General features: G+C 34.8%; 21 protein-coding genes, 1 long non-coding RNA gene and 9 other non-coding genes across 36 annotated transcripts in view; 13 read left to right on the top strand and 18 right to left on the bottom strand.

Annotated features, from left to right (window-relative positions):
• Positions 1-2,334: 2,334 nt before the first annotated feature.
• Positions 2,335-5,470, bottom strand: LOC123214982 (serine/threonine-protein phosphatase 6 regulatory ankyrin repeat subunit C-like). The gene is made up of 4 exons (XM_044635009.1): positions 5,009-5,470; positions 4,376-4,651; positions 4,142-4,279; positions 2,335-4,011 (listed from the first exon to the last, which is right to left on the bottom strand). Exons 1-4 carry the CDS (start codon positions 5,315-5,317, stop codon positions 2,452-2,454), a joined length of 2,283 nt encoding a protein of 760 aa, XP_044490944.1. The 5' UTR covers positions 5,318-5,470; the 3' UTR covers positions 2,335-2,451.
• A 2,049-nt stretch (positions 5,471-7,519) lies between these two features.
• LOC123212939 (NADH dehydrogenase [ubiquinone] flavoprotein 1, mitochondrial) lies at positions 7,520-10,936 on the top strand. The gene is made up of 3 exons (XM_044632190.1): positions 7,520-7,691; positions 8,503-10,002; positions 10,619-10,936. Exons 1-2 carry the CDS (start codon positions 7,689-7,691, stop codon positions 9,982-9,984), a joined length of 1,485 nt encoding a protein of 494 aa, XP_044488125.1. The 5' UTR covers positions 7,520-7,688; the 3' UTR covers positions 9,985-10,002; positions 10,619-10,936.
• Positions 10,937-12,736: 1,800 nt separating this feature from the next.
• LOC123212940 lies at positions 12,737-19,252 on the top strand. Of its 2 annotated transcripts, none has more exons than XM_044632191.1 (9): positions 12,737-12,954; positions 13,654-14,418; positions 14,912-15,888; positions 16,124-16,370; positions 16,495-16,701; positions 17,755-17,928; positions 18,226-18,423; positions 18,563-18,676; positions 18,761-19,252. In XM_044632191.1, exons 2-9 carry the CDS (start codon positions 13,729-13,731, stop codon positions 19,088-19,090), a joined length of 2,937 nt encoding a protein of 978 aa, XP_044488126.1. In that variant the 5' UTR covers positions 12,737-12,954; positions 13,654-13,728; the 3' UTR covers positions 19,091-19,252. The 2 variants fall into 2 exon arrangements, with proteins under 2 accessions (XP_044488126.1, XP_044488127.1); XM_044632192.1 differs by lacking the exon at positions 12,737-12,954 and adding an exon at positions 12,955-13,011.
• A 146-nt stretch (positions 19,253-19,398) lies between these two features.
• LOC123212942 lies at positions 19,399-20,899 on the top strand. Of its 2 annotated transcripts, none has more exons than XM_044632194.1 (2): positions 19,399-20,029; positions 20,149-20,899. In XM_044632194.1, the coding sequence occupies exons 1-2, from the start codon at positions 20,011-20,013 to the stop codon at positions 20,679-20,681; spliced, it is 552 nt and encodes a 183-aa protein (XP_044488129.1). In that variant the 5' UTR covers positions 19,399-20,010; the 3' UTR covers positions 20,682-20,899. The 2 variants fall into 2 exon arrangements, with proteins under 2 accessions (XP_044488129.1, XP_044488128.1); XM_044632193.1 differs by having other exon boundaries at positions 19,399-19,758; positions 19,833-20,899.
• Positions 20,900-22,411: 1,512 nt separating this feature from the next.
• LOC123214585 (U-box domain-containing protein 45-like) lies at positions 22,412-27,330 on the bottom strand. Its single transcript, XM_044634447.1, is given in 6 exon segments — positions 22,412-23,456; positions 24,131-24,381; positions 24,384-25,286; positions 25,600-25,707; positions 25,828-26,013; positions 26,170-27,330. Coding segments are annotated over 6 exon segments (2,310 nt in total). The 5' UTR covers positions 26,221-27,330; the 3' UTR covers positions 22,412-22,645.
• Positions 27,331-35,373: 8,043 nt separating this feature from the next.
• Positions 35,374-38,525, top strand: LOC123213939 (proteasome subunit beta type-5-B-like). The gene is made up of 8 exons (XM_044633574.1): positions 35,374-35,528; positions 36,028-36,151; positions 36,247-36,376; positions 36,644-36,750; positions 36,999-37,133; positions 37,213-37,316; positions 38,065-38,165; positions 38,265-38,525. The coding sequence occupies exons 2-8, from the start codon at positions 36,038-36,040 to the stop codon at positions 38,390-38,392; spliced, it is 819 nt and encodes a 272-aa protein (XP_044489509.1). The 5' UTR covers positions 35,374-35,528; positions 36,028-36,037; the 3' UTR covers positions 38,393-38,525.
• Positions 38,526-42,803: 4,278 nt separating this feature from the next.
• Positions 42,804-46,922, top strand: LOC123213938 (receptor protein kinase-like protein ZAR1). The gene is made up of 2 exons (XM_044633573.1): positions 42,804-44,685; positions 45,891-46,922. The coding sequence occupies exons 1-2, from the start codon at positions 43,191-43,193 to the stop codon at positions 46,529-46,531; spliced, it is 2,136 nt and encodes a 711-aa protein (XP_044489508.1). The 5' UTR covers positions 42,804-43,190; the 3' UTR covers positions 46,532-46,922.
• A 967-nt stretch (positions 46,923-47,889) lies between these two features.
• LOC123213824 (pre-mRNA-splicing factor ATP-dependent RNA helicase DEAH7) lies at positions 47,890-56,127 on the top strand. The gene is made up of 18 exons (XM_044633428.1): positions 47,890-48,100; positions 48,337-48,388; positions 48,485-48,629; positions 49,083-49,304; positions 49,509-49,585; positions 49,672-49,921; positions 50,513-50,677; positions 50,805-50,950; positions 51,187-51,281; positions 51,544-51,649; positions 52,030-52,207; positions 52,321-52,550; positions 52,643-52,819; positions 53,210-53,281; positions 53,369-53,545; positions 53,995-54,056; positions 54,163-54,315; positions 54,410-56,127. Exons 2-18 carry the CDS (start codon positions 48,383-48,385, stop codon positions 56,007-56,009), a joined length of 3,861 nt encoding a protein of 1,286 aa, XP_044489363.1. The 5' UTR covers positions 47,890-48,100; positions 48,337-48,382; the 3' UTR covers positions 56,010-56,127.
• Positions 56,128-59,711: 3,584 nt separating this feature from the next.
• Positions 59,712-61,422, top strand: LOC123213346 (uncharacterized protein At3g27210-like). The gene is made up of 3 exons (XM_044632764.1): positions 59,712-60,303; positions 60,612-60,689; positions 60,797-61,422. Exons 1-3 carry the CDS (start codon positions 60,123-60,125, stop codon positions 61,231-61,233), a joined length of 696 nt encoding a protein of 231 aa, XP_044488699.1. The 5' UTR covers positions 59,712-60,122; the 3' UTR covers positions 61,234-61,422.
• Positions 61,423-63,402: 1,980 nt separating this feature from the next.
• Positions 63,403-71,301, top strand: LOC123214948 (mannosyl-oligosaccharide glucosidase GCS1). Its single transcript, XM_044634979.1, has 22 exons — positions 63,403-63,774; positions 63,864-63,937; positions 64,005-64,256; positions 64,385-64,559; positions 64,828-64,914; positions 65,046-65,114; positions 65,254-65,350; positions 66,217-66,299; positions 66,548-66,655; positions 67,377-67,498; positions 67,654-67,761; positions 67,856-67,929; positions 68,329-68,454; positions 68,827-68,894; positions 69,117-69,266; positions 69,342-69,392; positions 69,630-69,686; positions 69,988-70,137; positions 70,256-70,347; positions 70,469-70,578; positions 70,659-70,722; positions 70,808-71,301. The coding sequence occupies exons 1-22, from the start codon at positions 63,490-63,492 to the stop codon at positions 70,950-70,952; spliced, it is 2,547 nt and encodes an 848-aa protein (XP_044490914.1). The 5' UTR covers positions 63,403-63,489; the 3' UTR covers positions 70,953-71,301.
• Positions 71,302-71,828: 527 nt separating this feature from the next.
• Positions 71,829-75,691, bottom strand: LOC123214532 (nuclear pore complex protein NUP54-like). The gene is made up of 9 exons (XM_044634348.1): positions 74,578-75,691; positions 74,427-74,480; positions 74,278-74,337; positions 74,045-74,155; positions 73,569-73,634; positions 73,399-73,485; positions 72,970-73,071; positions 72,743-72,892; positions 71,829-72,481 (listed from the first exon to the last, which is right to left on the bottom strand). The coding sequence occupies exons 1-9, from the start codon at positions 75,007-75,009 to the stop codon at positions 72,365-72,367; spliced, it is 1,179 nt and encodes a 392-aa protein (XP_044490283.1). The 5' UTR covers positions 75,010-75,691; the 3' UTR covers positions 71,829-72,364.
• A 126-nt stretch (positions 75,692-75,817) lies between these two features.
• LOC123214533 (F-box/kelch-repeat protein At1g67480) lies at positions 75,818-79,557 on the bottom strand. Its single transcript, XM_044634350.1, has 4 exons — positions 79,193-79,557; positions 78,033-78,102; positions 77,066-77,932; positions 75,818-76,646 (listed from the first exon to the last, which is right to left on the bottom strand). The coding sequence occupies exons 3-4, from the start codon at positions 77,593-77,595 to the stop codon at positions 76,019-76,021; spliced, it is 1,158 nt and encodes a 385-aa protein (XP_044490285.1). The 5' UTR covers positions 77,596-77,932; positions 78,033-78,102; positions 79,193-79,557; the 3' UTR covers positions 75,818-76,018.
• A 4,244-nt stretch (positions 79,558-83,801) lies between these two features.
• On the bottom strand, positions 83,802-84,222 carry LOC123213229 (probable signal peptidase complex subunit 1). The gene has a single exon (XM_044632623.1). The coding sequence runs from the start codon at positions 84,220-84,222 to the stop codon at positions 83,947-83,949; it is 276 nt and encodes a 91-aa protein (XP_044488558.1). The 3' UTR covers positions 83,802-83,946.
• A 1,535-nt stretch (positions 84,223-85,757) lies between these two features.
• LOC123215060 (60S ribosomal protein L17-2) lies at positions 85,758-89,818 on the bottom strand. The gene is made up of 7 exons (XM_044635114.1): positions 89,692-89,818; positions 89,558-89,594; positions 89,395-89,435; positions 86,611-86,841; positions 86,428-86,530; positions 86,107-86,174; positions 85,758-86,021 (listed from the first exon to the last, which is right to left on the bottom strand). The coding sequence occupies exons 1-7, from the start codon at positions 89,692-89,694 to the stop codon at positions 85,983-85,985; spliced, it is 522 nt and encodes a 173-aa protein (XP_044491049.1). The 5' UTR covers positions 89,695-89,818; the 3' UTR covers positions 85,758-85,982.
• On the bottom strand, positions 87,077-87,205 carry LOC123215175. The gene has a single exon (XR_006501976.1). It is a non-coding gene; the product is annotated as a small nucleolar RNA snoR74 (small nucleolar RNA).
• On the bottom strand, positions 87,277-87,405 carry LOC123215174. The gene has a single exon (XR_006501975.1). It is a non-coding gene; the product is annotated as a small nucleolar RNA snoR74 (small nucleolar RNA).
• Positions 87,479-87,607, bottom strand: LOC123215170. Its single transcript, XR_006501972.1, has one exon. It is a non-coding gene; the product is annotated as a small nucleolar RNA snoR74 (small nucleolar RNA).
• On the bottom strand, positions 87,679-87,807 carry LOC123215173. The gene has a single exon (XR_006501974.1). It is a non-coding gene; the product is annotated as a small nucleolar RNA snoR74 (small nucleolar RNA).
• LOC123215171 lies at positions 87,881-88,009 on the bottom strand. The gene has a single exon (XR_006501973.1). It is a non-coding gene; the product is annotated as a small nucleolar RNA snoR74 (small nucleolar RNA).
• LOC123215176 lies at positions 88,355-88,483 on the bottom strand. The gene has a single exon (XR_006501977.1). It is a non-coding gene; the product is annotated as a small nucleolar RNA snoR74 (small nucleolar RNA).
• Positions 88,562-88,688, bottom strand: LOC123215177. The gene has a single exon (XR_006501978.1). It is a non-coding gene; the product is annotated as a small nucleolar RNA snoR74 (small nucleolar RNA).
• On the bottom strand, positions 89,148-89,275 carry LOC123215169. Its single transcript, XR_006501971.1, has one exon. It is a non-coding gene; the product is annotated as a small nucleolar RNA snoR74 (small nucleolar RNA).
• Positions 89,819-91,472: 1,654 nt separating the features above from the next.
• Positions 91,473-99,003, bottom strand: LOC123214682 (endoplasmic reticulum metallopeptidase 1). Its single transcript, XM_044634623.1, has 21 exons — positions 98,650-99,003; positions 98,443-98,528; positions 98,256-98,357; positions 97,902-98,008; positions 97,709-97,809; positions 97,164-97,251; positions 96,907-96,995; positions 96,563-96,702; positions 96,291-96,456; positions 96,049-96,184; positions 95,803-95,899; positions 95,471-95,600; positions 94,758-94,817; positions 94,480-94,598; positions 94,066-94,190; positions 93,735-93,959; positions 93,474-93,634; positions 92,911-93,074; positions 92,500-92,582; positions 92,327-92,412; positions 91,473-91,996 (listed from the first exon to the last, which is right to left on the bottom strand). The coding sequence occupies exons 1-21, from the start codon at positions 98,860-98,862 to the stop codon at positions 91,853-91,855; spliced, it is 2,622 nt and encodes an 873-aa protein (XP_044490558.1). The 5' UTR covers positions 98,863-99,003; the 3' UTR covers positions 91,473-91,852.
• A 411-nt stretch (positions 99,004-99,414) lies between these two features.
• On the top strand, positions 99,415-102,192 carry LOC123214634 (zinc finger CCCH domain-containing protein 25). Of its 4 annotated transcripts, none has more exons than XM_044634539.1 (6): positions 99,415-99,573; positions 99,731-99,818; positions 99,907-100,109; positions 100,657-100,766; positions 100,893-101,080; positions 101,413-102,192. In XM_044634539.1, exons 3-6 carry the CDS (start codon positions 99,937-99,939, stop codon positions 101,983-101,985), a joined length of 1,044 nt encoding a protein of 347 aa, XP_044490474.1. In that variant the 5' UTR covers positions 99,415-99,573; positions 99,731-99,818; positions 99,907-99,936; the 3' UTR covers positions 101,986-102,192. The 4 variants fall into 4 exon arrangements, with proteins under 4 accessions (XP_044490474.1, XP_044490475.1, XP_044490476.1 ...); XM_044634540.1 differs by having other exon boundaries at positions 99,421-99,577; XM_044634541.1 differs by having other exon boundaries at positions 99,421-99,573; positions 99,691-99,818.
• Positions 102,193-103,360: 1,168 nt separating this feature from the next.
• On the top strand, positions 103,361-110,668 carry LOC123213408 (probable arabinosyltransferase ARAD1). The gene is made up of 4 exons (XM_044632840.1): positions 103,361-104,264; positions 108,963-109,259; positions 109,346-109,441; positions 109,957-110,668. Exons 1-4 carry the CDS (start codon positions 103,785-103,787, stop codon positions 110,377-110,379), a joined length of 1,296 nt encoding a protein of 431 aa, XP_044488775.1. The 5' UTR covers positions 103,361-103,784; the 3' UTR covers positions 110,380-110,668.
• A 3,308-nt stretch (positions 110,669-113,976) lies between these two features.
• LOC123212948 (ELMO domain-containing protein C) lies at positions 113,977-119,021 on the top strand. The gene is made up of 9 exons (XM_044632204.1): positions 113,977-114,207; positions 116,797-116,906; positions 117,097-117,165; positions 117,269-117,384; positions 117,486-117,540; positions 117,642-117,762; positions 118,201-118,248; positions 118,369-118,463; positions 118,691-119,021. The coding sequence occupies exons 1-9, from the start codon at positions 114,105-114,107 to the stop codon at positions 118,787-118,789; spliced, it is 816 nt and encodes a 271-aa protein (XP_044488139.1). The 5' UTR covers positions 113,977-114,104; the 3' UTR covers positions 118,790-119,021.
• Positions 119,022-119,616: 595 nt separating this feature from the next.
• Positions 119,617-121,779, bottom strand: LOC123212950. The gene is made up of 2 exons (XR_006501636.1): positions 121,120-121,779; positions 119,617-119,962 (listed from the first exon to the last, which is right to left on the bottom strand). It is a non-coding gene; the product is annotated as an uncharacterized LOC123212950 (long non-coding RNA).
• LOC123215183 lies at positions 121,591-121,693 on the bottom strand. The gene has a single exon (XR_006501983.1). It is a non-coding gene; the product is annotated as a U6 spliceosomal RNA (small nuclear RNA).
• A 1,736-nt stretch (positions 121,780-123,515) lies between the features above and the next one.
• LOC123213445 (65-kDa microtubule-associated protein 8) lies at positions 123,516-127,600 on the top strand. Its single transcript, XM_044632883.1, has 11 exons — positions 123,516-123,881; positions 123,973-124,176; positions 124,552-124,806; positions 124,900-125,112; positions 125,225-125,380; positions 125,475-125,634; positions 125,722-125,873; positions 125,966-126,053; positions 126,527-126,600; positions 126,718-126,792; positions 126,932-127,600. The coding sequence occupies exons 1-11, from the start codon at positions 123,798-123,800 to the stop codon at positions 127,253-127,255; spliced, it is 1,785 nt and encodes a 594-aa protein (XP_044488818.1). The 5' UTR covers positions 123,516-123,797; the 3' UTR covers positions 127,256-127,600.
• A 410-nt stretch (positions 127,601-128,010) lies between these two features.
• LOC123214882 (nuclear transcription factor Y subunit C-6) lies at positions 128,011-128,614 on the bottom strand. The gene has a single exon (XM_044634893.1). It carries the CDS (start codon positions 128,587-128,589, stop codon positions 128,152-128,154), a length of 438 nt encoding a protein of 145 aa, XP_044490828.1. The 5' UTR covers positions 128,590-128,614; the 3' UTR covers positions 128,011-128,151.
• Positions 128,615-131,777: 3,163 nt separating this feature from the next.
• LOC123213290 (transcription and mRNA export factor ENY2-like) overlaps positions 131,778-133,266 on the top strand; it is a 2,294-nt gene continuing 805 nt past the window's right edge. Inside the window, exons 1-4 of the mRNA XM_044632686.1 lie at positions 131,778-131,935; positions 132,007-132,097; positions 132,209-132,303; positions 133,167-133,243. Of these exons, the coding sequence (XP_044488621.1) occupies positions 131,925-131,935; positions 132,007-132,097; positions 132,209-132,303; positions 133,167-133,243 (274 nt within the window). The 5' untranslated portion in view covers positions 131,778-131,924. The remainder of the gene's footprint in view (positions 131,936-132,006; positions 132,098-132,208; positions 132,304-133,166; positions 133,244-133,266) is intronic.

The raw sequence follows: 133,266 nt of genomic DNA on the forward strand, positions 1-133,266 counted from the left end.
AGGCAAATTGCCTATAAATACCCCCTCCTCTCTTCATGTAAACTACAATTTTCTCTTCTCTTCATCCGGAAATAATAATTGTTTTGCTCTCTTCCTCTCTTTTTATTCAATTCTTCTTTAATAATTTATCTTTACTAAATTAATTTTATAACAATATATTATAAAAATTAACCTATTTTTTTAACAAAAAATAATTTCAAGAGATAAAAAAAAAAGAACAAGAATTTGAGTTAATCTGAACCCTCAATCCATATAATATCTATTTAACTTACTTAATCAAGTATCCGAGGGAAAAGAATTATTTTTCACCCAAATTTTAGTTAATTTTAAAATTTTATTTATGATAGATGAAAAATTCAAATACTCACTTATAAACTAATTATCGTTCAAATTTTTAATTAAAGATAAAGGTAAAATTGTCATTTTACTTATAAACTTTAAAACTTTAAAATTTTTATTATTTTGTCTTCTAAGTTTTAAAAACTAACACTTTAACTGATCCTCAAAGTTTGAAAAAATTTAGATTTCGCCTCTAGGGTTTACTTTCTTCTTTGGTCGTCATCATTTTGACCGACAACCGACGTTTTTCACCGATCCTCTATCTCCGACTACAAAGGACTATGGTCGTCCTTCGTCATATCTCCTAGACTACAAAGGATGATGTTTTGTCGTCTTTTGTAGTCGTTTATGGACAATACAACAAAGGACGACAAAATGTTGTCCTTCGTCTCTTATTCTAGATTTGGATGATGTTTTATCATCTAGATTCATCACCCTTTGTAGTCAGAGATGAAAGATCAGTGGAAAGTGTCTGTTGTCGGTAGTAATCGAAGAAGGAAGCAAACCGTAGGGGTGAAATCTAAATTTTTTAAAATTTTGAGGATATATTGAAGCATTAGTTTTTAAAACCTAAAGGGGAAAAATGATAAAAATTTCAAAGTTTTAAAGTTTATAAATAAAATAATGATTTTATCTCTGTTTCTAATTGAAAATTTGGATGACAGTTAATCTATGGGTGAATATTTAAGTATTTCATCTATTGTGAGTATAATTTTAAGATTAAGCTAAATTTTGAATGAGAAATTATTTTTTTTCCAATATCCAATAACCCCACTTTAGAAAATATTGTTTCATCTTATATATATATCATCAACTATTTAATAACGCCCTCTATATTATCAAATATCATAACACCCCCGTATTTGACAAATCTCAATTGTAATATTTCATTATGATATAGAGTAATTTTAGTATTAAATTAGAGATTCGTTAAATAAAAGAGTAAGAAGTCATTTTGTATAAATTTTTTTATTCTAATTTTCTTTTTTAAAATTGCATATGTTAATGAAATATAAGGGGTTTTCTTAAAATTTGAAAAAAATTTAAGAGTATTTTAAAATTTTAATATGTCCCTATATAGTATTAAGAATAATAATTACATCTTAAGAAAACTAAATTAATCGCAACATTTTATAGTTTGTTAAAGTTTTGATAATTGAAGGGGTTTACTTGATATATTTTTAAATTGGTAATAATATATTAATAATTATATATATATATATTAATAACTGTTTTGTAATTTTAACAAATGAGCAAAACAGTGTTTTCTAAAAAAACTAAACAAAATTTAATAATGAAAATTGATGACGAACGAAAATTCGGCATTCTATACCTTAGATGACGCGATCAAATCTTGGTTGGAAAAAAGGTCATTTGGCCATATTTTTTTTAATGCAAGGGTGGTAATCTAAATCTTTACATTGCATTAGGGGTGGATTCGGGCTAGGCTAAGCCCAAAGACCCCTTGGTTTAAGTTCGATTAGGAAGAAAATTGTTTAATTTAAATTTGATTTGAGTCTATCGAGTTAAAATTAGATTCAACTTCAGTTTAGTTATAATGAAAAACAGTTTAACTCGAATCAGTTTAAATTTAGTCCGATTTTATAACTCAAATCAATAGTTTAAATTAATAGTTTTATTCGGTTCGAATGTATAAGTCAAATTCGTGACTCGAGTTTGTGGTTCATTAACAAAATGACGTCATTTTACTAAAATAACATTCAAAATTTTTTATTCAAACCAAACCAAGTCATAAATTCGAACTATTGAATTCGAGCTGATTTGAACCACGAATTTAAACTGAATCAAGCTATAAATTTGAACTATTAATTCGAGCCAACGAATTTAAGTTGGATTTGAGCCAAACAAAGTCGAACATCCTTTGGTTCAAGTTCGGTTTGTATTAAAAAATGAGTCAAATCCTTCAATTTGAGTTCGGTTTAAATTTTAATCTAACGAATTTGAGTCGAACTAAATCAAATCAAATCAACTTTTAAGACCGAGTCAGCTTGGATGATATCCAGCCCTACATTGCATTAAGAAATAGTTGCTGCAAAAATGGGAGGAGCTGAAATTATTTCTCCATTTTTTCTCAGAGACAGAAGAAACAACTCATGATCCATTCACACTCCTCTGTTTCTCACCAAAAATGGCTTGCCTGGTTACAAGTTTGATTCCTCTGACCCACAACTGAGCCATTTCAACCCCACCCTGGCAGACAAAATGCACCTCCTTGTTCTTTGTAGTCACTACATAAAACATTCCCGCTTCTTCAACATCAAACTTCTTGCGCCGGTTCCATCGAAACTTGGTACTTGGGCCAACCTCAGCTGCCCTGCATATCACATTTCTCTTATTAGACTTTCCCCACCTCAGAATCCCCACAGACACCACCATCTTCAGAACCTTGTAATGGGGCGAGCCTTTGCCACACTTGGTGTGCTTCTTCACACGGGCGCCTGCCAACACAAGAGTGAGAGCCATTTCATCTAATATGACTCGTTCTGCATCGTTTTCATAACCATTTTTCCTTGCGAGAGAGAGTGCTGTCTCGTTTCTAGCATTCACAATGTCACAATTTGCGCCACTTGAGATCAAGAATTCACACACTCTTCCATGGCCTCCCTTGGCTCCTAACATCAGAGAGGTGTATCCATCTCCGTCCATGCCATTAACATCGTAGCCTCTACTGATTAACATGCGAACCAAGGCCAAGTCCCCGCGCCTTGCAGCGCGATGCAGAGCAAAAAAGCCAGCTGATCCGATGTTTCCCTCTTCAAGTGCATATTCAAGAATTATTTTTTCCATTATTTCATTGTTGTGGTTTGATTGGGATAAACTGATTGCTGTTTTTCCATGCCTATTTTGCAGTTTTATGTTAGCTCCAGCATGAAGGAGGAGCCTGAAGGCCTCAGTGTGGCCAGAAGCGGCAGCTATCATTGTAACTGAGTTCCCATTATCATCCTGTTCATCAAGATCAATTTCTGCCCGCTCAATCAGCTTTTTCAAGGCCTCAACATTATTTGCTTGAGTCACAAACATCAAAGGGGAAAATACTGAAGCATTGCTTGATCGAACAACCTTCCCTGCTCGAATCACATCTATTACTGCTTGCTGGAAGCCAAGGCTCCACCTGGTTGATTTAGCTATGGAGCTTACACATTGACCAGCCGAATTTACCAGTCCAAAATCAGCCCCTTCTGAGGCCAGAACTTTAAGGCCCTCCTCATGCTTATATCTTACACAAATTGTGAGTGCAGTTTCTCCTGCTGCTGTTTTGGAATTGATATTGCATCCAGCAATGGTCAGGCATTGAAGGATTTTAGCATATCCAAGCTTTGCAGCCAAATGAATAGGGCGTAATTCTGTTTTTGAAGATGTTTTTACTGGAACTTCTTTATCAACAGCACAATTTAGCAGCACTTCTACTGCTCTTGGGTTATTGCATAGTATGGCATGGTGGAGGAGAGTCCTCCCAAAATGTGGGTTGTTCGGAGAAAGGTGTCGAAAAAGCATTCGCAAGATGGCACCACTGGCTTCAAAATATTCCACAGCACACCAAGTAATGCAGTAAGCCTCAGCTAGCCCGGCACCCACCCGAAATTCTTCTCCAGTATCCGTGTCCCAAGACCAGGCTCCCAGCCTCACCTTGATGTCAGTCTTTGCACCAGCCTGATTTACAGGGTCAAGAGACCAGAACGAATTATATTCCAGCCAAATAATTCTACTACATCACACTAGTTTCTTTAGAATTATGTATTTTTGATGGGGAGCTCTGGTGATCAAGAACAAAGATGCTTACCTGTAACAGCAATCTAACAACGTGAATCTGTCTACTAACAACAGCAGCCGCTAGTGCATTGCAGTCAACATTGGCATACAGAGATGGCTTGGAAGACCGAAGCAGCACTCTATCAATGGCATTGACATCTACTCGAAACTGTCATCACCAATTAATCAAAAGCATCAATGTCATTTCCCATTTCCAGTTTCAAAACATTAGAGAAAGCACCAATATCTTTGTCATGCTCTTTACCTTAATGAGTGTGTCAACAACATTGACAAATCCTCTGCAGCAGGCAGAGACTAGAGCGTGAACGGCAACTTGTGGACGAATCAAATCAGAACTCATCAGCAACTCAGCAGACTTACTCTCTCCCAAGTAGCTGGCTTCCAACAAAGCCTCCTCGCAAGCCTCCTGACATGTGCCTGCTTTAATCAGGACTTCTAGTATCTCCAGGTGACCTTCCCTCGCAGCCGCAGTCGTTGCATAGCCTCGGAATAGCTTCTGATTCACATTAGCTCCAAAATTCTGTCACATGAACAAGTAAGACCATTAATTTCTTGAAATGTTAATGTGTTTTGTCTTCTTAGGGGCCCTTTGGAGCAATCCTATCTACCCAATTACAAAAAAAAAAGGATAAAACAACACTGGAAAAATAAAATCTTCTAGCTTTCTAATGTCTCCAGATTATCTGTCAGCTTTATGCGTGCGTACGAACTTGTACAACACCACGAACATGATTGATAATTATGCAGATCCTACGCAGTAACGCAGGCACTAACTCTGTTCATAATTAATTATGATCAAGTCCGATTTCTCTTTGGATGCATGAACAGTAAATAGGAAGATCAAACAGTGGATTTTGAGCGTTCAAAATGAAAGTACCAGTAACTTTCTGACAAGTTTCAAGTTTCCGGCATGAGCGGCGAGGAACAAAGCGGTGACATCAGTCCTAAACTCCTCATACTCAACGCAAACTTCATGAGGCGCCTCATCGTGCAAGACGACTTCCGTTCTTTTAGCCTTCAAGCTCACTGTTCCAATGAAGTTGACGTCGATAAAAGGATCAGCCATACACTCTTTAGCACGCTTCAAGTCACAAACATGAGCTGCGTCTACCAGGCGCTGTGACACCTCTGCTTCATAGTTCACAGGGAACACCTGCTGCTTCCCGGAATTTCCAAACACCATCATCAGTCTGAGTTATAATTGAACCAGAGAGACGAGAAGCGTCAGGGGGAACTGCGAAGAGACTGGATTTGGATTCTTGATAATTATGGTTTTGACTGGGCAATTATTATTAGGAGCCACATCCAGGATTTCCCTTTTAAAAATGCATTATTTATTGGTCCACTCTGGAGCCTCAAAGCTTCATCTTCTTGTTCCAGATTCCAAGATGCTGGAGCCGCCTGAGCTTTATGATTGATAAAAATATTGAAAAATCAAAACGTAACGACTGTTTATCACCGAATCTTTCAAATTTTAGTTGAATATCTGGTAAATATTTACGTGGGCGTCTGGCAAATACCAACATTTACTAATTACAACACTATGAATTTAAAATTTAATTAAATGGATGTGATTGGCCAAGGCAAGATCAGTTATCTGGCTGGCATTTCGCTGCGGACAGTAACAACATAAATTTGTAGTCAATGTAGCCGGATTTGGCCTGCAAATTTCAAGCTATAATGGACTCACTGTTACCCAAATTTTTTAAAGCTAGGTTGCCCTCTTGGACTCTCCGCAATTTAATTCATCATAGAATAGTACCTTTGACAGAAAAATAGGCAGATACGTCTGTTTGTTGGCCTGCAAACTCTAATTTTCTACCCGTAGACTGAGGTTTTATATGGGATCTTATGCATTAAAAGAAAGCCAGAGTTGTGATTTATCTTGATTAATAGAAAATCAGATCATGTCTAGTAAAATCAATATTTTTTTTATATCTTGTGTGTAGCAATTAGCAATGGATAGTGATTAATAAACAGTAACTTATCTCTTACACGATAAAGAACAAATAACACATAGTTAAATTATGTTTATAAGTTCAAGAGTGTTACCTTTAGAACACTCCCCGCTCACCAAAGAGTAGAGTCTTGCCTATTAATCAAATAATAAAGAGTCTCGTATATAGATAATAACAGAGAGGAGAGACTATTTTTATCCCCGTAGGGTGGGACAATCCTTCTCTCTTACTTGTAGGGAATAATTTCTTTTACTCTCTTTCCCTCTTTGCCTATGGGGTGGGGGTGGGGCAATCTTTATTTCTTATTTATAAATACTTGCTCTTGTTTATAATGAATAACTCTTTTTTCGTATCGAATGAGATGAGATGAAAATCTTATTTTTAGAATCAAATTACCATTCTTAACTTTGTATGTGTCAACATACTACTTTTTAGATAAAGTGGTAGCTAATTCCAACACTCATATTTTAATTTTTTGTTAGGGTAAAGATGGTTGAGAAATCCCCCAACAAATCAGCCAATAAAATCCCATTCAACAAAGGAAGAGCTCGGAGGGGCCTCCAATCTTCTCAAAAGTGAAAACATACAAATTTGAATATGAATGGACACTAAGGCCTTGGTTGGTCTCAAATAATTTTAATTCCAGGATGTCTTATACAGATGGGACATTTTTAACTCCGCAATGTCCAAATTCCTTTGGCAATGTCATACGACATTAGACCCCAGTCTAAAAGATTCCATGTACTTGTGATTCATATCTAGACATGTCCAGGAGGCTGGACTTGCAAGGGCACAATCCACAATTTAACGGGTCTTATCAGGCATGTGGGGTGTGCAGACTGTGTCAAAGGTTTTTGGATCCATTCTACAGGCAAACCTGAAAAAAAATAAAAAAAATAAAAATATATGTAACATGATAGGTTAACCTACCAAATCCCACAAGATATTACTAATATATTATTATGTCTAAGCAGAGTATGTAATTTAGGGTTGGATTCAATCTAAGTTGGGATTGATGTTTGACTCAATTTGATTCTTTTCACCGAAGTATCATTATATTGGAAAGCTCATCTCATCAATGATTTTTTTCTTCTTCTTCTTTGACAGATTGTCTTTTACTTCAATAACTCAAATGAGTCGAGCTCAATCTTGAGTTTGTTAATCTAAATTCAACTGAGTTTGCATAGACTATTTTTCAGATTCGGTTCAATTTGAATACACCTTTAGTATGTATGATACAAACCCACGAAAAAAAAACTACAAATTTTCGGACCCAGGCTGAAAACCAGATTATCCAAGGTCTTTTTAGTGATCAGGCATTAACACCTCTAATTTGGGCCCAATATGAGGAGTCAAAGCCCTCCAATCCAGAGAGCAACGCGTACTCATATTCCCCGCTCATAAAACCTTGAGACACATCGGGCCACGTAATATCAACCGTTGAATGATTGCTCAAATACAAACTAGTACCGATGAACAAATCTGAACCGCCCATTTTACAAAACATCGACAACTTCAAATCTCAGTTACAGAACAGTTCTTCTGTGTATCTCGATTTCTCGGTAGTGCTAAGTCGTCGATTCTTCTACAGTTCATGTTATGGTACGTCGCTAATTCTCTGCTTTCATGCGCTATCTTCATTTGATTTGAAGTTTTGTTTTTCCTCGGATTTTATGTGATTAGGGTTTCGTTTGGGTATTTTGTTACCATGTTGTTGATCATCTAGGATTAGAAATGGTCATTAGATATTATGCGGTGTTTGATCCAAGGCAGGTTTCTTTTTCGTCATTATTTTAGTTTCCTTGAAACTTGAAGAAATAAGAGAAATTGAAAATGGAATGAAATTTCATGGTACTCGTCATTTTGGTTTCCCCGGATTGACAAGCTCATATTTTCAATTTCATTGTTGTGCTAGAGCTTAATCTAAGCCAGTTTTTTGGTGGTAGCTAAACTTTTTTCATATGGGTTGCTAAATTAATGTTAACATGGGCAAAAGTGAAAATCCACTTCTTCTTATAAAGTTTACTGGAATTTTACACTTAAGAGTTGCGGGAGGGGCTACTTAATACTCTTATCTCCCACAAAGAACTTAAGTTTAGACACATGTATCAATCTCTCTAAGATTGATGAAAAATTGAAGTTTTGATTTTAAGATGTAGTTTTGCTTCTTTTTAGCCTTCAAATTTGATTTTGTTCCTCTACACAGTGTTTCTCCTGGTGTGGAGGGTGGTTGCGATGGATTTGGTTTTGGCGCCTTGTGTTCTTGAAATTCAATTGCATCTGTTGGTGGATACAATTTATTGACTATGCTAAAATAGTTTACATACTTTTCATTGGATCTAGGATGTTAATTTAACTGTTCTTGTTGATTGTCTTTGTACCATAATATCAATCTCTACCAATAATGTTATAGGCACCTATGAGGGGTATTTTTTCCCTGCGAAGAGCATTGTTGGCTCAACATCACAGTGAGAGGTTGGGTCTGCGCTTCAGATCACTCAGCACTCAAGGTGCATCTGGTAGTCCTCCACAAGGTGCATCAACTGCTAGTACTCCCCAACCTCCTCCACCTCCCCCGCCTCCAGAGAAGACCCATTTTGGTGGCCTGAAAGATGAGGACAGGATTTTCACCAATTTGTATCGATTGCATGATCCTTTTCTCAAAGGTGCCATGAAACGAGGTGATTGGTATAGGACCAAAGACTTGGTACTCAAGGGTCCTGATTGGATTGTGAATGAGATGAAGAAATCTGGCCTTCGAGGACGTGGTGGTGCTGGATTTCCATCTGGCCTAAAGTGGTCCTTCATGCCAAAGGTATCTGATGGTCGCCCGTCATATCTTGTTGTCAATGCTGATGAAAGTGAACCTGGAACCTGTAAAGACAGGGAAATTATGCGGCATGATCCACACAAATTGTTGGAGGGTTGCTTGATTGCTGGCGTAGGGATGAGGGCCTCAGCTGCTTACATTTACATTAGGGGTGAATATGTAAATGAACGTAAATCCCTTGAGAAAGCCAGAAAAGAAGCTTATGCAGCTGGTCTATTGGGCAAGAATGCATGTGGATCGGGTTATGATTTTGATGTTCATATCCACTATGGTGCTGGCGCTTACATTTGTGGTGAAGAGACAGCTCTTTTGGAAAGTCTTGAAGGTAAACAAGGGAAACCAAGATTGAAGCCTCCTTTCCCTGCTAATGCAGGTTTATATGGTTGCCCAACCACTGTCACAAATGTGGAAACTGTGGCTGTTTCTCCTACCATTTTAAGGCGTGGCCCAGAGTGGTTTGCCAGTTTTGGCAGGAAGAACAATTCTGGTACAAAATTATTTTGTGTGTCTGGTCATGTGAACAAACCTTGCACAGTTGAAGAGGAGATGAGTATTCCCCTGAAGGAGTTGATTGAGAGGCACTGTGGTGGTGTTCGAGGTGGATGGGATAATTTACTTGCAGTAATACCTGGGGGTTCATCGGTTCCATTGCTTCCCAAACACATATGTGATGATGTGCTGATGGATTTTGATGCTCTCAAGGCTGTTCAGTCTGGATTGGGCACTGCTGCTGTTATTGTTATGGATAAATCAACTGATGTTGTGGATGCAATTGCAAGGCTTTCTTACTTTTACAAGCATGAAAGCTGTGGGCAGTGCACACCATGCAGGGAGGGGACTGGATGGCTTTGGATGATCATGGAAAGGTTGAAGGTTGGAAATGCTAAGTTGGAAGAGATTGATATGCTTCAGGAGGTGACCAAGCAGATTGAAGGACACACAATCTGTGCATTGGGTGATGCTGCTGCTTGGCCTGTTCAGGGTCTTATACGGCATTTTAGGCCTGAGCTTGAAAGAAGGATTAGGGAGCATGCAGAGAGGGAGTTGCGGGCTGCCACTGCTTAAGTTTATCTATCTACTCAGGTTTATTCTTGGATCTTTTTCAGTACTTTTGTTAAGTGGGCATTTCCTCTGGATATAACTTGTGTGGTTGGATTAGCAATTATTTAATAACTCTTATTTATTTGGTTATCTCTTTTCTTTTCTGTGATTCTAAATTCTTGTTTATGGCCACTTATCTGCTATCATAATGTGTTAAATAAATTCTATTATTCTTAAAACAATTTTCTGTTTCTTATTTAGAAAAAAAAATAAAAATAAAAATAAAATGCTGTGCTGCTTCTTTTTGGCTGTGAGTTGTGCATACACAGAAAGGTAGAAGTTTGTAAAGGTTTAGTGATATTATGTTATTCTTCGGCAAATTGGTTGTAATTTCAGTAATGCGATACTTGTCTTGTTAGCCATCTGAAAGGCTGCTGTTTGGTTTGAAAGACCTATGGGGTGATTGAAACTAGTTGATATTCTGAAAAGAAGTGCAGGGAAATTATGTTCTCCCTGTCTTTAAAAATTATGTCCATTTTTTTCTTTTTCCTTTTGGGGTGCTTTGATAATTTATTTTATATTTTTACTCGTATCCACCTTGATAATGTGGATAAAGTTTACAGTGTTTGTGTGGTGATGAAATTTGTTATTTTTGTAGGGAATTTCTGTAATGGTGAATATCCTGGAATAAAAGTGGAGAAAGTAGGCCAGATATTGGGAGGAGAGGTGATTCAGGTATCTGGTGATCCTGCTAGTGATCTTTATTTCTTTTTATTAGTGACTGCATTTACCGTCCAGGAGTACTGCTGATTTCTCCTCTACCTGGGCACGGATATTTCAAAGTTGTACGATGTGTTTCTTGAACATGTCAAATTGGTAAAATTTGAGGAGCTTTGTTATAAACTTTTGTATTTTTCCTATGTGATAAAGCTAATCACATTTTCGTAATCAATAAGAATGGAAACCTTTTGCTGAATATATTTTGAAATGCTTAACACTGAGCAACGTTCAGCTTGGGGGTACAAAATCAAGCTTTAGTAATGTTTGGTTTGGGTGTTGTGTCAGTTTTTGACGTGCTTGTTTTGATTTTTAAATGAGCCAAACTCGAGTTAGAATACTTAAATTTGAGTTAAAGTTGAGTCAGTGTAAATTTAACAAATCATCAATAGATTTTAGCTTTTTGGGCAATTTTCTTTTCTCCGTATTTTTGACAAGTTTCTATAGTGTCTTCATTGTCAGTTTGAGTTTAATTTTTTGGATTTAAATTGAGTTCAAACTCATCTTTGTACAAGTTGGATTTAATTGGAATCCATCCCTGCTATCTAAGAATGGCTTGAAACCCGTGACTTTGTGGGAGCAACTTAATGTGGCAAGCCCTGCATGATTGAGAGAATTATTTTGTAGTTGATTACAAATTTGCCCTGGCAAGACATGTCAAACAACTGTTCAACTAGATGTTTTAATAATGTCATCTCCGAAATTCGTGTCCCTTTTTGCTTTTCCATGAGCACAGGGTGCCATATTGTCTTAAAGTAAAAGTAGATTCCTCACTGAATTCACCTTGCAAAAGCAGGAAAAATTGTCCAAAGTCACTATTTATGTGTAAGCCTTTAGATTAGAATATATATATTTTTCTGTTGGACAAGACAACCAAAAGGATCTATTATTTATCACAAAGCATAATCTCTGATACTTTTAGATAGACTTCTCTGGTCATACAAATTAAGCTTTACACACAGTGAACATAAATTTCATATCAGCCTTCTGAATAATAACCATTTTCTTTTCTTTTCTTTTCTTTTCATTTATCATCATCATTAATAACCTTTTAATATATTTATTTAACTGCACCATAACTTGGAAAACAGTCAAATCATGTATGCCCACTTTTCAGTATAAAGAGGGGACATCGTAGTAAATTTTTATATGACACAGTAATTCTAAATTAATAATAATTGAGTAATATTTAATTAATAAAATTATATATATTTATTTTTAGTATATAATTTAATACATAGATGATATATTATTATATAATTAGGTATTGTTATATTATATGATGACACATGATTTAAAATTATTCAATTATATAATGATAAATCATTTATGTACATAAATTGTATATCAAAAGTAGGTATATATAATATTATTTAATATTTAATTATATGATATCATATCGTATATATATCTATTTGTATATTTAACTCGGTACATGAACAATGCAGTTAATAAGATTCATACTGACTTTGAGTGAAAAAAGAGATGTATTTCTGCTACGCCAAACAAAAATGGTCTGCATATTTTCCTAACTAAATTCTAACATTTAACCTTCCCATTTGACTTATTTCTTCATGTTCTACCATACATTTCCCATTAAATTTAAGTTGAGTTAGCCGAATTTAAGTTTAAATCGAATTGATTTGAATTTAATAAGTTACTAAAAAATTATTGATAAATTCTTTTTTTATTATTTTTTTAATAATATATGTGTATTTTAAATAATATTATATATATTTATTTTTAATATATAAATAAATATATATTTATATATATTATCATATAATTAAATATTATTTTAATTTTAATTTATTTAATCATATAATAAGGTGGATTAAATTTATATATATATATTTTTTTTTATTTAAAAGAAATAAATATAATTGTAATAATCCCGAATGGGACTAAAATGGCTAATCCACTGTTAACAGTTACAGAAACAATAAAATGACCATGGGAACAACAGAAAGCAGTCGTTTCATATCGTCTTTCCAAACGCAACTGTTTCCTATATTTGTGACGCTTCTCTTTATCTTATCCCTTCCATTTTCTCAATTTTCAAACCCATTTTGTTTATTTTTATTTTTACTCACATTTTTATCTATGCTCTAAAAGTAGACGCATAATTATTGACTTTGACAATCAAACGCATGCATTCCCTATACAGTGACTTTGGTTCTTTCTCCCTGAGTTGAGACTCTTTCATTCTGTAACAGTGTTAGTAAAGTTCCTTTTTTTTTTCTTTAAAGATTTGAGCTTCCTTTGGTTTTCAAAGTGGGTGTCTCTTCACCTTATTTGGGATCTGATGCTGTGACTTGTAATTTTATATGAATGTTTTAATCACACTCTAGTTGCTTGTTTACAACTTAGCTATTTTAATCCTGTGAAAAAAGAAGAAAAGTTTTAATTTTTTTCTCTTTATTCGGTTCAATTTTCCTCGTTTATAATAAAATATTGTGTTAAAGAGGCTTGAACCAGTTTAGATTTATATTTTTAATCTCCCTCGTGACCTGGGGGGCATTTTTTTACTGCAATTTTTGTATTATTTTGGCATTTTCTACTCAGTTGTGATGTCTTCTTTAGGCTGATATAATAATTTTCAATGCTGGATTCTGCTTAATTTATTTGTTTGTATAAACAAATGGTATGCATGAACTGATTGGGTGATACCAAAAATATTGTTTATTTATTTATTATTATTTTTTGTGTATACTGACCCACGTTATGTTTTAATTTCAAGTTTGTTTATTTTTTTTTCCATAGTCCATAATTTGAACTCGCTATGATAACTTTGTTTTAAAGTCAAGTGAACTTGATCGAAGCTCTGAGTATGAATTCAAGTTCAGTTTTGTATTTGCGGTAACGAATGTTTAATTTTCTTACTGATTTTGATTTTTTTTTTTGCATCTTGTTTAGTGTTTAAGGCTTCAGAATTGAAGGCATTGTGATTGTTCATACTTGCTCTGAGGAAAATCATTATTTTTTGCAACAATGGTTCTTGGATTGAGAACAAAGAACCGAAAGCGTATATCGTTGCAAGTTGATTATCTGTTTCGTGTTCAAGAGATTAGACCTTGGCCACCATCGCAGTCGTTAAGATCTGTTCATTCTGTTTTGCTTCAATGGAAAAATGATGATCAGAGTTCAGGGTCCTTAATTTCTGGTGTTGGAGATGGGAAAGTTGAGTTTAGTGAGTCTTTCAGGCTTCAAGTTACTTTATGCCAGGAGGCATCAAAGAAAGGAACGGCCCGTGATATTTTTCAGAAGAACTGCTTAGAATTTTACTTGTATGAAAATGGAAAGGATAAAAGTCAACTCTTGGGATCAGCTGTTATAAACCTCGCTGATTATGGAATTATGAAGGAAGCCATTGCCATTAGCACTCCATTTAACTTCAAGAAAACTTTTAGCAACACAGCACAGCCTGTCCTTTCTCTTATGATTGAGCCATTCTACAAAGATAGCTCCTCTTCATCACCGAAGAGCAGCTTGGTCAAAGAAGTGTCAATGTTGGGTAAGAATGGAACTGGATCTTTTTCTGACTTGATGAATGAAGGAAATCATGAGGAATGTGAGATTGCTTCTTTCACTGATGATGATGACATTTCATCGCATTCATCATTGACTATTCCATCTTCTACTTTTGGGACTACTAGTGGCTCAACTGCTAGAAATTATAAGGTAATGCTTTTCTTATCCTCCTACGAATGCATTACTTTGCAATTTGACATTGTTTTTTTTTGGACAATGGGGCCTGAATGTTTATCATCATGCATCTAGTGCCACAGCACGGTATTGGCTTTCAAATTCTAGCTTGTGGGTTTGACTTGCTGAATATTGGGCCTTTTAGCCAAAATAAAGTATTGAATTGTGGCATTGCTTATTGTTAAGTTTAGCTTTTTCCTTTATTTTGGTTCTAGCCGAATCTTTTGTCAAGATTTTATTTCAGATGTGTAAACATGATGTTTCCTGTATTTGATGTTTCAACCTTATCCATAGATGTAAATATTTTGGTTTTTACCTGGGACAGTACATCATCGTATCATTTGCATGTATGAATTCATGCTATGCACGAGCTTAACTGCAATTGTGGTAGGTCTTATGGGTATTTTCTTTTACATTAGTAACTCTAGTTGTGTAGCTCTAAATAATAAATATCATTATAAACTTGTAGAATGGATCAGACTCAGCAGAGGACAGTCCGGTTAATGGAGAGCCTGCTTTATCCTCAAGTATTGCATCTGCAAAGCAAGAGGTGAATCCAGTGGTTGAAGTCCTTCAAAAAATAAATGGGAGCACAGAATCTTCGTCATCAGCAAGCTTATTCTCTGATTCAGGAAATGTTGTAAATGATCCTGCAGCAAAAGTTGCATCCTCCAATATGTCTATTGAGGCACATGTTAACATGGGACAAATAAGGGTAGAGAACTCTCCAACTGATCTAGAGGGTGGTACAAAATCTCAGAGACATGAAAATAATGGCCTAGAGGCTGCTACAAGTGAGTTATATGTTCATCTTTTGAAGAAAAAAGATAAGAGGTGCCAAGAAAATGGACAGGGCAATCAGATCTTAAAAGTAAAGAAAAATTCCTTAGAGGACAGACTAGTAAGTAAATTACCAGAAGATGCTGCAAAAAATGATGTCAAATTAAGGAGTAACAGTATTGCCAACAGCAGGTTCTCACTTGGAGCACAGAGTGGAACTGTTAGTAATGATAAACTAAAGAATATTAAGTCTGTTCAGTTACGTTATGATTCAGCTGTGGGCTATGGGCAGATCAACGATAGTCAGTACAAATGGAAGGAAATTAATAATGCAAAAGATAAGTATGATGATTGTAAGAGTAATGCACAAAGTACAATGGGAGAAACAGCAAATGGATTTTCCAACATCAAAGTCGAACTGGAATCTAAAATCAAAATGCTTGAGGAAGAATTAAGGGAAGCTGCTGCTCTTGAGATCGGTCTGTATTCAGTCATTGCTGAGCATGGTTGTTCAATAAATAAAGTTCATGTACCAGCACGACGGCTTTCTAGATTCTATCTTTATGCTTGCAAAGCAAGGTCCCAAAGTAAGAGGGCAAGTGCAGCAAGAGCTGCCTTTTCAGGATTAGTTTTGGTTTCAAAAGCATGTGGGAATGATGTTCCAAGGTATGCACTAAACTTTTAGAAACTTAATCTTGAATTCTGGAAATCCAAGTAATTTGCAACCGAAAGGGCTGTCAGATTGTGATATGAAAATTCCCTTTGGTTAAATAAAAATATTAAGATCATCTGCAACATATGTATTCACATCTGTGTTCCTGCATGTAAATTTCATTAAATCTATTCCTTTTCTATAATTCTCCATGATTCATTCCAATGTTCCCTTGACTTTGGCTTACAGGTTGACTTTTTGGTTGTCAAATTCAGTTGTGCTTAGAGCAATTGTCAGTGAGGCAATCAAAAAGTTGCAACTTTCTGATGGACTTTGCACTAAGAATAACAGTGATCGAACTGCTCCTAACAAAGAAGAGAAAGATTGTTCAATTGAAGATTCTGATGATTGGGAGGACCCTCAAACATTTGTAATTGCATTGGAAAAGTTTGAAGCTTGGATCTTTTCCCGAATCATTGAGTCGGTTTGGTGGCAGGTAAAGTCTTTTTTTTTCCCCTCAAACTGTTTCTGTTGTGGCTGTTGGAGCTATCATGGTTTTGGCTTAAATCATAGTCATCAGCAATCAAGCTTAATATACCCTCCTGTTTCACACTCTCCAGACATTCACTCCACATATGCAGTCTGCAGCTGCAAAGGGCTCAGGCTCAAGGAAAACCTCTCGGAAGAGGTATGGATTGGGAGACCAAGAGCAGGGAAATTTGTCTATTGAGCTCTGGAAGAAGGCTTTCAAAGATGCATGTGAACTGCTTTGTCCTATTCGAGCAGGAGGACATGACTGTGGCTGCTTGCCAGTGCTGGCTAAATTGGTTTGTCTGCCTCTTTTAATTTCCTCCCTTGACTCACATTACAAATATTATTTCTTTGCATGATATGTTATATCTTAATGAGCACTACCAATAATGTTTCTTTAAAACATGTTGTTTTCCTTAGAAAGTGATATGGAAGCCCATCCTTACAAGTTCTTTGTGCTTAAGCTTCTATCTTCAAGGTTATGCGTATATATCTGACAGTCCCTTCAAGTTAATCTAATTGTCTGTTATATCATTGAATTTGATACCAGTAGTGCTCATCATCAATGATAGAAATGTTTCTGTGTCCACCTATACCCATGGAATGTCAAAATTCTCCTGAGAATGATACTGATATTTTATTAATAAGACTACATGTTAGCAGTGGAGTCATCAAGAAAGAAAAGTAGAAAAAGTAACCTGTCTTACAGTTCTTATAGAGTCACTATTATCTGATCAAAGCATGGATCTTGGTGAAGTTTTTAGATTGGCATATCTAATTCCACTGTCATGTGCAACATTGTTTCTTTGTAGAGTCTGCTATGACTGTTGATATATGATATTTCCCTTTTTTTCCTTCTTAAAACATGCTTTTTCTGGTATATCATCTGGCTGGCCTCATTCTCGTTTTTCATTTTAACTTGCATCCTCCCCTCGCCATGCTTTCCCATACACAAACACAAGTTAAATTGATTCCCCTCTAAGGTTGGTATGTGTGGATATTGATTCTTGGACCTCTTTCATCAATTCCCCTTGGGCACAACTGGTTTGTACAAATTGTAACTAATGTTTTTATATCTCGAATATATTGTGCAAGCACAGTTACATCTTGTTCCATAGGCTGCTTCACCTGCTTGCATCCTGTCTTTTACTTACAATCCTTCGGAAAACATGCTCTTTGGTATATCTGCTGGTTGATGGTTGTATAATTGCAATATAATATAGTAGCACAGTTGGATCTTTTCAGAATGTTTTGACTTTGTCTTAATTGCTCCCTCTCTTTATCTTCTGTTGCAATTTTCTAATAGATCCTATTATTGCAAAGAATTTAATAAAAATGTGGCTCTTTAGGTAATGGAGCAGCTGGTGGATAGATTGGATGTGGCAATGTTCAACGCTATTCTTCGTGAATCAGCTGAAGAGATGCCAACAGATCCAGTGTCTGATCCCATCAGTGATCCTAAAGTTCTCCCTATTCCAGCTGGGAAATCAAGCTTTGGGGCGGGTGCACAACTGAAAAATGCTGTGAGTCTTGATAATATTTATTAATTTGGTGCTTGTTGAATTGATGAAGATTCGTTATTCCTACCCAATGTGCAAAACTGGTGTCTGTATCTTTATATTTTGAGGGATTGTCTTTTTTTTTCGCTCATTTCATTCACTTTTATGCATTTATTCTTGAACTGTACTGCTGAATTTTTTCTGGCCCTTGCGTAATGACAATGAGATAAAACAAAAGCCTCAAATCTTATCAAATATGTTGTGAACTGTTTGATTTCTCTTGATTAAAAGATCTTGCTCCTCTTGTTTATTTGTTTCTAGATAGGGAGCTGGTCCAGATGGCTTACAGATTTGTTTGGTATTGATGATAATGACCCTCCTGAAAATATGAATGAAATTTCTAATGACATGAGCATGGACAGTGACACATCTTCAAAGGCTTTCCATCTTCTCAATGCATTAAGTGATCTCATGATGCTTCCATCTGAAATGCTGGTGGATAGTTCCACACGGAAAGAGGTGCAATGCTAAAGACTTCAGATTTTCATTCAAATATGATGCAATATATTGAAGAAAACTCCAGTTTTGCCGCGATGGTGTATTTGCTTCCTTGTTTCATGATAAATCTAAATTTCCATTTAATTTTTTTTTTTTGAAGGTATGCCCTACATTTGGTGTGGAAATGATCAAGAGGGTTCTTGACAATTTTGTCCCAGATGATTTTAACCCAACTCCAATTCCACGGGCAGTTTTTGATGCCCTGGATTCTGAGGTTGGCCCTTTCCAAAAAGCACATAATTTTTTTCCCCACTTGCAAGGAACTTCCTTTGCTAATCATTTCTTAATTCTTATTTAGGACCTGGGTGAGGCTGAGGAGGATTCAGTGACAATCTTCCCATGCTCAGCTGCTCCCACAATCTATTCGCCACCTCCTGCAGTTTCACTGATCGGCATTATAGGAGAGTTTAGAAGTCCAGATCTACAGAGTGGGTCAACTGTGCTAAAAAAATCTTACACTAGTGATGACGAGCTTGATGAATTGGACTCACCTGTAACTTCCATTATCATCGACAACTCCCACACTTCTACGACTTCAGCCCCTCCCAACTGGATGCCCAAGGGAAACGGGGGTCGAAAAGTTGTCAGATATCAACTCCTTCAAGAAGTGTGGAAGGAGGGCAAATAATAATGTCAATTTAATCGCACTTTTCAAGCTTTAGTGTTTATATGTTAATATTTTACTTTGTATAGGCGGCCTTTTTGACAATTTTTTGCATTTTCCCATTAGATCCTTACTTATTTCACTGTACATATTAGTTGCTTCTATTGCCGTGCACCTTTTTTCGCATTTTTGCTTGCCATATTCTTGATCTTAGACCATTTGGAATGTTTCTGCGTCCCCAGATGAAACGTGAATCATGCTAGTGAAGGTATTTGGGGATTGCAGGTAGTTCGGAGATGAAAATTTCAAATATAGGATTATTGTTTTGTTGATTTGTATGACACATATTACAAATAAAATATACTTTTTTAGAAAAATGATAACATGAAAATTTAGAATTGTTTTATGTTATCTTTAAGAAAATGACGTGGTAGTCAAATTTTTTTATCTAATAAAAAATATTTTCCCCCTAAAATTTATAACAGCCGTTCATGTTTCCACTATTATTACCACGGGACAATAAACAGTAGCAAACATATTTTGTAATATCGGTTTTACATTCGTGGTACCAATTTGCACATAAAGTTGAATTCTGAATTTCTCTTTATTTATTATGCTGAATATTCATTGAGCGAAAATATAAATTTGTCAGGTTTTGCAGGGCAAGTACAATTTTCTTTTCTTTCTAAATGGTAAGAGTTTCAGGTTCATGAATTGTTTCGTATTTGGGACTCCTTCATTGACAAACTTGGCTTGAATTTCTCAGGAATCAGCAGCAGTAACCAGCAGGATGAATTCCAGGTGCCCGCCCTTGCATACCTGTGGAGTTGTAATCTCATTAATTCTTCACAGAATCTATGCAAGATTACAGGATTTAAACGGGCCATTCGGTTCAATAATCAGAAAATTATCAAGATCAGTCCAAATGGCTAATCCATTTATGCATGCCCTGGAATGTAAATGGTTAGCAATCCTGTACTTTTCTGATTATTTGGTTTTAGCTTTTATGAGCATGGTGGAGACTCTTTTCCCTCCTTCAAAACATGTCTTCAACAAGATTGACAGCCTCATTCAAACTGCAGAAATGCTGCCTGGAAAGTTTGATGATGCTATGAACAAACTTCCTGACCAAATTCCAATTGTAGATTGGGTTCTGATTCAGATCATCTCATGGCTGAATTTTGGGATTTCTATTTTGAAACATTGGGGGTTTGATGATGCAAAGGAAAAGGAGATTGTAATGGATGTTTCTGACAGCAATGAATTGCCATCAGCTGATCAGAAACATCAATCACAAGAAGCTGAAAACGCCACAGGTTTTATGAATATTAAGAAACATGACATGAAGGGCACCTACAAGGAAGTTCTAGAGAAGGGAACCAAAGAAAATGGTGAGAAAGAGAAGGAAAATAACGATGGTGGCACAATGAAAGAGACTCAGAAACATGTGATTGGGGATGAAGAAAATGGATATGTAAAAGTAAGTAAAAGCGAGGAAAACATAACTACAACAAATGATCCTATTCTAGAACTGTTCGAGTCCGGATGGCATGCCAACACACCAACAGAAGGTAAAGAAAATCTGCTGGCAAGTTCATTTTCGTTCATAGGCTGAGATGAACAGATGGTTTTGATTGCCACTGCTTCAAGATTTTGAACGTTCAATGTCAGAATCAGTGTGCATTTGGTGGCCTTTACTGTTTTACCGGGCAGTTAGTTTAATTGTAATATATGTTACAGAACTTGTACATGGAGTTGAAGAGAATCCAATACTGGTTTTGCTTTGTATATATGTGTATTTATATATATGTGAACATATCCCACATTTTACCATATCGAGATCCAAGTAATGAAAGCAGAGGATTAATTTGACTACATAATCCAATATAAGAAGCTCAGGTGGAAACTGAAATTTTGAAAGATAAATTTAGTTGCTGTGAAAGATTTAGATGCATGGCAAGTTCACATTGCGAGAATTTCACTTGTCAAAAGGAGCAAGTTTGAAAGAAATTAGATTTTATCACTAAGAGTGTCTGTGATTTTGTATGGTTGAGTTTGATGCCGGGATCATGGAACAAACGTTTCAAGATAGGAACGACCGTTCCAGCATTAGCAGGGTATTAGCACGGGCGTTCCAGAAGTCGTTCCAGAGGACCATTTTGGGCAGAATGATGAACAGGCAAGCAAACAGGCCCTTTCAGATGTCGTTCTAAGGGCACCAATTTGGGTAGAATGATGAACGGGGGCACGAACGGAACCATTCCATTCTTGAAGGAGCGAGCAACATTACTTTTCCTAGTTTTGGCTAAAGATTGGACGGCCAAGAAAACAGGTGACAGAACGACCAGAAGGGCAATCCAGTATGGCAGTATCTAAATCTTAATGAGATTCAACAGCGATTCATCATATCAATTATTGTCACTTGAATGTTCAATCATCTCCCTTTATTGTTTCGGCACCAGAGTTGACTTGGGTTGTTCTGGCAACCTTTTTTTTTTTTTAAATTTTCCGGTCAGAAGATTGGTTCTTGGTACTAATCATTCATGGAAGAAACTTTTGATGGGAGCTGATGTTAAATTAAAAAGACTTGGTTTACTTAGCTTCTAGTGAAAGCATTTTCCGAGATTTATAAAACCAGGACCTATAACACCCACAAGCAAAGAAAGCAAAATGCTTATAAAATTCAGCTTTCAATTGTCCATATCCTAATCAGTCAGTATGCTTTCTTTTTTCTTTTAACGAAAAAACCCATCTAAGCTGAACCACTTCTTGAGGGCTAAACCAAGTCAGTATACTTTCCATTATAAGCTTGTCGTTAATCGGTGTTTACAAAATTCATATCATTACTTTTTAAAACAATATATTAATCTATATTAAAAACATGTATTGTATCATATGATACGTATATTATATTATACCAAATTTTGTTATACTTTAAAATACGAACTGTTTTCTATCTATAATATATTGTATAATACATTCTATGTGTTTTAAGATACAAATACCCATGCTTATGAAAACTACTTGCAGGGAAAATATCACTGCTTCCCTAGAGAGAATTCAGGTGGCCAGAGCAAACCATTGTCTATGGTTGATGATTCATGTAAATATCAAGGGTCGGAATATTTAGAACAGGTCATTTTGCCAAAACAAAAAACACATAATATAAACAGTAAAAGAGAAGGAAAGAACACGCAATCTATCCTAATTCACCCAAAATGAGACTATTTGAATCCTAAATATACGAAAATAAATACTGTTTTACCTTGATGATCATATTCGAAAACTAAAATTGGAATATCATTTAGTTTCTAGGACATAGAATAAATTTCCAAAAATTTTCACTGAGCGGAAACAAACGGCTGAGCTTTGTATAAGGCGTCCCTTAAGAAGTACAAGGTACTCTGTAATCCTACCCAGAAGTAGATGGCCAGGAAAAAAAAAAAGACAAAATCCATAGATTACAAGGGCTGTACATCTCTACTCTACGAAACCAAAAGAAAAATAAAGTATGCCCCATGGTACGGGACAAAAAGAACTAGAAAAGAAGATACAAGAAAACTTCACAACAGAAGCGCGTTAACATTGAGAAAGTGAGTAGCTCTTATTCCTCTTCCAGAAAAAGCTGAAAGTTCTCCTTGTCTTTCTTCTTGAGACCGATTTAGATAGTGGTTTTGGTTCGGGAGAAGGATCAGGCACAGCAGCAAGTGTTGGTGTGGTCTTTTCGTCAATGTCAACCTGTTGTATAATGCCAACGGGAGGATGATCTCGTTGCCTTTGCTCCCGGAACAACATCAAAAGTTTCTGTGCCTTGTCTCGTCCTCTCGTGGTCCCATTCACCGATATTGACACCAGTGCAGGTATGACACCTTCTTGTAAAACCATTTGACAGCATTCCTCACTCCTATTACACAAAATTAAAAGACATGCAACAGCTTGCTCCTGTTCAATGGGTTCACCAGTGTCTAACACCGTTGCAAGTCCAGCAATTAGACCAGTGGCTGAAAGCATTTCATTTTTTCCTGCTTGACTTGTTGTCAAATTTAGCAAAACAGCCAGGGATTTTTCTGTCCACATTCGGTCACCAGAAATCACTAGGGATTGGAGGGCACTAATAATGCCAGCAGAAAGGAGGCTTGGAACATTGGAAGGGACAGTGGAAAGGTTGAAAAGGGCATGAAGAGCATCCAGCTTGCTTTGTACTTCAGTTTTACCTTTACAAAGCTGAACTAAAAATTGGACAGCCTCACTTGAGCCAATTATGGACTTGGCATCTTCAAAGCAGGAGAGATTCAGATAGACAGCTGTTGCCGATCCATGACAGTTGGGGTTGGAGATCATTTCCTCCAGCAATTGAATTATTCCCGCTGATAACATCAATTCCTTGTTCCTGAAATCACATAATGAATATATAAGCAAACAACTAAAAGTGTAGCGACATCAAATTATTGACATGTCTACACGGTTCACAAGCAGATAAAGAAACAAGACTAAAAGATTCACTAAGTATACGATATGGCTACGTTCTCTCTGCTAACGATGTATTTGGTCTGTCCTTACAAGGTAATAAGGTAATAGGCCACGATGACAGCAAAAAGCAAAGAACATTCTGTTATAATTTCAAAGAGGAGGATTCTCTGATAAATTCTTTATGTAGAGTTCCTAAGCATGAAAAAAGATCTAACTCTTATTATTCATCCCTGTGATCTTTGTTATTCCATTTACACCATTTTCACAACCTCAAACAATAACTAAGGCTGACGGTTACAAGGATAATCATGCTCTTGTCTACAAAATAAAGTTGACAATGAGCGAAGAGAAACAAGGCAAAAGACCAAACTATCTGGAATGCCAGAAAGGAGAACATAGAGTAAAACATGAGCAAGCTTATCATACAAGTGACTACACAAAAGTGCAAGCAGCTTAGTTGAATGATACTCGCAAGAAACATCTAAAGCACTGACTATCATGTCAGCTACAAGCCACATCAATTACTACCAATCCAGCAACCAAGACAGGCAATTAAACTTCAAATCTCAGGAAACATTATACAAAAACACAAACCTGTTATTGTTGACAGCAAGGTTGAAAAGAGCCAGTGCTCCAATTTCTTGAGCACAAGAATCCCTCTGATGCACAGCTGATTCTAGAAACTTCAACAACGCTTCAACAAACCCATTTGCCCCCATGAAAATTCTGGCCTCTTCATCATCCTTCAGCAAGAGCCGTATTTGTTCCACAACATTGCATTTCTTTCTAAAGTCTTCTTCTCCATTCAAGACATTCAGGAATCCTGATATCTTTTGAGCGTATTTTCATACTCTTCTTCCTGTGCATATGCATTTTCAAGTTCACAGAATTCCGACTCCTCGATCGTTCCGCTCTCCTCCATGGGAACAACCTTCACTTCCTTCAACTTGCAAGAACGGACACTTCCAATTGATCTCGAATTAGTTGAGTCAGACTCAGACAAAGCCAGTCTCCAATAGTTAAGATCAAGAGATTCAGGGGGGGCATCAGGAACAGGAACTCCATTTTGTTCACACCAGCTGGCAATCAGACCCTTAACACAGTAATTAGGGGTCAAACAAAGATGAGGCAGCTTTTCTCGAGTCTTTGGACAGGTGTTGTGCCCATCACTGAACCACTTCTCAATGCATAACCTTTCGTATGTTTGTCCAGAAGCAATTATCACTGGATCATACATAAGCTGCAAAGATATTGGACATCTCAATTCTTCTGGTGCAAGAGGCATCTGCTCTGATTTTCTATTGTTTGACCTAAAATTGAAAGAACTAAGTTTTGACAGTTGACGGTCAAAGGCATGCCCTCCTTCCTCAAAGGAACTCTGCACAGTTGGCGAACAAGGTGTCGAACCTTGTGAATCATTGTCATCCATTATCTCACTTCTAAATAACTTCGAGTATTTCCTCATAAGGTGCAAAAGAAATGCCACAATTGATTCTTTCCGCTTGTCTTCCTCTGCACGAGCTCTCTCAATAAGTTTCTTGAGAGCCCTTCTTTCTGTAAGAGATGCTCTGGAAGAAGTAATACCAAGCCTAGTAGCAGCTTGGTGAAACATTTCAAGCTCATTATTGTCATTAGAGTCGTTAAATTTTCTACCCTGCTGGAGTAATGTAATTATATCATCCCCAACTTGCTTCTCTGAAGCATCCAGAGAAAAAACAATGCCCTCAAGTTCATTCACAAGCTCCAAAATCTGGAAATAGTATAACCAAAAATAGGGTTAGTGAAATTTGTAGGGAATTTAAACAAAAATAATTTCTAATAAAAACCACTAAAGTCGCAATCAATAAAGGACATATCCATGATAAATTACAGTAATACATTACGAGAAAGCAGCTCTTTACATGTTGTGTAAGATTTACTTGAATACTTATGAGAGCACTCTTTCTATCAAACTTTCACATTTTCAGTCTTCATTTTAAATTTTCCTTCTCTGTTTTACGGCCCATGACATTCAAGAGAGAAGTTTTGTTCAATGCACTATAATAAAACTGCAAGAAAATTACCTGACACCCAATAGATTGTGGAACAATATCTTCAACACGCCTAAGACTCTCAACAAGAGCACCACGTGCTTTGTCAAATTTTACAAGCACAGAATCCCCAGTTATAGCCTACATGATAAGAAAGGTATCATTAGTACACTTATTATGACAAAATCCCTTCAGTACTTCTAAAAATTGAAGTCCAAATAACTCAAAAAAAAAAAAAAGAAGATAATAATGTATTCATACCAAGTAAAGCTTACTACATTCAGAGCAGTGTTGAAGAATATTCTTGGCCTTCTCAAGTGCTATGTGCAATGAACATAAGGCCTGAATACCAGATTTGCTCCTAGGCCGTGAAGCTTCCAAAGAAGGAAAAATTGACAAGATTTTGCAATAAATTGCGGACAGTTTCTTGCACAGGTTGCCATGTAACTGCATCAGAAACCATTATCAGCAGCAGTCAGAAAAAAAAAAAAAAACTAAAATTCTAGAGCACTTTAGCCAACACTAATGATTTTGTAAACATAGTCAAGGTTAACTGGGTGACTAAATGAGAAACCTGATAATCTAAAGTTTTAGCATTTATACCTTGGCATCACTAGCCGCAAACAGACTTTCTTCAAGCTCAGCTATATCCATAATTCACTTTCACTGCAGAAAACTTAAAAGCAAATTTATATCGTCTGAAATGGAGGAGTGAGTACACGGAATCAGCATAAACAAGAGGTGTTTCTTTTTTTTTTTTTTTTTAAGTCAATTTCTTGCATTAACCAGAAAAGAAAATTGACAACTGCACTCTCAATCATTTCCACCTAATAATCAACCATAAATTACTATAATTCTTTATATTTTCTATTTTTAAATTGCCCAGTTTTCCAATTTTCTTGGAAACCAAACATGAAAATTAAAATAAAAGGAACCGAAAAACATAAAATTACTATATCATTTGAACAATCTCAGAAACGCAACTGATCTGGACATGAGAGAAGGATGGAAACAAATTAAAAACGCAAGATTCGATTTTGACATTTCATCAACCATTAAATTCCGAAAACTTTTTCTTTCATCGAAAACAAACAATAAAAAATGATTTAGACATCTCATCAAGCGGATAATACTCAAGATTCCAAAAATTACCCACCCAATAAAAATTGAAAGGAATCAAATAAAATGATCTTTTCAATCGAAAATGACCTTTTGGGTTGAGAGATCTTAACCGTGAAACGACACAAAAATCACAATCAGCTGCTACCGACAGTCTCGGAAGAAACGATTAAATCTCAAGACTCGAAGTTATACGAAACTATAAAAACATATAAAGAACTGCTCCCAACGCAATGCTCTTTTATACATTAAACCCGAAAAACAGAGGACAACTAAATATAGCCGAAAATTAGAAAATCAAAAGAGAAAACCTAAAATTGAAAGCCAAATCGTACCGGAAATTTTGAGACGGCCCAAGGAGGCTTCATAAAAGAGCATTTACAAAGAATTTTAGAGAAACGAAACGCACCAATCAAGATTAAGAAAATAGTCTTCAATTTACAGTTAGGTTTTGGTTTCAAATTAGTTGCCAATAAAGAGGGAATTTCAAGCAAGGGTCACAAGAAGAAAGATTGGCTTTTGGCTTTCGGGTTTCGGTTTCGGTTTGTTGTTATTGAAAGATGCTGTAAATGTGGAGAGGAGGATTAATGGCTATGCGTTCAAAACTAGCGTGTGTGTTATTTTTACGTGTGAAAAAACAAAATAACTGTGTAACTGGGATGGGACAGGACAGGACAGTTGCAGTATTATTTTGTTATTTTGTTTATTCAGAAATATTTTCTGATTTGGAGGTTTGGAATTTTCGCCGCTCTTGTCTCCGTGGTTCACCGGCCGACGTTTGACGACCTCCTCCTTTGTCGGTACACAGATTTGTCAAGATCTCGTGCAATTACAGAATTGTCCTCCTAGTTATTATATTTTTATCGATAATATTATACGAAACTTGGGGTAACCACAACCCAAAATCTAGTGCACTATAATTTTTTTTGAAGAATTTTGAGCCTCGGAAGTAGGGTTGAATTCGAATCGAGTTTGAGCTTGACTCGATTTATATATGGGTGGCTTGAGTTCAGCTCAAACTTGACTCGAGCTTGGCTCGGCTCGAGTTCGACTTGAGTTTGGTTTGGCTCGGCTCGGCTCAGCTCCTTTTTCGTTATCAAAACGATATCGTTTTTAATATATATTGATCAAAACGACGTCGTTTTATATAAAAAAATTTAAAAAAATATATACCGAATTAACCCAAGTCAGCTCGAGCGCAATCGAGCCGAGCCAAGCTCGAGCTGGCTTGGCTCGAGTCCAGCCCTACTTGGAAGAAAGTGATTGGTCTGATTTTAGGGATCCAACTCTTATCGTCCAAACTTGCTCATCTGAAATACTTGTAGAATATATTAGTTTTGGTCACATTTTACCCTAATATTTATGATCAATTTTGAGTATAAAATTATATTTTATATAGAAAAGTATGAACTTTTGATGTCTGATTATATAATTTTCCAATATCTATATATAGTTTTTGAGATTTGTTTTTCCTATAATTCGAATCATAATAGTATAATTAATGTAAACGTGAATCCGAGTCAAGATAAATTTAAACAAAGGTCAACTTAAAATCATAAAATCTACCTTGAGCTAAAAATAAGGTTGTTAGTGAAGTCGTTGGAGGAGGTTAATAAGGTCATAAAAAATGAAAAAGAATAATCATTGCTAAAGAAGATAAATTTATCAATAACTTATTGAATTCAAACTAACTTGACTCAAATTCGACTTGTTTAAAATGGAAATGGCAATAGGTAAGGGATTGATATCCCTGTCCCCATCCCTCATCATGGGGATGACAAATATTCTCGGTCTTTTGCCCATGAAGAAAATTCCTCTTTCTATCCCCATCTCCGTTTTGTGGGAAAAAATCTCTTCTTTGTACCCTCTAAACACAACATAAATATATTAAGTAATAAAATTAAAATCATTCATTATTTCATATGTCACAAATATCATATATTAATCATTTTAATATATACAACAAAAACATAAATAAATTTGAAAAATATAAAAAATCTAAAACTATAAAAATATGTCAGTATTTTAAGTAAAGATATTAATATAAAATGGTGGAGACGGGGACAGGGATAGGGATAGGGGTAGGGTGTGGATGGAACAGGATACATGTACCTTTGTTTTCAATTATAAGAATTTTTTTTATTTCTGTCTCCTTATCTATTTCTATTAGAAAATCTTCTCTTCGTTAGTATTAGAAGGGGTCAAAAATCCTAAATTTGAATTGAAATTATCAGATCTAATTTGATGTTCAAATTGACCTAATTCAAATCCAAACCCTAAATTAGTGTAAAATTATCCATTCAAGTGTATCATTAAATATTCTTAATAATAATGTTTCATATATTAATAGAACTTATGGTGATAATGACCATTGAACATTTTATATATTGAATTTAATTTTTTATTTATAATATTTGTCAAATCATAACCCAAATAAAGTTAACATAGTACTTTATTAAATACTCTTAAATATAATGTTTCATGCATTAATGGAAGTAAACTTATTGTGATATTGACTATTGCATACAACATTTCGATTTAACTTTAATTATTTTTTCTAATATTAGTCAAATTTGTGAGTATAATGGAAAATAAAAATAGAGGGCATTTTCGTCAGTTTTGCATAAAGCTGATTTCATTGGTTGTTCTATTTGATTACAATAATGGAGATCAGCAGGATTCCACGTGGTCATGTTTTGCACCACAAATTTTAACTCTCAAATAATTACCGACGATTCAGATCCGTTATTCACGGAAAATACTGTAGTTCCCCCCAATCAACGGCCTAAAACATATCCATCAGGCAGACATATCAAAACAAATCACAAAAAAAGCACAGTACTGTAACTAATAATCCATCACATGATTCACCGGGAGCGTCAATGAACGCGCTGAGTGATAGAGTGAGTGATAAACGACACGTTGATGTTCTTTTAACTTTTTGCCCCTCATGTAAACAATCTGTGCAGTACATTCAGGTACGCATAATCATAATCAGCAGAATACACATGGCGGAATTTGGGTGGAGGGTTTTCACATTTAGGCACAAAAGACGGTTTGGTTTCAAAATGGAGGAGGGAAATTGAACTTTGGGTTCATTGATTTTTTCAAATAAATACAAAGTTACTGATTGTGGGCATTTAAGGCATCTTGTCTTGATCTTCACCAACTCTCTGCGGCTAACTGAATAAGGCATAGAATATGGTGCTAGTGTTGACAAATTAAGCTTAGGTTCAAATGCCAAATAGGCCAATTTGTTAATTTTTGCTATTATTTCAAATGTAAAATTGTTTTTTAAATTTTTATTTAAAAAATAATTTATCTTAATTTTAAAATTTTATAATTTCTCATTTAACTCATTTTTAAAAAATTCTTTTTTCACTTTTATTATTTAGAATTTTTAAAAACTTTATATTTTAGAGATAACAATTGCCCTCCTCAAATTTTAAAATATCACACTTACATATTTAAAATTTTATTTTTCTTTTCGATGACCATTCTTTCTGACGATTTTCTCTGACATATCGTCAACCTCACAACCAATAAGCTCTCTCCCTTTATGATAGTTTTTTAATGTGAAAACCATTAAAATCTGATAAAAATCATTAAATATCGCATGGATCTATGCATCGATTGATGTTGCATGAACCTAGTTCACATCTGTGGTATGTCGACTAACACACAAATGTGACATCCAGCGATTTTCGTCAGATTTTGGTGGTTTTCATGTTGAGAAACCAGTAGGGAGGGAGATGATTTACTGATGGTAGGGTTGACGACACATCAAAAGGAATTATTAGAAAGAATGGTTGTTAAAAAATAATAATAATAAAATTTTGGTGGTGTAAGGTATTGTTTTAAAATTTGAGGGGGGTAGTTATTATCTTTAAAAATATAAAAACCCTGGGAACCCTAAATGGTGGGGGTGAAAAAATAATTTTTTAAAATTAAGCTAACTTTTTAAAATTGAGTTACGGAAAAATTCTGAATTTTTAGAATTAAGGTGAGAAATATAGATAAATTATTTCTTTTTAAATAAAAATTTTAGGATGACATCTAATCTAGGTCGAGAACGAATATTTTAATCTTTATTTTTATAAAAAAATATATTTTTTCATTCTCGATCAATATTTTCTCTATTCCTATAAGGATAACAAAGAATTATTGTTCCCTTCCCATAAAAAAAAAATCTCCTCTCTTTTCTCCATTCTGATTCTTATTAAAAAAATAATCAAATATTTATTAAGTGTCGATATATTTATAATAATTCAATTTTTTGATGAGAAATTCAATATTAACAGTTAAGAAGAAATATAAGAGAGGGAATAGCTTGAAGAAAGGATAGATCACGATTTATTTATCCTTATCCTTCATTGCAGGGATTTTATTCACTTTCGTATCCATTCTCACCTCTGTTCCTATTGAGAAAGTTTCTTCAAATAAGTTGAAAACCCAATTTGAAGGGTTGAATTAGTTTCCTTAAAAATGTCCAAATAGAATTCATTATAATATATACTAATGTTCAAAAAATTATATTGAGGTTACTATAATAGATTGACTTGATGTGGTCTATATAATTTAATATAACCTTGGTTTGATCTAATAAGTCAAGAGTCTTCTAGTACAAATTTAGGAATGATCGTGTCTGTCTAGATGAATTTACCTAAACTACAACCTCAAATTCTTGAATAATTAGGATATTAAATTTATAAATAATTGTTGTGGGAGGGAGGCCTTATGCAGCATGAATAACTTAAGGGAAGGAACACTCACATCGAAACCATAAAACCATTAGGATAAGTCCCCCATTGCCATTGGCCACATTCATGCCGGATAGTACATAAATGTCACGTGGGTCAACAATTTGTCTTCATGATTGGCCGTCCAAGTCAGGTTAGGTTTCCCAAGTCAACAACAATTCATGTATTTATTAGGGTGGGTAAAGGTCACACAGATAATAATTTGATTTAATTTCGATTTATTTTTTTATTTTTTTTTTTATAATACTATTTATATTATTAATAAAATTATATTTAGGTTTGAATTAAATGTTATAATTTTAATTTGATTAAAAGATTATTTTCCACTCAAATTTTAGTTTAAAAAGATTTAAAAAAAATCTAAATATTCGTTTATGCAAAATTTTTATTAAAAATATCAATTAGAGTTAAGAATAAAACTATTATTTATTAAAAAAATTTTAAAAATTAAAGTTTTATCACATTTTACTCCTTAAATTTAAAAATTTCATAATTTTTTCTCACCCAACGTTTTCAAATTTTGAAAAATGATCATTTCATCTCCAAAATCGCTAGGTTTTTTTTCTCCCCTCATCGATAACCATCTTCGACAATTGCGATCTCTAAAAACTAGACAAGAGAACTGACGTCATCTCCAGCTAACTATTGTTCCGTCAACGAAAAGACTAGCTAGAGATAGTAGTTGGTGAGAGAAGAAATAAAACCTTGAGATTTCAGGAGTAAAATAATCATTTTTCAAAACTTGAAAACTTTAAACGAGAGAAAATTATGAAATTTCTAAAATTAGAGAATAAAATATAATAAAACTTTATTTTTTAAAAATTTGTTAATAAATGATAATTTTATTTCTAATTCTAATTGATATTTTTAATAAAAATTTTATTATAAATAAATATTAAAATTTTTCAAACACTATAAATATATATATTTTTATATTAAAGTTTGACTTTTTAATTTAAACTCGATTTAATCTCATAGTTCAGGCTTTCCAGCTATAGAGAGATGGGAACTTTTTTTAATTTCATTGCTTCTACTCCACCTCAACTCCTCTTAGAAATACTTGGCAGCCACGGCAACCCATGAATTTTAGAAGTCTTATTGTCAAATAGCCATAAAGACAAGTCAATGACTTACTCAAGATAATATTTTTTTTAATCAAATTATATTATTATATTTATTAAATAATATCAAAGTCACATGATACGGTACATTATTTGGAATAGAAAAATATATATAATTTATTTGAAATTTATAATATTCTTAACAATAAATTTAAATGGAACTTATACTAATTCTTATTTAGAATTGTTTCTATTCAAATTTATTTTTATATATAACGTAAATAGAATAACAAAATGGTAACAAGATTGGTTATGGTTTGCAGGTTGGTGACCATTTAATCAATTTCAATGAGGAGATCAAAAGCAATGAAGAAAGTTTGTTCATAAAATGTAGTTGTTGACCAGGGCAATAAAGCCAGTTAGTTCCCCACTCACTATTCGATAGATAGTGCCCATTATACTCTCTTCACTTTTGAAGAACGCTTTCTACATCACATACTATATAGTAATGGCCAAATGCCCATAAATTAGTTATTTAAAGTATAGTTTTATGTGGTGAGTGACAAATGTTATCTTTATTTATACTGAAATCCTAATTAATTACCCCAAAAAAAATCCAATAAATCTAATCTCTAGTGGGTGCTTCTTTGTCACACTATACTTACTATACAAGATAAGATCACATAAAATATTTTACAATAATAAGGATGATTTATTATCATAATATATTTATTCCACTTATAAATTTGTCACAGTTTTCATATAATATTTTTGGATAATTATGTTTTTATATAAGGGCTTGTTAGTATTGAGAGTAGTTGAGAATGGGATGTATGCGTTGATATGGCAAGAATGCTATGTCAATGTCAAATATTTATACCTAAAACTAGTACCCATAAGACATGGAAGGCTAAGTTGGGAAAAAGCAATTGGCTATATTGACAAATTTATTAGGCGAAGTTGAAATTTCAAATGCCGACATCTTGTACTACGTCTCATCAAAACTTCCATCTGTAATTTTGTCATATTCAGCCTTGATATGCTCCCTTTATAAGTGAAGAAAACGACAGTCAAACTCAAACGCACAACCTTTTGACTTTTTTTCAACCGCAGGTGAATTTGAATTCACCAGCAAACCAAACCCAAACACCCCAATTTTAAAATTGGTTTGAATTTGTTAAGTAAAGGTTAATTGTAACTCGAATTTAATTTAATCATTAAATTTAAAATTTAAAACTTAATTAAAGTTTGTGGTTTAGATTTACCGTTAAAATTTATAAATTATATATACATTAACTATATCTATAATTCAGGAAAGTATATTGATATTAATATCGCCAACCACTCATGCCGCCCAAGAAATATCTACGACAAAATCATTTGAAGGTAGGCCCCGGGCCTAAGTAATTATTTATGAATTTGATTTAGGATTTAATTACCATTATTTGGAAGCAAGTAGCCGTTAATTATTGTATGATTAATCATAATTACCTGTCCCCGGCGCCAAATTTGACTTGTCCTAAAGCCAATAGTGGGAAAGGCTTTGAAGCTTGGGAGGTAAATTAATAGTTGGCTTGGTTGAATATTAAGCTTTGAAGCTTCTTTCTTTCTGTTGTGTCCTTAAAGGTAAATTTAGATAGGAGATGAGTAAAAGCACTTTTAGGGAAAGTGATTTTGAAGGCACGGAAATTGCAAGGGAAGCTAGGGTGTGTGGGAATTGGCGGTGGTGTGTTACGGGACGGGGTGGGCAATGGGCCTGGCAAAGGGATAATGTGGTGGAGTGGAGTCAGTGATCGCATGTGATGTTGAAAGGCTTGGTTGGTTGAGTCCACGTTCTTTGCATGAAAACTGCCTGAGAATTAGTGGATAGGCTAGTCTTCATGCCATCCCATGGTTTGACTCAAATCGCCTCAAAATCCTTAATCTTAACCACCTCTCTCACCTAACCATGAACCATGCACCCTCTAGGTGGTGGATTCAACTTTAGCTAAAATTGAGTTTACCGTCGAATCAAACTAAAGTTTTAATTCAAAATCAATTCGTTTGAATTGTGGATTTGATCTGAGTGTTTGGATCAAATCCACCCTACCATTCGATCATAAAAAATAAATCTATCCAATCACCATCCATCTTTGACAATTTTTTATTGGTTTGTTTATATATATATAAGAGGAATGACCGGCAAAAATAAAAAAAAGTCATTATAAAAGAAAAATTGTTGGTGATGCAAGCTCTGGTTTGAGTTGAGTCAATAAACGATTAAAGATTGAACAATTCAGGTCGAATATACCCTACTAGATGATATTTTAGTAAGTACATGAATTTCTAGTGTCTTCCTTGTTATTCAACTTACACTTTATACGCATAAAAATTTGAAATAAAAGTGATATACTTTCTTGCTTTCCCAGCTTATTAAAAAATTGATACGATTGTGCTTGTGACATCGAACGAAATGGAATTGAGACCTTTGGTTCAAATAGGTGGTCATGGATTGTGGAAATAATTTTTGACACTTCACGCTATTGTAATATAAATTTGATCAAAATACTTTAAAATTGTTGTTTGATTCAGCTTGAATCATCAGAGTTTGCATCGTTCGACATTCTTCTTCATCTTCTCATATGATTTTTTAAGATTCTGATTTTTTTTGACAAGATTTCTTCTTCTCCGACAATTGGAACCAACCGAGCTTGATCACAAACTAATTATTCTGGATTTGAGTAGAATTCAAACGAACCTTTGAATTCCGTTTGAATTTGGTTTGGTTAAATCCAACCCTAAGCCTGGCCCATATGGTATACAAATTATTCTTCAAGCCCGGCCCTATTCATCTAGACTCCTATACAAAATCTAGCACACTTCCAAGCCCGGTCCATATTCATCAGAACTTGCCCGCGGCACAAGAAACTTTTTCTGCCTTTGTATGATTATTTATCAACCGTTCTCTTCCTTCTGCTTTTTTAAGTGTCTGTATCTGCTCTACGTTCTCTCAACTGAAGCGTCATTCATATCTTCGTTAAAGGTACGTTAGAATCTCCTATCAGATTCAATTGATTTTGCATGTCATTAGAGATCTGTGAAGCTGGCCGCGATTTGTAAGTTAGGGTTTACGATTGGAACTTTTTGGGTCAGATTATTTTCCTGAGTTCAATTCGATAATTTAAATTATGGATCCTTTTGCTGGTATTGAACCCAGAACGTGATATAGGAAAGTTAGTCGAACTATTTTTATTATTTGAGTTGATATATTCTATATTTCTATTGTAGTTAATATTTTATTCGTCGATTTGGGTTATACTCAGTTTCTTAGTCTATAGGCTCTTTACTTACGTAATTTTAATATGTTTTCATCATTATAAAAATGTTTAAGTTTATTATGTGGGAACTCGGTAACTATAGCTTCCTCACAGACTGATCCGGGTTAATTTCCTGAACTGAGCATAGAATAAATGTAGTATGTAATGCGTGGATTTTCATATAATTTGTATTGGTTTGGAGAGTTTAATTTCTATTTGTTGTAGGTTTATAATCATGAAGCTTGACACTAGTGGTCTTGAATCAACTGCTCCACATTTGGGGGCAATCTGTGAGCCTTTTTCTAGCTTTGCTTCTGCTCCTTCATTTGATCTTCCTGTTACTACTGATGTGAGTTCCAATGCACGGGTTTTCATATGATGCTAGAGCAGATTTTTCGGTTTAATGATTGTATTCATTGGTTTGTTTAATTGTTTCTTTCTCAGTTTGATGGGTTCCAAAAGGAGTCTGTACAAATGGTGAAGCCCGCAAAGGGGACAACTACGCTTGCTTTTATTTTTAAGGAGGGTGTCATGGTTGCAGCTGACTCTAGAGCTAGCATGGGGGGCTATATCTGTATGGATTTTTCCCCTCTATTTTGTTTTCCTTCTGCTTATGATTTGCAAATTTAATGTTCATAAATTTGAATTGAATTCTACAATTATGGAAAACACGTGTTGAAGCTTTTCTTCTGCGACATATTAAGGGGATTGAGAAGACATTCATGCCCTATATATGCTGGCAACTTTAATCTTCCAGTAATATTAACATGATTGTATTTTCACTTTGTTATTAGATATTAAGTAGCCAAGAGCATTATTATTTCCTTTCTGATTTTTCCAGCATCACAATCGGTGAAAAAAATTATTGAAATCAATCCTTACATGCTGGGGACAATGGCTGGAGGAGCTGCTGACTGCCAGTTTTGGCACAGAAATCTAGGCATAAAGGTAACATATATATAAAATGTGAAGTGTATGCTCTCAAGTGTACTGGATACAATGATTAGTTGTTAGCCAATTCATTTTTTACTTGTTGCTCAAGTGGCCATGAAAAGTAGCTTTGAGCAGTCCAACATTTCTAGGCTTTTTTCGGTGTTTAGCTCTTAATATGTGTATGAAGACTGAATCTTGTAAGACCCAATTTTGTGTGTTCTCCACATGCGAACTACTAATTCTCAAGTGTTATACATATTTAGTGTCGGCTGCATGAATTGGCAAACAAGCGCAGAATCTCAGTTACAGGGGCTTCAAAGCTGCTGGCTAACATTCTCTACTCTTATCGTGGAATGGGACTGTCTGTTGGGACTATGATTGCTGGATGGGATGAAACTGTAAGTGATTTTATGTTTCGTTTTCTTTTCCCCATTTCTTACCAAGACTCTTTTTGAAGCTGTTTTCTTTGGATTGTAGGGACCTGGATTGTATTATGTAGACAGTGAAGGAGGAAGGCTGAAAGGAACACGGTTCTCTGTTGGGTCAGGTTCACCATATGCTTATGGTGTATTAGATAGCGGGTATGTCTCTATTCCCCATGTTTTTACCCTTTTCTTTGGTTCCTTTGTTGTGTAGGCAATATTTGCAGAGTATAGATTAAGGATAGTTTGAAACTTCTTTATGTTATGGGGTGCAAAAATGTTTACATCTTATATTGTTTTTTAAATTGGCAAGCAACATCAGGTTACTCCCATGTAACAAAGAAAATATTTGATAAGTAATAAAAAAGTGTAACAGCTAAAGAATAGTGAATTTGAAAAAGACATCCACTAAAGTTCTTTGCATTTATTTGTGGAGTATGTATTTCCTTATAAGATCCCCTACCCTTTTTGGGGGCAACTACCAACAGAAAAAGTTTTAAAAGTTTTGGAAATAATGCTTCTTTTATGTGTCTTCTGTCCCTGCTACCAGGGAGGTCTTGTTGTTGTGGCAGGAACAGCACATCTTGTACCTGCTTTCATACCATTTAAATTCAAGCTGTCGCTATATGGTCAATTCATTTTTGGTTAAGATGGTGGAATTTGGTAGTTTTGGGATGATTTTTGCGTGGAATATGGTTGTTTTGACAGAATTGTAATTTTATGGCTTTGCTTCATGCATTGTTGAATTGGCAGAGCTGAAGTTTTCCCCGCATTTCATGATCACTTTGTTTTTAGAAATTATAATTGACTATTTTCATTTATATTGATTGATGATAATACTAATTTATGATGTGTATTCTATAATGTTTGTGTGGTGATCTTATCATCTCCTATATTTTTATGTTAGGTACAAATATGATTTGTCAGTTGAAGAAGCTGCAGAGTTGGCTAGAAGAGCTATTTATCATGCAACTTTCAGGGATGGGGCTAGTGGTGGTGTTGCTAGCGGTACTCTCTCTCTCTATCTATACACACACACACAACAATCGCTCTCTACACAATTTTTTTCATGTGCCTGTTTTGATTGAAAGCTTTTCTTTAAATCAGTCTACCATGTTGGACCAAATGGATGGAAGAAGCTGTCTGGTGATGATGTCGGGGAGCTTTACTATAAGTACAATCCCATCAGCACAAGCACAGTGGAACAAGAAATGGCCGAGTCCAGCTCAACTTAGGGGTTGCTTTTTTTCTTTTTCTCTGAAATTTGAGTGTGAACGACATTTTCTATTTTACGATAAATGAGTTACTGCTTCTAAATTGCTGTTATCTGAATAGAAACAAGTAGTAATCTGAAACTCTTTCATGATATTCCTCTATTTCATAGATGATATATATGCTTGCGAACTAGAGATTTCTCTGGGTTGATCTTCTTCCCCAAAGCATTCATGGATGGTCCTTGTTTCAAGGTGATGCTGTATTATGGCTGGCAACTGGTTTATTGAGAATGCTTTAATTCGGTGACCGAATATTTCAATTTTCGGTTTGTATTATGAATACGAACTGCCCAGATGTGAACCCATATCATAAATGTGCCTGTATTTGTATCCATTGTTAGAATACATAAAATTACTTATCAATGAAACTTAGTTGTGGTAATGTCTTACCATACAAGGACTGGGCAGCTACTTTAGGTACCAGTAACTTCATTGAAGTGGAAAGTCACTGTTGAATTGATCTGGTATATCTTGAAAGGAACTTGTCTTTTATAAGTTACATCAGTTTCCCTATCAATATATTTATAAATAATTCTATAATATTGGGAAGATTGAGGTATGGTCTTTACTAGAAATAAACCATAATTCAGTACATTTAGATTCAATGTTTCTAAAAACAATAAAACTATGTATATCCACTTTAAGTACACAAATATATACACATTTATATGTGTCATCATGTGATTTGATGGTTTTGAATTAAAAATAAAACAATAATCAATCATATGATGACACATATGAGTGTGTATACATTTATGTATCCAAAGTGGGTACACATAGTATTGCTCTTCTAAAAATTGTCTGGATTTGTGTGAAAGGGGTCCACGTTTCTCAAGTTTTAAGTTGAAAAATTAGTCGATTATGGCTAAATTACAATTCATATCATTTTATTTTTCTTAGTCACAAAGCAAACTTATGCCAACTCTTGCCACCCTTCTGTGTGTTTGTCTCTTACGGGAAAAGTCCGTTTTAAGTTTTACATGGATGGCGTTTTGATAAATCTTTTAAAATCCGGTTCATATTGGTCAGTGAACTAGTTCTTGCAATTATTAATACTCCAAACGAATATACATGTAGTAAGAAATACGCATTACATATTACAAAGTCACAATTACATGCATTACATAACACACCGTTGTTTTTAGTTAAATATAGGTATGATGTTTATTTAATCTATAATTAGTCTGATCATCGATTTACCATTAGATATGAACTGAGATAGTTTAATCTCGAAAATTAATTTAATTTGATTTGAATTTATTTAACTCGAATTCAATTTAATTTGAAGTCAAGAGGGTTGACTGTTTTTTAATTTGAGAGTAAAACTTTAGAGAAAGTTTGACTTAATTTGGCTTAATTTGGCTTGTGAGTTGGGGTATAGTTTGATTTGATTCATGATTCGATTTGAGTTGTTAAATAATAATCAAAATAATGTAATTTTGTCTATTTATTAAATAAAATAACATTGTTTAATCATAGAGCTAAGAACTCAAATCCTAATTTAAAATACAAATTCAAACGATACTTAAATAAAACTCAACTCAAAAAGTGTTTAAGTTTGATTTGATTCATATCCATTCCTACAATGATCGACTGACAAGACCCAAACCAGTCTCTTAGCTGGGTCTTGATCCAAAAATCATAAAGTCACCATGTTACTCTTTCACTTTATAAATAAATAAATGAAGAATTAGACTTGTGTGTGTTTCCTTATTCCTAATTATCGAAACAAGACAAAAGTTAAACGGACATAAGTCATTCCACAAAGAATAAACAGCAATTATGGTGTCTCTCTCTAACACCCCCAATTTCTGGTTGCTTCTACGCATGATTTCATGATTGAGAATGAGAAAAAATCATCATTAAAATTCCCACTAAAACAAACATATAATAAAAAGTTAGTTGGATTTCTGAATCAATCATAAAATAATTCATGAAGAGCTCGCTTTGTAGAATAACAAACTACCCAATCAATCTTGTAGTTTGACAGAGAGCTCTAGGTGAACAACGGTATCAACTACAGTACTGTCCATTGCAGCAAACAAAAGCAAAGCATTTGACAGCTATAGGCTACAGGACATGCAATCTGTCAATGCTAAGAATTTAATACTCTCAAAGTGGGCAAGGGTAAATCCGAACCAAATTAGTTTAGTTTAGTTCAATTTTTGATTTAATATTATTTATTTTGTTATTAACTCTCTCATAGTAATTTTATAATTAATTATTTTAGATTCAAATTAAATCTTAAATCGGTCTATATTCAAAATCTGTTTAACTTAAATCCAGTTTAGTCTAATACTAATTTAACTTGTAAATTCATGCTTGGAGTTGGATTAGATAATATGGTTTAGGAATGTGGATATTGAATTGGACTTAAACCCACTATTGTTAATAATATTGAAACGAGAGTAATATCATATATTATACAAATTAATATGATATAATATAATTAAATAATTTTAAAATAAGAAAAAAATTAATAATTATTTTATCCTATGATTTTTCATAAGATAGTCAAACAAAAATGCAAAATTTGCCCATATATATAATTTTATCCGTAAAAATAATTTACAATCCATAATAGTAGTATCGATTTTGACATAATATAAAATAACAATCAAATCATCAGTAGGGCCTTCTCTCTGTTCCAATTTTTTTTTAATATCAGGACTACTCCCACTTTACGCATGATTTTTATATGCGGGCTCATCCTTCGTTTAAATATGTAATAGTTCACATGCAATGAAAGCTCTGCATAATTGTTAATATTCGAAGTAAATCCAAATTATTACGATTAATTTAAACTTAATTAAAATTTATAATAATACCTAACTGAAACTAATGAATTAATGTTGAATTGAAACACACTCAGAAGATAACTAAGCAATCAAGATTTGAAATAGTGGAAGAATGCAAGCAATAGAACCCCTTGAATGTCCTAAAAACGCTGTTTCCAAAACAAAAAAACTGAAAGGAAAAACAATTAAAACAAAACTCAAAGGTAGAAAGTTTTCCAAATGTCTATAATTTTGCGGACACAGTGGAACTCTATTAAGCTTTAGTTGTGGCCGTTGTAGATGGAGATAGGACTGTTTAGTTGGTTATTCAACATTTTACCAAAATTGATGGAATTTGTGTTGTGAGGTTGCTCATTCAGGATTCTATCTTGAATTCCTGATTTTTTTGAAAAAACTTTCATTCAAACATCATGAACCAAAATATCATGAAATAGATAGTTACATCAGAAGGGTGAACAATAACTCTAGATGGGTGAACCGTAACAACTTTCAAATTTGAACTAAGTTAATAAACTTGAATTTCAATTCGAATTTAACTCATTTTGGATACCAAATGTGAGTTTAAGCCCTTAATTGGACAACGACAACTTGTATCAAACCAAAGAGAGAAGGAATCCCTCGTGAAACAATAAAAGACAAAGAACTATTTCCCACCCAAGTTTTAGTTAAATTATAAACACACACAATAGTTCAAAACTCTAAATACCCATATGTGAATTAACTTCTATTAAAAGTAAAAATAAAATCGTTATTTTAATACTAAATTTCAAAACCTTAAAAGTTTATATCATTTACCTCTTTTAGTTTAGAAAATTAACAATTTTCCCCTAATAAAACTTTAAAAAACTATAATTTTTCCCCTAGGGTTTCAATTTTTTAGGTGAGCCACCAATTTACCAGAATTTGGTGGCTCAACGACGTCGAAAAAGCATCCAAAAGCGCATTATTGTCTAGAAGCGTTGAGCTTTGGACAATGTTTCATCGTCCAAAGGTGTTTATCTGGATGATGATATGTCATCCAAAAGCTTTGATTTAGATAACGCATCATCATCCAAAAGTGTCAACACTTCTCCACCTCCATTGAGCCACCAGATTCTAGTGGATCGATGGCTCACCTGAAAATTTGAAACCTTAGGGGAAAATTGTAGTTTTTCTGAGTTTTATTGTGTGAAAAAAATTGTTAGTTTTTTAAAATAAGGAGGAAAAATAATATAAATTTTCAGGGTTTTGAACTTTAGTAGTAAATTGATGATTTTACTGTTGCGTCTAACAAAAGTTAATCCATGAATGGGTATTTGAAGTTTTAAACTCTTATCTCTAACAGAAATTAATTTATGGATGAGTATTTAAAGTTTTAAATTATCATAAATATATTTTTGAGATTCGATTAAAACTTTGGTGGAAAATAGTCCTTTGCCCAAACAATAAACAACACAAAAGATTAAAATTTTGATCCTACCAAATCAAGATTAGTTGATGAAAAAGATAAAAGTTATTCCTTTAAAGGCATCTTTTACATAATAAAAACATCCTAGATTCCAGAAACTATGAAAGAAACTTGTGTGCTGTGCTGTTTTCTTCTGTTCTTCAACCAAGCTAACAGAGAAAGACTCAACAGAAACTACAAAAACACACATCAACATCACGCATGAAGCCCCCTTAAAAAAAGCACTCGGATTTGAGTTGAGTTGAGTTGAGTTGAGATTTGAGTCGAGTCATTTTGCTTTTCTTCTACTCCCCCTTTCGTTAGAAAGAAGAAAGTCATCTCTCTCTCTTGGCGGGAGTGGGCCTCACTGTCCTATCAAAATCTCGTCTCCTTCAAGTCTTTTTCTGATAAATACGTCTCCACATCTAACTACCCTTGTTCCTATTCCTCTTCTTCTTCTTCTTGCTTCTTTTTATTCACTGTATATTCTTCTGTGATTAAATTTCATTTATTTTTCTTTGTCAACTGAACTCTAATGGAAAACCGTTTCTGGGTTCTGTTGTTTGTCTGTTTTTCCTCTTTTCAATTGTCTTTTTCTCTCTCGCCGGATGGACTCACTCTGCTTTCACTCAAATCCGCCATTGATCAGCCATCAGACGGCTCTGTTTTCTCCGACTGGAACGAGAACGACCCCACACCCTGTCACTGGTCAGGCATTTTCTGCATGAACATTTCCGGCTTCCCCGACCCACGAGTGGTCGGCATCGCAATTTCCGGCAAAAATCTGCGTGGCTATATTCCCTCCGAGCTCGGTTCTTTAGCCTATCTCCGTAGACTCAACCTTCACAACAATAATTTGTACGGATCAATTCCTGTTCAGTTGTTCAACGCCACCGCACTTCACAGTCTCTTTCTCTACGGCAATAATCTCTCTGGTTCTCTCCCGCCGTCGATCTGTAACCTCCCTAGACTCCAAAACCTTGATCTTTCCAACAATTCTTTAACGGGTTCTCTTCCTGATGATATAAAGAATTGCAAGCAATTACAAAGGCTTATACTTGCCAAAAACAAATTTTCCGGGAAGCTTCCAGCAGGGATTTGGCCAGTTTTGGAAAATTTGGTACAGCTTGATCTTTCTGCAAATGATTTTGAAGGCCCCATACCCAATGATCTTGGCGAGTTACAGTCTTTATCAGGTACTCTTAATTTATCTTTCAACCATTTATCTGGTAGAATCCCGAAATCGCTTGGGAATTTACCTGTTACAGTCAGTTTTGATCTGAGAAACAATAATTTGAGCGGTGAAATACCTCAAACGGGGTCGTTTGCAAACCAAGGACCAACTGCTTTTCTTAACAATCCTCAATTATGCGGCTTTCCTCTTCAAAAATCTTGCAAAGACTCTTCAGATAGCCAGCAGGAAACCCAGAGTTCGGTGCCGGAATCCGATAAGAACAAAAGAAAAGGCCTGAGTCCCGGTTTGATTATATTAATATCAGTAGCTGATGCAGCTGGTGTTGCATTTATTGGTTTAGTGATCGTTTACATTTACTGGAGAAAGAAAGACTCCAATGGCGGATGTAGCTGCACGGGAAGAAGCAAACTCGGAGGAAACGAAAAGGGAAAGCTCTGTTCTTGTCCTTGCATAAACGGTTTTAGAAATGAAGATTCTGAATTGGAGGATCACGAAAAATCAGAAAGAACGAAATGTGAAGGAGAGCTGGTGGCAATTGATAAAGGGTTTTCGATTGAGCTCGATGAGCTGCTGAGAGCTTCAGCTTATGTACTGGGAAAGAGTGGGTTAGGGATTGTGTACAAAGTTGTTCTCGGAAATGGCGTGCCAGTGGCTGTAAGGAGACTTGGTGAAGGTGGAGAACAGAGATATAAAGAGTTCGTCAGTGAAGTCCAGACCATTGCTAAAGTAAAACATCCTAATATTGTTAAGTTGAGAGCTTATTATTGGGCACCAGATGAGAAGCTTCTTATCAGTGATTTCATTTCCAATGGCAACTTGAATAATGCTCTTCGAGGTCAGTTCAGTTCCTAATTACGTTCCATTTACTTATCTTGTTCTTGTCTGTCGGTTGAATTACAGTTGTGTTTTCTTAAATTCTTTCCTGAAATTAAATTTCGATTTGGACAAAGCATATAAGGTTAGGTGGGTGGACGCATATTTAGATACCCAAACCCAATTGACTCTCGTTAAGTTTTTTCTTTTAGAGGCATAAATTGTGTCTTGATTGGTCTACGTGTCGACAAATGATGATACATCATTTAAGGCATGAGCCTATATGCCCCATTCTTATTATTAGATTATCGGAATGCCCCATCCATCAGTAATCTCATTGTTTTTACCTTAAGACAGTAAAAGCACAAGGAAAGAGAAAGGATTAAAATTGGAAGATTAAGACCTTGATCTTGATAAAGACATGCACAAGTATAATGGCAAGGGACTTGTTGGCTTCAATCTGGGTAAGTTGGGTTGGCTGGCTCTGTGTTTTAACTTTGTGAATGGGAGATGTTCAGAAATGGTAGGTCCTTCGTTGGCTGTGTTGACAGTTTTGGTGGGGGCTTCAGCATTTCAAGGTCAATGACAATGGGCCATGAAACTCTCTCACCCCAAAAGCCATGATAATCCTTTCCGATCATACATTAGGTCATCAGTCTACCCATTCACAACAAACCTATACTCCACACAAATAGCAAACATGAAACCTCCCTTTAATTAGGTCTTAGGGTCGAGCAAAGTTTGAGAACTCTATAGACCAGAATACCTCTTGTTGGACCTCTCTCACTCTGAAAGTTAGCTTAAGAGTAAGGGTTTCCCTACACTTATATACTCCATCCAATTCACCTCCCACCAATGTGAGATTCCTAACACTTACATTCAAATTAATTGCTTCAGCCCCACTTAGCATGGAATGTATTGTAAAGCTTGCACGTTCTGGATTTGAAGGTTCTGTTTAAAGTGGCTTTTTACAAGGTTCCTTGTGTTGTTCTTCCCTTTTAAAAGAGTAACTTTTAGAGACAAAAAGTCAAGACTTTGTATTCCTTTTTCTGCAGTAGCTAGTTTTGCAAACCACTCTATGTTTTCTTTCCTTTGAGAGACTCACTTTTCCCCCACCATTCCACTCTACTTATTGGGCCCTGTAACTACAAGTGTACTTACATTTTTAACAGGAATTTTAACTTCATAAGAGATGGAAATTTACTAGCCTAAATTCTAATTTTACAGGGAGAAGTGGGCAGCCATCCTCAAGCGGCCTCTCATGGTCAATAAGGCTGAGAATTATAAAGGGAACAGCTCGGGGCTTGGCCTATCTTCACGAATGCAGTCCAAGAAAATTTGTCCATGGAGACATCAAACCATCAAACATCCTCATCAACAATGATTTTCAACCTTACATCTCCGATTTTGGACTCAACAGACTCGTAAACATCACAGGCAATAGTCCTTCTTCCTCCGGCGGATTTATGGGCGGAGCCCTCCCTTACATGAAGTCAGTCCAAACAGAACGAGCCAACAATTACAAAGCTCCAGAGGCTCGAGTCCCCGGAAGCCGACCCACGCAGAAGTGGGACGTATATGCGTTCGGCGTCGTTCTGCTCGAATTACTCACTGGAAAGGCGCCTGAACTCTCGCCAACCACATCAACGTCCATCGAAGTTCCGGATCTGGTGAGGTGGGTGAGAAAAGGCTTCGAAGAAGAGAACCCATTATCGGATATGGTCGATCCGTTATTGCTGCAAGAAGTGCATGCCAAAAAGGAGGTGCTGGCAGTTTTTCAAGTGGCACTTACTTGCACAGAGACAGACCCTGAGGTCCGGCCGAGGATGAAAAATGTATCGGAAAATCTTGAGAGGATTGGCTCATAGAAGAAAGAGATTTTTGGTTAAATTAATTTCCTGCAACAAAGAAGCTGCAATTTCTTGATTTTGCAAGGGTCGATTCTTCATTTTTTAAACAATGGATTTGGCGAAGTTGCTGAGGGAATAAATTTCAATCCCATCATCTTCCCAGCCACATGCCTTTAGCAATTTTTTATAGCTTCACTGGAATATACATGTTATGTTTGTATTGTGGCAAAAGTTTTTAGGTGACTAATTGGTAATTTAAATTTTATTGAATTTTCCTCTAAATAGGTTTTGCTTGTAATAAGAATTAAGAAGTGTTACTTTTTAGCTCTTTTAATGATTTGTCTAGTGGAGGACAGAAAGGTTATCCATGTTTCTTAATAATAAAACTATCTTTACATATTTGTTAGCATGCAATTTAAATACATAAATAATATATTATTATATAATTAAATAATTTTAAATTAAAGATAAAATAACATCCAATCATATAATAACATATCATATATATATATATATATATATATATATATATATATATATAAATTATAGATAAAAATATATACATATAACATTATCCGTTTCTTAATATTTAATAAATAAAATATGCTCTTTAAATACTATTCTTGTAGTTAATTGCAGTCATTGATATTTCAACAGGCTTTTTCGAAGGGATTTTTACCAAAGAGATATCACTCGGATAAGAGAATATTGGATAACATTATGAATGTTCTAAGTGTATTCTAAAATATTTTACCAATTTTTTTTAATGAAATAGCCCTATATATCGGTAACTTTTTAATCTTTAATTTACTAAATGTTAAAGATTTGTTTAAAGGATAGGTTTAAGCATAAAATCACATGATTTAATCTATTTGCTTGAAAAATTAGGATGACAAAAATAGTGAGAAATGCTTTTAAATGTCAAAGTTTAACACCATATACCATTGGGGTGAAGAAAACAAGTCAAATTGAGTATTATTTGATTTAAAGTCAACTCAATAAAATAAATATAAAGTTTGATATTAAACTAAAATTTGACAAATTTATATATTATTGACTTGAGCTCGAGCTTAAAAGTGAAAATAAAAACTCCATCTTGGCTCAAAAAATAATAATTAAAATGCATAACTTATATACTTATTAATTACTCCTATAATCACTTTTACAATCAAAGTCGGAGGAGCTTAGCATCGTTTGACAAAATTATATGGGAGCTTAACATGTTTCCTAAAAGTTGAGAGCTTACTGATGAATTTGAAAGTATAGAGGATATTTGGAAATTGCGTCAAAATTATGGGCCAACAAATTATAATCCAACAAATTATAATCCAAATTTAAAGCATGGGGCAATCGGGTTTGCAGTCGGTTAAGGGTCTGTTCCATTTCTATGTAAACGGGTCAAGATGTAGATTACTGAAACCCGGCAATTCTCGAGTCAAGTCGGTGATAAATCGAAATTAAAAACAAAAATTGCAGCAGCCTTCATTTTGAACAATTATAAATGAGTTCTTGTTATTGAGCAGAGCAAGCCTTCTCCTCAGTTCTTCCTCCGTAATTCTGTCGAGACTTTACTTTGAACTTAAACAGGTAAGCCGCGAATATTTTCGCTCTGTATTTCCTTTTCGGTTTTCGATTTCACTGACTGCTTTGAATCGCAAAACGTGGAATTGATAATTGGTTCTTTAATTAGGGTTTTTGGTCTATTTTTGTGACTTTTTAGGATTTTTTTTCTGTTCAGGTATCTTAATTGGTACTTTTACTAACAATCTGGTTTGAAGATATTGACGGCATAGCTTTAATTGGATCATTTAATATATTTGCAGGAAAAGCCGGTGAAGTTTGAGTGTCTTTGGATTTTAGTTAATTTAGATGGAGGTTAGTACGAGAATTTGATAAGTAAATTTGTAATTCTGTTTGCTGTTTTCATTATTGGCACATTGTTAATTTAATATGTTGCAATTTTCTTTTTAGAAACGAGAGGGGGCTGCTAAGCCTATTGACCTGGACAAAACAACTGAACTGTTGGAACCTGAGGAGATGAATGGTGGTGGGGGATTATTTGTACCAAATAAGGAACGGCTTATATATAGAGCACCTGAGGCAAAATCTCGGTTAGGTAATGATTTATTTGGCTGTGGAATCTTTTTTTTTTTTGGTCATGTTGTTTCTTTCGTATATTCGGCTGTTGCAGCTTTGTTTGCTTTCTTTGGTGAACATAAATAATAGTTTACTCAAATAGAGGTTAAGATTATGTTTTTGTGACATGCCGAGAACAAAACTGATAAAGCTTGAAGAAGCTATAGTGGGTTCAGTTCTTTGCTGCCATCCTGTGCGGTCTGCTTCATGACTCTTATTGCCTATTTCGTTTTTATCTATAAATTATGTGTAGACTCCAACATCAATGCTTGTCTTCTGTACTTGGATCCTTTATGTAACTTTTGGTGTTGTAGAATGATCTAAAAAATGGAACTCAAGTTAAACTTGTGGTGTGATTAGCCTTTATTTTTTTATTTTAAAGTTATGAAATCCATTTTCTTGCCTTTGCTAATAAAAACTTATAATATAACAGGGCTAGAGGTATGCCCTAATGGAAAAAGGGGAGGTTCTAAGAGTGATGGTGGGTTCAAAGTCCCAAAAGTTGCTCCCCTTGCAGCATCAATTGATGAGGAAGAGAAGCTTGAATTTTATGGAATAGATGAGGTAGGCAGTAACAACATAAACGGTGTCCGGAATCATTCTAGTAGGCGCTATCGTGATACAACATCAACTACAAGTGAGATAATTGATGCAGGTAACTATTTTTTCACTTTTCTGTGCTTTTAAATTGCACTCTATATATATATATATATATATATATATATATATATATATATATATATATATATAGAGTGCAATTTAAAATATATATATATATATATATATATATATATATATATATATATATATGTATGTATGTATGTATATCCCTATTCAATTATTATTTCTCTTATTGCAGAAGATACAAAGACTGTAGGGAGACGAAGTGGTGATACAGCTGGAACTCATCTCTCAAATCAACATAAATCTTTAGATGTAAATTAATATTCCACTATTAATGTTTCTTTGCTGTTGTCTTATCATCAATTATTAGTGGTTTTGATTTGGTTTTTCAATTGAAGGTTTCATCGTCTATTGGGAGTTCCTTGAGTGCCTCTGCAAGTTCTAGGTATGACAGGGATGACAGCGGTAGTGAGAGAAGATATTACAAGGATGATTCTAGAAGTGAAAGTAGGGTGAGCAGCAGGAGAGACAATTATGATAGTAAGGGACGGTATCATGAAAGGGAAACACGTAGTCGATATGATTCGGATTCCAGTGGAGAATATGGAAGAAAACGAAGTAGATATGAAGGTTCAAGGAGGACACCTGGTATGTGATACTTCTCTACTTAGGTTGTGCCTGTTTTTGTTTCTCAAACTTCTTTCTGTCTACCAAATATAGAATTTGACACACTTTAGTGCAAATGACATTAATCTCGTTAATATTACTTTATCATATCCTTACTTTTTGAGGAACATTGTTCATTTGTAACTTATTTTATGCTTCCATTCATCTAGAATCAAAGGGCAATAATCTTTTTGTTCGTTATTGATGGCTATATTTATATTATTACATTCTTTGTATCGTTTTCATTTCCAGTTTGTAGAAGTGAAGTCTCAGAAATTTCAGAAATATTCTTGTGGAAATATAAAATCAGATTCCCTGAAATAAATACATACATCCAGTATATATAGTCGTATGCTAATGTTTTCACTATATTCTTTTCTATTATCTTATGATCTCAAACAACAACTTGTTTATGATATGTGCTAAATAATTTAAACCTGTTTTCCTTCCTTATAAGAGAAGGAAATCTAAGTCTGTCTTGGTTAATTTTCTACTAAATTTTATTAATAAACACCACCAATACTTTTTCCAGGATGAGGATATTGCTTTTAATTTTAACTTGTGGACTTGCAGGCAAGTCTGACTGGGATGATGGACGATGGGAATGGGAAGAAACACCTCGCCATGAAAGTTACTCCAATTCCACTAGGCGCCATCAACCTTCTCCTTCTCCAATGTTTGTTGGGGCCTCACCTGATGCTCGATTAGTTTCTCCCTTGTCAACACCTCGTTTGGCTGGTACGATATTTGAGTATGTGAAATCTCTAGTTAAACACTAAATTTGCATGTTTTAGGTGGCAAAAAACAACAATTATTTTTTTCTTTGCCTATTTTGTACAAAATTTTAAACTCTGAATTACTGTAGGTTATGCTGCCTCTCCATGGGACCATGTTTCTCCCTCACCGGTTCCAATACGTGCTTCTGGATCCTCAGTTAGATCTTCAACTTCTGGATACAGTAGGAAGTCCCATCAATTTTCATTTTCTACTGAAAATTCAGAGTCATTCGAGGTACTCTATGTGTCTTTTTGCCAATCTTTCTCTCCTCTTTTCCCTTTGGATTACTTTCTCCTCTTGTTTGGGAAGAAGAGAAGGATATGAGGGGAGACTTCTGCATGCGAAACTTGTTCATTGTTCATTTTTAATTTTCTTAATGTTTGTGGATTTTAGACCTGGTCAATATTATAAGCTATCTTTCATTGCGAACCACATTATTCTTAATTTTATGTTTATTGTTGTTTTTGTAGGATGAAGAAGGTAAAACTATTTCTGCTAAAGAAGATGATTACGAGATCACTGAAAGTATGCGTCTGGAGATGGAATACAATTCTGATCGAGCATGGTAATTTACCAATATAATTCATCTGACAAGTGCAATTTATTTATATTTGTTGGTCTTGCTTAAATGTTAGTAGTCAAAAACCACATGGACACCAAACTGTAATTAATACTTAATTTGACCAAGTGTTGCTCTTTCAACGAATTTTCTTTCTGTGGTCCTTGATCCTTTATCAATAAACTATCCTGATAGAAATTTTCTTTCGTGGCATTCATATATGCTGTCTTATTGTGAACTAACAACGACTTTGAATATTGCTGCACAGGTATGATAGAGATGAAGGAAACACATTTGATGGGGATAGCTCCTCTTTTTTTCTTGGTGATGAGGCTTCTTTCCAAAAGAAAGAGGTGGAGTTGGCTAAAAGATTGGTACGTTCAAAATGCCTTGAAGTTGCAGTGATTTCTGGCCACACATTATGCCCTTTATAACTATAAAATGGATATTTGTGACTATTTTGTGATAGAACCAAGAAAAATAGTTCTTTTCATACCCCTTCTGACTATCTCTCTGAATGTGTGGAGGTTAATGAATAGTGCCTTAAGCATACCAGCACATGCTGGTTTGCATGTTTTATATACCCTGTACCTAGTTGCTCTCTAAAGTTATTTCTTTTCTTGTTGGTTTGCATTGGTTTGTATAGATATTCCAATTTTTGGATTTCGTAAACAAATTTATGAATTGTCTGAGGTGGTGATCTGAATTTTACGGAATGTATTATTCTGTAAGCAACTTGTGGTTTCATGCACAGGTTCGAAAAGACGGAACTAGGATGTCGCTTGCTCAGAGCAAAAAGTTGTCTCAGATTACTGCTGATAATCATCAGTGGGAAGAGAGGCAACTTTTGAGATCTGGAGCTGTAAGAGGTACAGAGTTGTCGACTGAGTTTGATGATGAGGAAGAACACAAGGTTATTCTTCTTGTACATGGTAAGGGAAAACCTCATGATAGACATTTTCAATCCACTAATGCAAGTGTATCAGATTTTACATGCACAGATGACTGCTATATCATTAGCTAAAATTTTCTGTTTATTGTCTAGATACAAAACCTCCTTTCCTGGATGGCAGAATCGTTTTCACTAAACAAGCAGAGCCTATAATGCCCATAAAAGACCCCACATCAGACATGGCTATAATTTCGCGCAAAGGATCTGTTTTGGTTAGAGAAATGCGTGAGAAACAGAACATGAATAAATCACGTCAGCGGTTTTGGGAACTTGCAGGCACAAAATTTGGTAATATTTTGGGTGTGGAGAAAACAGCAGAGCAGGTATGTATGGTGTAATATCTGTGCAATTGTTTGCATCTCTCAGTCTGTTAATATGTTTAATTTTTCTAAATCTCTTTCATGTTTTATGCTAGATTGATGCAGATACTGCTGATGTAGGTGAACATGGTGAAGTTGATTTCAAGGAAGATGCAAAATTTTCCCAACATATGAAAAAGGGGGAGGCTGTGAGTGACTTTGCAAAGTCCAAAAGCATAGCAGAACAGCGACAATATCTACCTATATATTCAGTTCGTGATGAGCTATTGCAGGTGTGGTGTTTTCTTTTGTAGATATTTTCTTACTTTCATAGTATATGGTAGTTTAGTTAATGAGTTGCTGATGCATCATCCCATTAGTCCCTTCTAGCAGTAGTTCTTCCGATCTGAAAGTTTTCTTGATAACTATTGTTTGGCCTTATTACTTAATTTATGAGTGTCAGCATATCATGGATTCTCAAAAGAATTAGGTTGGAGGACTTTTTGTTATCTAGTTCTATTGCCTTATCTTTTGACTCACAAAATGTAGGGTGGGGGGACTTATCATCTCTTTTTTTTTTTAAATCTACTGTTGTCTTGGCTGTTCCATGAATTTTATTTGGCTTCAAATATAACATTATATTGATAGTGTTTTTCTTAATCTTTCAAATGTCTATTGGATAGGTAATACGTGAAAATCAGGTGGCTGTTGTTGTTGGAGAAACTGGCTCTGGGAAGACAACTCAACTGACACAGGTTTTATCTTGCTGGAGGTTTTGTTATGGTTTAAGTTATGTGCCAAATAAACTGAATGTGACATTGACATATGGATATTGTTTACAGTACTTACATGAAGATGGATACACCACAAATGGCATTGTGGGTTGTACCCAGCCAAGGCGTGTGGCAGCTATGAGTGTGGCAAAGAGAGTCAGTGAAGAAATGGAAACTGAGCTAGGTGACAAGGTCGGTTATGCCATTCGTTTTGAGGACGTGACCGGGCCAAACACCATAATTAAGGTAATTGGTTTCATCAGTCTTCTACTTTTGATATGTTTCCCTGTATTGATGCTCTACCAATATGTTTTTTCAATATTTCCCTGATGCTTAATTGTCCGCAAATATGCTTTTTCAATATTTCCCTGAGATTAATTATCCGCAAATATGTTTTGCAATATTTCCCTGATGTTTAATCATCCACAAATATGTTTTCCAGTATTTCCCTGAGGCTTAATTGTCCACAAGTATGTTTTTTCTATATTTTTCTGATGCTTAATTGTCTGCAAGTATGTTTTTTCAGTATTTTCCTGATGCTTAATTATGTGCAAATATGTTGTTATAGCGTATTGTATTCTAGGTGTTTGGCACATTTTCTCTAGGGTTTTTTTTTTTTTTTTTCAATATTTCAGTATAGTTAGGTTATGATACTGTTGTTTCTTGTTAAAACTTTTGGATTTATAATTTTGCAGTACATGACTGATGGAGTGCTTCTGCGTGAAACTTTGAAAGATTCAGATCTTGACAAGTATCGGTATGGGGGAACTGTGATTTTTATAATTTTTTTCTGACCATATGTTTAACTATGGAATCTGTGACCAAAACAAAATTATTTACTGTCATGATTGTAACTGTTGCAGTGTTGTTGTGATGGATGAAGCACATGAGAGATCTCTTAGCACGGATGTACTGTTTGGGATACTGAAAAAAGTGGTTGCCCGACGACGTGATTTCAAGCTCATTGTAACATCTGCAACTCTGAATGCACAGAAATTTTCAAATTTCTTTGGAAGGTATGTTTTTAATGAATTTATTTTATTAGTATTTGGGTATGTTGGCATTTCCTGCACCTATATGAAAAATATATATTTTTGAAATTGTTTGCAGTGTACCAATTTTCCATATTCCTGGGAGAACATTTCCTGTCAACATTTTGTATAGTAAAACTCCCTGTGAAGACTATGTTGAAGCAGCAGTAAAGCAGGCCATGACAATTCACATCACCAGCTCCCCAGGTGACATCCTAATTTTCATGACTGGCCAAGATGAGATTGAGGCAGCTTGTCATGCCCTTGCAGAGCGCATGGAACAGCTTGTCTCCACCACCAAGAGAGAGGTTCCTAAACTTGAGATACTTCCAATATACTCCCAGTTGCCGGCTGATTTGCAAGCCAAGATATTCCAGAAAGCTGAAGAGGGGGCCCGCAAATGTATCGTAGCAACCAACATCGCTGAGACATCACTGACTGTAGATGGAATTTTTTATGTGATCGACACAGGTTATGGCAAAATGAAAGTTTACAACCCTAAAATGGGTATGGATGCTCTGCAAGTTTTCCCTGTCAGCCGTGCTGCTGCTGACCAGCGAGCTGGACGTGCTGGTAGAACTGGACCTGGTACATGTTATCGGCTTTATACAGAGAATGCATACCTTAATGAAATGCTGCCAAGTCCTGTGCCAGAGATTCAGAGAACCAACCTTGGCAATGTGGTGTTGTTACTCAAGTCCCTTAAAGTTGATAACTTGCTGGATTTTGATTTCATGGACCCGCCTCCGGAGGATAACATCTTGAATTCTATGTATCAGTTGTGGGTCTTAGGTGCACTTAACAATGTTGGGGGCTTAACTGATCTTGGCTGGAAAATGGTGGAATTCCCATTGGATCCTCCACTTGCTAAGATGCTCTTGATGGGTGAGCAACTAGGATGCCTCGATGAGGTTTTGACAATAGTGTCAATGCTTTCAGTGCCATCAGTATTCTTCCGGCCTAAAGATAGGGCAGAGGAGAGTGATGCAGCTAGAGAGAAATTTTTTGTGCAAGAATCTGACCATTTAACTCTACTCTATGTTTACCAGCAATGGAAGGAGCACCAGTATCGGGGAGACTGGTGCAGTGATCATTATTTGCATGTTAAATCCTTGCGAAAGGCTAGAGAAGTGAGATCTCAGCTGCTTGATATTCTCAAGACACTGAAAATCCCGCTAACATCCAGCGGACATAATTTTGACATTGTCCGAAAAGCTATCTGTTCTGCATACTTCCACAATGCAGCAAGATTAAAGGGAGTTGGGGAGTATGTAAATTGCAGGAATGGAATGCCTTGCCATCTGCACCCGAGCAGTGCAATTTATGGTTTGGGTTACACTCCAGAGTATGTGGTTTATCATGAATTGATATTGACAACCAAGGAGTACATGCAATGTGCCACAGCTGTAGAGCCTCATTGGCTGGCTGAGCTAGGACCGATGTTTTTCACTGTGAAGGATTCTGATACGTCAATGTTGGAGCATAAGAAGAAACAAAAGGAAGGAAAATCGGCTATGGAGGAGGAGATGGAAAATTTGAAGAGGGAACAAGCGGAGGAAGAAAGAAAAAACAAGGAGAGAGAGAAGGAGAAGAGGGCAAAGGGGCAGCAACGAGTGTCGATGCCAGGTTTGCGCCAGGGTGGCTCGACTTACCTCAGACCAAAGAAGCTCGGTTTGTAAATGTACATTACACTGTGTAACAAAATTGTCATTGATTACAGATTAAAATGATTACGTTAAATGTGATGAACAAAATTGTTCTCATTTGTTACTGTTAACCTAAAGTGAATTTTCAAAACTGGTTTCTTTTTTTCTTTCTTTCAATTTATAGTTATTGTAGGTTTACTGGCCAGTCTATTATTCACTAAAAATTCCAGTTGTACCAACAAGTCTTAGTGGAAGCAAAGGATGGAACATGCTGTATCAAAAAGAGGCTTCTTGCCTTGTTGTAGTCTCAGTTTTGGGCTGGACAAGGGTGGATCTAAACTGAGTTGAGCCTTAATAAAGGCTAACTTGAGCTTCGGCATGACTATGGTATGACATGCCTGAGTTGGTTTGTACGGTGAACCATGACATTAGGATTGACGGGTCAGCTAAAGTTCATGTTAATGTAACTCCTTTTAAGGCACGCCAGTATTCTTTGGCAATTTGTTTAGTTTTTCAAGATTTGCTGATATTTTGTATGTAGAAAATCATCCGGATGACCAATTATGGATGGATAAATATCATGTTGATATAACGCCTGTTTTATGTCCAAATTTAAGAAAACCAGAGCCTTTATTGAATATTTCAGGGAAAAGAAGTAAATTCTTCATATTTGTATTACTAAGCTCAGTTAACAAAATTTTTATGATTTTTGGCAAATTCCAGCCGGTTAACTTTCTGGGAGGTAGGGGTGGTTGGTGGGTTAAAACTTTTATTTGGATGGAACCGTATTTATACAAAGTTGGAGAGTCAACACTTATTATTTACATCAAGATGTAAATTGTGATCAAACAGAAAGCACAGATCAAACAGAAATTAAGGCAGTAGGGGACTTGAATCTCATAGGGACACATGCAATGATGTAAATTGTGAACTTGTCCTTGAATCTCCGGAGGACCAAAACCTTCCCTCCTCCCCAGTGGAACACAGATAGGATTATATCCTTTATGGGTGTCTTCTTCATAGGTTTCTTCTCAATGCTCTCTTCTGTGACCTTCACTGTTTCTTCATTGTCTTCTTCGTCTTCACTTCCCCATTGAAGAGGATAGCTCCGCAGGAAGACCCTTCTGTTATTGTGGTCTTCATAGCGGAAGCTTCTTGCTCTAATCTTGTTTTCCTCCATGTCTTTGAAATCCTCAGCTTATAATTGAGTTTTACCAGTGGAAGCTTTTATATAGAGAAAAGAGAGATGGAGAGAGGTGGCAATTCGTTAAAAAACAAAGAAAGGACAAGAGAGTGAGAACAATTATCCAGCAATTGATTGCAGATTAAACCCCTTACGAAACAAATAAAGATGATAATAAAATGACAGTGGCAGGCCCTTGTGTTGGCTTTTCCTATGTTCCAACAAGAATGAGTTTATAATATGCTTATTATTTTATAAGTATTCTGCAGATCTGATGCTTCTGTTGGAGCTCTGCTTTCTGCACTCTCAAATTCTGTTGGTCGAAAATTTTCATTTTATGATGAGCTCTGTATGTAGCAGGCGACTGTTATAGGCTCCAATGGTTGTGTGTAGAGTGTAGTAGCTAAATTACATGCATGCAAAACATTTTTCTAGCTTATTTAATTCCCTTTATTTTTTCTTTGAGAATATGCTCCTCGTATTCTCCTCAAAACAGTTGGGCATGTAAGCATTATCATTCTGATCTAGGGAAAAAGTTTATTTGTAGAATATGAGATATTGCACAATGCTATGTATATCTAGTTTTGAGTATTTAATTGAGTATTTAGATAATGTATTTTATGATGACATGATGAAATCTTATTTGGGTAATCAAAATTGAGCGCATGTAATTTTATAGATAATATTTTGGTTGATTTTATTTGTTGGGGGAGACTTTTAGAGCTCAACATAATTATGTGTAGCTTACAGTTGGTGATGGCACGTTGATTTGCACAAGCTCTCTGTTTTCAAGTTGGCACATAACGTCTAGCGATTCAATGTCCTTGGACCACTATGTAGAGACACAGAGAGTGAAAAGAAAGAGGTCAAGGCGACAATTTCAATGTGGTTGTTGAGCTTGTCATGTCTAGAAACACTTTGCCGTTGAGGGATTTTATAGTTTAGATCAATAGCATAGCATCATCCATAGCGATCGGAAATCCCAAGGAAAATACACTACCCACCATGTGGCCAAGGCACGTTGAAAACGATAGCCGTATAGCAAGATGACAAAGTGGCTTAGATTGTCGGGTAATTTGATTGACTTGTAGTTAGACTTACTTTCAAGTATTGAATTGCTTTAAGATGCAAGGATCATTATTGATGGTTCTTTTATATCCAATAAGATTGAGCCATAGAAAATGAATTTCCAACTATTAATATTATTTCCATCCAATTTTGAATACCAAATTAAATATTTAAATAATATGTTATTATGTGATAAATTATTATATTATTTAATTAGATATTTAAAACTGAATTTATATATATTTATTCACTATGAATAGGAGCAAACAAAAACAAAGAAAAATGAAAAAGGGATATGCTTAGCTTCCCATAATTTTGTTGCACTCACCAGCAAATTTCAGTGATGATATGATTAATTCTGTTGCTTCATTTTAAATTCGATAACTACCATGCTTCTTGTTTGTCATTACTTTCAAGTATTTTACATCATTTTTGTGGATTAATTACCCAAAAATTGGTCCAATATGACTCATCCATTTCCCCTTAAAAATGAAGAAAATCTAACCTCGGAAAGAAAAATTGTTATGATTACTGTAATTATTTGTGGTGCTGGAGGAGATTTAGAATCTCTAAATGTTGTTTGACCTACACTGGGATACAAATTAAGTTAATTTAAATTTAAATTCGAACTTAGTTCAAAAGAGTTAGAATTTTGATTTGATAGTTTAGCTCCTTTAAAGGTAGATCTGATTTAATCTAAATTGAATTTAACTCTAAGGGGTGAACAATATTATTAGAAAAGTGAACAATATCATCAATGACTGAATAATGTTATTTGCGGATGAACAAACAAGTTAATCTCAAACTGATTTGTCCAGTTAGAACTTTAATTTGAGATTGATACATTTCAATTGAACTAGTTCTGATCAGTTCCACCCTTAAGCTCATTTTCCTCTTCATTAATACTGTTCGTTTCATTGATAATATTATTTGCCTTGTTAATAGTATCTTGATGATACTGTATATTATTTTGTATAAGTTTAAATTGAGTATTATAAATTCGAATCAAACTCAAATTTGTTTGTAATCAGGTCAACTTTGCATGAGCCCACCCTAGTTTGGCCGTGTATACAAACCAAGTAAATCAGCTGGAAAAAGTCAAAAAGCCTACTTGATCAGTTTTTAAATTGTTGATCATTGCCATGAGTAAATAAGAATTACTAGTAATACAGAGCCAGACGACTCTGAAATGAAATGCAACCAACTGCAACCCCGGATAGAGACATAAAAATATAAATATGAATCATGGCTCAATGCGTAAGACAGGCACAGATGTGGACCTCTTGTAATTTTATCAACTTAGTAATCGCCAGCAAGTCTGAACTAACTTGTTTACCTTTTTGCCAGTAAATGATTTAAAATCTTTCATAGATGTTGAGTTGGTTTAATACTTTTCAACTTTCTGCAGCTGGGTTTCTCTCTTTTTTAAAGATTTGATGAGGAGCTGACGGTGAACACTGTGCTGATTTTTAGTTCATGGCCACTGGCCATCTGATTTTTTGTTCAACAGCAACAGTTGAACACTGTACAAGCACATACTCACTAAAGATGGCTTTCTCAGGCAAATAATGGAACCAACCAAAAAGCTACTTTTCGCTATTGTCATGTTGCAGGTTTACAGACATTAAAATTTTAATGGAATCGAAATGAAAAAATAAATATAATAGTAAGAAAGGGTCCCATTTCTGCCAATGCCATTGCTTCGCTTTCAAGACCAATCAACTTCCTCTCCAGATTTTGGCTGAGTAACAACTTTTTCTCCTTCAAGATAAAGCTAGAGAACAGTTTTCCTCTTCATTTCTCTCTCTCTCTCTCTTTCTAGTAATTGGAAATACTGAGTTTGAAGTTATTGATGTGAATGAATAGATTCTCGACTATAAAGTCCAGTTGCAGAGATGGGTAATTGTGTTACAGTTCAGAAGAAGTCACTTAACTCAGAAATGAAACTTGCAGTCCAAATTCAATCACCCACCAAGGAGAACACAACCAAAAACGACCAAAAAACTGATGGCCACTGTTTCTTGCCTCAAACTTCACAAATAGGACATGCGGCTAGTTTTCGAGACTTGAGTTTGAGTATGATTCCTATTTGATTTACTTCTTTCATATATATCTTCTTTTTTGCCTTTTTTTTTTCTGTGTTTTGAATTTCTTGCATCTACTTTATTGCTGTATGTTGCTTCTGGCTGAAGAAAAGGATTACCTTTCCAAATGATAGGCAACAATTTTTTTCCCTTTAAGAGCTTAATGAATTCATGGGGTCTGTCTGTGACCCAGATTGTGCTTTCAAATTCTGTAGTTTCATTAGTGCTTGAAACTGGCTTAAATAAGTAACAATCAGGTAATTTGATTCTTGGCCTGGAATATGTATATGTTTTGTGCAGGTAGTACAGAGGAAATGTTTTTGGATTCTCACCCCTGGTTAGAATCTGATTGTGAAGATTACTTCAGTGTCAATGGTGGTAAGACTAAGTTTGTTGCATTTTACTTTAATGAGATTTCTAGATAATTCAAGCTAAAGAGGCTGCAGTTCAGTTGTGGATTTTTAACTAGACTGCATATGTAACAGATCTTACTCCATCTTGTATCAACACTCCAATCTGCCATAAGATCTCCACGGAAATTCAGCTTGATAAGATTGTTTATACTGACACCAGACCGACACCCGATTCCTTACCTGAACCTTCTCCTACAGAAATGAAAAAACAACTGATTGAGCTCTTTCGAGAGAGTTTCGGTGATAGTCGTAGTGATGGAGATCAACAGTTACACGGGCAGCAGAAAGTCAAACCAACTGTTTTTGACCTCCCTAGAAAATCTGCAAGTAGAAGTCCATATGAATCAATTCCAAATTCTGTTTGCAGTAGTGAAAGAAGAACTCCTTACAGAGGAACCCATCCTGGGAAAGAGAAATCATCTCAATATTCTCAGTGCTGCATTCCAAGTTTGATGCGCAGCTTGAGCTTTACCGAGAAGAAGAAAAGGCTGAGTTCTGCCAGTGCTTGAGAATTGTAAGTGAAGCTCTTTCACTACTTTGAGAGGTTTTACTTCTAAACTAGTGTTCCTGTAAGAAGCTAAAACCTGAAATCCTTTTCAGTTGTTGTTGTCAATAGAAATATTTATACAGAGTGATCTATGGACTAAGTTTTTTGTATCAATTTCTTGTTCTAGTATGTGGGGTTCAGTCTTTCTTTATTTTTTGATTGTGTTTCTGTGATTCATCATGTTTGTATTTAGTTTCAGAGTTCTGAAACCGGCTGCATCATCATATATGCAAATAACAAGTATTAGAATTACAGAATTGATTCTTGTCTATGTAGCACGGAAACGGAAACGGATAAACATGGAAAAACGGAAACGGAAACTTGGAAACGCATTTTTTAAAAAATATAGGAAACGGAAATGTGGGGAAACTTATAAATAGTAAAAATATAAGGGTTTTTTTATAAATACTAAATTTTTTATAATAAAAATACATAAACTTGTATAATATAAAAATAAATAATAAAAAAAGAATGAAGAGAAAAAATACTATAAAATAGAATCATAGAACCTATTGTAAATTGTTCTTAAGCAAACGCATGTAGATATTTAAGAAAAAAACAACAATACACACCAATCTATATGATATGTCGAGAAAGAGATGAGTAACACATTAAAAAGTAGGGAGAAGATGAATTCAATATGAGATTTAAAGACATTTTTGGTTTAAAAATATAAAAGATATGTGTTTAATCGATTTCATAATTTTTCTTCTAAAATAAACGTGTTTCAAAATTTTTTAAAAATTTTGAAATGACCCGAAACGTTTTCTATAAGTTTCGGAGAGTTTTGGAAACGGAAATGTTTCCGAAACGTGAAAACGCATCTATTGTAAGTTTTCGTGCTACTTATATTCTTGTAGAAGAAAAGTTTTTGAACCTAAGGATCAACTTACCTTTGCCTGGAAATGGGATACAATTCAAATATCATAATTCTCAAGCAGTACCTTGAAAATTGGATCAAAGGTTCATCAAGCTGCCAACCTGCTACAATAATTTTACCAACCAATGCCAAGATAAAGAAGGAAAAGAGCAATAAAATGCAGCAGATGAGAATGGCTAACAGAGAACTTCATCTTCTGTGTTGTACTTTTTCAACTCTGCATTGCCAACGTTCACTGTCCTTTTCAGTCCACCTATGTTCACTGTCCTTGTAATCACAAGTATGATTGGTAGAATGGTAGTTTGGATTTGGTTGTGTGTTGCGTGGATTGGCCGCCGAAAAACACCAACGGGGAGTCCAATGACGGGGATAGGCATTTCACCAGCCCGCAGGAGCAGACAACACCTGAAGCTGGAATAGAACACAATCTCTTTCAGAAACATGAATCAAATTCACTATAACTATCATAATCACAAATAATAAATAATTGTTTTCTATCGTCTGGTTTTCACTCCTCTCGTATAGTAATAACACTGTCGACATAAGCTCTTGAAATTGTCGGCCGGAAAATATTATAAACAGACTTTTTCTTTCTGTCACGTGTCTTCTCATATTTTTGCATCCGAATCCACCGGGATTTGATGCACCTTTACTTGGTACAAACTTCCACCCAACAAACTGGTCGGACTTGAAAGATTACATCAGCCTTCCTGGTCACTGTGCTCTGCTACACTTGTAGGCTTAAATTTGGAAGCTGATTCCTTGCATCTATTCGTCTATTGTTTGGCTTCTTACAGTTTGTCTCTGGTAATAGAGATTTAAGGAAGGATTTCATTCGGATTAGATTAAGTTAAAGGTCGATTTAAATTCGAATCAAAATGATAATACTTAACTTAAACTTGTAAGAGTTCGTGTATAATATAATTAAAGGTTATTAACTGATGAATATTACTATTAAAAAGACGGGATGATAAATATTATCAAATAAATAAATAAATTTAAATTTAACTAAACTATTAAATTAAAATTTTAACTCAAAATCTACTTACTTAAACTAAACCGTTGGATCAACCTACGCTAATTTGAAATGGATTAGATCAGATCCATACCGAAATATGAAATTAGCTCCAACATTGTCCACAACACCAACGATGGGCCGTGACAGAGTCTGGAAACCAGGGCCTGCTTTAAGCTCGAGCCCATACGCCTAATTACAATGTGCCTGAATTTTCTTAGTAAATGACTTAAATTCATCATTCTGCTTCGGCTTGAGTTGCTTTGACTGACTGCTTCCGCATCGGTGACCGGAGAACTGAAGCAGTTCTTCACAGTCGAAAAATGAGTGGAAATGGCCGAAGAAGTGCACGAAGCAGAATCAAATTCTCCACTGATGGCGACGAAGGAGAACCTCTTCGTCCTAGAAGGACTAACTTAAAAAACCGTAGAGATCAAAATTCACTTCGCCTTTTCAGAGTTGATGTCAGAATCATGCTTGGTTTAAGCATTTTCTCTTTGTTAACAATTTCGTTTCTGATTTATCGTCTTGTTAATTCTATACATGAAGCCGATACGCCTCGTGTTGTTACGCCTTTTCCTGCTCCGAAACTCATGGACCTACCTGTGGTAAAACTCAATTTCATGATCACCTGCATTTTTTTTTGTTACGTGAATGACAATTATTTATTTTTGAAAATACGTGATGGCTATATCAGTTTCAAGGTGAGCATAAAGAGAGCTTGTACTGGGGAACTTATCGCCCTCACGTTTATCTTGGAATTCGCGCCAGGTAGTTCTTCTCACTTGCAAAGAATTTGAGTTTTTAAACGATTACTGATTTGTTACTACACTTGAAGGACTCCGCGATCTTTGGTTGCTGGGTTGATGTGGATTGGTGTAAAGGATGGAAGATATCATATGCGCCATGTGTGTCAAGACTCTGATGATCTGAGCAAATATGGGTGGACTCATCATAATGGTCGTGATTTTGGACATCAGGAGTTGGTTGACCATGGCATGACCTTGGAAACAAGTTTCTTGAAATCCAAGGGAGATGGCAGCGGCTATGGAGGAGACTGGGCAGTTCGAATTGGTGTGCAAATTGAGGAGTAAGTGGCTGCACTTTTAGTATCTGTTCTCTCATTTGCATACAATATGTTTGGTATATTTTTGTAGGGCACATTAGACAATCATTCAGAACTTTAACATGATTTCTGCTTTCATGCTCAATGCACAGATCTGAATGGGAAAATGACATGCTGAGCAGTGGACATCTTTTTTTCTATTTGGCTGATGAAGAAGGAAATGCTCTAACTTTGGGTAGTGATAACTTAGATATTCATGAGAGTTCTCTCCTGGTAACAGGTTCACGAATGGATGTTGGGGGTTGGCAGCTGCACTTAAAAGCGATGGTAATATGGCAATGGTTTGCAGTGGTGAAAACCCTTGATTTATTTGTCCTAGTAATAGCATGCAATCAAATTATTAAGTGGATAAACTCCCAACCCAAAGTTCTCTGTGTACTTGCTTAATGTTTATCTAAGCAACTCTACCGTTGACCTTGTCCCATGGCATGTGCATAAATTTCTGTCTCTTGCCAATTTTTTAGTAATTATCACCGTAATGGTATTGATATTAATCATTTTTTTTTTAGCATACTGATTTGGATCCACCTTTCAGGATGATTTGGAAGTCCATTATTCTGGCTTCAGGACACCTCATATTCATAACTTATCTGAACTTGTTCTAGAGAATCTTGGAGCCCAGGTATGTTAGATTTCATGGACATCACACTTTTGAATGCCATAATTATGTGATAATGTGAAAGAGTTACTATTCTTTTAAGTTTTCGTCATGGTTCAGTCTTGATTCTCTGCTTGTTTGCCTGCATGTACCAGGCAAGAATGTTTGGTCGTCTACAGCTGAGTGACACATCAGTTCGTTCTCCAAACATAGTAGTTTTTCAGGTAGGTAATGCAAGGGATGGTTTTTAAATTAGTTACTTTAAGGTATATCAATTTATTGAAAGCATTTCATAAGCATGATTTTCATCTGTGGTTTTGGTTCTCACTTAATTTTTCATCGGGGATTTTTATTCTTTTGCAGATTTCTGCTAGGATTCCATTCAAAGTAGATATTTGCTTTATATCTGGAACTGGTGTGAAAAACTCAAGAGTAGAAGAACGTGTAAGCAGCCTTACAGGTTTTTCCTACTTCCATTTAATCTGAGTTTTGTGTTAATGATTTGTTTGGTACGGTTTGAAAATACCAACTTTCTCTCTTTAGTCCATTATGCTTCTCCTTTGCATCACCTCTTCCACTATGCTTTCATCAGAATTTTTAAATTCTTTATTTCTTGAGTTATCTAATTCTACTTCTAAATTCTATCTGGAAAGTTTTTCCCCCCAATTTGAAGTTCAAAGGTTCCCTTTTTTAATATTGCTTTCAATGAAAAGCGAGAGGTGGTGCTTACTAGTATGTGCTTAATTTTATTTTGTCCAAAGTTGTTGGCAACCTTCAGTTGGTATTTTAGGTGTTAACTGAATGGATAACGGAATATGCTTATGGTATATTATGTACTAGGTTTCCATTCTTTGATTATACATCTTTCTGCACATATAACTACGCTGCAAAATCATAGGGATCTTTCTGGGCTATCTAAATTCTAGCTATTATTTGCATATATATTTTTTCATTTTGATTTTATATTTAGACATTTGCATTTGTTATAATGTTAGTTTTATATACTTGTTAACAAATTTTGACCATTGATAGTTATCACAGTTTCTGTATTCATCATGTTAACGTCTATACTAAAAGAAGGCATATGCAACCAACATAGATAAAATAAGTTTCTCTACAATTCTTCCACATTCTAGCAGGTTTAAATTTCTTTGAAATTTAGACTTCTAAATATGTAAAGTTGGGGGTTTCTGGTATAAATTTCTTTGTATACATGTTGGCCTTCAGAAATGGGATTCCCCCCCCACCACCCCCCCCCCCCCCCCCCCCCCCCCCCCCCTTCTTCTTTCCTTAGTTTTATATTGGTTTTTACTTTTTATTATCTAGGTACCTCACTGACCAGTCTACTTAAAGAGAAGCAACATGATTTTGATGCCAAATTTGAGAAGTGCTTTAACGTGGCTGAAAAGGTGATGATTTGAACTTATCTTATGCAAACGCTTTGTCCTTCTATAGTATATTTGCTACTATTTGACACTGTAATATTAACTAATCTATCTTATGACTCTTGTAGGAGAAATGTAATGAATGTATAGTGTATGATCTAATATGTTTTGACTTAAAGTCATTTTTCTTTCTCTTGAAGTGGTTCTTTTATGCAACCAGGTTTTCATTCTTCTTGATAAAATTTCTAATATAGTTGTATTTTATATTTCAGCTTGATTCTGAATCCATAATTGCCGGAAAGGCTGCTCTAGGGAATATGTTGGGTGGCATTGGCTACTTTTATGGCCAATCTAAAATATCTTTACCCAAAAGTTCCAAAGTGAGTTATTTGATTTGTTTCTTATCTTATTTGTCTTCTGTATCCTATATATTGTTCATCAGTTATGTGATCATGTGATCAATTCATGTTTCAAGTTGAACATGCTTTAGGTTATTGATTTTTAGGGAGTTAACTTATCCTTTAGTTTCCTAAAATAATTTTCATGAACTGATATCCGGAATGATGTGTAAGAATGATAAAATTTTGTTCAAATGGAGTGTGAAATTCTGTTATAATTTCCTAGCTAGGCTACAATGGTATGTTTGACTGTAAATAAATGAAAACCAATCTGACTTCTAATTTTCCCTGTTTCATTAGAAAATTATATTAATAGATAATTATGCTTTCACCATACGTCTCAAGTTTGTATCCCAGTTTATATTGCAAATTTTTTTATCATCCATATCATAATCAATGCAACATTACTTGAGTTAAATTTAGGGTACCAACTTGGGAAATGTTTTATTGTTCTATGAGTAAATACTATTGGTGAATAATGATCTATTATCCAGTTTAGCTCATTTCTGGATTCCCTTTTATTCTCAGTTTGTGTTCAAAAGTGTGGTCAAGATAAGGGAACTAACATTTTAGAAATGAGAAAATTAATTGCTGGTGGTAAGGTCAAGGTTCTTTTTCTTTAAGATGTTTATATTTTTACTTATGTTCACTCCTTTATTCTTATATTTGGTAAAGTCATAAAAGTGATCATTTTTTCTTGCAGCTTAAAAGTCATGATAATTTCATTTTATATTGGCCAGCTGAGCTTTATACTGCTGTCCCAAGTAGACCCTTCTTTCCAAGGGGATTTCTTTGGGATGAAGGTTTTCATCAATTATTAATCTGGTTAGTTTCCTATTACTTATAGATCAGTTATTGTAAACTTCGCTTCACATGGGGAGTATGCTAATTTCTATTTAATATACCATTAAATGAACAACTTATTCAGGTTAACTGATCATTTTTATGGTTTTATGTTTTGTCAATTGAATCTTAATCAGGCGCTGGGATGTCCATATATGCTTAGATATTATTGGACACTGGTTAGATTTGATGAACATTGATGGATGGATTCCCCGTGAGCAGATTCTGGGTGCTGAAGCTCTAAGGTGGCTTGGAGTTTCTAGTTCAAGTATGTCCAGTACACTTCTTGATTTAGTTAATCAGGAAAGTAATTTCAAATTCATTCTGGTTTAACTGCAGTAAGGTACCTGAGGAATTTGTTCTTCAGCATCCAAGTAATGGAAATCCACCAACTTTATTCATGGTTATACGGGGTAGGTTTGTTTCCAAGTATATAATACTATGATCATGCTTGAAATTTTAGTTTCATCTTAGCATGGACCTGACTCGCGTAGATATTCTATTTTGTTACACAAGTACCCTTTAGTAACAGAAGAAATATTCCTGGATCTAATGAAGGTGAGCATCCTTAAAAGTACATGCATACAAGTTCCAGGATTCCTTGTGTTGTCTTCTCTGAATCTCTGTATCCAAGCTACAATGATTAAAGCAGTTATTTGTTTCAAATTTTTTATTTTCTTGTTCAATACCAAGATTAGATAATTTGATATACTTTTTTGTGTGTACTCTGCATGTCCGCATATTGTCTGGATGAACATTAATGTTGTACTTTATACATGATCTGAGATATTATGAAAATTTGCTTCTTTCAGAACTAGTCTATGGCTTGAAGAAAAACAAATTTACTTCTACAGAAAGCAATGATATCTCTTCCTTTTTAGAGCGAGCTCTTATTCGCCTTGAAGGATGGTTCCATTGGTTCAACACTACTCAGTCAGGTAAGTCAAGTTTCTATTTAATCTTCCATGGCTCTTTTTTTTTTTTAATTTTTTGGAGAGGCTGTTGTCACAATACATATGATTGTAGTTCTAGTGTGTTTGTACCTCTAAAGGTTACAAGTTATTGATATTTCAGTGTTTATTAATCTCAAAGGAATTTTTCTGGTGGGATAACGGTTTTGTATTTGTGTAAACCTTAAAAAAGGACTTGGGCTTAAGACTTTTTTTTGAGTTTTTAACTGTCATCATGGTTACCTGTCAATTGAATTATTGTTTATGAGATTTAGAGAAGACATTTGACATTCTTAGTAAGCTGGGATGTTAGTTTTCTGAGTTTCTCATTTATTTTGGGTTATCACATTTAAAAAGCAGGAAAGGAAATGAACAGCTATTTTTGGCATGGAAGAGATAGCACAACAATACGTGAGCTAAATCCAAAGGTTCAATTCTACAGCTCTCTATATTTGAAAGTCTTTCATAGTTTTTATTTTGAAGCTTTTCCAGAAGATATTAATGTGGTAACATCCACATTTGCTTTGAATAAAGAAAAAAAATCCCTTAAACATGTTTACTCTCTGATGCTCACAAAGAAGTATGGTTCAGAAAATTTTCTGATGTTAAATATAAGGTGGTTAATTTATATTCGTTTCTGACATCTCCAGACTCTATCCTCTGGGCTGGATGATTATCCGCGTGCTTCACATCCTAGTGAAGAAGAACGTCACTTGGACCTTAGATGCTGGATGCTCCTAGCTGCAGATTCACTGCATTCCATTGCTGACTTGTTTGCGAAGGAAAGCAAACAAGAAAAGGTATATTAATTGCAAGCCTTTCTAAATACTAAATCTATATTTAACATTATAGACCTTGAAAACTAAATGATGCAGGAATATGGTTCAACAGCTAAGCTGCTTTCAGATTTTGAAATTCTGAATAAGGTATGTTCATCTAATCATCCTGTCTGAAATTATTTTTTCTTCTTTCACATTCAAGCGGCTTTCATATGGTACTTTGTAATAGTAATATAAGCAATTCCTATATTGTACATTATGTGCGATTCTAGAGAATTAAATCCTTGTGACTGCACACTAGTTAAATGTTTTTAAACATACCTTGCAGACTAATCACTGTCATAGTTCAGCTTTTTATGTCATTTGTGTTTAATGTTTCACCAGATGCATTTTGATCCAGCTTATGGAGCTTATTTTGATTATGGAAATCATACAGAAAAGGTATGCAGAACAGTTTTTTTGAGTGTACTCACACTTCGATAGGATGGTGCATATTTAATCCACCATTAGTGAAAGATATTTTGAGATAATTTTACCAATATACAAATTTCAATGGCATCGGCTTTCCAAAGGCCTAAGTTTAACTGGCTGCCATTCTTATTATTCTGCCGTTAAGAAGTAGACGGGCATCTGTTGCTAAACAGATTTTTGACTCATTGAATTGATTATTTAATCCATAAACCTATGCCTTTAGTTTTTGAAATTTGCTCACTGCTACTGACTGTTGGTTCTATCATTCCAGGTTCGTTTAAGTTGGAAAGAAACAAACATGAGAAATAACTACCCGACTCGTGAGCTTGTAAGGGAAGTATTAGAAAAGCCAGAGACGAGATTTGTTCCTCATATTGGCTATGTCAGCCTTTTTCCATTCATGGAGAAAATTATTCCACCTGTAAGCCGCATGGACAATCAAATGTTGAAAATACCTTTTTATCAGTTTGATAGAGTTCTTGCCTTAGTTACCATTTGTAGCATGGTAAGAAACCACTCATGTTTATCAATTGACCCAGGAATCATGGATTCTGGAAAAACAGCTTGACCTCATTTCAAATAGGAGTATCTTGTGGACTGATTATGGACTCTGTTCGCTTGCCAAGACAAGGTGATTGAATTTAATTTACTCCTGCTCATGTTTAATCTTACATAATTAATTTCTTTTTAGTATCTGCTTGTTACTCGTTCTATAATTACTTAAATCTAAAATGTTATCTTAAATGCCACAGCTCCATGTACATGAAACGCAACACAGAGCATGACCCACCTTATTGGAGAGGTCCAATTTGGATGAACATGAATTACAGGATTCTTTCTGCACTCCACCATTACGCACAAGGTATAAATTTCTTCATCACCGAAAACGTCTACCTTTCCTTACATTTAGTCTTCTAAATAAAATGATCAAAATTCCTGCAGTGAACGGACCATATAGAGACAGAGCAAATGTAATATACGACGAACTGAGGAGCAATCTGATCAGGTAAGTTACAGTTTTCCTACCTATATATATCCTTTCACCTCGTCAGTTAGTTCCAACATTTTTTTTTTTTACCTGTATCGGGCAGAAATGTGGTTAACAACTACCACCAGACTGGTTTTCTGTGGGAACAGTACGATCAGAAAACAGGTAAAGGAAAAGGCACCCGTGTATTTACCGGCTGGACATCACTTGTGCTATTAATGATGGCCGAAGGTTATGGTGAGAGTTAAATTGGTTAATATAAAGTTTTCAATAAAACTATATGTACTTATTTTAGGTATACTAATATGTATACACTTATATACGTGATCATGTGATTGAGTGATTTTGAATTAAAAATAAAATATCTAATTACATAATGACATATGTAAATGTGTATATATTTGTGTATCTAAAATGGGTACAATAGTATTGTTCTAAAGTTTTTGCCAACAAAAATGAAACAAGAACAAGTTTTGGACCAAGAGTATGTCTGTAAGTTTATATTTGTGATGTTACCCAGTATCAGCATCTGTAAACATTGAAGAAAATAAATTTATTTATAGAATATAACTGAAATTTAAAAGGTATAGCCCCAAATAGTAAATGTCTATAACATCCGATAGCTGACTCATTGTCATACATGGTTTTGTTTTTAAAGTTTACAACCCAAATTGTGTTTAGTTTACGGGTTATTAACTTGTTTTACTACTATTATTTTATCATTTCCAAACAACGTGAGGTATTTAACATCTCTTTCAATTTCATGTTTTATTACTGTAAGAGTGTTAGAATAAGTATCCATTACCCATTAAACATATATGCATCACTCTTTTGCAAAATGTAAATGCAAAAGTTTACCAATTTGGCATTCCTTTGGGGAGTTTTACTTCATCAGCACAACATGACTAAATGCTTTTGAATCATAGTTTCATTTTATAGCACAAGATGCCTGGACTGGAAAGGCCGAGAAAGTAATATGGCATGATTGTGTATCAGCCAGTTTATATTTGAAATTTTCATTATACCCAGCATCAGGATTTAAAATTGAAACAGAACTACATAACTGCTGTAGATGGATGATAAAAATGATATGAAATGCGTCACTGTGCCTACAACCAAGTAACTTCATTAAAAAGTTGCAAGTTCCCTTTAAATAGTCTGCCCAAAGTAATTATACAATATCACATTAATTTATTTTTAATTTAAAATCACTGAAAAATACTATTGAATGAGCCCAAAATGGTTCTTCTATCTCTTGCGAGTGCTCAGATTCAATACTGCCTTTTACATTGTCTTCAAATGACGCTGGGCTGAAACTCGACACAATTGTCACCATCTTATCATTCAGTGCTCATTTCATAGCAAACAAATTAGTTAGCATAAGCCGAAAATTCTCTACCCAATGCACTACCTTTGGGACTCCTGCCCCACTGAGGCTTTACTAGGTTTAAAAAAACAACAAAAATACATCAAAATGAGGATTGTCATATTTTGAGTAAAATGTGAGTTGTTAAGCTCTGAGTTTTATCATTTTTTGCCAATCATCACTTCAACTTAGTAGGCAGAGTCACGAATTCTTACAGTAGAGCAGTTAATCCCCTAATTTCTCCATGCAAAGTTGGAGCCACCTCAAAAGAATAATTGAAGATCACCACGCTTTTTAGCTCACATCTTCTGTCATCTCTGTGTCTTCAGTCATTATAATCTCCATGTCCCTAATATCTCGCTTCAACACATTGCCAAGTCTTGCAATGGCCTCAGTCTGCAGCTGTAAAACCTGTGCCACATAACATGAAGAATCCTTCATTTTAAATGAATGTACTATGAATTGTAGACAAAGCTGAGGAAAACATCATGTATAGCTATGCCAAATCTATTATTCCATTGAGGTGAAACCCTATATTGCTTTCAATGGAAATACAACTAATAGAATAAAAATGATCTGGTATGCATACTCCCTAAAACAATGTCAACTTTTCATCATTTGCAAAGCTATTATAACTGTTAAGGGCACATCACTTGGACCCATGGCACTTACCTCTTGCATGTCTGCAAGACTCTGTTCATGTATTTTAGTTGATCCCGGAAGATAGACAGAAACACCAGCACCAAAGACATTTGCTTGAACACGCGACATGGTAAGGAGGTTTTGGACCCTCCTGGAAAGTTCTGCTCCTGATCCTTTCAGCTGAAAGAGTGTTTGCATGTAAGAAATGATAACAGATGCACAGAAGCAGTAAGCACAAAAAAAATATTAAGACCAACCTGTCTTGTTACCACGGCTAACTTCTCAGCCAACTCAGCTTCTCCTTTCATTAAGGGCAATCGACAACCTTTACCCTCCAATGCTTCAACAATTCTCATTACCTATAGGAATACCCACATAATAGTAGGTTAAATTGACTACGCTAAAAGGTGCATGATTCAATAACACAAGAAGAACCAAATGAGTGCTAGATGATGCAGCCATGTACATCCTCCTACAATCTGATAGCAATCAGATAGTATTAGGCCATCTCAGGCGAAAAAAATGGAAGACTAAAATTTATACCACAAGACATTTCACTATTTTAAGTTTAGCAGATTGTTGCCCACAAACAGTGGCACACTGGAAAAGATAATATGTCTGGAGCAACGCATAGAAAGATTCTACTAATTTCTAAATTCTAAAAGTTTAACAGAAATTGTTCCTACCCTTAAAAGACGCCTTTGAAGACTTTGCTCTTTTTGTTTCATTCTTTCAATCCAAGGCAGAGTTTCAGCCTGAAAATGCCTTTGAAGCTGCAAAAAAATTTATCAGAGGTAAAAAAAATTAAAAAATTAATCCAAGATACACAAATAGGACCAGGAAAAGATAAGAATACCATTTTGACATTGCTTTGAGTAATCCGTAATCTTTCAGCATCTGAAAGAATGACTTCATCTTGGGCCTGCATTAAGCCAAGTGTTAATACATCAGGAAGTCAACAACTACAGACCACTAACAGAGTAAAATGACAAAAGCAAAAAGTTCATAAACCCCAAGGGACAAAACCTTGAATTACATTCAGCTATGATACTTGGCCCGTTAGTTATCATTAGGCATGCAAACCACAAAAACAAGAAAAAGAATGGGTAGCTCCAAGAACTGAATAAGTCACTATGCTACAGCAGGACAGCTTTCACCTTGTCATTACTCATCATATTTTCTGTGTCCCCTAAATTTCACTTTACCTATGTCAATATAAAACCTATAACATATTGTCTAGTAGAGCCTCCAATGATTTTGTCTCAGCAAGAAAATGGCGTACATGAATATAAATAACCAAAATAGTTCATACATAAAATTGAGAATGAAAACCTTTAGGCGGTGTGAAAGATCCTTGAAACCCTGTACAGGCTGAGGCCACAACCGTTCTCGATCTGTACTGTCCATACCCTCTAGTTTTCTCATAGCTTCTGCCCACATGATCTACCAATGCAAACTATTCTCCACACTTAGCAAAAGAAAACTCAACAAAATAGCTACACAAGCTTCAAATTCAAAAATATCAACTCACGTGAAGAGAGAAAAAGAAGAAAAAAAGCACTCACATCAGAAACGCCAGCTGGCTTCACCCTATACTGTGATTCAATAACACTGAACAACAAATGCTGCAAATTAACATATAAAGTAAACAATCAAAACCCGACTTCTCAGAAAATCAAATTCTTAGTTTTGAAAATGAAAAACTATAACCAACCTTAAAAGCGTATTTAGGGTTTGTAGGGTCGTCCTTGTAAGCATCGAAAATAGCCTAATCAATAACACCACCAACAAAAAAATAATAATAAGAAATGAGAAAACCAAAACCTATGGTCAGGGTTTAAGACGTACACAGAAGATTATAAAACCTGAATGTCACGATCGGCGAGAGAGAAAGGTAGTGGCGCCACAGGAGCCATTTGAGTAGTTAATTGAGAATTGGGGAAGGGAGTTGGTTGTGACGGGGTAGACTGAGTTTGAAATCCGAATCCCGTAAATGCGTTACTTCCCGGTTGTTGAAAAAGCGCAGTCTGCTGTTGTTGAGGTTGTGAAGAGAATGGAGTTGAAAATAAAGAGGATCCAAACGACGCCGTAGATGGAGTGCCAAAACCAGGCGTCGAAGACGGAGCACCGAAGGCTGGAATTGAAGACGGAGTTCCGAAGGCCGGCGCCGAAGACAGTGTGCCGAAGGCTGGCGTCGACGATGGAGTGCCGAACGCCGGCGTCGACGACTGAGTGCCGAATGCCGGCGTCGACGACGGAGTGCCGAATGCCGGCGTTGAGGCTTGAGCTCCGAACATGTTGGCAATGTTAGGATAGTGGCGCCGGGAGTGTCTTGTGGTTAAAATAAAAGCCGTCACGAATGGGGTAAATGTTATTTGAATTAGCGGCCCGCCACGCTGATTACCTAAAGCCGAATAACCATGTCCCACCCAAACTTCTATGAAATACCATATTCTCACTAGCAGACCCCCCAAAGTCTTTAATGTTAAAGTTTTAGCGCCATCCAGCCTCCCCCAATTGCCGGAAAACCACAAAAACACACCGATGAATCCTCACAATTGATCGCAAACTCTCACAACACACTAGCTCTTTCCCAGCAAAACACCAAGATGGCAAGTCGTCCCTCCTGCCTCCTCAATTGTGGAAAGCACAAAAACAAACCGGCAAATCCTAACCATCAATCACAAACTCTCATAACACAACTATTTCCAAGCAAAACACTGAGATGGCAAGTCTTTCCACCCCTAATGCCTGATTTAAAGAACACTGCTGCCCTTTTTCATTAAATTTTTATAGTAGACACAGTAAAAAAATACAATCCGGCCTTGTTTTTATAAACTAACTTTTTTTTGTTCAAAAAATTACAGCCAAAATAACAAAATATGCTAACATTAAATTATACAAAAATATACACCCATTTTTTAATCAACGTAACACCCAATCCACATCATCTAGATACCCGATGGGATTTGATTCCCCAATTATCCCTCTTTTAATTATTCTGGGGGCTTACAGATTTGTGCTTTATATTAGGTGGATGATTTCCATATTCATCAGAATATAAATTTATTGTTAGACATATGTACAGAACAGCCGAGGAAGAAATGGGAGATAGAGAGGCCACTGTCAACCAGAATACATAATAAGAAATTAGAAATCACCAATAAGTCTGATGCCACCAATAGACTTGTCTAAAACTTGGCTACACATTGCCAAATCAAAACAAATAAAAGTCTTAAACTTGTTGAATCAAAATACAGTAAGCCAACCAAATCTATAGAAGAATTATGGAAATAAAGCATACTTTCAAGCTATGAGTGTCACACTGCACAAGCACAAACCAGAAGGCTTTATCTTGGAGGTCTGCCATTCTGAACCTGGAGCTGCATGAGGATCATACAGCAAAGTATTGTATCCAGGTTCTTCTTCTAGAGAGAAAAGCAAAAGCTTTCCGTCCAGTATCCCAAATCGAAACCCAATTGATGAGCTACCAGTCAAGGGAACTGGAACCATCTTCCATGAATTGTCCTCTGCATCAAATATGGACAATTTCCTCTGGTTTTTCCATTCCATACAGAAGAGCTTCTTCTCAATCACAGCATGAGCAGTGACCATGACACAACCATTCTTCATCTGGCACCAGGCATGCCTCTCAGGGTTGTAGACATCAACAAACCTTGAGTTTCCAATGGTGAAGTTTGACCTCCCACCCATTACATAAAGTTTCCCATCAAAGCCACACGCAAAACAGCCCCATCTTGGTCTTCGAAGACTCTCTACCAGAGTCCACTCACCAGTTTCTGGGTCATAAACCTCTACACTGGAGAGACTTTCTCCATCTATCCCATAGCCTCCTACAGCATAAACCATGCCATTCACCTCAGCACAAGCAAATTCATAACGGGCCACATTCATGTTTGCCAATTTGCTCCAACTGAAATGACAGAAAAAGTTTTACAAAGCTAGTAAGAATTGGAATAACATTTAAGACTGTAACACCTACAATAGACACGGATGATGCAAAGACTCACTCCCAGGTGACTAGCTTCGCACATCCTTTTATAAGTTCAATTAGAGTCTAAAGGAGTTAGCACATTAAGGTCAGTGATTATAATTTAATTGGAAGACCCATTTATAACCATGCACACAACTCAACAGGTGCAGGGAGACCTTCAAATGGTAACAAGTTTGCCCAGCCACAGATATCATACTAATAAAAAAACATTAATTTCTTGGCATCCACTAGCCTAAGATATTATTAACAATTAACTATAAGAGACTATAAATATTTGATAGGTCCTATGGACCATTATAAAATATTAAAACTAATACAGAAGATGAATGGAAACAAACCTGTTAAGGCAAGGATCATATTGGTAAACATCTGCACAAGCAGAACCAGTCCCATCAATCACTGAATAACCAGCCATTACAAGAAGCTTTCCATTAATGACAACCACCCCAAACCCAGCCTTCACAGGACCAGGCATCAGTGGAAGACGTCGATTTTTGTTTCCCTTACAATTTAAAACCTCCCATTGGCTTTGCTTTCCTTCTGCATCCATAGTTAAGATACAGAGCCATTCCTCAAGCAACCCAAGTAATTTCCTAATGGTGACGAATTCTTTGCTCCGGATATATGACCTCCATCTCTTGGAGACAGCACCCATAGTGGGGAAATTGGAACGAGGAACAAGTGCAAGGATATACTTTGACACGTCATCCGGGAGCCCAGGTAAAATAGGGCTGTACAGATTATTAGCAACCTCTGAGGTTAAACGAGAATTGCCTTTCGAACGAATTGATGCGTGTTGCTCAATCAATGCATTGAAACACATATTTGGTTCCATAAGTCTCTTCTTTCCACTTACAAAACCAGGCATTTTCAATATTGCAAGATGAGGAGAAGCTGATGATTCTTGTACTTGTTCAATTATATAATCAAGAAAACTTAACTATGCTTTTGTTTCGGATAAAAACCAATTAACTAAAGATATTCATGAAATCCATCACCTATGGGCATTTTACAAGACCAATGCATAAAAGATGTTGCTGAACGAATCACTTGAGCAGTAAATGCCGAGGATTTTTTGTGTTTTGTCCAGTCTGATTCATACTCCATACCACAAAGTTTGCTATTGAAATAGTTTCTTCCCCTTAAAGTATCTTTTATGCCTCTAATGTTGTCTCTCACGCCACACATTTCCCAGTTACCTACACCTAGAGAGTAGAAAATAATCATAAATGTTAAATTACAAGAATACACAGAACGCAGTATATATCCACAAGATCATAAGAGTTGAGTGAACATAAAAATTACCAATCAAGGCCATAGAAGATAGAACGTCCTAGCCCCCGTTAACCTCCATTTCAACAGATTGCTAAACCACCTGAATCGATCACATAACATGAAGAACAGTCAATTAAAACTTACAAAACCTGAATCTTATTCATAAAAACAAATAAATACATAAATAGGCACGCTGACCATAAAAGTCAACTCTACCAGCACGTTCAAATGTCCAATTAACTAAAAGGATATAAGTCTTCTCCTAAATTTGACTACAGTTGTGTTAATGGTCGGCACCAAAAACTATAAGGCTACGTTTGGTTGAGAAGATTAATTTATCTTTTATTACTTATATTACTTTGTTCGGTTTATAAATAATAAAAAATTATAGTAATTTTCTATTATTAATAATAATGTGTATTAATTTTTTCAAAACAAAAATACTCTTATTTTCAATTAATATAATAACATAAAAAAATTTTTAAAATAATTATACCTAATGGTATTTAAGTAAAATAATATAATAACATTATTTTATTAACTCTAATCAAATACAATAATTATTTATATCAATTTATTTTTAACTAATATAGTAATAATTTATATCTAATAATCTTTAAGTTAATTTATCTTCAAATTAATCTTTCAATTTTAATAATAAAATATTTTTAGTACCAAACATCCCCTAATGGTATATACAATAATCCCAAAATTAGCAAGCAATTATCAATTCTATATATTAATTTGACCGCCCACATATCACTTGTTACACGGAAAAGAATCCAAAAACCATTTCAATACTTTCTCATAACTTGCAATAGCATAAATCTCAACTTCAACAACAACCCACCAACCAAAAATCCAGAACAATGAATTCAACCGATTACCATCACAAGGTAATATCAGTCAACAATGAAAATTCAATAAACAAATCCAAGATCAATAAAAGCCTTCAAATATGAAAATCAATCAAAAAGAAAATATATCTGATAAACTGAAGTAAGCAGATTTGAGTCCAAATGCGTCAAAAAGTAACAAATAATCAGATCTGAAGTTGAATGTACAAAAACCTATCAGAGATGCCAAGTTCAAGCGTCGTAAACAAATGCATAAGCAATGATAAGAATCCATAAGCAGAACATTTAACAGATCTGAATATTAGCAATAAACATAAAGAAAGCAAGATTTACCGGAAATACGGAACTGAGGTTACGGGATACGGAAAAGCTGGAAAAGAACAAGTAAATTGCAGAGAGAGAACGAGAAATGAGTTGTATTGACTATTGAGGTAGTGGCGACCTGCTAAAACGAGGAAGAATAATATATAAAGACTTAAAAATAGGAGTCGAAGATATTACAGACGGCAAGATGGATAGATGTCTGTGTGTGTATATATATATATATATACACGTATATGGATAGACAGAGAGGCGGGCGATATTACGATAATAATAATAATAATTGCGGTTTTGCGTTCCCGGAAAAAGGGTGGCAAAATATTTCTTAATTATCTGAATTTATGGGAGATGTTACTGTGTAGCCGCAGCAGGAGAGAGCATGGTTGTTTGTGTTGGATGCAACCAATTTGATTGATTGTTAAATAATTATTGATATGTATAGAATACGGCCGGATTTAAGTCCAATTAGTTGTGCCTTTGGTTTGAACTAATAGAATTTAAGTTTAGGATAGCCTTACTTTTTTCTCCTGATCTAATCATTTGTTTACTTTCAGGCTTCTTATTCTCTAAAATTTTTGTGATTACCCTTCTTCTTCTTTTAACATTTTTCGAAATTTTTTTTATTAATCTCATCACCACTTCAAACTCATGTTGGAGTTTGACTCACTATGAGAGGAGAGTGAGTGGCTACTTAGTAATGGTTCGATTGACTTTGTTGATTGATGTGAACACGAAAGAAAATATGACGTAAATATTATTATTTAATCTCAGAGGAAATACTAAATATTTAAAATTTAATATTATTATAATTTTGGTTGGACAAAGAGATGAGATAGAATCGGCGGAGTCATTTTCTGTTTTTATTCCTTCGTCAATTACTGGCTAATATGCGAGATGCTCTGCCACCGGTTGGTTCAGGATAAGTAATCGTGCGTGTAAATTCGCAGATAAGTATCTATTCATATTTTAATAATTAACTAAAATAATTAATACTTATATTATACGTTTCAACGGCTGGCTGGCTGGCTGGCTTCATTGGGCGTTTGCTGTGGATTGACTTTTGTGGACAGGAAACATAGAATATATTCCCCTTGTGACAATTCAGCCTTAACTTATTTTGAAGTAAAATACAGTCACACAAAATACAAATTTACAGAAATATTAATGTGGCCTATCAATTATCAATTGATGTTATTCAGGGAATCGATGTGCATTGTGAAATATGATTGACACAGACTAAGGATTCCAGCTTGCTCTATAACCCTTCACCACAAAAAGTGGTGAATTCGATCTGAAGCTAGACAAATCAATAGCCTGTATGAGTTTGAATTAAATTTTAAATTTATTTTAATTGATACATAATATTATAAAAAATAAATATGACAGTAACATTATAAATATTATTATCAAATAAATAAATCATTCTCAAATCAAATTATAAAATTAAAATTCTATCTTAAAACCAATTTAATCAAACTAAATTATGTATTCAATTCCGACCACTTTGGATGAGATCTACGGCTGACCACAAACAAGGCATGTGGTGTAATCAAATTGGAAGAGTCTGGCTCATTAAGATTCATGTATTAATCTTACAATCCATCGACATCTTCCACGTGCATGGTGCCATACGGAGCGTTGGATCGATTTCGTTTACGGGTTACGCGTGGCCGCCACACCGTGGGCAATTCACATAAGAGCGTTAAGATTTTACAAAAATCTGGCTGTGATGAAGTATAATATGATATGAGTTTGTTTGAATTTGTTGTGTACGTGGCATTGACGTGAATTCTGCTAAAATCTAGGGCATTTTTTGGATTGAGTTGGGTAAAGTGTGAAGAGTCAGGTCGAAGATGGCGGCGGTGGGCCATAGGATCTTGGTGTGGCGTGGGACCGGCACAGATGGGAAAGATGAACGCATAGTTGGGTTGGGTGGATCAGGCTGCCCAGAGTCAAGGCAGTTTTACAAAGTTTGGTTGGGTCTTCGTTTCGAGAAAACACGTGCTTGTGCTGACGATGGGCCCCAGTCCTTGATTTATTATTGTTGCTTAAAAATCATGTGTGCCGTCTTGCGTTTAAATACTCCAATATTTTCAAAAAATATACTTTTCATAAAATAACTACAAAAACTATTGACATTTGGCCGACAACTATTCACCCTAAGGAAAGCGGCGAGTGTCCGCGCGATGCCACTCGTGTCACATTATTATTATTGGGAATATATCTTGAGCTTCTTGATAACAATAGCTTGTAATAAAATTCATTATTATGTCCCAAATTCACCAACACCAAATTTTTAAACACCCCTAGGATGTTCTGTTTAAAATCAATTTGAATTTAAATTAAATTTATAATATTTAATTCAAATTTAAATTTAAATTTATTTAATCATCTAATAACATCGACGATATCACATATGTGATTGAAATGATAAATAGTATCATTAAGTGAATAAACAATATATTAGATCAATAAATAAATTAATTTTAAGATCAATTTATTTGAATTATAAATTCAAACCGAATCAAATCTATCTAAACATCATCGTATCATTGACATAATTGTCTAGTAGCTTTGGTGCCTTGCAACCAAAGAATTTAGTTCAATCCAAACACCGTCTTATCATTGACATAATTGTTCAATTATATAATGGTTGAATTTGATTTGATTTAAACAGGAAAAATGCTTATTTTATAACCGACCATATCAAATTCCAGCCGAAGAATTCATGGTTTTGCTTTATTTTATAAGTAGAGAAATATCTACGTTGATGTGACTCAGAGCTAGAGTGATTGAAGACATTCTATTTTATACTTGAAAACAAGTTCAGCCAGACCACATTTTCTTGGCCATGGTTTCTTTTATTGTGGTCGTCATGGCAATAACGTAACGGCCTTTGGTGTTGCAAGGGGATCAATGCTCCCGCCATATATTATTACCTAAGTTCAAGTCTAGTTTTCAAGTTTTAAGCATTATTTAAAGATTCCGATCAGATCAGTTAATCCAATCAAGAATCAGTATCAAATCGATCACTGATTTGATCATTCGGAGATGTCACATGATTAAATCTTACTTTAAATAGCAATTACGTTAGGTTAACATCACTGATGTGATAGGTCGCTGATTTGCACATCTAGTGATTGCTACAATATCCCATAATTCCCACTAGTGGAACTAAAAGTTAGATAATATTATAAATTAGTTTAACAGCCATCAAAATTGAGAGTTGGGCTTATTAGAAAATTTTGGTCTGAATAGCAATTTCTGTTCCATCAGTCTCTTTCTAATAAGCATTTATGCTGACAAGTCCTGGTATCTTTTTCCTGAACATCCTTTTCTTTTGGCCCAAATAATTTACAGAAAATGGGGTTCAGATGCTTGCTAGAATAATTCTCTTGCTCTGCAGGACAATTCTGGTTTGATGACTGAATAGGTACAAGACGGGAGACATGGATGTTCAGCAAGCTGAACCCGAATTGTAGCCTAAAAAGCACCTAAGACAATCTCGGGAGATGATCAACCAATTGATATTAGACGAGTCAGATGAGCTGGATGAGAATGACGATGAGCTACGTTTGGAAAGCTATGAGGAACAAAAGCCAGTGGAAAGTAGGTTAAACTGCTAAATTCATCAGTATAGATAAGAATCTGACCCCAATAAGTTTCGTAAATTTACTTAAAAATAGAGACTAAATCCTTGTATGATGGCTGCTAATGGAGATGATTGAGGTATAATGTGTTTACATATTGCAATTCGTGGTCTCTTTCTTTCTTTCTTTTTTCCTGGTATGCAGTACTAGAGTAATAATTTAGCATAAATTGATGTCAGGCAGTGCCTTTTTTATTTTTAAATATTTAACCAGAATTCCCAAGTACAGGTCTTTAATATTTGGTGTTATGACTGGGGCATCTGATGCTCCACTATATTCCCAAGTACGGGTTTTCCCCTGAACAACTGGTAACCCTTGGCTAATTTAGGCTAATTATTTGACATAACATCAAGCAGAACTATGTTCAACTTCTGTCTCAATCTCACAACTAGGGGTGTAAACGAACCAGGCTCGGCTCAAGATCCAGTTCCTATTGGTCCATTCAGTGTGCTGGCAAACTCATGGCTTAGCTCAAGTAACATATCAATAGACCTCTAAAAGTTTCAAATCATGTACTTTCACTCTAATATCTTATCTATTAACTTTGAACAAGAGGATAATGGATAATATATAAGTTAGAGGGGTGTTAATATAATTTTTTGAGCAGGGCTCACATCAGTCATTCCATTCCAGAGCTTGAGCCAAAAGCTTCCTTGTTCGGCAAGCTCAAGCTTTGTCTTAACTTAATCAAACTGAGCTCGATTACATTACTCGACTGGATTACACCCTACTAATTCTCCAAAAAGTTAGCTACATAAAACTATAACATTCACTGTCCTTTCAACTATGCAGAAACGTCACTCTCATCGTATGATTACTCACATAGCCCTATCATAATGAATTGATGACCAAATTAGACATTTTCAATACCATTACAAGGCAAGCAATTAGATCATCCTTTCCCCAAACAAATGAAACAGAAAAAGAGAAAACACATGTAGAAACAGCACAAAACAACAACAATAACAGGATGCAGGCAACACGATTATTATACTAAATTAAGGCCATCAAAAATCATTCTAGTTACAGTCAAGACAGTTTCAATGTTTTGTAAAATCCTTTCATACGAAGATCACATTCAAAGTCATAGAAACCCAATCAGATGCCAAAATCAACCTACTTCTTACCAGGCTTTTTCTTTGAACTAACACCCACCTGCGGTTTGGGATGCTTTTCAGCTTCACTTGGATCCAGCCACTTGAGAGAGTGGCGCTTGAAGAAAGGCCAATTAGGGACAGTGATCAATGTGGTGAGAACCACCCCACCTGCATATATCAACATCATCATCTGAAATGATCCCAACACATAACCAGTAACAAATGCCACAACTGCAGACGCCAACAGCATTATCTGCATCAAGTGCTCCGCTAATTTTTGCCCTTGCCAATCCATCTGCAATAAGGACAACATATAAGCTTAATCAGAAAATTGAACCCTAAATTGTGAATTGCAATAGAAAATTATGAGACCATCTAAGAGAAAAACAGAAAACAATAATAAATATGAATTTGGATATTAATATATGAAGATTTGAAACGAAAACCCTAATCTCTGTTTGGCTACTTAGAAAATGATGTAAAAAAGAGATAAATTCGATCCATTTTCTCACTTTCGCAAAATCCTTTTCAGTGTTATTTACGAATGTAGGAAAATTGCAGACGAATATGAAGAACTGAATGCGTAAACCAGAAGAGGCAGAAAGTTAAGACATGCTTCTGAGTTGTGGAGATGTGAAACCCTAAATCGTAACGGCGGAATTATTTTAAAATGGGCCCGGATTTTGTGTTTTGGATATCAAATGCCCATCAGCTGTTCATATGAGTCAAACCGCTGATGGAGAGTTAGAGCGAAGCGGCCCAGCCTGCTTAAATGGGCTCTGAATTTTTTTTTTATTTTAACCAAAATTACACGTGTTTTCAATAATTACATAAGTACGTAATAATATAGCATTTTTTTATCAAATTATATACTCAAAATTATACGGGCATAATTTCATTGATAATTCAGAACTAAATTATTTTTTCGGCAAAAGGATGGTTTCTCATTTGTTTTTTCCATTTATGAACTTTTTCAATAGTGTTGTTGGTTAAATTTTATAATATATACATCGAAAAACAAAAATACACAATGAATCAAGTTTGAATCAAAGTTTGGATTAAAATTTTAGACCAACTGAAACAAAAATTAAAATCTGAGACAACTCAATCTAAAATTAATTTCTTTTTCAAACCAAATTATTTCAAGTTAAATTCAAGGTTTAGATTAGGAAGAGTTGCTTATGTTTAAGAGAAAACACAAACCATTAAGGAACGTTTGATTTAAATAATATTTTATTATCAAAATATAAAAATTACATTAAAAATAGATTACTTGAAAGATTACTGAATATAAATAATTACTATGTTTGATAAAATTTAGTAAGTATAAATAATTATCGTATTTAATTAAAAGTAATAAAATATTACTAATAAATTATTTTACTTAAATACTTTGAATATAATTATTTTTAAATATTATTTATTATATTAATGAAAAATAAATTTATTTTTATCTTAAAAAATTAATAAATAATAATATAATTATAATAAAATTAAGATTACTTACATCAGCATTAATAATAAAATTACTGTAATATTTTATTATTAAACAAGAAAATAAAAGATAGATTATCAAGATAATCTTAAAAAACTGAAATCAAACACCCCTTAGAGTAAAGAAAAAATCGGGTACATGTAAGCAAATTCTGATAAAGTTTAATTAAATTAAATTTGACCTTTGGAGTTACACTTATATTTATGGGATTCTTTTCGATCACTCCTGCACAGGTTTATAATAATTTTTTTTAACTATCATTGCCGCTTCATTTCTTAGAAAATGTCAAGGAAAAAGCGTCAGAGAACGAGTAAGGGAACGACCACACATACCAATGGACATATATTGACGGCTATATTTTATATAAGCTTGAAAATTCTTGAAATTTCAAAATCTTCCAACTGAATCCATGAAAAATTACACCCATGATTAAACTAAGCATAAATTAAGCCGTCCGATCCCAACTAAATAACAGCTTAGTCAGTATTAGACGTAAAAAACCTATAGGAAGACCACAGAAGAGAGCGCAATCCACTCAGACTCGCTACAGCTCAGGACAATTACTTCTTGGACTTGCTAGTTGCCAACTGGCTTTCCGGCTGCATAACAAAGAACGAAAAAATTAGGCAAAATAAATAGGCTTAGCCCAAATCACTCAACATTATGTTTACACGACTGCATTACCTCCTTCCTTACTGGTTCTTCCTTTTCAGACAATGTCAATTCAATGTGACATGGGGATGACATGTAAGCTGCCAAAAAAAAAAAACAGTTAATTATTGATAAAATTGGGGCTCCTCTTATAATGACATTATTCATCCAGTCTTTATAACATCTCCAACCATCTTAAACAAGTTCAAATTCAAACTCACACTCATCATTATGAATTTTAGACATACAAGAATCAAGCCATGTTTAGACTCGGTTCAATTCTAATCCAACTCTATTTACATAAAAGATATGATCCATCAAAATATAAACACAGCAAAGAAAAAATAAACTTACGATTAATTCGTCCGTGGGCTCGGTATGTGCGGCGCCTTTGCTTCTGGGCCTGGTTCACTTGAATGTGAGAAATGTAGAGTGCATCAACATCCAAACCTTTCACCTGAAAAACATTTGACAGTTGTTAGAAAAAAGAAATCATGGAGTCAGGAAACCACAAAAAAACAAACAAACGAGACATACTTCAGCATTGCTTTCAGCATTCTTAAGCAAATCTAGAATGAATTTTGCAGATTTGACTGGCCACCGCCCTTGGCCATTTGGATGCCTGTTCTTTGCCTGAGCAGTACGTCCAACACCACCACAGAAGCGTGTGAAGGGTATAGCCTGTTTATGGGCTATAACATCCTCCAAATACCTCTTAGCCTTGACCAAAGGCAACTTCCTGATAGCGTGGGCTGTTTCTCTGGTGTTCTATAAAACAGTAAATTTGCCAACCCCAAGAATGAGTACAAATTGAACAGAAAATTAAAATTCAAGTTATGATGCGTTGCCAAACCAGAGATATATTCACCAATTACTCATACGAGATAAAAGGTACTATCTTTTCTATAAAAAAATGCATTCCATGTTAATATAATATAAAATGCCTAACTTCCAAATAAGAACTGACAAATTTCGACAATAGGCGTGATCTTCCCAATAAGGAGAATGTGTCATCATTTACTGAACCTTCAGTTACAAATAGATACAGAGGTTCACCCAATAACAATGCAGGTAATTTTCCTGAAATTTACGAGAGCCATGTTTACATGAGGCAACAAGACCCTGCTTTTTAATCAGGTTTTGTAATTAAACAACTGAACAAAAATGAACCTCAAATCCTAGTTATAATTAAAACTAAAACACAAATGTGCCATCATTTACTGAACCTTCAGTCACCAATAACTACAGAGGTTCACCCAATAACAATGCAAGTAATTTTCCTGAAGTTTACGAGAGCCATGTTTACAAGAGGCAACTAGACCCTGCTTTTTTCAATCAGGTTTTATAATTAGGATAATGAACAGCAATGAACCTTGAACCCTAGTTAAAATTTACACAACAGCACAAATGTGCCATCATTTACTGAACCTTAAGTCATCAATAAATACAGAGGTTCACCCAATAACAATGCAAGTGATTTTCCTGAAGTTTACGAGAGCCATGTTTACATGAGGCAACAAGACCCTGCTTTTTAATCAGGTTTTGTAATTAAACAACTGAACAAAAATGAACCTCAAATCCTAGTTATAATTAAAACTAAAACACAAATGTGCCATCATTTACTGAACCTTCAGTCACCAATAACTACAGAGGTTCACCCAATAACAATGCAAGTAATTTTCCTGAAGTTTACGAGAGCCACGTTTACAAGAGGCAACTAGACCCTGCTTTTTTCAATCAGGTTTTATAATTAGAATAATGAACAGCAATGAACCTTGAACCCTAGTTAAAATTTACACAACAGCACAAATGTGCCATCATTTACTGAACCTTCAGTCATCAATAAATACAGAGGTTCACCCAAGAACAATGCAAGTGATTTTCCTGAAGTTTACGAGAGCCATGTTTACAAGAGGCAACAAGGCTCTGCTTTTTCAATCAGGTTTTATAATTAGAATAACAATAATACTATATGCACAACTTTTGTGTACAAACAACAATATGTCATCATGTGATTGGGTGTTGCTTTATATTTAATTTTTAACTGTCCAATCACATGATGTCACATTGTTGTTTGTGCAAAAAATTGTGCACATAGCACTACTGTTAGAATAATATGCGACAATGAACCTTAAACCTGGTTAACATTTACACTACAACACAAATGTGCCATCATTTTCTGAACGTTCATTCATCAATAGCCATGTTTACAAGAGGCAAAAAGACCTCGCTTTTTTAATCAGGATTTATAATTACACAAATGAATGAAAATGAACCTCGAAACCTGGTTATAGATTACTGAACCTTCAGTCACAGATAACTACAGAGGTTCACCCAATAACAATGCATGTAATTTTCCTGACATGTACGAGAGACATGCTTATGAGAGGCAACAAGATCCTACTTTTCTAATCAGATTTTAACTAGACAAATGAGCAAAAATGAACCTCAAACCCTAGTTATATACTTATGATTTATACTACAACAAAGATGTGCCATCATTTACTCAACCTTTCATTCACCATATCTACAGAGATTCACCAATAAAAATAAATTTAATTTTCCTGCAGTTTACGAGAGTCGTGTTCACAAGAGGCAACAAGGCCCTGAGTTTTATATCAGGTTTCAGAATCAGATTAAAAAACAAAGATGAATTGATATCTAAAATATTATAGTTAGACATTAGACAACTAAAACAATGTTAATTCAACAGAGCTGCAGCATTTATCATTGATTCACCTTCCTTGCAATAATCCTATTTGTTATCTCAATGCTGTCAATCCTAATATATATGACCTTTTAAGAATACAATCATACACAAAAATAAGAAAATACCAATTTAAAAAGGCAATCAATCTCTCAATTTCTAATAGTAGAATAACTTTTTACGTTGAAAGTGTCTGTAATCTTGACTAGAATTCTAAAAAAGTGGATACAAATGGCCTCATGTAAAACACATAACTCAAATAGAATATGAGCATGAATTGAGGTAAAAAAGTGTTTAAACTCATGACTTGCGGTTAGCAAACAAAACCTAACTCATTTACCGATCCCACAGAGCGATGCAATCAGATAAATGTAACATCATTTACTGAACCTTCAGCCACAAAAATAAACAGAGGTTCACCCAATAACAATGCACTTGATTTCCCTGAAGTATACGAGAGACCTGTTCACAAGGGCAACAGATCCCTGCTTTTTTCATCAGGTTCTTATCATTCACCAGTTTTTAACAAACTCCCCAAACAAACATCAAATTAATCAATAAAACCACAATCCATATCATAATCAGTCTAGCAATTAAGCATAAAAGTAATATACCTTAAAATGAACCCTCAGATCCGAACCCCTAGACTTGCAGGCTGCAAATATAAGCATTAAAAGATACTTAGATCGAAACACTAAAGAAATAGAAAGCATAAACAAAATAGATCTATTTAAGTACAACGAAAACAAAGTAAGAGAAATGGATAATAAAACTTACACTTGGTGGGATTATCTGGCTCTTTTGAGTACTTCACCTGAAAAAAAAAAATCCAAAGTATAAAGGTTACAACGAACTTATGGAGATAGAAAGTGAATATAAAATATTTCGAATGCATAAACTAGAAGTGTTACCATTGCGGCTGAAGTTATGAGCTGCTTCTAAGATATGGAGAATGGTAACTTCCGTTATGTTCAAGCAGCACAGCTTTAAAGAGGCGCCGGGGTTTCGTTTTATAGGATGAAGATGTGAAACCCTAGCCTGAAATGGCGGGCTTGTTTTCAATTGGGCCGGGGTTTTTTGTTTCAATTAGAGCTAAACGGCCCAGGCTGAACTTAAAATATCTCTCAATTTAAATACCAATAATAATATTTCTTTATTTTATTAAATCTTATTTTATTTTAATTTAAAATAATATGATAATATATTATTATTATTATTTAAATTAATATATACATAGTATTATTATTAACAGAATTTATATTGACTTTTTTACAATTTCCTTAATATTTGGTTTTAAAACATTTAATCATTTGAATATTTTAAATACGACAATTTAATATTTTAAAATGTTTGAAAACCTACAATTTAAACCTTGTAAAAGATTTAAATTTACCACTTTTCTACCTTCATCACTTATAGATTTTTATCATTTCTTTTTATTGTTTATTCTCATTAATAAAGAAATCATAGCTTTTAGCATATTGTTTTTACTTGAGGTAGTTTCCAATTAGTATGATTAATATTCTAATGTTAAAAAAGCTATATACAGGACAAAGAATTTGAGGATGAATAAGTTTTTCAAAATAATAGCTTGCCAAGGTAAAAGGTTGGAACTAGTGGGTCAACCAAGACACCTAGAGGGAAAAGGTGGAAATGAAAAGATATGAAAATACTAGTGTGTGGATGCAAAGTTCATATCTAAAGGTTTTTTTTTGTAATTTTAATTAATTTAGAGTGGTATGATAATTTTAAAAAATAAATAAAGGAGATACAATGCAATTTTTTTAAAGTAAAATAATTAATAAAAATAAAGTAATTTAAATTTCTAACCCTATTTTAAAATTCTTTTTCACCAACAAAGTTTATTTTTTATTTAAAATAACAATAATAATAATTAATACCATGTAAATGTTAAAAAGTATTTTAAACCAACCCTTGGGTGGGTCAATTGTTTAGGCTGAACAATGCTTTCCAACCATTCTTTCCCTTAATGAATTTCCCACCTTCAAAATCAGAATATGATACTTTTCCATAAAGCAAAATTCGAATCAAACTGAATTTAAATTTGAATCAAACTAAGTTTGAATTTGAATTTATTGAACTCGCTTTAAAGATGTTTAAGCTCAACTTATTTAAAAAAAAAATTAAACTCAAGTTTAGTTCAAACTTGAACTTGAATTAAGTTTTAAACTCGATTTATTATTAAACTAATGTTGTTTTAATATATATTGATTAAAATGACATTATTTTACTTTGAATTTTTCAAATGAGCAAAACACCTTTAAAACTTGAGTTCAAACTCAAAAATATTGAATTATCATACTCAAACTCAAACTTATTCGAATTAAATTCAAACTTAAGCTCAAACAAATTCGATTTAAATTAAACACTACTCTCTCACCCTTTTATTATACTATGTGAGATTGGGTAATTTTTAACATAGATGTAATAACTAGACAAAAATACCTCATATTATTTTTAATGAATACCAAATTATTACAGTTTTACTCTTAAAATTTTATTAAGAATATGTTGTCATACTTAGTTCAATCACACATGAAATTGTGTGATTTGACTGACATGGTACATTCCAGCTGCATGGCACAATCTTAATAGGATTCCGCCACTTTTATTCTATATTAACACAATCACCACCACTCCTCCACCATGCCTCATCACAATCACCACAACAAACATAAAGCATGAATTATTCATTTCGAATGCAATATAAATATTTGTTCATATGGAATCATTATTTCAAGAGAGAAAATATTTGCCAACTGTTCTGCCTATCGGTCGGTCAGAAACTCCCGGCAGAAGGCATTAGTAGGACTCATGGATGGCCTACCATAATTTGAACGAGCAAAAACTAATCCAACGGTTGCCATAACAAGCAGCCAAATCTTCAAAATTCTGTTTTTAGGACCCTTCACTTCACCATGGTAAAAGCAAAGCAACAGAAGCAGAAAGGTCAACACCTCCTCAGCTATGGCTCCATTATGCAATTCAACTTTCAACTATGGCTTTACAGACTCTTTTTTTCAGACTATTATAAACTGAGCTTTGTACAAGCTAGAAGATATAAGTGGATATGAAGCTAGAATAAGCTGTAACATCAGCCCAGTCTGGGAAAAGGCTCTTCAACTTCTTTGCTTCATCAGTCAAAACTTGATCTAGTACACTGACTTGTACTCTTAAACCTTCTGAACTGCTAGCCTGCAATCCCATAAGAAAAGTTAAATACATTTCAAATTAAAAATGAAAATAAATAGAAAATGCCGACTCTAGGTGTGGAGGTGGAAGGGGGCGCAGAGGATTGGAATTAAACGTGTTTAAGTAGTAATACTTACATGTTCTACCAAAATATATGAAGATACCGAACGAACAGATGGAACAAACTAATCATTCAGAAACAAGCAAAGGCACTAGGGCTATTGGATGATCATGCAGGAACTTAGGATTCGTTCAGTAACATCAGGCATTTATATCAATAGCCCAAAAAAGAAGTATGCAAAAATAAACTGTCAAAGAGGTCAGAAATCTTACCTCTAACCAAAAGGTCCAATTTTCATGGCTGGATCCACTAAGCCGACATATGTATGATGGTGGCCCCCCATTAACTGTCTCTGGAGCTATAGATATTTCACAAGGATAAAATATGGGATATAAGATACTTTTGTTGGAAATGGCAATGGAATCAGAAATATTCTACATGATACCTGGAAGTTTATCGTCGGCGAATGACCAACTAGATAAAGGACCCGTAATGTTTAGGACTGCAACCCAAACCTCCTCCAATGAGCTGAAAGAAAAGAATATGAAAGCTGTAAGACCTTTTAGCTGAATATACTTGCAGTTTATGCACAACTGAATTTTCTTATATTTTCCGAATAATCTCTGTTAACACCAAGCCACTGAAAGTCACAATTCATTCCCTATTTGTCACCCGGTTTAATTATATAAGTCATTGATACAGCTACAAGCATTAAAGCCAAACACCATTGGTAGACAAAATTATCCATAATTTTGCAATACGGTCTGCTATGGCAAGTTTTTATTTTGAAACAAACGATTTTCTGTGCAATTGTATGATAAATAGGATCCTTCCTCATGAACTTTGTTCTACTTACCCTAATGAAAATTCCAAATAAACTCTCCGGGACCTATCACCGGAGGTTGTAGTCGGCTTGTAATTAGACAAATGGGGAAAATACTTGTATCGCTTCAAGATCCCATCACTTCTTGTTGGGAATTTCAAACTTCTTGAGAACAAAAGGGATACTGGAAATATTGACTGCAAAAGAAACATAATTTCAAATTCACTTAATCCACCAAGCCTTCGCATCAATTCTTATACGAGTTCTCTATGACGAGGAATATTCCCATACAAGCATTAATAAAGAGAAAAATAAACTTTTGAGGGATACCACAACTGAACCCCACCAAGCTTTTTGCAATACCATGACTAATGTGTCACAACAGATAGCTTGTGATCGAAAACTCATATTAATGTGTTTATCCATGTATGCACACATGTAAAAAAGGTGGGAGACATATTTTAGCAGGAAAGGAGCATGGTGATAAGAAGATCAATATCTATCCTAGTGCCAGGAGGACCATAAAGGATAAACAGCAAAAGATCTTCTCAAATCATCAGTTTAACATGTTAACAGCAAGAAACAAAAGTTCATACCATCCAAGTCTCTGGCTGAGATATATTTGCAGATTCGAAAGAGAACTCTGAGTCAATTTGCAACTCCTTTGCCACTTCAGGTGCATATTTAAAAAGAAACAATAAAGAATTGGAATCCACCACAGAAAAATCGTAACTGGAATCTGCAATCTGATTTGCATCTGAGAATCCCATGTATGATAAAAACAATTTTAATTAGAAACTTCTAAATCATCAAAGTATTAAATGGTTTTTCAATATTTACACTATGTTATTCAATACCTGCAGTCATAAATGTATGCTGGAAAACAACCCTTTTAGGTGCATCTGTGCTGTATGGAAAGAACTGTGCTGAGAGAGCGAAGGAAAGAACACTAAGGTGCAGCAAAAATTTCAAGACTGAGGACCTGGCTAGCCAGTGGCCACAAGTTGGTATAAGAGGGCCCACACACCAACCAGTGACAACTCCAACAATTGCTGCAACTACAATATCTGGAATGTAATACCCTGCAAGCAAATACTTACAATCAGAGCAATTCTTTTAAAATCTATAAATACTAGGGCAATGAAACTACTTAAGCATCACAAGAGATTGAAGTTCTGAAAAACTGACCATATGGGGGTGGAACAGCACCCATCATACCCATCTTCTCAGTCAAAAACAGGAAAAGCAACCCACCAAAATAAACAGAGTATAAAAGATATGGAATTAGAGGTACAATGTAGAAGACGGTTGACCTGAAAACAAAAATGTTAATCAAACCACAAGTCTTGATTTATTACCCTTAATACCTTTCTACATTAGAAACAGCAAAATTCAAAAGAAAGCAAGAAAAATAAGGACAAGAAGTCAAGAAATGTAAAGCTAGAAACTTCACCCCCATAAAAAGGAAACAAAGACAAATTCTGAGGGGATTAGAGTGTCAGGGTATGCTACAACTATTTCTAAGTGATGGGAACAAGCTAATTTATATGGACAATTAGACATATAATTCAATGAGAAATTTAAAACCATTAAAATCAGTACCTCAATGATCGACGACCATAAAACTTTGTTGATAAGCAAAAGAAGATCCATGTAGGAATCATAGAAGCAGACAGGCTAAAAGTCAAGAAACCTCCACTCGAGCCAGCCACAACATAAGCCTGTTTTTACTAAAACAGCTTCAGCCATACCAAATTTTAAAGTTTTTTGGACATAGAGAATAGATTGGTCACAAATCTCAAGTTTTCAATGTGAAATAATAGCTTTATTTGTATGGGGACACATAATCTCATCAGTCAAACAATGATTGAGCTACATACCAGAGTAATTATAGCATAAAATCCAAATGCTCCCCAAAACCTTGCCTCATCAGATAGTGCCTGCAAGATTCATGAAGTATCACATGTTTGCTGCCACAAACATTAAACTTGAGAATCTTTTGAGAAAGCAGGAATGTAAACTCCATATGATAGCATAACCCCACCACAACAATTTTGAAAACAAAATGAAACGCCTCAGCAAACAATTAAGCATTTAGAGAACACATATCAAATCATTAATCATAAACCCTTATTCTCCATAAATCACTGTACAAATGCTTGTTTCTTTTCTGGGATCAGATAATTCTCCATAAAGTATTGTATATTACAACTGTTTTCTTTAAAGGATCATATTATTTTTACTTGAAAATTTGCCTTGGAACCATTGATTGGCCAAAAAGAGCAGAAATAGAATTAAGCAGAGCATGTAAAATTCACATTTCTTCTGATTCATAGAAGTGAGGCATAGATTACCATGCATCTTGGATGTCCACTTACATGGTATGTCCAGCATTAACAGTTTTATGCCATGCACAAGATAATGTCAATAGCTAAAGATATAATCTCACTCAAAGCCATGTAGCAACTACAGCAATAAGGTTTACAAATTCATAAGAATGACAATCTTAATATATATGTTTATGTTAAAACAGGACACAATAGAGTAGGCCTAAATTAACACTTGCCCACAATAATTGAACATAAAAGCTTACCTCCTTTGATGTCTTGAGAACTTTAGCATCTTGAGAGAGGGGAAAATGATTCCAAATAACCCTTGGAATCAACAGACCAACGAGAGAGCATGGAACAAACATCATCAAAGCCAAAAATGGATGAGCAAACCTGCAATATACATCCTGCATATCACCCTTTTTTGTTTTTTTGGATCTAACAAGGAATTAACACGGTACATGAACACAATTACATAAAATCATTGGAAGTAAAATATCATTATCCACAAAAAATACACAGAGAAATACACATATTATATATGACAAGGCAATAGTTTATACAAAGAAGTGAAGCAAAAAGATCTGAAATGCACCAGCTCATGGCATAACTTGAGAACAGCAATCTTAGGATTGAAAAGGTAACTGGGAAAATAATAGCCATTACAATCCCAGTAGCATGAAACACCATTCCTGCAAATTTAAAATGTCTAAAAATGTTAATTCTTTGAGAATGAATCTTAGAACTCATGTACTGATGAAGAGAAAAAAAATTATGATGAAATTGAAGAAATATCTCAATAATGCCTTCAAATAATATGAATCAGTGGTGATCAATCTACCTTTTACAAAATCGCAGAATTTTGAAAACCAAGCATTCAGGCCAAAATTCAGCAAACACAAAAAGAATGGAACAGAAAGGAAGATGACAATGGGAATCCTATGAAGCACCATAGATATGCTTCTTGAATAATATATCTGAAACATTCATAATCAAAATAAGCTTAGGATCAACTTATCTGTTATATATACATTAAATACATAAACTATGAGCAGATAACAAACCACAGTTATTGTAACTTACAATGAACCATGTTAAGTAGTCAAAGAAAACAGCACGTTCATCCTCTTTTTCACTGTAAGTATCTCCAAAAGACTTTCTTCCGTAGGTAATTTGTAGCTGAGAAGCATTGCTGAAGGCCTTAAGTAAACTGAACAAATTATCTCCCCTTGCTTGCATGCTTCCAGGTCTGTTTCAAAAACACTTGAATGTATCAGAGAAACTACTTAAGGATGAAATGAAACAGAAGCTGCACTCAAGTAAATATATACCAAAATAGCAGATGTAATGCATACAATAATCGGTCCACGGTATCATAGGAGGTATGGTAATAATAACCACCAAGAAGAAATATTATATCCAGGCCAGGAATGTTCCCATAATCTTGAGAAAATATTCTATAGTCAGTATCTCCTGGAATAACAGGAAAGACGTCCTGCATATAAGAAATAGATACCTCAGTATAGAAGTATAACAGTGGTCTAAATCATACTGTTAGGAATTTGAACATGACATAAAGTTTTAAAATCATAAAGCAAGACAACATAGTGAGTTCCTTCATACATAACAAAAAAAAAAAATGCTGGCCAGATTGGTATGAACATCAACATAAAGAATATATAAATAAAAATGAGAGAACCTGAGCCGCACTATTTGCCATGGGGTATATTGCCGATTGAGCATAGACTAGAGAAGGCCAAGAAGTAGGCCCAGACTGGCAAACTAAATCTGTCAATCCAACAACATATAGTCAGAGGTTGTAGCACAATAAAAGAAATTTTGTATGACAAGGACAATAAAAAGACCAAGTCCATGACCTATATCACATAATAGCACTATTGCACCATACATGCTTTTAACTTTGAAAGGACATGAGATCAGAACTGGATTTCCTACCAAAACCTCCTGACCCAGATGCTTCCACATTTATAAAAGCTCCAACAGAATCACGCCATTTATGTGTCTTGATGAAGCCATGTGCGCCCTAGGGCATCATAAGCACAAAAAACTCAATTGCAAGCACCTTGGAAGCTCAATAAAAAGGGGCTTTCAAAAAAATTTCTAGAGAAAAAAAGATTATAGCTTAAGCTGGCTCGAATGGTTCCTCCTATTTTTTTGTTTTCCAGTGACTTTGGTTATGGATAAGTTAGCATTTCTTTCAAATTATAATAAAGGCAGTTACTGTAGCTTCCAATTTGTCTTCCATATAAACTCAGCCACTGCCCTTCGACAAAAATCATGCAAGATTTTACGTTCTTATAGATGTGTTAGCTTGATATTTTCATTTAGTAATCAAAGGATTCAAACTCAGACAATATTTGAACAAATAAGCAATGCAAAAAAGCAAGCAAAGAAGAACTCCAAGCCTAAGAAGATTTCATAACACTGATAGAAGCCTATTTCAAATTACATAAATTCATAATGGTTCCAGTAATTCTTACCAACATAAAAAGTTCTTCTGCACCATTGAAAAGAAATATGACAGGTCTAGATGGGATCCAGCCAGAATCTACTGTCAGTCTAGCTAATTCCAGCATCGATCCTGCAATGAGAGGAAGGCATTGAAATGAATGATCAAGCAGAAATTTCTTACCTAAGAATATTCCATTCAGCAAAAATATTCGTTGGACCCACCAACACATGAACCACAATCGCCAGCACCTGGGGAGCCAAGTGGGCTATCAAAATGGCCGTTTATCAAAACGGAGGGCTCATTCTCTGCCGAATCTGCTGATGATATCCTGTGACAAATAAATTAAAAATAAAACTACTGGTTCACAAGAACATTCTGCAAGAGAGTTGGAAGATTCTAATGATTGGTCATCTCACAAGACATTATTGGTACAGGGTCTCTAGCAAAGTGGCATACATATATATATATATGAAACTCCAAAATATCCAAATCATACATAACAAGAAAACCACACCCTTGAACTTCATCAATTAGTTAACTAAATATAGAGTTCATAAATAGCAAGGTAGTTATACCTCATTATGATATTTGTATGGTTTCTGTAGCCCAATGATATACTGTGACCCAAAAACAACATATTGAAAGAGCCATTAACGGCTGTCTCTTCAACCTCAATTCTGCATATTAAACAACCAACTCAGCAAGTGAACCACCAATCACAACTCAGCCTAACAGTATAAATTATTATATCAATCTACCAACCTTAATTTTGATCCAGCTCTCTCCTTAATTATTTCCAACTGTGTTTTGATATACACAGCAGCTTTTCCTAGGCCGGGGCGCCCTTCCTGTTAAAATTTCAATTTTTTATGGTATTGGTATTGGATTCAAGTAATAAAATAATTTGTGCTAAGTCTCTCCGTCCTAAATGGTAAAAAAAAAAATCAATTTATGATGTTATTGTCTCACTTGGCGACCATCGATCTCTTCGGACAAAACGCGAACGTGTTGGATGGCTCTAGCTTCAGAGAAGCGATCAAGTGGAGCGTGGAAATCAAGAGGCTTCACGAACTTCATGTGACTTACGGAGTAAACGATCATCGACATGATTCCATACACGACTGATAGAAGTAGCAAGAATTTAAAGGCTGAAACGTCTCTAGGATCAAACCTCAACGCCATCTCTCTCTGAAAATAGAATTCTCAACCTGATATTTTTCGATGCCGAAATGCGTCACTCGGTGTGTATTTACGGAAAGAGAAGATACCTCTGTTAAGCAGCCGGTTGTTTCTGACTTCAGAGTAAACGAAAACGAACTAGGCGTTGGGAATACTTCGAGTCTGTAGAGCTCCCTGTGGGCCATTAACATTGAATCTTCTGGGCTTTAGAAAAAGGGCCCAATTCGGAACTTAAAGTTGTTAATGGACCTTTACATTTTTCTGTTTTTTGAAGGACATGCCAAATTTCTAATGGGTCTTGGGTGAATTCAACCCGCATTTTCTCAAGTCGAGTTGCGGGTACCCAACCCAACAACTCTGATTTTCTTAAAAGAGTAATGTTATATGTACTTAATTTTTGTGTAAAATTAATATATATAATAATATGTTATTATGTAATTATGTGATTTTAAAATATATATTATTATATGATAAAAAAATATTTAATTATATAATAACACCTTATCTCTTATCTGTGTATATAAATGATGTATAAAAAATAAATATATATAGTTTTATTGTTCTTGCAAACCATATCAAAACATGAAACTGAGATAACAGTACCGCGCTACTCCAACTAGAAACTGCTGTCGCGAAATTTACAGGACAGCAAAGCATCGCCGCCATCAAGTTCACCGTTCCACGTGGTAGAGCTCTGATCTTCCGGCGGAATATGTGAGTATGTAGATTACCTTTTAGTTTAAAGCGTTTCTGTGAAGTTACGTTTTGGGTTCTATACCTTGAAATTGGTTTATCTCGTGACTGATTTTGACGGTCTTTTGATATATTCAGGCAAATTAACGAAGTGGGTTTTTGTTCTTGTGACTTGTAGAGGGTGATAAGTTGCATATTGAAAGAAAGAAAATAACTTCCTTGGCATTTGTACTGTTCGTCTCTCTTGCGGCGCCGTCTGATCTCCGGTATGAGTCTAATGATTTCATTTCGGTTGACTTTTATTGAATTTGAATTTATCGAATGATTCACGACGGTTGAGAAAGAGATAAATAGTTTTAGGGCAGTTGAAATCGATTAGAGGCCATGAATCCATTAACGCTGGTGAAGCGAATCCAGAACATAAATTCGAAGGAAGCTTCTCTTGGAATTTCGGACGATGCTTCGTGGCACGCCAAGTACAAAGATTCTGCTTATATTTACGTTGGTGGCATACCTTTCGATCTCACGGAAGGTGACCTCCTTGCTGTTTTTGCTCAGTAAGTCCGTATCAGCCATCAATATTTATGCAATTACTTTTTCTGCTGAGTTCTGTGATTTTATTATCTGCCTGCTTTAATTACACCTTCTATTTATTGTGAATGTATATCCACCATCTTGCTGCACTCTTCACACCAGATTTACTTCGTAGTTTTCTGTTAAATTCCAGTGTGACATGGACTCTTTGTTAATTCTTGTATGATATCAAATATGATTTGAATGTTGAGAGGTGAGTGGAGTGGTGATGCCTTTGATTTTCTCCTGTAAGTTTTACAGTTCATTGGGTTTGATTCATAGAGCCATAAGAGTTCCTGAAGATGGTAGAATTTGGCAATATCTCAGTTCCAAACTTGAATTCACTGACTGGGTTCAAGAGATCTTTTGTTTATTCAGAGAAAATATTGAGGATATGGATATTGTTGTATGTATTGTTGAATTTAGTGTTGTTAGTTATCTTTCTTGTTTATCTGTCTTCTTGCGAGGTTAAAACATCCGTGTCTCCCTTTTTCTTGGCAGTTAATTTCTGCTCTAAATGACTGCTTCCAGGTATGGAGAGATTGTTGATGTTAATCTTGTTAGAGACAAGGGTACTGGTAAATCAAAAGGTTTTGCTTTTATTGCATATGAGGATCAAAGAAGCACAGTTCTAGCTGTAGGTTGGTGCTCGCTCTTCCTCTCCCTCTCTACATTAGTTTAATTATTGAAGCAGTTAGAAACTATCAACATGCTTTAGCTTTCTTATGGAATTAAATGAACTTATATTCTCAGGCTTTTCTTTTTAGATAATCTGAATGGAGCACAGGTATTAGGACGAATTATAAGGGTTGATCATGCCAGTAACTACAAAAAGAAAGAAGAAGAGGATGAAGAAACGCGACAGAGGAAGCGGGAGGAACGAGGAGTGTGCCGTGCTTTTCAAAGAGGTGAATGTACCCGTGGAGATGGATGCAAATTTTCCCATGATGAGCAAGTAAGTTTAGTGATGACTTAGGAAGACTTCATTACACATTAGTATTGGATATTTGATGATTTAAGGCAAATCTTATGTATCCACAACTAATGTTTGCTATTGACTCTTCTTTTAAAACCATAACCTTAATTTTTTAAATTCTTGTTAATGAGTGAAATTTTTTCGCCTTATCCATTAAAAGAGAGTCAAGTTATCATGCTTTTACATTTAAGTTGTTTGTGTTTTGGAAAATATTGAGTGAGAATCTGATTTGCTTTACTGAGCTGCACATTGATAACTTTCTATGACTCTGTACTGGAGGTTCTGTATTAATGTTTTCTGCTTTCTTCCAGAGAGCTGCTAACACAGGTGGGGGTCCTCAGGATAAAAGTTCACGATGGGGACATGAGAAATTTGAAGTTGATAAAGAAGGTTTTAGGTGGGGAAAGAAGGATTCAAGTTCCAAAGCAACTGGCAATGGAAAGGCCCCAGAAATTGACCCTAAACAAGGTGATAAGTGGGAGGAGAAGAAATCAAGAAGGCATGAAGATGTTGAAAAGTCAAGAGATGATCATCATAGAAGGGAAGAAAAGAGATTGATAAGGCACAGTGCTGATGAATTTGAGTCCAATTCAAGAGAAGATCGTTATAGTGTGGAAGAAAAGAGGCCAAGAAGGCAGACTGATGCACCGGAGAGTAGGTCCAGAGGAGATCAGTATCGGAGGGAAGAAAGAAGATCAAGAAGGCATGGAGATGATGAATTTGAGCCAAGGTCCACGGAAGATGATAGGAGGGGAGAAAGGAGATCTACAAGGCATGACTGTGACTCTTATACAAGAGCAGACCGAGACAAACACAGGGATTTGTCATCTCACCGTCATAGAGATAGAGATGATTACAAGCCTAAATCAGATCGATGGGAATGAAGGTATTCATTCATTCATGAAGAAACTTATAAACAATGGAAACTTTTGATTCCTTCTGAGAAACAAAACTTGTAAACCTGTTTAACACTTTGATCTTTGGCTGAGAGGAACGAAGGGGCTCTCCTTGCTGATGGCCCTAAGCCAACTCCCCAGTTGTGTGACTGAATGTAGACTTGTTTCAGTTTTTCATTCATGATTGATTATTTACCTGCCTAGTATATGAGATTGAATGTAGTCTTGTTTCGGCTTGTCATTCATGAATCATGGTTTACTGGCCTTGGGGAACCTTTTAAAATTTAAACTACAAATCACGTTTTCTGTGTTGTATATCCTGAACTTACGTAGAATGTTAAAATTATGTTTCTTCTATTTTAGATACTGTTTGATAAAATTTCTTGTTACCAACTTCTGTGTAATTTAGAATCTTGCCTTAGATAAACTATGATTGTCGTGGTGACAATCAGTTAGACAATTTTGTTATCCATTATAGTAATCAAATCTTGCTATCTATCGCAGTGAGAGTAATCATTTTTGTCATCTACTACCATTTGTTTGGACGTTTGGTATGTTATTGATAACCCAGAAAGGTGTCATGTTATTAGCTGGATCTCTATGATACCCTTGTCCCTATCATGGGTTGCTGTTAATATGACATTAAGTGCGGGATGTTAGCTATATGGAGTTGTTTGCCTTTTTCTTTTGCTTTCTCCTGATGAAGGATGTCTATTAACCGGTGTTGAGGTCATATGCAGGTTGTTGCTTTTATGGTTAGTTGTTGGTTACTAAGATTGGATTTGAACCGAGATAGTTTGGTATCAAGAATCAATTTGATTTGGATTTATTTAGATTGAACTCAAATTGAGTTTAATCTGGGAGGGTTAGTTCGTTTTTGAAATTAAGTTGAATTTAAACTTGAGAGAGTTTGGTTTAATCTAGCTCATAAGTTAGAGGATGATTTTATTTGGTTCGAGTTTATATCATGATTTAATTTAAATTATATTAAACAATTATTAAAACGAAATTGTTTTTACTTATTATTACGTTGTTTTATAATAAATCCAAGTTACAGATTCAGTTATGAATTCGAGTTAATCTTTGAAGTTTGAATTTAGAGGTCAAATTGAATTCGAACTATTTTTAATTTTAATTCGATAAACATAAATCATCCTATTTTTTATTCGAATTAAATTCAGATCACAATGTTACTGGGACATTCTCCTCACGTACTTGTTACCCTGCCGCTTAGTGTTACCGCAACACATGTCAAGGAACAGCGACAAAAATGGAAATTCTCTGAAAATGTGGATTAAAATAAAGATAGAATTTTCAATCAATTTTGTAATTGAATTGTCAGATCAGAATTGATAAATGCTTTCCTTGCCTATGAAGAACCAAGAAGAGCACAGTAATAAACCCACGTTGAACTGCCATAGACAACCGTTAGTTTAATTATAAAAAGGAAAAAAAGTTTCGTTAAAACTTAAATTCTACTTCATTTAACTACCCAGATGCGGTATCACGGAGATCTGGCTGTACAGAAATGGAAGTGGCATGGCAGAGAAGGTGGTTTCTTCGAGGTAAATATACAAATTAATCCGATTTGATTATAAAAAATTAGTACCGGGTACCGCCTACAACAGTGGGCAGAGCACGTTAAATGGCATGGCTGGCTGCAAGGTGAGTGCATAATAATAATACTATCCAGTCCATAAAGCAGTGGAGCAACTGTGAAGACGCCGGCTGCCGCACAGAGGCGAGACTCTTGACGTCAGCTTCGTTAACGGCAAGAGTTCTCCAAAATGTTTCGAAAAGTTATCTTCTCTCTCATTTTTTTCGTTCTTCTCATCATGTCGTACTCGATTTTCATCGGAACCGTCGATATTCGATCGTACTTTAATCCATTATTGCAGTCACCCTCCGCCGCGCTCTCCTCCTGTGCGACTATCAATGCTCCCCTTAAAGTTTACATGTACGATCTCCCGAGGAGGTTCCACGTCGGCATGATGAACAACCGGAGTCCTGACAACTTACCGGTGACCAAGGAGAATCTGCCACCTTGGCCGCAGAATTCAGGCTTGAAGCGACAGCATAGTGTGGAGTATTGGCTTATGGCCTCGCTGTTGCACGATGGTGGGGATGGTGAAGAGAGAGAAGCGGTTAGGGTTTTGGATCCGGAAATTGCCGAGGCATTTTTCGTGCCCTTTTTTTCTTCATTGAGTTTTAATTCTCATGGCCATATCATGACAGATCCAGATACCGAGATTGACCACCAGTTGCAGGTACTAATTGAATTAATTTTTAATTTTCTATAAGGGTTTGTAATACTTTTACCTATTGAAAAACAGATTTGGTTGTGTTTGGGAAGTTCATCTATGCAGATATGGGTAGATGTGAGATTGAAAAGTTGAATTTGTTGCAGGGATTTGTTGATTTTGTGGATCTAAAGTTCTGACGGGAAGTTGGGAAATGTAGAATTTTAAGAATTGATCAGATTGAATGAAAAATGTTATTCATGTATGCAGTTTTATCCTGGATTTGCCTTCTCATAAGCCTATCTTTTTAATTTTGTCACCGTCAAATTTCTTGGTCATAATGATTTAAAAAAGAAGATTTCTAGCATACAGGTGTTTTCGGAAATTATAATTATTACATGGTGCATCTCTAGATACAAAGTTGCTTGTAAATATATCACATAGCAATTATAATAAACAGTTCAATAGATATTGTCCGTTTTAGGCTTCAAATCCGCACGATTTTGTTCCTAAAATGCGTCTAGCGGGGTAAGGCTTCAGGCCTGTACCCAGGTCCGAGACCTACATGGCCACTAGATATTATCCTCTTTGGATCTTCAGGATCCTCAAGATTTTCATACGCGTCTGTTGAGTTAAGAGACTCTGGCCCCTGTCTATATACACGCTCAGTAGACTGCAGGGAGCGATATGGGACTTCAGGCACAACACACTCCTCCATCGCGAATCGTGCTGATAACGTGTTATAAATAGCCCAACAGATATTATCCGTTTTAGGTTTCAGACCGACACGGTTTTGTTCCTAAAACACGTCTGTTAAGTTAAGGGTTTCTAACCTTTGCCTATATACACGCTCAGTAGAGTGCACGGGAGCGATGTGGGACTTCAGGTCACAACACACCCCTCCATCACGAATTGTGTTGATAACGTGTTATGAATTTAATACACAAGTATACAAAGATAAATGATTCAAGAAGAATGGGGAAGAAAAGGAGAGGAAGAGAGAGTCAAAGCAAATGTAATTTCCGGAGAAGAGAAGAAAATATATGCATAAATTGAGAGAGAGAGGGGAGGTATTTATATACAAATTTTTCACCAACTCCCCTTGACAAATTCGGTTGGCTCATATAAAAGGCATTTAATGCCTTCCTTCAATTTTCTAATTTCATCATCATGTAGCCACCCTCCGATAAATGTTTTCCCATGACATTATTTTGACTTGATGAGGTGGAAACTCACCTGGATGTATAACACTCCCCCTTGGATTTTCACCACTTACAGATAATTATATTAATCTTGCTAAGGAAAAACCAGTGGGATAAAAACCAAAGTAAAGGAACATAATTATTAAATGTCCTGTAAGTTGGCGTTGGACGTGCTTAAACTGCCTCATTAAAAACCTTTCTAGGAAAACCCAATAGGACAAAACCTAGTGAAGGAAAAAAGAGTACAGTACACATTTTGTCCAATATTGGATAAACTTCAAAATTTTGCCTGATGAATGTTCCCCCTAATAAACGCTCCCCCTCTTTGTAGTAGGATTAACTTGGTTGCATGTTGAGCCGTCGCATACCGATGTTATACACTAACTTTTCAAATGTTGATGTCGGTAGTGTCTTAGTGAGCAAATATGCAAGATTCTCACTAGATCTGATTTGTTTGATATCAATCTTTTTACTCTGTTGGAGCTCATGAGTGTAAAAGAACTTCAGTGAGATATGTTTGGTTCTGTCTCCTTGGATGTACCCACCTCTAATTTGGGCTATACATAGGTAACAGAGTATGTGTTTGATTCCGTTCTAGTGACGACGGGTTGGTGCAGAGCTAAATCAGGCCAATAAATTGACTGTGAAAGATACATCCGGTCTCGTGCATTGGGTCAAATATAATAAGGCTCCAATGACATTAAGATATGGTACTTCAGGACCAAGTATCTTTTCATCTTCTTCTTTAGGACGAAATGGATCTTTTTTTGGATCAAGAGACCGAACAACCATTGAGGTGCTCAAAGGATAAATCTTATCCATATTAAAGCGTTTTAATAATTTTTCAATATACACTGATTGATGGATAAGTATTTCATTTGAATTGTGTTAGATCTGCAGGCCGAGACAATATTTTGTTTTCCTCAAATCCTTCATTTTAATTTTTTTTTCAGATATTCAGCAGTTTTTGAGAACTCTTCAGGAGTCCCAATTAAATTCATATCATCAACATAAACTGCTACAATAGCAAATCTCGATTCTGACCTTTTGATAAAGACACATGGGCATATAAGGTCATTCACATAGCGCTCTTTTTTCAAATATTCACTGAGGCGATTGTACCACATATGTCTGGATTGTTTTAATCCGTACAATGATCGTTGTAATTTAATTGAGTATAAGCCTCTTAAATTGACCTTTTTTGCTTCAGACAATTTATATCCTTCAGGGAGTTTCATATAAATTTCAGCGTCTAAATTTTCATACAAATAAGCAATAACTACATCCATTATACGCATATTCAGTCCTTCAGAGACTGTTAAACTGATTAAATATCTAAGTGTGATTATATCCATCACAGGTGCATATGTTTCATCAAAGTCTATACCGGGTATTTGGGAAAAGCCTTGGGCTACAAGCCTGACTTTATATCTAGCAATTTCATTTTTCTCATTTCTTTTTCTCACAAATATCATTTATATCCAACGGGTTATACGTCTTGAGGTGTTGAAACTACAGACCCAAACACTTGACGTTTTGCTAGAGAAGTTAATTCTGTTTGAATTGCTTCTTCCCATTTAGGCCAATCATGTCTTTGATTGCATTCAGCCATAGTACGTGACTCAAAATCATCATCATTCAGAATTTCAGTAGCTACTGCAAATGAGAATATGTCATCAATTATAAATATTTCACGATTCCACACTTCTCGTGTATGAACATAATTTAAAGATATTTCAATATTCTCATTTTCTTGTTCTTAAGGATTTTGTACCAGTTCAGGGGTTTGTGCCACTTCTGGGGCTTGAGTCTTTTCAGGGACCATAACCTCTTCTGGAGGAATATTTGTTTGATTATTTGTCTTTCTTTTTTGAGAAACAGTGTCCTTCGATCCAATAGGTATACCACGCTTCTGGTGTGAGGTAGATGGATCAGTCACGGCTCAAATGGACTGTTCAGCAGTCACATTGATTCTTGCTGGTGTAGTAGCAGCTGGAACATGTGATCTTGTTACTTTTGTCGTATCAACAAATGCATCAGGCATTTGTTTGGCAATAATTTGTGATCGCACTATCCTTTGCACTTCAGTTTCACTTATAATGACACAATTATATCATGACGCTCCCCCAAGCAGACTTTGGTTGCAACTTCTTCAAATCATTCAGAAATTTTAGCTCTCCATGAAGCCAGCCAAGAATGTATATGGTTACGGTTTGTTATCCATCATATTCAGAATGCATGCAGTCTTCCTTATACAACAAACACTCATTTCATATTATATGAAAACAATGCAGCATGTATAACACAAATTAGAGGTGGGTATATCAAAGGAGACATAACCAAACATATCTCACCAAAGTTCTTTCACACTCATGAGCTCCAGCAGAGTAAAAAGATTTATGTCAAACAAATCAGATCTAGTGAGAATCTTGCAGATTTGTTCACTAAGACACTACCGACATCAACATTTGAGAAGTTAGTGTATAACATCGATATGCGGCGGCTCAACACGCAACCAAGTTAATCCTACTACAAAGAAGGGAGCGTTCATCAGGGAGAGCATTCATCAAGCAAAATTTTGAAGTTTATCCAATATTGGACAAAAGGTGTACTGTACTCTTTTTTCCTTTACTAGGTTTTCTCTCACTGGGTTTTCCTAGTAAGGTTTTTAATGAGGCAGTTTAAGCACGTCCAACGCCAACTTACAGGACATTTAATAATTATGTTCCTTTGCTTTGGTTTTTATCCCACTGAGTTTTTTCGTAGCAAGGTTAATATAATTATCTGTAAGTGGTGGAAATTCAAGGGAGAGTGTTATGCATCCAGGTGGCTTTCCACCTCATCAAGTCAAAATAATGTCATAGGAGTTGGTGGTGAAAAATTGAAGGAAAATTGAAGGAAGGCATTAAATGCCTTTTATATGAGCCAGCCGAATTTGTCAAGGGGAGTTGGTGAAAAATTTGTATATAAATACCTCCCCTCTCTCTCTCAATTTATACATTTATTTTCTTCTCTTCTTCGGAAATTACATTTGCTTTGGCTCTCTTCTCCTCTCCTTTTCTTCTCCATTCTTCTTGAATCATTTATCTTTGTATACTTGTGTATTAAATTCATAACACGTTATCAGCACGATTCGCGATGGGGGGGTGTGTTGTGACCTGAAGTCCCACATCGCTCCCGTGAAGTCTACTGAGCGTGTATATAGGCAGGAGCCAGAAGCCTTTAACTCAACAGACGTGTTTTAGAAACAAAACCGTACGGCCCTGAAGCTCAAAGCGGACAATATCTGTTGGGCTGTTTATAACATTAGGAAATTTTTAAATTTTTTTTGTTTGTTTTTTTTTTCAGTTTTCCTTTTTTTTTTTTTGGGTCCTGCAGTCCTGCTGACTAATATTTCCTTTTTGAGATTCTGCAGTTGATATTTAAGCTGTTTCCAAAATTGGCTCTGTAATCAGATTTTTGTTTTTCCACCCTGAACTTTAAATTACTTTTACATTTGAATATTGATCCCTTCTGATTTCAGATTGAAGTACTGGAATATTTGCGGAAATCAAAATACTGGCAGAGGTCAGGAGGCAGAGACCATGTAATTCCCATGACACATCCGAATGCCTTCAGATTTCTTCGAGAGCTAGTAAATGCATCAATTCTTATTATTGTAGATTTTGGCCGCTACCCCAGGAACATGTCTAAGCTAAGCAAAGATGTGGTATCCCCATATGTACATGTTGTGGAATCCTTTTCAGATGATGACCCTCCCGACACATTTGAGTCTCGCACCACATTGCTCTTCTTCCGTGGGAATACAGTCAGAAAAGATGTATATTAGTTTTACCAACAACTATTCAATTAAGGAACCACTAATTGGAAGTAGAATTGATTGTTTACGGTCTTCTTGTGCTGCAGGAAGGCAAAGTTCGTGCCAAATTAGCAAAGATATTAGCTGGCTGTGATGATGTTTACTACAAGCGTAGCTCAGCCACAACAACGAGCATTAAAGAGGTGTGTTGTGGGTTTTTATAGATCATCAAAATTGACTTCCCAGAGTATGTTTCACATGACCCAGTATTTCTTTGTCATCACCACAGTATTTCACTACCAAAAAGATGTGCTCTTGTTAGGACATTATGCTGGATTCTAATGATTCATGATTGCAAGTTTTACAGACACCATCCCACTACTTCTGTAATCATTCTGAATATCTCCGTGGCGTGCAATTCCTGCAGTACATCCTTCTATTACTAAGCAAATATTTTCATTCTAGGAAACTGTGATCATTGGAGACCGAGGAGCTATATTTTAGCTCATGTTAAAATTAACAGCTTCAATCCTTAAATAAATAGAATGAGTCTTTTTTGTCAGGAGCAAAATGCAAATTCATTCTTTAAAAGAAAAGAAACTGTTGTTTGTCAGTTTCATAAAATGGGGTTTTATCCTCGGCAGACTTTTGTTTATGCAATTACTTTAACAAGAATTTTCCCTTTTCTCATTTTTTTCTGTTCATCTGTGATAACCAGTCCACACAAGGGATGCGTTCTTCAAAGTTCTGTTTGCATCCTGCTGGAGACACTCCATCATCGTGCCGCCTCTTTGATGCTATTGTTAGCCACTGCGTTCCTGTCATTGTGAGTGACCGAATTGAGCTCCCCTTTGAGGATGAAATTGATTACACCCACTTCTCAGTTATCTTCTCCGTTAAAGAGGCTGTGCAACCTGGTTACATGATTAACCAGCTCCGACAATTTCCAAAAGAGAGATGGATTGAAATGTGGGGGCATCTTAAGAACATCTCACATCACTATGAATTCCAGTATCCCCCCAAGAAAGAAGATGCCACCAATATGCTATGGAGACAGGTTAAACACAAACTTCCAGCAGTCTATCTCGCTGTACATAGACAACGAAGGTTGAAAGTACCAGATTGGTGGAGGAGAAGATAAGTTTTTGATCTTCTTATGCAACACTGTACATTCATAAACGTTTTGCATCATTGATGAATGCTGACCTTTTATGGGCAAGAGGCAGAGATAGTCATGAGTTTCTAATCCCCATTGTTGGCCGGCCTTACAGTTGATACAACAGATAGAGCATTTTACTTCTTTGACATGGGGCTGTACACACACACACACACACGAATTCATTGAAGTCTTTTCAAACTAGCTGCAATAATGTCCATAGATTGTTCTATAATATTTTCAGTGATATGGATAGTGCCCATCGATTTATCCATGTTCTTTCTTTTTTATTTTCATTTTTCCTACATACGAATTTTTTGTGCTAACTATTTCGGCTGAATTCCTAATTAGCCACGTTCAATGATGCTATTGATGAACGGAAGCTGCTGTGCTGCCCACCCAACAATTTTGTGGGCTTTGCTAAGGGCCGTGGGTTAGTTGGATCATGCAAGAGTCTATGGGTAAGGCTTGCAGTCCGACAAGTGGAAAACTAAAAAATATGTAATATGGTAGGCTTACAGAGATACAACTTATAGGGTCATAGGTCAGCACGGCCTATGATTTTAGTAGGTCTTGGCCTGATACATCTCGTGAGCTTAGTGGACCACACCATATAAGGCACAGTATGACCCATGAACACCTTTGTGTTGTGTTGTTTGAAATGTTAAGAAATTACTTAACAGAATTGTTACATATACAAACGATTGTAGGTTGAGTAAGTCAAAGTGGAGTCAAGGTTCATGCTTGTTTTCATATATATGTAAATTTTTTAACAAAATTTAAGTTTTAACTTGTGGATTTTGAATTGGTCTCAAACAAATTCTTCTATATTTAAGTTGGTCTTCAGTCAAGGTTTATTTGGAATTGAATCCAGGCCGATGAACTTGTCATCCCTTTGTCAAAACGAGGCAGATCGGAGGAGTAATTAGGGTGAGTGGCGTGGGGAGACATTAATTATTCTTTGTTGGAAAATTGCCTTGCTTTTAGGGCTCAAAAGCTCTACTTAAAAACCTAATTATCTTTTTTATTCTGAATAAATCCACGTGGCAGTCTTATCATATCCGAATCTCGCACGACAAGCAGACAGAGACATAACAGTAAACTGCCTTGCCAACTCCAAAGGCATTAGCCTTTATGGCTTTACCTTAACTTTTGTCGTGAAGTTTCTTTTCAAAATGTCCCATTTGTTTCACGCGCTATCTTGGCCAGCAATTTATCAACAGCCTAACCTAACTCTTTTATTTATTAACTTCTTAATGCTAATTAAGTTATGGTAAAGGCATTCCCATAATATAATATAAAACATCATTATCATCCAAAATTTTTACATACAAAGTTATTCTTACTTTTATATCAAAATTTTAAAATATAAAAATAAAATTATCTATTTTTAAATTTTTTTAAATTAATATAATGATTGACTATAATTAATGAAGAATGTCTTCCCGTCTCTAAATAGTGATGGAAATAGGATAATTTGGGAATATTATTTACATTACTTTATTTAATTTATAAATAATAAAATATTTAGTAATTTTTTATTATTAATAGTGATATGTCATATAATATAAGAGGTAATCTGATTAATACCTCTATCTTAAATATTAAAAAATTATTAAGATAATTTTAATTTTATTATAATTATATCTTTCTTCATTAATTTTTTTAGACAAAAATAATATCATTTTTAATTAATATAGCAAATAATATAAAAAATATTTTAGAATAATTATATTAAAGAGCATTTAAATAAAATAATATATTAATATTTTTTTATTATCACTAACTAAATACAATAATTATTTATATCTACTCTTTTTTATTAAATTTTAACAAATACAGTAATAATTTATACTTATAAATCTTTAAGATAATCTTTCAATTTTGATAATAAAATATTTTTCAAATCAAACGTCTTTTTAAGATTTTAGTCTTTGTCTCCCACCTTGACATTCAAAATATTTAAGTGGGTACGAAGATGGAAAATTTTGACATGAGGAGTGCATTCCCCAAATCCACTATATTCCTCTGTTTAGTATATATAAGTTATATAAATATTTAGATTAAAAATAAATAGAATTATAATTGAATAAACCATTACTAAATCTATAGAAATGTTAACAAATTCATACCAATAACATTTTAAAGCCGGAAAAAAAAGGTAAGATAATATATATATATATATATATATATATATATATATATATATATATATATATATATATATATATATATATATTTATTTATTTATTTATTTATTTTTTATTATTGTTATATTTCTATAACAATAATATTTTATATTTATTTCTATGATAGGAAATTGAGTGAGTTTATGGTGGATAGTACTAAATCTATCTATATCTATTTTAATATGAGAAGTTAAAATAATTAAAAAAACGATTAAACTTTCAAAATTCATTTTCTCATATTGTTCTTGACAGAGAGAATTACCCAAAGAGATCCAAATCATGGGCATTTTGTAATACATCCTTTGCCTTCAAAACTTTTATTATTGTCTCTCGCTAAAATAAATAATATAAAATGTATTATTTATCATTAAATTCAATCTTATAAATAAAAATTTAAAATAATGGTTGCACGGGCAATGTACATTTCAACGTTGCATATTTAGAGTACACAAAATATTTAAAAAATAAGATCAAATATGATTATTGTAATATTTAACAAATATTACAATAATATAATATAAATTAATTCGGTGATGAAAGTGCAATGTCAACGCTTCTTCTAATTTAAGACAACTTTTGAAGGAAGATGGACGTGTATTACACTCTCGGTAAGTAGAGAGTGGTATTAGCACATTATAATTAATTTGTTAAGATGGATGGCCGACTCTGATTAGTGCACGGTCGGGGAAGTAACTGCAAGAATCCTGCCACGTGGAATCTGATGACAGTCCTGAACTTATTGACTTCTCGTCACATTCAAAAACGTACTTCTTATTACGTACAAAACTGTAAATATCAAAAGTCTATATTACCCTATCCTTTTCTGTTAATGCCGCCCATAAATTAAGAATAATAAATATTGATTAGTATGTTAATGGCGATGCGTAATTATGTAATGTGTATTAATCTATATAAATTCAAAACGGCCTCATTGTTTGTGTAATATATCATTATTAACGTATAAATTATTATTTTTTATTATTATTAGATATAGTTTTATTGCTCTCTGAAAAGGAAATTTGAAAAAAAATAGAAGAAAATATAATAAAAAAATTATTAATTTTAAAAATTAAGACAAAAAATAGAATAAAATTTTAATTTTTTTTAATATTATTAATTAAATAATATTTTTATTCTTATATTTAATAATAAATTTTTAAATTTTTAAAAAGTCGTGAATACCAATTTGATAATGAACTAAACTTTGGGTATTGGCCTCGTTAGGAAAACACGGTATGAGAAATCTAATATTCCGTTTTTAAATATACGATCTGTTTACTGTAAAAAATTGTCAATCCACATCTGTTATTTCCTTTTATGGGTATTTGAGAAACGTGGCAAAGAGGGGGCAATATTGTCATTTGCTATGCCTACATGTATCAGTAAGTAACTCACTCTCGCTCAACCGACTCGGACCACGACTGTCTCTCACACTCAGACACTTGCCTTAAAGCCTGAAATTATATTTTCCGTTGATTTTCTCTGCAAATGCTCTTGGAGATTAAGCGTTGAGAGACTGAGATGAGCGTAGTTAGAATTCAGGGAAGCTGCGTGGCGATCCGTACTCTCTCCCCTTCTTCTTCTTCTTCTATCAACCGCTGCGCTCACGGCCACGGTTCTTCAGGTACTTATATTTCTCTCTCTTTCTCCATGATTCTTTTGTCGCCTACAATGTCATGCTTGTTGATTTTCTCTGATTTTTTTTATTCGGATCCGTTGGTTTTCTCTCGTATTCTTCAATGGATTTCTGATGTTTTCGCAATATCAATATGCTATTTTAGTCTTAACTTTCCTTTTCTGTTCTGGTTCCATTTTTTTAACAACTCAGAAATCCTGAGCCTGCTTGAATTAGTCAGTGAATCGTAGAGAAAGATATAAAGTGAAAATGTGAAAACAATTGAATGGAAAAGATGAAGAAGATTGTTTATGATATTTTAAAACTGAATGCGGCCACGAATTCTTCTTTCTTTCATCTTCTAGATACCGTTATCGTGCCGGATTTGTCGCAATCTGCGGTTACTGAATTGTCAATCACCGTCCGTCCACGTTAAGTGGACCCACTTCATGATTGACGGTCTACGTTTGGACTATGTGTCCGGTGCATTGGATAGACACACGGAATATTACGCATAGGATAATGAAATATCCCTGTCCTACGTCCAAACAAGTCCCAAGGGTCTTAGCCACGTATTATCATAGTGACGCGTCACATGTTAAGGTCCCCCTCTCGGCTCCTTAGCCTTTCGTTTGGAAATTAATGGTCGTTCTGAACTGTGGAAGCCGTTGTTCTTGGTGCCTCTGCCCGTGAGCACAGGTTCCCATTTTGGTATTTTCTTCTATTTTATACGGACCGACACATATAACCGTTTTGTTATATTTTTATGGGTCTTAACTTACTAATTTTGCTTCCATAAATTTCCTTTTTTTTTTTTCATGTAGATTCAAAGATTTAATGTTCTTGCCCAATTAGGAGAGAATATTTTTCCTATTTATGTGATGTTTAGATTCACACTATAAGCCCCAAAATCTATTCAACACCCTAAAAATAGTAAAAAATAATTTATTGTAAATTAAAAATAGTAGTTTGTCCTTAAAAATAGGCTTGGTGCACTTAGCATTCGGCTGGTGTGGACTGATATAACCCCCCTTTCAATCTTGGCTAAATGTGAATGAGAGACAATTTGAAATTAAATTGAATTCAAAAGAGCTAATTTAAAATCAATTTGAAATCAACAATCTAAGGTCTAAACTTAATTTGAAAACAATTTTATTTTAAATTCGATTTAATTTAACTTAAATTTGAATATTCAAATCAGTGCAAACTTAATTCTTTTTTAAGAAAATGAGTCCAATCAAAAACTTGAAATTTAGTTCTTTCGATTTGAGTTTGAGTAGTTTAGAGTAACTCTAATCCTAAAATTAGCAAGTTCGTCTCCCATATATTAGTTTTGAAGAGTATTCTTGTATTGTTTTAGTCTCTCTGTGACTTCTATTTTGATCTCTAACATTAACGAATCTTACAAACCAATTTGTTGCTGACAAAGACTAAAACTTAAACAAAAAATCTCAGGGATGAAATCGTAATTATCCATCTACCATGGGTTTTAGTCTGTTTGCCTTGTGCTAGACCTATTCAACAGGGTTATGCCAGAATGACTTCAAAGATTTGAAAATGGCCCAAATTTATTGGGTCCAAAAAAACAAAAGAAAAAAAAATATATTCTGTCTCCTTAACCTTGCAGTTTTAAATTTAAACCGTATTTTCGTCAATTTAAGATTGCAACGTTCTTCGGCCATCTTAGAAAGCGATGTTTGATGTTTTTCTTTTCCCATTTTAGAGGGAGCGATGGTTAACTACTGGTTGTACTTCCGTTTTGTAAAGGATGAGCAGCTCTTACTCTCCATAAAAGCGCGTGTTGTTAGGTTCCGACTACATTGGATCAAGTGTTCACATGGACATCTTGAGTTTCCATGCGGTCGGAATGTGGTCCCAAGGCCAGCCTCACAGCTCATCAGCGCGTGTTTGAACGTGGTCCCAAGACAACAGCCAAGCCTGGCCTGATTGTTGAGTGCCCTTCTATGTATTCCAATCGAGCTAGCATGAATTAGCCTATGAGTTCAGTTTGATCAAGCTCAAAACAGCTCCTAGGCATGCTCAAACACGGGGTGCAATAGTATGGAGCTCGAGTCTAAAGATATTTGATTTGTCAAGTTCACGAGTTTGGGTAAATTCAATTTGAAATAACTAAAATAATATTGTTTTAAATAGTATGTATAAAAACGATGTTTTAATACAAAACGAGGTAAATTTGAACTTAACTTGATATTATAGGCAAACTCAAGTTGGCTTATGTATTATGAATTCTCATCATCTCCAATTCGGTAATGTATCTACGTATGAATATTTTTATACCTAGGACTGCGAGCAATCAAAATGGATGGCCTTGATTGTCTTGAATATGGTCCCATCACTTGGGGATCAAAGTGATATGATTGGTTGGAATGCGTGTTGTTAAATTTGCCATCAATGATTTTTTGATCTTCTGGGTCTGATGACCTTCTGACTGACATGCTCATGTTAAGAGAGAAAAGTGGCTTGTTCATAGTGGCTAAGAAATGATTTATTGCAGTTCTTGGTTCAGGTTTCGCTTAAGATTCGTTTACTCTTTTGGAAAGGTTAATTTATGATGAGTATAACAAAGCTTGAATACAGATGATGCAACTTATGGGACGCCTACTTGGATTGGTAAGGGCCTTACTTGTGTTTGCTTCAAGCGAAAGGGAACTTATGAAAGGATCTGCATGAACTTGACTCCTCAACAGGCAAGTAGTTGGTAATAAACAAGCATGACTGCATTGTTGCTACAATGCCCTTCTTTCAGTTTGCTGTTAATTCATGGCGATGCCTCAAATGGGTTGATAGATATAGCCGACTTTGTCTGAATTTTCTTCATTCTAACAAAGACAATGTTGTTGATTTTCTCATGTGGAAGATTTGTTTGAGAATTTTCAGGAAGAAAGACTGAAAAGATTGAAGCATCGGATGAAGATCTACTTTGATGCTTCCAGGCCAGATCACCAGGCATGTGGATATTCTTTGGAAGTACTTCAAAGACTTTCTCCTCACGGACACAATGACAAAGATGCAAATTACATTAACTTATTTTCTTTTTTGTTGGGTACAGGAAGCTTTAAGAGCACTGTGGTCTGCAACATACCCTGACCAGGAGCTCCATGGCTTAATATCTGATCAATGGAAGGAAATGGGATGGCAAGGAAGAGATCCATCTACTGATTTCAGGTTCTTTTACCTTGTCTTGAATGCTGCTTGTATTTTCCTTTTGTGATTTCCTGGCATATTTATTCTTTTACTTAGCATTTGGACGATTTCCTGGTAAATAGAGGAGCTGGATTCATTTCTCTGGAGAATTTGTTGTTCTTCGCCAAGACTTTTTCGGTATGATTCTCTTATTCTGCCAAGGCCATCAGTTTTCATCGGACATGTAAATTTCAAATACTATTTTCTTTGATGTAATTCTTTTGCCTTCATTGTTGCAGACATCATTTCAGCGTTTATTAAAGAAGCAGGGCGGAAAGCGAGCTGCATGGGAGTACCCTTTTGCAGTTGCCGGTGTCAATGTCACTTTCATGATTATGCAAATGCTTGATCTTGAGGCTAGTAAGTGGAAACAATCAACTCTTTTCATTTTTTTCTCAGAATCGGTGCGATGTCTGCTAAATTGTTACAAACTTATGCTTCTCTTTAGATATGAACATGAACATAAGTTATTTCAATCTCCTAAGAAGCACAGATGAATCTTAAACTGAGTTGACTCTAGTTTGAAACGAGTGAAACTAGGTGAGCTCAGGCTCAAACTTGACTCTGAGGGTATTCAACTTGCCAAACTTGCAAGCTTGAATGGATTTGAATGACCTCGGCTTGATAGTGTATTAAAAGTAGAGTCGAGCTTGAGTTCAACTCCCCTCAAACCAAGTTGAACTCAAGTTGGCCTAAGCTCAAATTAGGCTTGTGTCGACTCTAACCTTAGATGAACCAACTGTTTATCTCTATTAAGGACAACATTGCTAATGCAAGCCAGCTTTATCTTATTTGCAGCTAAACCTAGGACTTTTGTGAGATCAGTTTTCTTGCAAATGTTGTCAGGTAAGAGTTCGCAATTGCAAATGTTTCATACTAAATCTTTTTAAGTTTATATTATCATGTATAAGCATTGCCTTTTCCTTCTTGGAAAAACTAACTGGTTCTTAAAAAATGTGCACTCAGAAAATGAATGGGCGTTCGACTTGCTGTATTGTGTAGCTTTTGTGGTCATGGACAAACAATGGCTGGAGAGAAATGCCACCTACATGGAGTTCAATGTGAGAAATCTACTATTCTTCTCATAAACTTTTACCCTCCTTTGCGCAGGCTGCTAATTTTCTGCCTAGTGTTAAATTGGAAAATGGGGGGTTTCAAAAACCAGTTAATCAAACTGCTTAGCTTTTTTTTTTTTTTTTAACCGAACCAGATTTTTGGTTTGGAAACAACCGTAAACCAAAACCAAACTGGTTGAGAGAGAACTGATAGAATTCTGGATTTCATATAGGATGTTTTGAAGTCGACTCGGGCACAACTGGAGAGAGAACTTCTAATGGATGATGTTTTAAGGATTGAAGATCTACCTTCTTACAGTCTTCTCAGTTAGCAGTAACCGACTAAAAGTTGAAGCAATAATTCTGAGATTGGTTTCAATTTGTTATTATATTTATTTAACTTTGTACAATCGTCTCCCTCGAAAATGAATCCATAACTTTCATATTCTGATACATGGTAGCCAACTTGTGTAAAGTTCTGAATCCAAATTGGACAGAGATGCTGTATTATATGTAATTCTATATTCAGTTTTGAGGCAAAGGGATGATTTCAGTTCAAATGTACGTTAGATCTCCACAATGGAGTATTTATTTTGGTCTCCAAACCAGTGTTTTAAGACCTACGCCGGGTCCGGACCCAGTCAAGGGCCCTGTTCAAGTCTTTTCCGGTTTGACTCTTTGGACAGAGACATAAAACCTGTTGATATACATGTATGTGTGCATTGTACGCCTTGACAACCCAGCTTATCGTTGGGGCTCGAACAAATTTTTTTTTTTTTAAATCATGCTGACCGGGTTTGAATCAGTTGCTGTTCCACAATGCGATGCGGTTCGCTCAGTTCAAAGTAATCCAATGGTTTAAATGCTTATAAAACTTCATCCGAACCGAACTGGTCATTAAAGTCTCCATCAAACCGACTGGTCCAGCTTTTGAAACCATGGGAAAAAAACCACTTAAATATCAAAATAATACTGATTGAATGAAAGCAATACTATGAAAGATGGGATGCATTGCTGTCCTCTTAACTGAAATTACGTTTAGTCAGTTGCCACTGAAGAATGATATATAAAAAAAATATGGAGATGGTACTGTTGTCAACTAATTCTGTGAAAGAACGCAAATATAACATTAGTGTTATTTCTTCTGTATGAACTCTGATTGAATAGCCTCATCAAATTGAATCTATGCCCAAGCAGACATTATTGATCATAGTTAAGTTCACAAATTCTAAATGTCCAAGGGGGGAGGGAAGAGGAAAACACCAAAATTGCATATGAAGGTTGCACTATCAACTGTTTCCATTTGCATGATCAGCTCAACATTTAACAGAGCAAAAGTAGTTGAATGAATGTAGTTTCTCAAGCACAGTGTAGCTAAGATTTTATAAAATTCATTCTCGGCCTTAAATAATCCAAAATAATAGGATTTACCAGAAATGTCACAACAGCACTCACAAAGCATAATCTGCTAAATCAACCAACCCCTTCTCTCCTTCCCTAAGATCCTGAGATAGGCAAATGTTAAAATCAGAGCAGAAACCTCCACAAGCCACTTGATTCTCCTAACAAAATTATATATAATGATAGCCAAAAGAAGCATAACAAATACCTAGATGCAATTGCTCACATACAGTAGTAACTAAACATCATGATTTTCTTGTCTGTAACTGTAATTCCCCTTGAAACAGAAGTGTATATATATAGTCTGTCACGGCACTTGAGTGGAGCATGGCAGGGGTAATGACTGCATAGGCTTAGTGTGCGTCGTTGTTTGTTTTGTGGGTGTGTTATTTGTGAGGAGTTGTTCTAGGACTTGGTGTGTGTCAATGAAGCCAATGGACAACATTGAAGAGGGATTAAATCATCATTGTATAAACAAGTCAGGAGTTGAGGTCGTTCTTTGGATGAGTTAATAATAAGACGAAATCAGTGTCCTTAAGCCTAAAATAAGCTACATGCAAAACTGAACCTCTGGAAAGGGAGTACTCGGGGTGCCGCATGGGCAAGTTGGAATGTTGGCTCGTGAGTTGTGACAAATACACACACACACAGAAGTAGAACTAACCAGGCTCTCTCACACACACACACTTAGGTAGAACTAACCATACTTACTGAGGCAGTCACATATATTGTTACTTACAGCAGGGCCTTTAGGAATCAGATCTCATGTCAAATGCATAAACACAAATCAGGCGGAAAAAAAAAAAAGCACAAACAACCGAAGAAGATCATCTATAGACTAAGCAAATCTCATCCATCATCTAATATCAGGTTCTATTCTTACTAATCATCAATCAATATAATTTTACTCTACAAATTGAAACAAAAAAAAAAAAAAAGCAACAATTGATTATTTCCCCGGAGACATGCCCTGTAAAGTTATTCTCATCAAAATATATGCAGAAAGAAACCATAACAAGAGGAATGCTAAAAAGCTTAACTTAATTCTCATCAAAATAATGTTAAGCAAGAAACATGTATGAAATGTCTTATGAATTGCTAAAGACTGTAAATGAAACCAAACATATCCTTAATATTATTATTTTATTATGCTAGAGAAGTTGCTTCAATTACCAGCTCATATCTAATACAGTGAACGGATACAAAAATTAGCAGGAAACTGGAAAGACTATATCCGAAGTTGCTTAATAAAAGGACAAACCTAAATTCAATAGCACTACAGAAGTCGGAACTCCTGCATATATGAGTCCCAACAAAAAGAGTCCTTGGATGCTTCGAATGGTAGCAACTCTGTTCAATTAAGCTGAAGAAATATCCGGAATATCTAGAACTTCAAGCGAAATTAAAAAAAAAAAATCCACCTGACAGCTTTGAATAGTTGCAACTTTGATCAATTAAGCCGAAGAAATGACCGGAAAATCTTGAACTTCATGAGAAATTAAAAAAAAAATCTACGAAAAAGCTTTGAATAGTAGCAACTTTGATAAATTAAGCTGAAGAAATTACTGGAAAATCTTGAACTTTACGAGAAATTAAAAAAAAAAAAAACTACGAAAATGCCTTTAATAGAAGCAAATTTTATAAGCTGAAGAAATGACCAGAAAATCTTCAACTTCATGAGAAATTAAAAAATATATCTATCTGAATCGAGCTGCAGAGAAAATTCAGGAAAAAAAATTTGGACCATTTCTCGATTTGTGCGTGTCATCCTTGCGCAGGGGCCATGCTAATCTTCTCTGTATCGTTCCAATTTTATCGGATGTCTCCGAAGAGACCATCACCTAGAAGTCGCACCATTATTATAAGAGGCTACTCTGACTTCTACCTGAGCAGTGTGGGACTAAGATGCAATTCGATGAAACTTAATAGTTGACACGTCATGCCAATGCCACTTTGGGTTTGTTGGCTTTGACACGTACGAGGGCTCAACCAGTTCGGCCCGTTTTCCACTCATCATAATTAAGGCGTAATTTTTTCTATTATTTGCCTTTGATTATTATTAGAACATTCTGCCAGCACCTTTTTTAAATATGTTCACAGATAATTGATATAATCTGCAAGAGGGAACACAACAGATTATTCTGGAATAACCAATTCTTAAGTTACAAGACTCATTTGTATGAGGTAAATAGTAAAGAACCTTCAACATAAAATTTGTGTCAAATCTAACCCGGTTCTTAATTAAAATGCATTGTAATCATCAAATTAAATTGAATCAAAATTAAATCATTTGATCAAATCAATTAAATTGTCACGCTGATATTAATATCGTAAACCTATTAATTTTTTTTTTTTTTTTGTGATACCAACATCATCAATACATTTTATTGATCAAATTGATTAAGTTACAAATCGATCTTTAACCTGATAAAAACCTAATAACGATCAAAAAACATTGTGACTGAAATGAGCATAAGATCTCTCTCTTCCTTTTGCTTCTTTGTCCATAATAGTGTAAATAAAATAATAAAAAAGAAAAAGACCGAGACAAGGTTAAAGAACTTAGTTGAAGTTCTGATTCTTGATTCCATGATTGGTTCATTGACACTCTTGGTATCTAATTCTCTTAACTCCCAAACCTAATTCGGTTTTCAATAGGAGATTTATGACAAAGAGACCACTTATTTCTTAATTCTTATCCAATTACGGCAGCAAGGTGAATGAGGTGGGATTGTTTTGTTGAAAATGATTCACTATCCCATTCCTAAATCACATGAACCTAATTCTGATCAGCATACAATAACTCTCATGCATCCATCTAAAAGGAAAACCCAACTCATTACCGTAATGCTTTATCATGCAGAAGGTTAAAGAGTTGATGAATAGGAGAAGGCAGAATTAGACAACAAAATGGTGTGGCTCCATTGTCGATCATGACACAAATTGCAAAAACATTTAACAAAACATTCCCTGACTAAATAAGCAACTCTGTTCCCACCTGAACGGCCACAACTAAAGCCAGAATAAACCTTCGTTTTATGGAACAATTCTTCCATTATGTTTACAGAGTCTTAAACGTTTTGAAAAACTTCACAATTCTGATTTTGGTTCTAATTGGATTTTGTTCTTTTATTTATTTACTTTTGAGACTAATCTAAGAGTTGTTTTTCCTCTCCAATATCCGAATCTTAATACAATTTAGTGGTTGTTTATCATATTACTTATTCCTTTGTGATTCTTCTATCATCTCTTAATTGTTTCGACATTGGTTTGAATAACTGGAACAAAAAGAAAAATTTCCCATGATAAATGATAATCACAAAACCAGGTGAAAATGGTGTTTTGAACATCACTTTTGCAGAAGATCAATCATAGAGCTAGACTTGTATAAATTCTAATTGTGAAAAAGGGCACAAAAACTATTTGGACTTTGGGTCATATGTAGATTGCTTACCAGTGAAGTCGCTTTAGAAGCCTTGTTCAAGACATTACCTGGTAAGTACTCATATCTAAGACACCAATCTGATGAAAATTAAGTTGCACATACCTGAAAAAGAAAGTCCAACTTTATATCAGAAAAAGAAAATAAGATTTTTGATCTTCCAAATTAAACATCTAAAATTTGGAGAGGGAAATGACATAAATTGGCTGATCACCAGAACTGAAAAAAAGATGATCCTTGAACCCAAAGCTTCAAAATCACCAACCTCTGCCCACCCTTGTCTTTTAAGCAAAAACTCTACCCAGAGCACTGACATCCAAAGCTATACAGCCCATCACTCTCTCTCTTTTTCTCACGCAAAAATACTTGGTTGGTTTTTTATGTGCTCAACCCTTAAGGCTTCCACCTTCTGGTAGTCCAAGTTTCTCACTTAAAGCTCCCACCAATTAGGATTTTATCTCTAAGCTCTATCTAACCATTATTGAAGGAGCCATTAGATGGCTTCCTTCCAGTCACCAATTGCAATGCGAAGCTCTGCATTGCTAGAAACATCATGTGGATATTTATTGCAAGAATTGCAGGCAAGAGATTTTTTTTATTTCTCAAGATTTTGTAGGTTACTAACGGCTTAAATTGCTCACTTTCTGTTCCTCCTTTCTTATATTTAAGCAGATGATCTGGGATGAAGTTGGAGAAGATCAGTTTGAAAGAGAGAAGGTTCTACTAGATTTAGAACAAGAATGTTTAGAGGTTTACCGCAGAAAAGTTGACCGTGCAAATATATCACGAGCTCGCTTGCATCAAGAGCTCGCGGAATCTGAAGCTGAATTCACCCATCTTCTTTTGTCTCTTGGTGAACGATCTCTCCCTGGAAGGGTACTTTATCCATCAACCTCTTCTCTTCAGTTAGAAAGCTTGTGTTAACAAACATCTATTAAAGGTGCCTGCAAAATACAAAGCTAGTGAAGATGGCACTAATCAGGATATTTCAGAATTCTAGTATCACTTAAGTATGTAGAGCCATGGAAAAGAATAATGCATATTATTATTGAATAGAACTAAAAAAAAAAAACATTCATGAGCTCAGAACAAATAAACATTTACATCAAATTTTGTCTCAAGACTGAGCCTAATACAACTCTGATCCAGAGTGGGGAATTTGTTACATGTCCATTAAGTGGGAATATGTGAGAACCTATCATCTTGAACAAGAAATTCCTTTCTTGTCTTGACTCAATCTTGTCTGTGCAGCCTGAAAAAATGGCAGGAACACTAAAAGAGCAGCTGAATTCAATCACCCCAGCTTTGAGGGAGATGAGGCTGAGGAAAGAAGAGAGAGTGAACCAATTTCGAGCTGTGCAAACACAAATTAAAAAAATCTCTGCAGAAATATCAGGTCTATCAGAATATGATGACTCATCAACAATCATAGTAAACGAGAATGACCTTTCTCTGAAGAAACTTGAAGAATACCAGATTGAGCTACAGAGACTCCATAATGAGAAGGTATTACCACAATTCTTTATTATTTGTATAAGGATATTGTAGAGTGCTTATTAATGAGTTTTGTGTTTTGTTTCTCTTTGGTTGACTTCAAAGAATGACCGACTCCAGAGAGTAGAAAAATATATAGATGCAGTACGTAACTTGTCTGCAACATTAGGAATGGAGTCTTCCATGATTATAACTAAGGTTCATCCCAGCTTGAATGAACTGTATGGAATATCAAAAAACATAAGTGATAGCATTTTGGAAAAACTCAACAGTACAGTTGAATCTCTAAAGGAAGAAAAGCAGAAGCGGCTTGAGAAGGTAAAAACTATTCATAGTCTTCTGCTAGTCTTCTTTTAAGCAAATATTTCACTAGCTTAGATTAAGCATCAGGATGAGAAATCCCTTATATTAACTCTTCTGAATTTATCAGCTTCACCAACTTGGCAAAGCTCTGACAAACTTATGGAATCTTATGGACACACCCCATTCAGACCGCCGACAGTTTTCACATGTTACCAATTTACTATCATTCTCGTCAGTAGAAGTATCAGATCCTGGGAGCCTCACACATAACATAATTGAACAGGTAAGTATGTCAAATTATCAGAGCAAAAAACATTTACTCAAATTGTTTTCAAGTTCCAACGATTAGGAGTAATAGCTATTCAAAATGTTTCAAGGCTGAGGCTGAAGTCAAGAGACTCGATCAGTTGAAAGCAAGCAAGATGAAAGAGCTTTTCCTGAAGAAACAGAATGAGCTAGAAGAGATATGCAATAATTCACACATGGAGATTCCTTCACAATTAGAGATGGACAGAATAATAAACCTTATAAACTCTGGTAAGAAAGAGTGATAAATTTCCTCTCAAGATTTATAGTCATTATTGTTCAAATCTAACTCGACCTACAATTTGTGACATACTCAAGGGGAGATTGATCATGCTGAACTCCTCATGAGCTTGGATGAACAGATATCCAGAGCAAAAGAAGAAGCCTATAGCAGGAAGGCTATAATGGAGAAGGTGGAAAAGTGGATTTTGGCACGTGATGAGGAGCGCTGGTTGGAAGAATACAGCATGGTCAAAATCCCACAACCCTTCATCTAAATGCTTAGTTGGCTCAAACCTTTACTGCATCTATTTGATGCTTCAAATGTCATGCATGTTTACAGGATGAAAATCGATATTCAGTTAGCAGAGGTGCTCACAGGAATCTCAGACGTGCTGAAAGGGCCCGCATAACTGTCAACAAAATCCCAGGTTAACATAGAGAAGATTCTCAACATCAATAATTAATGCTTTGGGAATTAGGAATTATTCAAGGGGTTCTTTGCATTGACCTATCCATATAAAAGAAGAGACCTTTAAAATTTCAAGAGTGAAAATATGCAAAAATTACTTGATCAAGAAACTTAGATGAAAAAACTAACCAGGTAGATTAACAAATATAAAAGAAAAAATTGATCATAAAAGACCTTCTATATTCTTCAGAATTTAGAAAATCTGATCAAGCAACATCGTATATGTATTGATAATCACCCACGGTTCTAATGAAACGTTGTTAGATTAACAAAAGCATATCCTAAAAATTAGACAACTAAGTTGATTAAACTTTGATAGAAAATCACAGAAAGACTTCTACCTTGATGTATAGCCAATGTACTGTTGGTGACCTATCAAATGATATGCACATGTTACATGAATCATCACATTTGCCAACGTTTTTTCTCCAGCTTTGGTGGATTCACTTATAGCGAAGACTAAGAATTGGGAAGAAGAAAGAAAGAAAGTTTTCTTGTATGATGAGGTAAGATGACATGTTGCTGGCATGTATACATCAATATAACAGTTATTTCGGTGCAGTTTAGGCATTTGTTAAATGAAATTTCAATTATATGGGAAACAAATATATGTCATTTTCTAGGTACCTCTGCTAGCTATGTTGGAACAGTATTATCTGTTAAGGCAGGAAAAGGAGGAGGAGAAGCAACGTCAAAGGGTATGTATCTTTGGACACGTGGTGTCAAAGAATTTTATATATCTTCTTGCTTTTTCTCACAATGATAAAACTTTCCCAAATCAAGTTTCCTCTATTATACTCATGCTTTCTCTCTGATGAGGTGGTATTACCTCCATAGGATATGAAGAAGGTGCAAAGCCAAGTAGTTGTCGAGCAAGAAAATATCTTTGGGTCTAGACCAAGCACCAGCAGTAGGCGCCTTTCAAACCGAAGCATAAATGGAGGCTTTAACACTGCAACCCCTTTTAACAGAAGACATTCTCTGGGCATCCAACAGTTGGGATCAAACAGCATCAATTCAGAAACTCAAAGCATATCTTTCACTAAAGAAGGCAGAAAGGTACGAGGACAAAAGATGTTAGGTCGACCCAGCTTCGCTCATGAGTTTAGAGATGAAACAGCTTCAGTGGTGTCAACATTTTCTGGCCCTATTTCTCCCTGAAATTTAGTCAGGTTTGTGGATTTCACCTCTGATGTGAAATAACAAACAAAAGTGATTAGATAAATATAGTTTTCCAGGAAAAAATGCATCATGCAGCAGAATAAAGTCAGTTTGTCTTCTTAAACACTTGTGTATTTATGTCTTGACCCTGTGTATCAGCAGCCTTACTAAAACCTTCAGAGAATGATGATTTGGAGGGTAAATAAAAGCTTTGGAGTCATTGATTTCGTGATGTAGATGTATAGAGTACAGTCAGCTGTACCACGTAAATAGATGCTTGCAGCTATGATCCTAAATCATGTTTCATGTTTATAATCTATAAGACTGGATTTCATTATTGTTCAATTGAACTAATGGCCACCTCTCGAACACAAACATCATCAAGTACAGGACCAATTTCTGTCAGCTATAGCAAATAACAATTGCTTTACTCATCAATAGCAATGAAGCATATCGCAGTTAGGATTGCCAAAAAAAAAAGCCCAAACAAGCTTCCTCTATGATAACAATGAATCCACTGTACATCTACTTCAGTAATAACTATTTGATCAATATTTACCATGTAATTGCAGTCTAGTTAACCTCCAAGTTGCCATTGCAATTGCAAAATCCGAAAAAGCCTTTTACAATGCCACCTACAATATCCAAAACGAATCCACAAGTTCAATTGAATAACAGGCATGTAAAATAACCACGAACGGAAAAAAAAAAACAATATTAAGGAGAAAAGAACTGTGCCATACAGAAAGAAAGAGTTCCATTCAAGTCAGTGGAAACTTTGTCATCGAATTCTAAATAAATTAATTGAGTATCAACTCTGAAAATTCAAAAAAGAAAAAAATACAATATCTTGGAACAAATATGTATAAACTTCCATTAAACTAATTAATTCAGCCCTAATCATCGTTGATCTGAACTGGAGTCTCATTTGCCGGTTTGCTAAAGAAATGATCAATCCGGCGAGTCCCAACCGGCAACGATTTTTCCACATCGGTACGAGAACGAGTCCGGTCGGTTGCAGGTCGATTCTCAGACTGAACAGGCTGGGGGAGCGAATCGAGAAGGAAATCGCTAGTTGGCTGGTGCCTTTTAACGGCAGTTCGCAGGTGATCAAGTTTTATAGTCTTTCGCTTCTTCTCGATTGCGACTTCGGCAGATTTCTCGGCGAGGAACTGGAGGAATAGCTCGGTGGAGCACGATACGAGGAACATGGCTTCGGAGGTTATTTTGTTAATGTCTTCGTCGAGTTTCACAATTTTCTTGATCCGGCCGATTGGGAACTCTGGACGGCTGTTCTCCGTGTTTTCTTTTGCTGTTGCATTTTCTTCTGCCATTGAGATTGGTGAGATTCGGTATGCTAAATTTGAAGAGTAATCACATGTAAAATTTAATTTAGGGATTGCCATTTTGGCGGGAAATCGAACTAATGTCTTAAAACTTTTGTTCCGTGGAAGGACAATAAAACCCTTGAAATTGAATTTTATATAAAAGTAATTTGCGTTGATTATTTTGTCTGTTATTGGGGTAGTTTAGTCCTGTTAAAGTTCACCCCCCGCACATGAGGTGCTTACCGCGCCAAAAGGAGAAGGATTTGTCGCAATGACGGGGCAACAGAGCAGAAGGCATCGAGTAAATGCGACCGTCAAAAATACAAGTTATGAGCTCTATTGATTGGAAAAATTAATTAAGTGTTAAAATTTTGAAGGTAAAAGTTTTAATTTTAATTTTAATTTTCGTTAAGTTTAGAAAATATTTTTATAAATGATTATGAAAAGTTATTTGGATTTAACTTTTTTTTTTATACTAAATGATTTAAATATAAATTTTCAAAAATAGATTCGTGTAAGTTTGAATTCTATATTTGTGCCGCACGAGCTCGCCTATTTTCTGTCTAAATTGTACTTTGAATTTTAGAAACAATTTTTTTTTGTCAAAATTAAAATATTAATTTTAATAATTAAAAATATTCTTATGAATTGATAAATTATATATTATTATTATTATTCCTAATATCTTTAAACTTTTTTTCTTTACTAACTTAAAAATTTATTGTTTAAACTCTTACTATAACTATAAATTGAAAAAATCAAAACTCTAATATTAATTTTGACAAATCTTATACCTGTTTTTGCATTAGTTACAGTTGAAATTATGATAAAAATTACACAAGTTCAAATATGATTTTAGCATAATTATATCATTTCGTGTGATTAAGTTAAAGTGACATTAAAATTGTGCAATTTCAATTATAATCACACTAATTTGATGTGATTTAACTTTAATTGTATTAAAATAGTGTGATTACAATTAAAATCATAAACCCTAATACGATTTAATTTGAATCAAATCAAGAATGATGTATTTTTAATCATATATCCGATTTCTGACCAAATCATACAATCTAGGGTGTGAAAATATATTTGATAAAGCTTTTAAAGACAATATGTTATTCAATTTTAATAAGGGAAAAGGATGATTTTCCACCCAAGTTTTGCTGAAATAACAAATATATACTCATGATATATAAAAAACTCAAATATCTACCTAAGTTTTAATCTGTTAGAACACACCAATATATTTTTTGTTAGTGTTAGAGAGCAAATTCATCAATATATTTTTTGTCAATGTTAAAAGGCAAATTCATTATTTTATTGATAATATTAAAATTATTTTTTATTTTTTATTTAGTATGAAAAATTAATATTTTTTCCTGAATTAAGTTTTAAAAAATTTACTTTTTCCCCTTGAAATCTAGCCACTTTCTCCGATGATGGCGAAGGAGTCATCATCCAAGTATGATGACCGTCGTCCAGATCTGAACAATCTGGATGATGCTTCATCGTCCTCATTGGACAATGCTTCGTCATCTAGAATAGACAACGAGTGTCGTCAAGAGAATAGACAACTTTTAGTAGTCCAATGAAAGATGATGCTCGTCATTTAATCTCTAGTCATATCGGTCGTCGATAGTCGAAGGGGGGAGTGAAGAAAAAATTAGAGATTTGAAGGGAAAAAGTCACTTTTTAAAGTTCAATATAGGGGTTAAATGTTAACTTTTAAAACTTGAGAGAAAAAATGAGATAAAATTATATATTTTTTTAATATTATTGTTAAATAACAATTTTATCCTTATATTTAACGAAAAATTTAATAACAGTTTAAGAATAATTGAGTGTTTGAGTTTTTTATTTGTTATAGATACATTTTTTAGGTTGAGTTAAAATTTGAGTAGGACATAGCTTTTTGCCCTTTTAATAAACATTGAAAGTAAAAATGAATATTTTTGTCAACCCTAAAAATTAGTAAATTTCACTTATGAAACTTAACAAAAGGTGGGAAATATTATTTTTAAAGTGTGAGGGTGCAAAATCATTAAGGTAAAATACGAGTGCAAACAGGTAATTCCCACATGCTATGGCTACAAATGAGTCAAACCACGGTAAGCTACTCTATAATTTAAAATATAAAATAATAAAAATAAATCTCTAAAATTACTCTTGTATCAGAGATACTTCGCTAATATATCTATTTATAATTCTCGGATTCGCATCGACAGACGACATCATCCAATGACAAATCTCCATTTAGATATTTCAGCCAGGGCTTCACCAGCTTAAATAGGGAAAAGAACTATATCCCACCCATCTTTTACCCTATTCTCACACCGATACCCATGGGAGATTAAAAACTTTTTTTCCTACCCATGACCAAACGGCTGTCCATTTTTCCAATTAGGGATAGGGGTAAAATCATCATTTTACTGTTTAAAACCTTAAAACTTTAAAATTTCACAATTTCTCTCTTTCAAGTTTTAAAAACTAACAACTAACCCATCCTCAAAGTTTGAAAAATTTAATTTCACCCCTAGGGTTTGCTTCCTTCTCTAGCCACCACCGACAGCCGACGTATTCGACCGATCTCCTATCTTCGACTACAAAGGACGATCCTTCGTCACTTAGATATGGAAGAACAGACTAAGGACGACGCGACAAGCGATGAAGCGTCATCCTTCATTGTTTGGGTGGAGCGACTCTCTTCATCACACGGTGGTGGGAGCAATAATAAAAAAGTGAATTGGCAACCGTACGACGAGGAGATGAAGATCTCTTCATCGTACCACCGCCGTTGCACTAGGAGAAGGAGGAAGCCGGTGAAGACGTCGGAAGATGAAGTTGAAGAATGGGGGTAAAACTGCTAGTTTTGAAAGTTATGGGGGGGTGGTTGCATTTTGAAAAATATGAAAACCCTAGGTTTGAGGGTGAAAATGTTAGTTTTTAAAGTTTAAAAACTTTAGATAAAGACGAAATGTTAGTTTCTAAAATCTAAGGGGGATAAAAAGTAATAAATTTTATAACTTTTTAATATAAACAATAAATTAATAATTTTGCCCCAGTCCCTAATTGAAAAAATAGACAGCATTTTGGTTATGGGTGGGAAAAAGGGTTTTTCATCTCCCGTGGGTATAGGTTTGAGAATGCGCTAAAAGATGGGTGGGAAATAGGTCTTTTCCCGTTAAATATCGATGGAGTAGGTGAATTTAGAAGCAGCAGCTCTTCACTTCCACTGTTGAAATTTGTCTTCTAAAACGCACAGCATCACCAGAGTCCTGAATCACAGACGAGCAGCAACTAAACTAATCAGCTTCCGATTTTCGACTGGAATTACAAAAATGTCCTACAAGTCAGTAATTAACTACCAAAAACCGGATTTTCGCCTCAAACTTGATTTGACAGAATTTCTCCATGTCACAGGAGGTCTTCTATTAATCGTCCTCCAACACCAGATGTCGACAAGGATCGTGAAAATCAGGAGGCCACTCTTCAAGAAATCGTCAACATCAAGGTTTTTTTTTCTTTATAAATTTATATTCTTTAGGGAAGTAATTTTAGTTTTTTTTTTTTTTTTTGTAAATTCCTATGTTTGATGAATTTATTGTGTTGTTTACAAGTGTAGTTGATAGAGAGTGGGGAAAAAGAACGATTGAAGGAGCTTTTGAGAGAAAGGCTCATAGAATGCGGTTGGAGGGATGAGATGAGAGCTCTTTGCAGGTTTTTTTTTTTTTTTTCCACCCTATCAATACTTATTTTTATGGTTATTTTTAAATAATTTATGTTTTATGGGATTTTTAAATCAATCTTTGTTGCAACTAAAGCAATTGACATCTGTAAAGAAGATAAACAAATCTTCAAATTATGTGTGAATTTAAATTATGGGCAAATCGTTTCCTTGTTTACTTATCCATTGTCTCATATTTGTATATTGAGTAATAATCTATGCATTAACCATGAGGACAAACATAGGCGCAAATGTTGACACATCATTATGTGTTCTTTTATATCTAATATAAAATTATTCAATCATATAACGACATATCATTATTTATATTCGTGTTTGAACTCATTGTTAGTTCATGTTGTATAAAACATGTGAATTTAGGCGTTTGTGGTGTTTTTAGCAGTATCATTTTTGTCTTTTTATTTTGTCAATGGATGTTAGCATCTATATGAGACTAAATAGATGTATAATCTATTAATTGCTTGTTTAAACTTGACTGAAACTTAAAACTGTTCTAGTAAATAAGGTTTTATTTTTTTGTGGCTCTGTTTTGAAATTTTAATTGGGCATTACATTGTTGCTTGTTTTTGTGTGCAAAAACAAAAGCTTAGTAATTTGGATAACTTGTTTTGCTCTGTTCTTGTTGGGATTTTTTTTTATTTTTACATTCACTTGAACATTCCAGGTTCTTGATTCTAACTATTAAAGCTCTCTTGATTTATGTTACCATATGTATTATGTATGTGACATCCTTAATATTAGCTTCTAATGCCTTATTATCATTCTATTAAAATAGCTTTTTTATTTGTTCATACAATGATTCTATTGTATTTGTTTTCTGGTTACTTTCTACTAGGGCATATACAAGGAAGAAAGGGAGGAATAATGTTACAGTTGATGACCTAGTACATGTCATTACTCCAAAGGGCAGGGGTAGGTTCTTTTTTTTTTTTTCC

The sequence above is a fragment of the Mangifera indica genome, chromosome 4, assembly GCF_011075055.1.
Source record: "Mangifera indica cultivar Alphonso chromosome 4, CATAS_Mindica_2.1, whole genome shotgun sequence".
Taxonomy (NCBI): Eukaryota; Viridiplantae; Streptophyta; class Magnoliopsida; order Sapindales; family Anacardiaceae; genus Mangifera; species Mangifera indica.

Bases quoted from the DNA above. Each gene is read 5' to 3' on its own strand.
- LOC123213824 (XM_044633428.1), top strand. The intron at 52,820-53,209 runs GTGTGGTGTTTT...TCTATTGGATAG, and splicing joins TTCGTGATGAGCTATTGCAG to GTAATACGTGAAAATCAGGT. The intron at 54,316-54,409 runs GTATGTTTTTAA...AATTGTTTGCAG, and splicing joins TTTTCAAATTTCTTTGGAAG to TGTACCAATTTTCCATATTC.
- LOC123214682 (XM_044634623.1), bottom strand. From the start codon at position 98,862: ATGGCGTTGAGGTTTGATCCTAGAGACGTTTCAGCCTTTAAATTCTTG. The intron at 94,818-95,470 runs GTAAGCTTTTAT...TGAATCTTGCAG, and splicing joins TTCTCAAGACATCAAAGGAG to GCACTATCTGATGAGGCAAG. The intron at 94,599-94,757 runs GTATGTAGCTCA...TAGTAAAAACAG, and splicing joins TTTATGCTATAATTACTCTG to GCTTATGTTGTGGCTGGCTC.
- LOC123214882 (XM_044634893.1), bottom strand. From the start codon at position 128,589: ATGGCAGAAGAAAATGCAACAGCAAAAGAAAACACGGAGAACAGCCGT.
- LOC123212948 (XM_044632204.1), top strand. From the start codon at position 114,105: ATGAGCGTAGTTAGAATTCAGGGAAGCTGCGTGGCGATCCGTACTCTC. The intron at 117,763-118,200 runs GTAAGTGGAAAC...TCTTATTTGCAG, and splicing joins AATGCTTGATCTTGAGGCTA to CTAAACCTAGGACTTTTGTG. The intron at 118,249-118,368 runs GTAAGAGTTCGC...ATGTGCACTCAG, and splicing joins TTTCTTGCAAATGTTGTCAG to AAAATGAATGGGCGTTCGAC.
- LOC123213939 (XM_044633574.1), top strand. From the start codon at position 36,038: ATGAAGCTTGACACTAGTGGTCTTGAATCAACTGCTCCACATTTGGGG. The intron at 36,377-36,643 runs GTATGGATTTTT...TGATTTTTCCAG, and splicing joins TAGCATGGGGGGCTATATCT to CATCACAATCGGTGAAAAAA. The intron at 36,751-36,998 runs GTAACATATATA...ATACATATTTAG, and splicing joins ACAGAAATCTAGGCATAAAG to TGTCGGCTGCATGAATTGGC.
- LOC123214532 (XM_044634348.1), bottom strand. From the start codon at position 75,009: ATGTTCGGAGCTCAAGCCTCAACGCCGGCATTCGGCACTCCGTCGTCG. The intron at 74,481-74,577 runs GTTTTATAATCT...GTTATTGATTAG, and splicing joins TCGCCGATCGTGACATTCAG to GCTATTTTCGATGCTTACAA. The intron at 72,482-72,742 runs GTAAGTGCCATG...TATGTGGCACAG, and splicing joins GTCTTGCAGACATGCAAGAG to GTTTTACAGCTGCAGACTGA.
- LOC123213229 (XM_044632623.1), bottom strand. From the start codon at position 84,222: ATGGATTGGCAAGGGCAAAAATTAGCGGAGCACTTGATGCAGATAATG.
- LOC123214948 (XM_044634979.1), top strand. From the start codon at position 63,490: ATGAGTGGAAATGGCCGAAGAAGTGCACGAAGCAGAATCAAATTCTCC. The intron at 66,300-66,547 runs GTGATGATTTGA...TTTATATTTCAG, and splicing joins GCTTTAACGTGGCTGAAAAG to CTTGATTCTGAATCCATAAT. The intron at 70,579-70,658 runs GTATAAATTTCT...AAATTCCTGCAG, and splicing joins ACTCCACCATTACGCACAAG to TGAACGGACCATATAGAGAC.
- LOC123214634 (XM_044634539.1), top strand. From the start codon at position 99,937: ATGAATCCATTAACGCTGGTGAAGCGAATCCAGAACATAAATTCGAAG. The intron at 100,767-100,892 runs GTTGGTGCTCGC...TTTTCTTTTTAG, and splicing joins AAGCACAGTTCTAGCTGTAG to ATAATCTGAATGGAGCACAG. The intron at 101,081-101,412 runs GTAAGTTTAGTG...GCTTTCTTCCAG, and splicing joins AATTTTCCCATGATGAGCAA to AGAGCTGCTAACACAGGTGG.
- LOC123214533 (XM_044634350.1), bottom strand. From the start codon at position 77,595: ATGCCTGGTTTTGTAAGTGGAAAGAAGAGACTTATGGAACCAAATATG. The intron at 76,647-77,065 runs GTTTGTTTCCAT...CTGTCATTTCAG, and splicing joins TATGATCCTTGCCTTAACAG to TTGGAGCAAATTGGCAAACA.
- LOC123215060 (XM_044635114.1), bottom strand. The intron at 86,175-86,427 runs GTAAGTTTATTT...TTTTTTTGGCAG, and splicing joins AGCCCACGGACGAATTAATC to CTTACATGTCATCCCCATGT. The intron at 86,022-86,106 runs GTAATGCAGTCG...TTTGTTATGCAG, and splicing joins AAGAACCAGTAAGGAAGGAG to CCGGAAAGCCAGTTGGCAAC.
- LOC123214982 (XM_044635009.1), bottom strand. From the start codon at position 5,317: ATGATGGTGTTTGGAAATTCCGGGAAGCAGCAGGTGTTCCCTGTGAAC. The intron at 4,652-5,008 runs GTACTTTCATTT...TTCATGTGACAG, and splicing joins AACTTGTCAGAAAGTTACTG to AATTTTGGAGCTAATGTGAA. The intron at 4,280-4,375 runs GTAAAGAGCATG...TGGTGATGACAG, and splicing joins TTGTTGACACACTCATTAAG to TTTCGAGTAGATGTCAATGC.
- LOC123213938 (XM_044633573.1), top strand. From the start codon at position 43,191: ATGGAAAACCGTTTCTGGGTTCTGTTGTTTGTCTGTTTTTCCTCTTTT. The intron at 44,686-45,890 runs GTCAGTTCAGTT...CTAATTTTACAG, and splicing joins CTTGAATAATGCTCTTCGAG to GGAGAAGTGGGCAGCCATCC.
- LOC123213445 (XM_044632883.1), top strand. From the start codon at position 123,798: ATGGCTTCCTTCCAGTCACCAATTGCAATGCGAAGCTCTGCATTGCTA. The intron at 126,601-126,717 runs GTAAGATGACAT...GTCATTTTCTAG, and splicing joins AAGTTTTCTTGTATGATGAG to GTACCTCTGCTAGCTATGTT. The intron at 126,793-126,931 runs GTATGTATCTTT...TTACCTCCATAG, and splicing joins AGGAGAAGCAACGTCAAAGG to GATATGAAGAAGGTGCAAAG.
- LOC123213408 (XM_044632840.1), top strand. From the start codon at position 103,785: ATGTTTCGAAAAGTTATCTTCTCTCTCATTTTTTTCGTTCTTCTCATC. The intron at 104,265-108,962 runs GTACTAATTGAA...TTCTGATTTCAG, and splicing joins AGATTGACCACCAGTTGCAG to ATTGAAGTACTGGAATATTT. The intron at 109,442-109,956 runs GTGTGTTGTGGG...TGTGATAACCAG, and splicing joins CAACAACGAGCATTAAAGAG to TCCACACAAGGGATGCGTTC.
- LOC123212940 (XM_044632191.1), top strand. From the start codon at position 13,729: ATGGTTCTTGGATTGAGAACAAAGAACCGAAAGCGTATATCGTTGCAA. The intron at 16,371-16,494 runs GTAAAGTCTTTT...CACACTCTCCAG, and splicing joins TTGAGTCGGTTTGGTGGCAG to ACATTCACTCCACATATGCA. The intron at 18,677-18,760 runs GTTGGCCCTTTC...ATTCTTATTTAG, and splicing joins TTGATGCCCTGGATTCTGAG to GACCTGGGTGAGGCTGAGGA.
- LOC123213346 (XM_044632764.1), top strand. From the start codon at position 60,123: ATGGGTAATTGTGTTACAGTTCAGAAGAAGTCACTTAACTCAGAAATG. The intron at 60,304-60,611 runs GTATGATTCCTA...TGTTTTGTGCAG, and splicing joins TTTTCGAGACTTGAGTTTGA to GTAGTACAGAGGAAATGTTT. The intron at 60,690-60,796 runs GTAAGACTAAGT...CATATGTAACAG, and splicing joins TTACTTCAGTGTCAATGGTG to ATCTTACTCCATCTTGTATC.